Source organism: Nycticebus coucang, chromosome 18 (assembly GCF_027406575.1).
Source record: "Nycticebus coucang isolate mNycCou1 chromosome 18, mNycCou1.pri, whole genome shotgun sequence".
Taxonomy (NCBI): Eukaryota; Metazoa; Chordata; class Mammalia; order Primates; family Lorisidae; genus Nycticebus; species Nycticebus coucang.
The window spans coordinates 12925645-13069823 of NC_069797.1; the positions used below are offsets into that span (position 1 = coordinate 12925645).

Here is a 144179-nt window from a genome sequence, read left to right on the forward strand (position 1 = left end):
TTTATATACAATTTGAAATATTTTCATCCAACTGGTCAACATTGCCTTACAGGCATTTTCTTAGTTGTTGTGTTAAGACATTTATATTCTACATTTAGTAAGTTTCACATGTACCCTTGTAAGATGCACTGTATGTGTGGTCCCACCATTACCCTCCCTCCATCCACCCTCCCCCCTTCCCTCTCCTCCCTCTCCCCTTTCCCTTTCTTCTTGGGCTATAATTGGTTTATAGCTTTCATATGAAAGCTATAAATTGGTTTCATAATAAGGCTGAGTACATTGGATACTTTTTCTTCCATTCTTGAGATACTTTGCTAAGAAGAATATGTTCCAGCTCCATCCACATAAACATGAAAGAGGTAAAGTCTCCATCTTTCTTTAAGGATGCATAATATTTCATGGTGTACATATACCACAATTTATTAATCCATTCGTGGGTCGATGGGCACTTGGACTTCTTCCATGACTTAGCAATTATGAATTGGGCTGCAATAAACATTCTGGTACAAATATCTTTGTTATAATGTGATTTTTGGTCTTCTGGATATATACCTAGTAGAGGAATTGTAGGATCGAATGGCAGGTCTATTTTTAGATCCCTAAGTGTTCTCCAAACATCTTTCCAAAAGGAACATATTCATTTGCATTCCCACCAGCATTGTAGAAGTGTTCCCTTTTCTCCACATCCATGCCAATATCTCTGGTTTTGGGATTGTGATGTAGACTAATCTTACTGGAGTTAGATGATATCTCAAAGTGGTTTTGATTTGCATTTTTCTGATGATTAAGGATGATGAGCATTTTTTCATGTGTCTTTAGGCCATGCACCTGTCTTCTTCAGAGAAGTTTCTCTTCAAGTTCCTTGCCCACATTGAGATAGGATCTCTTGTTCTTTTCTTCCTAATACGTTTGAGTTCTCTGTGAATTCTGGTTATTAAACCTTTGTCAGAGACGTAACCTGAAATATCTTGTCCCATTCTGAGGGCTGTCTGCTTCCTGTGTTCTTGGCTGTGCAGAAGCTTTTTAGTTTGCTCAGATCCCAGTAATGTATTTTTGGTATTGCTTCAATTGCCTGGTGGAGTTGGGGAGGTCCTCCTCATAAAATATTCTCCCAGGCCGATTTCTTCAAGTGTTTTTCCTGCACTCTCTTCTAGTATTTTTATAGTTTCATGTCATAAGCTGAAATCTTTAATCCAGTGAGAGTCTATCTTAGTTAATGATGAAAGGTATGGGTCAAGTTTTAGTCTTCTACAGGTTGCCAGCTAGTTCACCCAGCACCATTTGTTAAATAGGGAATCTTTTTGCCACTGAATGTTCTTAATTGGCTTGTCAAAGACAAATGACAGTAAGTAGGTTGGTTCATTTTGTTACAGTATTATGCTGTTTTGATCACTATTGATTTATAGTGTAGTCTGAGATCTAGTAGTGTGATTCCTCCTGCTTTGTTTTTATTTCTGAGTAATGTCTTGGCTATTTGAAGTTTTTTCTGATTCCATATAAAACAAAGCATTTTTTTTTGAGATCTTTAAAGTATGATAGTGGAGCTTTAATAGGGATTGCATTAAAATTGTATATTACTTTGGGTAGTATGGACATTTTAACAATGTTGATTCTTCCCAGCCATGAGCATGGTATGTTTTTCCATTTGTTAACATTTTTAGCTATTTCTTTTCTTAGAGTTTCATAGTTCTCTTTATAGAGATCTTTCACATCCTTTGTTAGGTGAACTCCGAAATTATTTCATCTTCTTTGGCACTACTCTCAACAGAATAGAGTCCTTGACTGTTTTTTCAGCATGACTGTTGTTGTTAAATATAAAGGCTACAGATTATAAGACGCTGCTGTATTCCTTGATCACTTCTAAGACTTTTGTAGTAGCATCCTTGGTGCTACAATGGTACTACAATCATATCATCTGTGAAGAGTGAAAGTTTGATCTCTTCTGACCCTATATGGATACCCTTGTTCGCCTTTTCTTCCCTAATTGCGATAGCTAAAACTTCCATTACAATTTTAAAGAGCAGTGGAGACAATGGGCAACCTTGTCTGGTTCCTGATCTGAGTGGAAATGGTTTGGATTTAACTCCATTCAATACAATATTGGCTGTAGGTTTGTTGTAGATGGTCTCTATTAGTTTAAGAAATGTCTCTTCTATACCCATTTTCTTGAGTGTTCTGATCATAAAGTGATGCTGTATATTATCAAAAGCTTTTTCTGCATCAATTGAGAGAATCATATAGTCTGTTTTTTAATTTGTTTATGTGCTGAATTATATTTATAGATTTATGTATATTGAACCAGCCTTGAGACCCTGGGATAAAACTGACTTGGTCATGATGTATAGTTTGTTTGATGTGTTGCTGGATTCTGTTTGTTAGGATCTTGTTGAATGTTTTTGCATTTATATTCATTAGTGATATTGGTCTATAATTTTCTTTTCTTGTTGGGTCTTTTCCTGGTTTGGGGATCAGAGTGATGTTTGCTTCATAGAACGTGTTGGGTAATATTCCTTCTTTTTCTATACTTTGGAACAGGTTGAGTAATATAGGTACTAGTTCCTCTTTAAAGGTTTGGTAGAATTCTGACGTGAAGCCATCTGGTCCTGGACTTTTCTTTCTAGGGAGATTTTTGTATGGTTGATGCTATTTCAGAACTTGATATAGGCCTGTTCAACATTTCCATTGATTCTGGCTAAGTCTTGGAAGGTGACGTGCTTCCAAGTATTGGTCAATTTCCTTCAGATTTTTATATTTCTGAGAATAAAGTTTTTTGTAATATTCATTAAGGATTTTTTGAATTTCTGAGGAGTCTGTTGTTCTTTCATCTTTGTCATTTCTGATTGATGAGATTAGAGATTTTACTCTTTTTTTCCTGGTTAGGTTAGCCAAAGGTTTATCTATTTTATTGACCTTTTCAAAAAATCAACTTTTTTGTTTATTGATCTGTTGTATAATTTTTTTGTTTTCAATTTCATTTAATCCTGCTCTAACTGTGGTTATGTCTTTTCTTCTGCTGGGTTTGGGATTGGAATGTTCTTCCTTTTCCAGTTGCTTGAGATGTCCCATTAAGTTGTTAACTTCCTCTCTTTCTGTTATCTTGAGGAAGGCTTGCAGTGCTATAAATTTCCCTCTTAGGACTGTGTTTGCAGTATCCCAGAGGTTCTGATAATTCGTGTCTTCATTATTGTTTTGTTCCAAAAATGTGGTAACTTCCTTCTTAATCTCATCTATGACCCAGCTATTATTCAGCATGAGGTTATTTAGTTTCCATGTTTTTGTATGAGTATGCAGATTCCCATTGTTATTGAGTTCAACTTTTATTCCATGATGGTCCTAGATGATGCGAGGAATAATTTCTATTCTTTTAAATTTACTGAGGTTAGACTTGTGATCTAAGATATGATCAGTTTTGGAGTATGTTCCATGGGCTAATGAGAAGAATGTGTATTCAGTTTTGTTAGGATGAAATGTTCTGTAGATGTCTGTTAAATACAATTGTTGAATGGTTAAGTTTAAGTCTAAAATTTCTTTGCTTAGCTTCTTATTGGAGGATCTATCCAACACTGCCAAAGGAGTGTTAAAATTTCTGGCTATTAATATTTGTTTTTCTTTAAAAGAAGTCTACATGGCAAGAGAAGGTGATCAAGAGTATCTAAATAGGATCAGAGGAGATCAAACTCTCGCTCTTCACTGATATGATCCTCTACCTGGAAAATCCCACAGACTCAACTTCAAAACTCTTAGAAGTGATCAAGGAATACAGCAGTGTCTCAGGATACAAAAATCAATACTTACAAGTCAGTAGTTTTTATATATACCAACAATAGTCAAGCTGCAAATATGGTCAAGAACACAATTCATTTTATAATAGTGGCAAAGAAGATGAAATATCTGGGAATTTACCCAACAAAGGACATGACAGGTCTCTATAAAGAGAATTATGAAACTCTGGGAAAAGAAATAGCTGAAGATGTTAACAAATGGAAAAACATACCATTCTCATGGCTGGGAAGAATCAACATTGTTAAAATGTTCATATTACCCAAAGCAATCTACAGATTTAATGCAATCTCTATTAAAGCACCATTGTCATGCTTCAAAGAACTTGAATATATAGTACTTTGTTTTATATGGAATCAGAAAAAATCTCTAATAGCAAATACGATACTCAGAAATAAGAACAAATCAGGAGGTATCACATTACAAGGCTTCAGGCTATGCTATAAATCTATAATGATCAAAACAGCATGGTACTGGCACAAAACAGAGCAGTAGATTTATGGAACAGAATAGGGAGCCAAGAGATGAACCCAGCTACTAATCATCATTTGATCTTTGACAAGCCTATCAAAAATATTCAGTGGAGGGAAAGACTCCCTATTTAACAAATGGTGCTGGGTGAACTGGCTGATGACCTGTAGAAGACTGAAACTGGACCCCCGTTTCACCATTGACAAAAATTGATTCTCACTGGATAAAAGATTTAAACTTAAGACATGAAACTATAAAAATACTAGAAGAGAGTGCAGGGAAAACACTTGAAGAAATTGGCCTGGGAGAATATTTTATGAGGAGGACCCTCCGGGCAATTGAAGCAACATCAAAAACAAATTACTGGGATCTGATCAAACTAAAAAGCTTTTGCACAGCCAAGTGCACAGTAAATAAAGCAAACAGACAACCTTCAGAATGGGAGAAGATTTTTACAGGTTATGCTTCTGACAAAGGACAAAGGTCTGATAACTAGGATGTACAGAGAATCAAACTAATCAATAAGAAAAGAGTAAATAACCCCATTTCTATGTGGGCAAGAGACTTGAACAGAAACTTCTCTGATAAAGACAGGCGCATGGCCTACAAACACATGAAAAAATGCTCATCATCCTTAATCATCAGAGAAATGCAAATCAAAACCACTTTGTGATATCATCTAACTCCAGTAAGATTAGCTCACTTCTCAAAATCCCAAAACTGTAGATGTTGGCGTGGATGTGGAGAGAAGGGAATGCTTCTAAACTGCTGGTGGGAATGAAAGCTAATTCAACCTTTTTGGAAAGAAGTTTGGAGAACACTTAAGGAACTAAAAGTAGACCTACCATTCAATCCTGTAATTCCTCTACTAGGTATATACCCAGATGATCAAAAATTATTTAACAACAAAGACATTTGCACCAGAATGTTTATTGCAGCCCAATTCTTAATAGCCAAGACATGGAAACAGCCCAGGTGTCCATCAACCCATGAATGGAACAACAAATTGTGGTATATGTACACCAAGGAATACTATACAGGCATAAAGAAAGATGGAGACTTTACATCTTTTATGTTTACCTGGATGGAGCTGGAACATATTCTTCTTAGTAAAGTATCTCAAGAATTGAAAAGAAAGTATCCAATGTACTCAATACTACTATGAAATCAATATATAATCACCTACACACTCATATTAATGGCAAAACATAACTATAGTCCAGAAAGTAGAAGGGAAGAGGAGAGAGAGGGAAGGAGAGGGGGGATATGGGAGGAGGGAGGGGACCTGGGGGGACCTCATCTGATGTGCATGATGCAATGGTACATTTCAAAACTATTAAGAAATGAGTATAATTGTGATGGATGTGTTACTTAGTTCAATGTAAGCATTTCACATTGCATATTGAAGCAGTACCCTGAACCCCATAAATGCATCAATGTACAAAGTTATGATTTAATAAAAAATAAAATAAAAGGAGTCTACGTGTTACTTAAATTTGACTAACATCATTCTTGTTCTAGAAATAAAATGACCAGCTCTTTCAGAATATACAGCAACTGCCCTGCCTAGTGGCGTCAGGTTTAGGAGATTTACGGTAAAGCCATGTTTCCAAGGAGGTCAGTACAGAAAGCCGGACTTCTGTTGGCCGTTTCTGGGAGACTTACACTTTCCATCCATTGTAGCCACCATCGTTTTTTTCTCCAGGAGAAGTTTATAATAGAAAAGGCTCGATTGGGGTATTCCCCTGTCCCCCTGGTGTTTGGTGGCATTGCAAATGGGCAAGGCTAAAATGAGCTGGTTATCTCAGGATCATGGAAAGCCTGGAATCAAGATTCAGGAATGCTCCCTATTTTCGTTGTGAGAAAGGAAACGATTCTGTCCCAGTGTGCCAGAAGTGTGAAACGTGTGTCTTGGCCTGGAAGATCTTTTCTACCAAAGAGTGGTTCCGGAGAGTCAATGAGATATGGCAGAGGAGGTTTGTAGTCAGCATTCTGGAGCAGTTAAATAGCTTATATTTGTTACACTATTTCCAAAATATCCTTCAGGCCACACAGGGGAAGGATTTCATCTATAACAGGTCCCGGATCAACCTCAGCAAGGAGGGGAAAGTAGTGAAGTCCTCCTCCTTTAACCAAATGTTGGATAAAACAGTGGAACAGAAGATGAAGGAGACATTGTACTGGTTTGGGACCAGCACCCACCGGACCAAGGCCAATTACACCCTCCTGCTGCTGCAGATGTGTGACCCCAAGTTACTGCTCACTGCTGCCAATGTGATCAGGGTTCTGTTTCTGAAAGAACGGAACAATATCTCAGGTAAACAAGGCTACAAAGACCAGAAAGACTTCGGGGGGCCTGTAGGGAACTGCAGGTGTTGGCATGTTCAGGTAGACAGGGAGCGTCAGGGCCGCAGCATTGGGTTCTTTGAATGAACTCCTTGTTCTGACACCTGATCCTGTTTACCATAGGAGAAATTGAACAATGTAACTTCCTTCTAGAAACCACGGAGTGGCAAATGCAGGAGGAAATACAGAACGTTTAAATGTCAAACATTTTTAATGGATTTCTGCATTAAATCCTGTAGACCCAGAAATGGCTGGTCCCCGCTTCTGACCACTTAATCCAGTGTTGCTCCTGCTTTAAAGGTTAGACTGGGCTTGAGCGATGCATAGTGGGAAGTTGCTAAATTGTTCTGCCTTCAGCTGAACTTTGGGGCTTTCTTTTTCATTCATTCCACCAAATTCCTTGTTTACACATACAATCAAACCTCAAAGTTGAGTTTTTCCAAGGCTGGAACTCAAGCCCCACCGGTGATAGGCATTATGTACCTTGAAGAGCCCAAACTCTGCACCCATGTAACCTCCTGCACCTGTGCCTCTCCACATGGACCCCCTACTCGAGGACCCCTCCTAATCTCAAGTCTCCAGCCTCCCTTCTGGTGTCTTTGGCTTCCTTGAACCAACTGGACAAATATATTGAGGGTGGCAGTTCTCAAACTGTAGCTTGCATGCAGATCTCCTGAAGGGTTTGCTGAACACAGACTTTTGGGCTTCTTCCCTAGAACTTCTGACCCAGCAGGTCTGAGGTGTGGCCTGGGATTCTGAATTTCTAACAGATTTCCAGGGGATGCCCATGCTGCTGGTCTGGGGACTTCACTTTGGGAATTGCTGGTTGAGGGTGTTAGTGAGAGAATCTTGGAAACATCCAGCCAGCTGGTTCAAGGAAGCCAAATAAACCAGAAGGGAGGCCAGAGGCTTGAAATTAGGAGGGGTCTGGGAGTGGGGGAGGTGTGTGTGTATGTGTGCATAAGGAGAGGCACAGGTATAGGTGGGTGCATGGGTGCAGAATTTGGGCTCTTGAAGGTACATAATTCCTATCACCAGTGGAGCTTGAGTGTTGGTCATATTTGTCCACTAATGGAATTCTAAAGAATTTGAAAGCTGAATGGTCTAGGGGGAAATTAGATAACAATGTACATCATTGACTTCTTCAGTGGTGTGTCAGGGATGTGAAAGAGGTACCTATAGAATGAAGACCTGGTTAAAAAAAAAAATCAGAGAATCCTAGGTGTCAGAGCTATAAAAAACTAGATTAGAGATCAACTAGTCCAATTCCTTAATTTTATAGGCAAGGACACCAAAGTTCAGGGAATTTGAGGGACTTGGCATAGGTCACGCAGTAGTGGGCTGAAAACCATAAGTTCCTCCTGAGCGTCTTCCACTGTGCCCACTCCCTCCGAGGGAAGGCCTGGTTTGCATGCACAGGTGCCCTGCTGTGCTCCTCCTCCAAAAGCTTTGCCAGGCACCACACGAACAGGCTATTCATATTGGAGCTGTGTAAGTCCTCTCATGGATGTGACAACTTTCCTCTTTCCTGGGGAAGATTCTCTTTACAAAGTTACATTTTCTCATGTGACTCAAGGGCAGTTATTTCTGCCATTAAAGAAAATTAAGCAAGAGCTTCCAAAAAGCAGTCCATCTGGAGGCTCCTGCCCACTACTCTTTCTTTCTCTCTCCAGGAATATAGGGTTTTAATAAATTTTGCATTGGAGATGGACTCAACATCAAATTGGGGGCTTGCTGATATTTTTCTATGGAAAACCCAGAGACCTCAAGTAGAAACGAACAAAACTGCCCTGTTCTCTTCTGTGTATATTTAAAAGAAGGAAGGAAAAATAAAACCATTTCTATCCACCTCATTTTCCTCCACACACCTGTTCTTTAAAGAGCAACTTTTTTTGGCCTCTTATTTTTCAGGGCTCAATAAAGACTCCTCTGATGTGTATTTTTCCCCCGAGAGAAAGTACAATCCCCAGTCTGAGACCTCACATGTGTATTGGGCAGTCAGAACTCAGCAGACATCCTTTCCTTTGTCCAAAGCCCCAGAAGGTGAAAATGTGCAGGGAAGAACATCTAATCTTGGTAAGTGAGCTCGTAGCAGGTGAGACTGGGAAGTCCCAGTGGAGCTGGAAGGCTGGCGGGACAGTAGCATCTGGGGGTGGCTGATTTTGGAAACTGACATTCACATAGCCCCTAATGTGTTGGGGTCTTTGATATTTTTTTCCCTCATCTAATCCTCATAGCTGATGACGGGAGAAGCAAGGACTAAAATTGGTCGGTATATTCTAAAGCACAAGTTTCCACCTTTTGGGGTGATATCTCCAATAGATACCTAAAGATGAAGATCAGAAGGAGAACTGTCAAGGGTTTCCACTGAAGACCCCTGCCCCAGGCCCACAATCCATCAGGCATCCCCTGCATGCCAGGTGGTGGGCAGTTTTAGAATCCAGCCCACCAGGGTCTAATTTTTTTTGAGACAGAGTCTCAAGCTGTCATCCTAGGTAGAGTGCCATGGGGTCATAGCTCACAGCAATCTCCAACTTGGGATCAAGCGATTCTCTTGCCTCAGGTTTTCTATTTTTAGTAGAGCCAGGTCTAGCTTTTGCTCAGAGTGGTCTCAAACTCATGAGCTCAAGCAATCTACCCTCCTGGGCCTCCCAGAGTGCTGGGATTACAGGTGTGAGCCACCACACCCGGCCTACCAGGGTCTAGTTTTGTATCCTTGGATTCAGTCTTCAGGAGGGAACAAAAGCAGTGGGTCTGACCTTAGGGTCCCTCCTAAGTTGGTTTTGTTTTTGTTTTGTTTTTGGCTTTTGAGAGAGTCTTGCTCTGTCACCCAGCTAGAGTGCAGGTATCATCACAGCTACCTGAGCTTAAGGGATTGTTCTGCCTCAGTGCCCTGAGTAGCTGGCACCGCCCCCACACCTGGCTGATTTTTCCTTTTTAGTAGGGATGGGGTTTTGCTCTTTCTTAGACTGGTCTCAAACTCCTGAGATCAAGTGATCCTCCCACCTTGGCCTCCCAAAGAGCTAGGATTTTGAAGTATGATAACCACCCACATAATGATTCTTCTGCTTCAATAGTGATCAACATTTTACTACTCTTATTTCATCCCCCATTTTGTAAATTGTTTATAATTTTTTCTTATTGGGATATTTTCAAGGAAATTCCAGACACGATGCCAATTCCAGACTTTGCTAATATAGATGTCTCCTTAAGCTGAGAAGGCTGGAAAGTACATGTATGTTTAGGTCAGGAGTCTCTGTTTTCATGACAAAAATCCAGTGGCTAAAGGACAGATGCTAATGGGCTTTATTTGGGGGAGATATTTGGCAAGGACTTGTTCTCGGCCGAGAGTTTATACAGAGACAACTCAACCCTGTGCCTTTCTCCGGCTTCACTCTAGAGGGACAGTGGAGGAGTTCGCTCCAGTGTATTTCTGAGATGAACAAACTATTTTCTGGGGAAGCGAGCCTCAGCAAGCCAGGTTACAACCCCTGCAATCTGTTGGTTGACCTGGATACTGTCAAGGAATTGTCTTCTGGGTTCAGCAAATACCGAGACTTCATCCGTCTCCTGCCCATCCACCTCTCCAAGTACATTCTAAGTATGCTGGGGTGCATTAGGGGATTTCTCAGACACCTCCCATCCTGGCCCAGTTCAGGGGTTTCTGGGTCAATCTTTGTTTTTTTCTTTTTTTCAGGAATGCTGGATAAGAACAGCCTACACAGGTGTTTCTTCGTGAGCCAGCACTGGGCCATCGTAGCCCAGCAGGTCAAGATGGAATTGTCGGCGCAGAATTTCATCCAGAACCAGATTACCATTTTGCAGGTACTCCCTGTCCATAGCCCAGCTTCATGTCCGTGTCGAGGCTCCCCGATCTTTCCATCTCCCTGGTAGGCCTCGCTGGCTTCCTGCTCCACCTCTCAGCTCCTGAGGCGTCTGCAGCCCCTTCCTTTTGGTCTGGGCGCCCGTTTGACCCCATGTACTGTCTCATCACCAGTGTAGCTAGGAGGGGCGACTTGCATAGAAACCTCTCAGCAGCAGAGAGGCAGAGCCTTTCCAAAAGCTCTCAACACAGAGAAGTGTTCTGCCCCTAGGGAGTTTTATTGTAGCTTATGTAAACAAGAAGGCCATGGATATGTTTCTGCATCAGTCTCATATGCCACTTAGATGTTTACAAGACCTTGGCATATATTTTTAAGATAAAAGGCAACTTTTCTCTAGCTAATGATCCTTCTTAGTTCCTTTCTGGAAGCCTCACTCTAAACCATGAGTTCTTGGTAGGTTGGGTTTTTTTCTCAGCAGAGACAGATGACAAAGGTTGAGAAGGCAGCAGGTACACTGAGGTCACCATGGTGTAGAAGCGGCTGCCCTCTCCCACAGGCCCCTCTGGGTGTTTGCGGTCTGCCCTCCTCCTCCACTCAGACTGTACATGCTGTTGGCATGCCGGGCCTTCCTTTTTCAGTCAGGGCTTGCTTATTTTGCCAAGAACAGTTCTTCCCTTTCTCCAGAGAATGGGAACCAAGAATAGCCATTTTCTAATTTTTGCCTTTTTTCCAGGGGTCTTACTCAAGGGGAATAGACCCCACTTACGCCAATAAGCTTCTTATCCCAGTCCCTAAGATAGTCGATGATGCGAAACGCGTGCGTGTGAAAGGCCAGAGATGGAAGCTGAGGACAAAGGTGGGTTCCTGCGACACCTGGGGCAAGTGGCTGTGACAGTCACATTCTTAGTGGCCATTGAAGGCTGAATTCCAGACTCAGCCCTCAAGTAGGGACCAAGAATCATGGCACTCCCTGGGAGACCAGCATCCCCTGTGCTGCTGCTGACTTGAAGTCACTCCTGTCTTTGAGCCTTAATTTCCTCATCTGTTGAACGAGTGTGGTGATCTGGTTGTTCTCTCGGTGTCCTCCCTTACTTCACACCCTGTGGCCATGTTCGGGGTCCAAAGCCCCAGGTCATTTAGGGCAGAGTTCCAGGCCATAGCTGGGCTTGTTTTCAACCCTGTCAGCTTCTGACTTTGGGATGGTCCTGAATATCCATGGCCTAGAATGAATCCAGCTTTCTTATCTCTCACCTCCAAGTTCGTGTTTGTGCCAGGATAGAAGGGGAAAGTTAATTCACTGCAGACCTCCCCACCAATTCTCAGGCAGTGATGAGGAGGAGTGGCTGGAGGACTCTTTGGGCTTCATGCTCTGGTACCCAGGCATGGTAGTTATTGCTGAAACTGTTAGGTTTCTGCCCCTCTTCTCTACTCAGGGTCTCTCTATTTCAAAGACGTAATTGGCCCCAAAAGGGTAAGAAATGAGGAGTGAACTGATTGTAGCTCCCCAGTTATAAATTAAAATCTGAGAAGTAAAGGCATCCAGAGAGACCATGTAGCTCATATGTCTGCAGGGCCAGACAGGTCACACAGAGGAGGAGGTGGGCAGTGTGGGCAGTGCAGAGTGGTGGGCTGTGATCAAGTGGAGAGTTTATATTCCATCTGAAAAGCCAGTTGCTATTCAGCTCCAGCTAATTATTGCCTTGGACTCTTAACCTGCTAGCCCATCTGAGCCATCAAAAGATAGAAATCTGAGCTATCATGTGAACTATCTTAAATGCTGGCAACTAAATAAAAGCATTTTAAAAAACTACATGGCTGCACATTGTACCCCTTGATTGCACTAATGTACACAGCTATGATTTAACAATAAAAATAAATTAAAAAAATAGAAAGGAGAAGGAGAAAATAATAAAGATAATGAAATTGAAAACATAAAAAAAAAATAAAAAACTACATGGGCCAAAGAAAGCTCATTTTATCTGCAATTTTTCCATCTCTTAGCTGTTTTTTAGATAAAGAAACTCAGGCTCAGCCAGGTCAAGATCTTCCTGCCAGTTGAATGAGAAAGGCACAATTTGAATGCAGACCTGATTTTTCCCCCCAAGTCTATTGCTCTATTTAAGTGTAAGAAAATAGACACCATCTTCCTAGGGTGATATAGTCAGTAACCTCCTCCTCGTTCCCCCCCGCCATAAAAGGACTACTCAGACACTGTTTGATATTCTAAGAGTGTATAATTTAAGAAAAGGGAGAGAAACAGGTAAAGCAGTATGGAGACTGGAAGAGTGTGCACAAACTGGCAGGACCAAGCACTTGCAGGGTCTGCGAAGTGGGGAGGAGTGCCTTGTGGGGTGCCAGTGGCAGCAAGTGCAACCGGATGCCAGGCATGGTGCTGACAGCTGTGCTCACATTGTCTCTTTGACACCCACCGTAGGCCCAAGAGCTGTCTGTCATTGCTCCTAGTTTATAGATGTGGAAGTGAAGGATATGATGTTGGGGAACTTGGCCACGGTCTCACAACTGATCACTGGCAGAACTGGGATTTGAACCCAGATCTGTTCCATCCCAGTGACTTTGCCATGTGGCTTTTAGGGCTCAGAAAACTTAGAAGATGAGCAAGGGCCAGGGAATTCCCACCTGAGTTAGGAGAAGCCAGGGAAGCCTCACTGACTTCAAGCCAAAGGATGGGATGCTGCTTGAATACTGGAGGGCAGGCAGGTTGACTGATTCTCTGGGGAGAGACTTCTCAATGGGCAACACTACATGATTAAAGATGGGGAATGAGGGTGAGCCAAGGAAAGAGGGCATCAGGGAAGAGTCTAACAGCATGGAGGAAGAGAAGGCTGGGGTTTGGAATGATGAGAAGGCTAAGGTTGATGAGGAGACTCCAGAAGAGAGGTCCCAGGAGGACTCTCAGATGCAAACATGATTTCGTGGGCTTCTTTTCATTCACCATAAACTCTCTCTACTTTGCTTTGTCCTACTAGTCCAAGTGTGACTATTATTTTCTGCTATTTGAGGGTGGAAGAATAAACTCCTGAGCTACTGGGTGGTCTCAAACTCCTGAGCTACTGGGAATTCAATTTAGTCATCTATTCTGGAATTTAATATGCTTGGTGTGCCTACTGCTCAGAAAGTGTGTGCTGGAGGGAGGCAGGAAGGAGGGAAGGAAGAAAAAAAGATGGAAGGAGAAAAGGAAAGAAGGAAGGAAGAAAAGAATGAAAGAAGGAAGGGGTAAGAGAGGAAGGAAGGAAGGAGGAAGGAAGGAAGGAGGAAGGAAGGAAAAAAGGAAGAAAAGAGATGGAAGCAAGCAGGAAGAGAGGAAGGAGGAAAGGAAGGAAGGAGTAAGGGAGGGAGGAAAGGAAGGAAGGAAAGAAAGATGGAAGGAAGGAGGGAGGGAGGAAGGAGGGAAGGAAGGAGTAAGGGAGGGAGGAAAGGAAGGAAGGGAGGGAGGAAGGAAGGAAGGAGGGAAGGAAACAAGGAAAGGAAGGAGGGAAAGAGGGAGGAAGGCAGAAAGGACTGACTAGGAAGCAGAGGAAAGCAACCCTGTTGAGACTTGATAAAATTTATTTCCCCTCCCTGAGATACCTCATCTGTAAAATGATGAAAAAAGTTGTGAGGCAAGTGACCTCCTTTTTGAGGCAGCTATAAGGACAAATGGACATTGTCTATGTATGAAAACTTCACAATTCAAATGTCTAGAGTGTGTAGCAGTAATTTCGTGCAGGGCTTAAGTTCCCGTGAGTGTGCTCTGCACTGCCAGGTACATGTAACCTAAATGTAAAACCCCAACTTCTGTGAAATGGCCGGTCATAGGGGATCTGTGACTTTATTTTGGGATCATATCTTTTGTGAACTCATTTTTGGAAAAGTTGTACAATCAGTGATATTTAGAATTCAGCTTCACAAGTCCATAGAATTTGAAGATAGAAAATACGAAAAGGCAAAGGAAGAATTAGGACCTTTGACCCAACACTTCCTGTCTCATGGACCACCTTGCTGCCTGCTCCTAGGCCCCTCCCTTCACATGTAGGAGGAGCCACAGCCTTCAGAGGAAGCATCCCTGGGCCCTGGGCCCTCGCCAGGGAGGACTGTGGGTAGAGTTGCTGCCATGCTTTGACTCTGAGTATTCCCTTGTTAGAATGACTACAACCTGTGGACTGCATACCAGAACCAGGAAACTCAGCAGGTCCTGATGGAGGAGAGAAATGTCTTCTGTGGGACCTACAATGTCCGCACGCTTTCAGACACGTAGGTACCAGGGTCAAAATCTAGGTTTTTCAGGGACCTTTGAGTTACCCACACTGGCATCTCAGGATTCCCCTGGCCCTTGTTTCCTTGGAAGGACAGTCCATTCCTCACCTCAAGCTCCAGCTCTGAAGCTCCATGAGATCCCTTGTGGACAATCAGTGTTTAATTTTGCACCATTCTTGGCAGTGGGTGGAGGACACTTTCTCTTTATAAATTCTGGGTATACTGACCAACAAACTTTTGCACAAGTCACATTCATGAAATGTTTATTTTCTTTGAGATACTTCTATTTTTTTTTAAACAAAACAAAACAATAGAATCTTGCTCTGTCATCCAGGCTAGAGTGCAGTGGCATCATCATAGCTCACTGCAAACTCAAACTCCTGGGCTCAAGTGACCCTCCTGCCTTAGCCTCCCAGGTAGCTGGGACTATAGGAATATACTACCACACTCAGCTAATTTTTCTATTTTTAGTAGAGACAGGGTTTTGCTTTTGCTCAGGGTGGTCTCAAACTCCTGACCTCAAGCATTCCTTCTCCTTGGCCTCCCAGAGTGCTAGGATTATCTTTATTGTATTATTTTTAGAAGCAATATATGCTTATTGGAAAAAAAATCCCCCAAATGGTGAGAAAATGCACCGAGAAAAGCCAAGATGTCCTATAATATTGTTACCGATGGATAACTACCATTAATATTGATGTCTATTCTAGAATTTTTCTTTGCATATGTAGCACATACCATAGTGACAGAGTCTCAATATGTCGCCCAGTGTAGAGTGCTATGGCATCACAGCTCACAGCGACCTCAAACTCTTGGGCTCAAGCGATCCTCTTGCCTCAGCCTCCTGAGTAGCTGGGACTACGGGTGCCCGCCACAAGGCCTGGCTATCTTTTTCTTTAGACACGGGGTCTCACTCTGGCTCAGGTAAGTCTTGAACTCCTGAGCTCAGGCAATCCACCTGCCTCAGCCTCCCAGAGTGCTGGGATTACAGGTGTGAGACGCTGCCCCAGGCCCTACCATTTTTTTTTTTTTTTTGATACAGAGTCTCACTACATCATCCTCAGTAGAGTGCTGTAGTGTCACAGCTCACAGCAATCTCAAACTCTGGGGCTTAAGTGATTCTCTTGCCTTAGCCTCCTGAGTAGCTGGGACTACCCGAGCCCGCCACAACACCTGGCTATTGTTTTTTTTTTAGGCTGGAGTTGTCATTGTTGTTTAGCAGGCCCCAGGCTGGATTAAAACCCGCCAGCTCCGGTATATGTGCCTGGTGCCCTAGCTGCTGAGCTACAGGTGCAGAGCCAGACATACCATATTTTAAGTAGAAATGATGGTATGCTACATGCAGTTCTGTAACCCAGCCTAGCAAATTATCGTAAATATCTTTCCATGGTAAATATGAACATTATAGTAATTGCACAGTGTCACATTACTTGGCTACACCATAAGAAGACCCTTTAATAATTAACTTTCTGCCATCCTTTAGGTATTGCATTTCACTCTTTATTCATAAGGTTTCGGGAAGGCTGCCTCTACTTTATTTTCAACCATGAATCTTATTAACAAACTACATCTTGATAATACAGGATGTCCCAAACGTTGCCATACATAAAGAAATTAACATAATCATATTAAATTTTTATTTTCTTATATTTATATATCAATACATAGAGAAATAATTTGTAAAATTTTGTGCATATTTTGTAAATAAAGGTACATTTAGCTACAGTTCCCCATTTTCCCTCCATATGTGTGCACGTAAATATGTGGTGACATTGGGGTGTCCTGTAAACCAGTCAATGTAGGGAAGATAGAGCAAGAAGGGGAAGGCAAAATTGGTTTGTTATGGATAGTATGGCAATGACTGCTCTTTAGAAGAGATGGTGATTTATTGAACTCTAGATATGACAAACAGAATGAAAACAAAAATACCAAAAATTGCTCCTCTGTTAAGGGTGATATACATCCCTGTTTACTGGAATAATCCCGCTTTGTTCTGTGGTCCTAGTCTACTTGGTAATAGTATCCCCTTTCATAACGAATAAGTCTCAGTTTAGACAATAAATTATTTGGTCATCCTGTTCATTTCTTACCTATTTGCTAATAATAGTATCATTGGAAAATAGGTATTATTGGACTATAAACTCATTGCAGGCAAGGTCCGTATCTTATTTATCTTTATATTTTCCATTTTCCATGGTACCAACTAGCATAGGACTTTGGACCTAATGTGCTCATTGGATATTGGTTAAAGAAAAAAAAAACCACATGTGTATAAGGCTTCCCAACAGTGCTTCTTTGAGGTTTTCCATGAAAGTTTTCTGTGGTCAAATATATCTAGGAAATGCCACATACTCTAGTCTTTTCTCTTGGGGATTTAGCATATGTTAGCAGAATTTAAAAAATAATAATTTGGCCTTATGTCTTTAGGCTTTAAAACTACCTGAAATGAATTTTTCTTTTCTTTTTTCTTTCTTTCTTTCTTTCTTTTTTTTTTTTAAGAGACAGAGTCTTACTTTATTGCCCTCAGTAGAGTTTCGTGGTGTCACAGTTCACAGCAACTTTCAACTCCTAGGCTTAGGCAATTCTCGTGACTCAGCCTCTGAAGTATCTGGGAAGGTGCCTGTCACAGTGCCTGGCTATATTTTTGTTGCAGTTTGGCCAGGGCTGGGTTTGAACCCGCCACCCTCGGTATATGGGGCTGGCACCCTACCCACTGAGCCACAGGCATTGCCCTGAATTTTTATTTTATTTTTATTATTTATTTATTTATGTATTTTTTATGAAATGAATTTTTGTCATGGTATGAGGGAAGGGGTCCCTCAGGGCCGGTCAGTACACATTCTTGCCTTGCCTTCTGTGGCCTCCTTGCTGAAAGCCCTCAATGTTCCATTATACCACTGTTGTAGGTGAGAGTCATGGGCTAAGTAAGTTCCAGGAAGGACAGGAACTCGACTTTCATGGATAATCTTTTTCCCCTGGCAACTCAGGTGGGACAAAAATAGAGTCATCTACTATGCTGGGGGAGATTTGGTGGCTGTGTCATCTAATCGGAAGATCCATCTTCTGGACATCCAAAAAGTGAAGGTGTTACCCATCATGTTCCGAGGTCATGCTGGGAGTGTCCGGGCCCTCTTCTTGCAAGAGGAGGAAAACTTTCTCGTAAGCGGAAGTTATGACCTAAGTATCAGGTAAGAGATCCAAGGACATTATAATCCCCATCCCACCCAAGGCCTAAAGGAAGCTCATGGAAGAAGTGCGCATGCTTTTTTCTGTTTATATTTATTGAAAAGTTATCCTAAATGATACTTATTTCTAGAATACCTACAACTTACTTTTGGCAATGTAAAAGGCAAGAATTTATATCTTGTTTAAACTTCGAATGAAATAGATTTATAACAATTATCAGCTATATTTTCTAGGTGATAACCATGAATCAGAAAAAGTTTCTTTTTTTTAGCATTCATAGACAAAGACATAATTAATATTTCTTCTCATAGATTCCTTCAGGGAGAAGTAGTTTTTGTGTGTGTGTGGCAATGAAATATAGTATAGAAGCAAAATAGTGTTTAAAAATGTATCTATACAGGTATTTTTAAATACAGCTTAATAAAAACACAGGCCAAAAAATAGGACAATAGGACATTACCATTCCCCAAACCCTTCCTGTGTCCTTCTCTTGCTTTTTTCTTCCTTCCAACCAGAAATAATGTTATCCTAAATTTTATACTAATTATCCCTAGTATCTATTTATAGTTTTCACTTCCTGCTTATGTATCTTCAAATATATTAATTACTTTTGCCCATCTTTAACATTAAAATCATATCTAAAAAATTTGCCAGTACTTGATTCTTGCATTGAACTATGTTTTTGAGATTCAGCCATATGATTTGGGTAACAGGAATTAATTTACTTTATGGAGATACAGTATTTTATCCCGTAACTCATTATGGACATTTGCATTAGTCTAGTTTTCATTCTTTTAGAGAATGCTGCCACAGACACGTTGTCCAGTGTCCACATGCATGAGGTTTTTTTTTTTGTTTGTTTGTTTGTTTGCAGTTTTGGCTGGTGCTGGGTTTGAACCTACCACCTCTGGCATATGGGGCCGGTGCCCTACTCCTTTGAGCCACAGGCACTGCCCCCATGAGTTTTTCTTAAAATGTTAGTAGGGGAATTCCTAGGAAGAAGTACTTAACTGTTTTCCAAAGTGGTTGTAGTAAACACCTATCAGCAGGTTAGGAAATATCCCTTCTTATTATTAATCCTCACCAATTCTCATTATTGTCAATCTAACAGTTCTGTTAATCTGATGGGTATTAAGTAAAATTCACTGGGTTTTTACTGGGGTTTTAGTTTTAAATAATTATTAATGAAGTTAACACCTTTTCTTTTCTTTTTCTTTTTCTTTCTTTCTTTTTTTTTTTTTTTTAGCCAGAGTTTTACTTTGTCATCCTCGGTAGACTGCTGTGACATCATAGCTCACAGCAACCTCAAACTCTTGGGCTCAAGTGATTCTCTTGCCTCAGCCTCCCCAGTAGCTGGGGCTACAGGCACCTGCCACAATGCCAGCTATTTTTAGAGATGGGGTCTTGCTCTAACTCAGGCTGGTCTAGAACTCCTGAGCTCAGGCAATCCACCTGTCTCGGCCTCCCAGAGTGCTGAGATTACAGGTGTGAGCCACCTTGCCCAGCTTTGAACACCTTTTCATATTATTAGTTAAGAGTTCTCCAGAGAAACAGAACCAATAGGATAGTATATACATAGAAGGAGATTTATTTTAAGGCACTGGCATTGACCACAAAGGCTGGCAAGTCCAAAAATCTGCAGTGTGGGCTGGGAGGCTGGAGGCCCTGGAGAGCCAGTGGTGCTGTTGAGTCCAAAGGCCATCATCTACTGGACAGTCCCCACTGGCTTAGGGAAACTAGATTTTTGTTCTACACAGGCCTTCAAGTGAATGCATGAGACCCACCCACATTACGAGTCTGCTTTACTTGGATTCACTGACTTAAATGTTAACCTCACCCCAAAACATCTTCCAAGTTGACATGTAAAATTAATAATAATATGTTTTAGAGCCGTTTGTGATTCCTCTTCTATGAAATTCGTGTTCTGTGCCTTTTTTCTGGAATTTTTTGTTGATTTATGTATCTTTTTCTTTTTGATTCGTAAGATTTTTTTTCCCGTAATTTTTGGATTCTCTATTTCTGTGTAGCAAATTTCTTTTTCCAATTTGAGATTCTTCATTTCACTGTCTTTGGTGCCTTTTCTTGAACAGAAATTCTTAACTTGGAGGTAGTAGCCTTTGTTAATGGTTAATGCTTTCTTTGACATGTTAAGATTCCTTGCCTACCTTAAAGATGTGAAGATAGCTTCCTGTGGTGTCTTTTTTGAAGTTTTTATTTATTTATTGTTTATTTTTTGTTTTGCCTTTCATCTTTATGTCTTAAATCCACCTGATTAAAAAAAAAACAAAAAACCCTGATTTTTGTTATGGTATGAAGTAGGAGTCCAGATTCCTGTTTTCTTTTTCTGTCTCCCTATTTGGATTCCCAGTTATCTCAGCACCTTTTATGGAAAAGACAGTCTTTTTCTTCATTATTCTGTGTTACTGGCTTTGTCATAAGACGAGTGTCAGTGTATTTCCATTTCTGGATTCTCTATTCTATTTCATTTGTCTCTTTAGCTATTCTTGGTTAACACCACACTGTCTTAATTACTTTAGATTTTAAAGTCTTCATGTTGGGTAGGGCAAGTCCCCCATCTCATTCATCTCCAGAGTGTTTCAGCTGTTCTTGGACCTTTTATGTTTCCATCTACATTGTTCTTTGTTTTCATTCTGTTTTGGATCTTGAATGCAGAGGATTGAGCTAATTATACTTCTTAGTTCATGTCACATTACTGGTCTATACAAGGCTCCATTCCTGTTTTATTTTATTCATTTATCCATTCAATTTATCTCTATTCTTCACTCTTATTCTCTTCCCTGTGTGAGCTACCACCTAATCTTTCTTCATGTGTTGCTTATGATTTATGGGTGTTCTTTCAAAATGAGTACCGAAGTACTTTGTACTTATATCTGCAATTCACATGGTATTGTGGTAGACCTCTCTTGGTTTGTAACTTTTTTTTTTTTGTCTCACTTTATCACCCTTGGTAGAGTACTGTGTTGTCACACAGCTCACAGCAACCTCCAACTCCTGGGCTTAGGCGATTCTCTTGCTTCAGCCTCCCAAGTAGGTGGGACTACAGGTACCCACCACAATGCCCGGCTATTTTTTTATTATTGTTGTTGCAGTTTGGCAGGAGCCGAGTTTGAACCTGCCACCCTTGGTATCTGGGGCTGGCACCCTACCCACTGAGCCACAGATGCCACCCTTGGTTTGTAACTTTTGCACCTGCCCTATGTGTCAAAAAGAGTCATCTATGTTATCATTCATCTTGTCAGGTGTTTACAGCTGTTGTGTAGCAGTCCATGGTCCACACACACATTTTACCTACTGCTTCTCTAGGATGGTCATGGGTTGTCTCCAAACACTGCCGCATTGAGCATTTTTGCGTATGTCCCTTTGTGGACGTTGTGAGGTCTTTCTTTTTTTAAATGATGTGTACCAAGGGGTGGACCTGCTGAGATGTAGGTTAGGCAGCACCTGATTTAACTAAGAAGTACCAGACTGAAGTGAAGAATGATCACACTGGTCTGCACGCTCACTGCATCTCTACTTCCAGACCAAAACTGGACGTTGTCTAGCATTCACATTTCTGCCAAACGAATATGCATGAAGTCATTCCCATGTACATCACCCTGGTTGCTAAGGAGTGCACTTATTACCTTTGCGACTTCTTCTTTTGCAAATTGCCTGATTATATCTTTTGCTTACTTTCCTATTGGGATAACTAATATTCTCAGTGATTCCCAGTTCCTTATATTTCTTTCTACTCCAAAGAGTCAATGTCATTCTTTTGTTAGCTTTAAAGTTGGAAATATCATCTCTCATCCTTAATTTATCTATTAACTTTGTTCATAATGTCCTTTGTTGAACAAAAGTTCTTTATATGGATGTAATAAAGTTTATAACTTTATTAGGGTATTTTTTTTTCTCTCAGGTCTGTGATTCTTCCCTTCTAGGTCACAGAGATATTTTCTATTATTTTCTTCTATTAACATTACAGTTTTACCTTTGCATTCGGTTCTTTAATCCATTTGCTGCTTAAAACTTTGCATGTGGTATAATGTAGGGTTTCTGTTTTGTCTGTTCATTCTTAAAGTGAACAGTTTTTTTCATAAGTGAAAGAAATTAACCTAAAGTCATGGCATGTTGCTGGAAACAGAAATTCGAAGCATGCTTTCTTCAGCGGAGTGCTGGGACATTGTTCACTGCATGTGGCTTCCAGACTTATAAGATGTTGGTAAGGCTGTTGGGCCTTTGGGAATATTAATAGGAAAAACCTAACATATCAAAAGAACTGCAAAAGAAACATGTATTACTCATTTATTTATTTATTTTTACTATTATTGTTTTTTTTTGAGACAGAGCCTCAAGCTGTCGCCCTGGGTAGAGTGCCGTGGCATCACAGCTCATGGCAACCTCCAACTCCTGGGCTCAAGCGATTCTCCTGCCTCCACCTCCCAAGTAGCTGGGACTACAGGTGCTCGTCACAATGCCCGGCTATTTTTTGGTTGCAGCCGTCATTGTTGTTTGGCGGGCCCGGGCTGGATTTGAACCTGCCAGCTCAGGTGTATGTGGCTGGCCCCTTAGCCACTTGAGCCACAGGCGCCAAGCCTATGTATTAATCATTTATTATGTGCCAAGACTCACAGTAATTCAGTGAGACAAAGGCCATTATTACCCCCAATTGTCAGATGAAGAAATGAGGTACCGAGTGGTTCAGTTACTTAGCTCAAGATCACATAGCAAACCAGTGATGGGCCTAAGGCAGCTGTTTCCAGAGTCCATTATCTTAACATTTCATTTTGTCCTGTCACAATAGCAGCCTGTCTGAAGTGAAAGCATGTAGCAATGACAATTGAGTGACCTCAGGCAAATTTTCTTATTAGAAAACTGTGTGGCTAGGCATAGATGGCACAAGTCCCAGCTACTGGTGAGGCTGAGATGGGAGGATTGCTTGAGCCCAGGAGCTCCAAGGCCATCTGAGGAAACTTAGCAAGACCCCATCTTTAGTAAATAGATAGATAGATAACTATATGACTTCACACATTCCCATATATCTCTTAGATATGCTGTAGACATACATAAAGTATTTTTAATCTTAATTTAAGATTATGGAAAATTATTATTTTAGATTAAAACGAGGGCCATATGATAACATAGTTTGCTTTTGTAAGGTTAAAGTCTGAGTTGTAGTTGTGTCCTTCACTCCAGAAGTGTGCCAACAACCCTTGTAATATACACTGTGGGTGGGGATTTATCCAACCCCTTCCCGCCTCTCCCCTACTTAAGTTTAATTGCATTTGCTTTCATGTGAGCACGTGGTTGTTAATTTACCAGTTTCAATTTAGTACTGAGTACGTGTGATGCTTGTTTTTCCATTCTTATGATACTTCACTTAGAAGCATGTTCTCCAAATCCATCAGTGTTGTTAGAAAAGCTACAAAATTACCATCTTTGCATGGCTGAATAGTATTCCATGGTATACATGCCAACTGTTTATTTGAAGATCATTTCTACCACTGAGTCAGTGCCATGATGCTAAGCCTGAGGGTCATTCCAGGGTCCTTTCCACCTAAAACTGCCTAATATTTATCAAGCATTTTCTATGATTTACTACCTGTTCTAATGCTACATGCATTAATGCACTTCTTAACTTTGGCACTGTTGACAGTTGGGGCTGGAGAATTCTTTGCTGTGGGGTTGTCCTAGGCAACAGTGGATGTTCAGCAGCGCCACTGGCTTCTACACCCCAGATGCTAGTGGTACTTCCCTCCCATCTTGTGACCACCAAAAATGTCTCTAGACATTGTCAAATGGCCCCTCAGGATAAAAATCACCTCTGGTTGACAATCACTCCATTAGCGCATTTTAATTCTTCACAAAACCTGTTTGAGGTAACTGCTATAATTATCATTTTCATTTTATCAGTGAAAAAATGAAGGCATAAAGTAACTTTCTCAAAGTTACACCAAATAGGTGTTGTGACTGGGATTCAAATTCAGACCTCTGACTCAAAGTCTGGCCGTGAAACTCTGTTGCTTTCCAACTATGTACTGATCTGAAGGAAATCCCTAGAGTACCATCCCTTGGGCCCTCAGAAAATCTCAAAAACTCTTTCTTTTTTGGACTACAGATACTGGGATCTGAAAAATGGGACTTGCATACGAATCTTCAATGGCCACCAGGGCACAATCACTTGCATAGATTTATATAAAAACAGGCTCGTATCAGGAGCAAGAGATTGCCAGGTGAAAGGTGAGAAAGAAATGCCTTAAGTTTCCCAAATCCATGGGCTACCAAAATGCTTATTTTTTGATTTGTATAGGAAATCATTTATTCTTTTATTCACCCGTCTATCCATTCATACACACATGCATCTTACCAACTGATCTGTTCAGTGACTGTTGACACGTACCATGTGTAACATGCTGTGTTAGGTGCTGGAGGGGGAAGCAATGCTATTTCTTCACCAGGCTCACCTCACAGTCTCTTAGTGAAAGCAGATATGTTGATATAGAATGGGGGGTAAAATAAATGCATGGATAGTAACGGCTGTCATTTATTGAATACCAATTTTGTGAAAGGCACTGTGATAGGTGCTTTATATATATTATCTTATCTAATCCTCACAAGAGCACCATGAGGTGGAGGCACATGAGGAATCCAAAACTTATAGACAGGCTCGGTGCCTGTAGCTCAGTGAGTAGGACACCGGCCACATACACCAAAGCTGGCGGGTTTGAGCCCAGCCCAGGCCTGCTAAAACATAATGACAACTGCAACCAAAAAACAACCAGGTGTTATGGTGGGCACCTATAGTCCCAGCTACTCAGAAGGCTGAGGCAAGAGAATCGCTTAAGCCCAAGAGTTTGAGGTTGCTGTGAGCTGTGAAGCCACGGCACTCTACTGAGGGTGACATAGTGAAACTGTCTCAAAAAAACAAAAACAAAATAAAACCAAAAAAAGAAAAAACAAAACTCATAGAGAAAAACAACTTGCTCCAATCAAAGGTGCTAAGTGGTGATGAGGGGGTTAGAACCCAAGACCACTGTCTCTAAATCATAGGCTCCAACCCACATTCAGGGTCCTAAGGGACCATAGAAATAAGAGTAAATTAGGGAAAGCTTCATAGGCGGGGCACTATTTGAGTGATTGTGAGGCGGAATTGTTTCGGTGGCCGAACTGCAGAGTGTGGTGCTGGAGGTAAGGCTGGTAAATTGTTTGGGACCAGATTATAAAAGGCCTTCTGCATCATGGTATGAAACTGACCTTTATCCCATTGGATAGGGTAAGCCATAAATGCACTTTAAGTTGGGAACTGATACAACCAAATGTGTACTTTAAAAAGATAACTCCAGTGACAGTGGAAAGAAAGATTCAGAGAGGGGTGACTCTATAGAGATGGGGACAAGTGAAGATGCTATTTGGTCTAGAGAACTGCCACCGTGTCTTCAGAATATTTAAGAACAAGCAGGTGTGAAGAGACTGGATGGATGTGACTGCATTCCACAGGCCAGACTGAAGGGAGAGCTCCTGGGGGAGAATTGGCAGGGCTTTACCTCCAGCTGGATAGGAAAAGTGAGGAGGGTAGAGGAGCAGGTGACAAGGCCAAGGGTATATGGAAAAGCCATAAAATGAAAATAGGGGCCTCAGGGGAAGAACAGGGAAGAGGTCATAGGCTCAATTTTGGATGTGTTGGTAGAATAATGGCTAACCAAACCAAGAAATGTTTACGTCCTAATCCTTGGAATCTGTGACTGTGTCACTTTGTGTGACAGACATGATTCAGTGAAGGACCTAAAATGGGGAGATTATCCTGACTTATTAGGGTGGGCCCAGTGTGATCACAAGTGTCTGTAAAAACAGAGAAACTGTCTGGGCTGTGATTGAAGGGATCTGAGACCATGGAAGGGTGGTCAGAGAGATGCAACACTGCTAGAGAATGGATGAGCCAAGGAATGTCATTGGCCTCTGAAGGGGGCAGGAAACAGATGCCCCCCTGAGCCTCCACGAAGGAACGCATCCCTGCTGATGGCTTGATTTTAGCCTTGTGATATCACATTGGACTTCTGTTAGATAACACGTTTGTGTTGTTTTTAGCTGCTAAACTTGTGGTCATATGTTACAGTGGCCATAGACATTTAACATATTGAGGATGAGTTTCCTGAGGGCACCCGGGAGTTCTTGAGTATTTCCAGAAGGTAGATACAGGTGTGGCTATATTGGTCTGGGGCACCACATATGTGGATCTGGTAGTTGTCAATTATAATGAAAGATGGAAGCCCCAAGTGTGGACGAGATTTCCACTAGAAAAATACTAGGAAAGAGTGAAAAGAGAAGAGAAGCAAGGAACCTGGGGAACCATGGCATGTTAGGGGCAGGTGGAAGAAAAATATGCAGGGAAGGGGCAGTGAAGCTGCATCATATGCAAACACGCAGACCTGCTCAGGGAATCCCGCTCTACCTCCTCACCGTCCTCGGCCTGAACAGATAGGTCATGGCAGTGATTGCTCTGAGTGCAGCAAAAAGAGAGAGAACAGCAAGGTGAGGTTTGAGAAAGAAGGACAGCCACGGCCTCCAAGCTGGCTGGAAAAGTCTCCCAGGCCACCAGCAGAGCCAGGACTGGGAAGTGAGGAGTTGGGTCCCTGTCTCAGATGTAAAATTTAAGGGGACACCAAAAAACAAACAAAACAAAACAAAACAAAGAAAACAAACAAAAAAAAACCCTCCATTGATCAAGATACATATTTCAATGCAATATTTTAAAAGGCAAGATTAATGCACAAAATTCACAATGAACAAAATTTCAAAATCTCTCTCCACCTGGCCACTAGCCTGCCTGGGTTACCAAAATAGAATGAACAAAGAGACTACAAGTGAGTCCTTTTAATTCATCTTTTAATTTCCCATTGGTAATTTTATAAATGGGCCAAGATACATAAAAAAAAAAATAAGTGGAGGAGAGTATACTAACATAGTTAGAGTTAACTAGCATGAACGGTAAGTAGTTAAGAGCATGGCCTCTAGGTCCAGACTCCATGGGTTCAAATCCCAGCTTTGTTTTGCCACTTACCACCTGTGGGACCTCAAACCTTGCTATGCCTCAGTTTCTTCAGATTTACAGTGGGGAATAGTTCCTATCTCATGAAGGTGAGTTAATCCATGTATTATTATTATAACCACCTCGAATGGTGCCTGGCTCATGGTTAGTGCCATGTAAGGATCAGCTACCATTATTATTCTGTCTGAGGTCACTTGTTCTATTGCCCAAGGAAGATAGTGCCTTGGGGATTGATGCTTCCTTTTAGCTCTGTTCTCCCACCCACTCATCCATGTTCATCCCCACTCAACCCCTGTGTGTGGCAGGGAGCTGCTCTAACACAGCTTGTACAGAGTCAGCCTAGCCAAGACTTTAGTTCCATAAAGTCTAAAAGTCAGATTCGGAAATATTTAAAAATGTAAATGTATGTAGACAACTTTCTTTTCTTTTGGGGATAGAAAGTGTGGGTCAGGAAGACAGTGTCTGGGAGGAATGACAATACCAAAAATGCCACGATTTTCATGAACTCTACCTACAGCAAGCATTATTTCAGGCTTGAAAATAGGCACACTGACCCCAAGGCTAAGTTCTAAGTCAGAGCCAAGGTCTTCTGCATTGCTGGCTCTCCCAAGGGCCCACAATCAAAGCTGTGTTGTAGGTATGTGAAGCTGGTGGTGAGCCCACACTGAGAGGTGTCAGATCAGGAGCTTGGAGAGTCTGACTTGATGGGCCAGGCTCGTCCTTGCTTCTGTGATGGGAGTGGAACTCCACTGGTGCCATTTCCCCTCCTCCTTGCCCCTTTCCCTCACCTCCCCTCTCTCCCTGTCTCTTTTCCTCTCTTATTCTCCTCCTCAGAATGGGATTTAGATACAGGGAAGTGCCTGAAGACGTTTAAACACAAAGACCCCATCTTGGCCACCAGGATCAATGACACCTACATTGTGAGCAGCTGTGAGCGAGGGATAGTCAAAGTGTGGCACGTTGCCATGGCCCAACTTGTCAAGGTGAGAGGGTGGTGTGCTGGGGACCAGGGGCTATGGTGATCACAGATTAGAGGGGATGGATGGGATCCCCCATGTAGCTTCCCAGGCCATCCTGGGGAAAAGACACCCACTGTGAGTCCATGGTGGGGAGGGGCCCCACTGCCTCCGTTGTCCCCACTTTGTCATGGGCTTGGAGCAGGAAGCAGCAGCAGAGTTAAAGTGCCTTTTTTCTCCTCCAGAGTCTTCTGATTCCGGCCTGGGGTGAGGGGTGAACAAAGCATTTTTTCCCCTCCTTACTCTCTCAGTAAGGAGAAAACGTTGTGGGATGAACAGACACATTTTTTTCTCCTTACTGTAATGAAGACTGTGTTGAAAGTGATTGGATGCTCATAAAACATGTTCTTGCTGGATTTGAAGCCCTAGCCTTATGGAGGGTGGTGTTGTATCATTTACACCAGAATAACACAGTGACAGTTTTGAACCAGCAGTCGCCGGCACAAGGCTGCCTGGCATGCACTCCAGGTCCTGGCAAGAACCTGAGTTGGAACAGGTTACCTTCGCCTGTCTAACAGTAGAAGACAGTGATTTCTGGCCCTTTCTGGTGCTCCAAGAAGATGGGGTCTGTCCCAGCCATGGACCCAACAGAGCCCATCCTCTTAACTGGGGAGAGAGCTCTTTACAGAGGAAGCATGGAAGGCTGGCCCTCTCAGAGTCAGCTCAGGCCTGGAACAAGCCAGCGGCAGTCAGGGTTGGGAGCGTGGCTCCGGGATTCAGCCAAGTGTCATAATCTGAGTTGAAGAGGGTTTGAAAGCAGTGGTGTCTTTTCTTGCAGACTCTCAGTGGCCATGAGGGACCTGTGAAATGTCTGTTCTTTGACCAGTGGCACCTCCTGTCGGGGAGTTCTGACGGGCTGGTCATGGCCTGGAGCATGGTGGGGAAATACGAGCGCTGCCTGATGGCCTTCAAACACCCAAAGTAGGTGCCGCTGGAAAACACCCATTGCTTTCTCCTAGTCTGCCCCGAGGATGGCTTCTCTTTCTGCTTTCCTCCTGTCCCACCTGGTACCCATCTCCTCCACCATCATCTTTGTCTGGTCATTCCCCCTCTCCTCTTCCCTTGTTTCTCTTAAGAAATACCACATGCCACTAATACAAGTGGATTTTTTTAGAAGTTATTGAAATATTATGTTTATGAGATACTTGTTATCTATTAGACATATGAATACTAGCAGAACCATCCCAAATAATGCCAGAAACTTCTTGGAATTGGTCATTCTCCCAGGAAGCCTGTACTCACAAAAGCTTAAAATGATCCAAGTGCCAAAGGTTTTAAAACAGCCTAAGGCCTAAAGGAGCTTGTGGGCCAGATTCAATTTTGGGATAGCAAATGGATTTCATTTTACATTTCAATACAAATTTAGTGGTGGTGGCTGCTTGGGGCCAATTAGTAAGTATTCTGAGGTCACATCTGGGCTTGTTGGAAAAGCATAATGTGGTCAGTTAATGACTCTGCCATGGTCAGGGTTTCATAGGCTGCTCTGTGCCATTGTAAATGCTTTCAACAAGTGACCCCAGGAAGCAGTTTTAATAATGGACTAGAAAACACAACCTTTCGAGCCAGTCTTCCAGGAAGCTACCAGGCTGGTGAAATAATTAATGAAGTCCTTTCTGTTCCTTCCAGTACCAGGAATGTGGGCTGTTATTTTCATGGCTACCCCAAAGCTGGGGAGTGAGGAATGAGACCTGGCAAGTCAACGTGCCACAGAGCTCAGCGTTCTTACTGACACAGAGCCATTTCACCTAAGTGCCCTGTGGGTGGTTGTACACCTTTGTTTTTTTTTTCCCCAGAGTTCTGGAAAAGTTGATTTTGACAGTTTTTTTAAAACTGGTTTTTCCATTGCTTTTATGGAATGGCAGAATTTTGGAGTTCTTTATCATTTTCACAGACATTACTCTCTGCTGTGTCTTTGACAGAAAAGGAGCAAAGGAGCAAAGAAGGAGACAGAAAATTTATTTCTAAGGCAGAGATAAAGCCTGAAAGAATACTGAGCTGTTCTAATATCATAATAATCATCGTTTATTGTGTGAAGTACTGGGCTAAATTTTTAAAATACCTTAATTAATTTAATCCTGACAGCAACCCTGTGAGGAGGAAATTACTATCCCTGTTTCACAGAAGAGAAAACTGAAGGTTGAGAACTTACTTTCTGAAGGTTGTACAGCCAGTGAGTGGTAGAGTCAGATTTGATCCCAGAGTTTTTGATCTAATAGCCCATGCTTTTAATCACTAGGCTACAGGGGCATAGACCAAATGTCACAGAAACCTATGAGAAGAGAAGTGTAGGATCAGGTCAGCAAGATCAAAAGAAATACACCAAGAGGCAAACCCTTCTAACACAGGGCATTTCTCCCAGTGTTTCAGTACTGACAGGTGCTTAGGACACCAACAAAGTTATTATATTTTCATCTTAGAAAAAATTAGAAGTTTGTTGGGCTTTTCAATACTTAATTTACAACTTAATTCTAACTATCCATCTATCATCTATCTATTGATCAGTCACATAAGGAGGGGTTCAAGTCACATTTGCCACCTTGCTGTCCTTTGAGTGGGCTAAGCATCTTCCTGCTTGTTGAGGTCTTTGTTTTTCTTATTTTGTTAGTGGTCAGGGCCATGAAAAATCTTCACTGGCCCTGGGATCTGACCAAGGCTGAGGTCAAATGGCATGGGTAAGATATTCTTTCAACACACTGTAGCAATGACCATACTCTGAAGACATGAGCAATCAGTTTTTTCAACAAATGTATATCGAGGGCCTACTATGGGGTAGGTCCTGAGCTAGGTAATGAACATTCAGTGATGAATAAAACATGAGTTCTGCCCAAAAGAATCTGATAGTACACCTGAAGTTTCTATAAATGTGTGATGGTAGAGATGGGGGAGGCGGTGTGGGGAGGAGACTGAGGTAAGGAATGGTTTTATGGAGAAGATAGTACATGAAGTAGGCTGTGGATGGCCTGGGATGGGTGGAGATGGCAGGGATCCACGGACTTGCTTTGCATATAGAATCTAACTAATTGGTGGCATTGAATTCAACTTTCAGTGTCATTAACAGAAATGGGGTAATTATAGTTCTCAGAATTAAATACTCCATGTATGAGAAGTCCAATTTGAATCCAGCTGTTATATGGAGGATTTTGTTGGAGAAATGTACCCGGTTCTTTCTTTTCCTACTGGTCATCACAAAGGGACACTCATAAATCTCATCTCTGGGTACAATTTTCCTTGAGGGTGTTTCACTGAAAGAAGGAAATCTAGGCCAGGCGCAGCGGCTCACACCTGTAATCCTAGCACCCTGGGAGGCCAAGGCAGGTGGATTGCTTGAGCTTGGGAGTTTGAGGCCAGCCTGAACGAGAGCAAGACCTGTCTGTACTAAAAATAGAAAATTTAGCCAGGTACTGTGGCTGTGGTGGGCACCTATAGTCCCAGCTACTCAGAGGCCAAGGCAGGAGGATCACTTAAGCCTGAGGTTGCTGTGAGTTAGGCTGGAAAGCCACTAATTTAAGACCAAAAAGAAACTGCTGAAACATAAATTTTTTGCTACTAATAATCATTTTCCTCCTGTATTTTCTTTATTACATAATATTATTTTAAAAGGACTCAAAACATCGCAAAATTTTCAGCATGACTTCTGTATAAGTAAATAGCTAGGAATCAAAATGCAAGAGAAAAACATGGATGGATATATATATATATATCTTAGACAAAAAAAAAGAAAGAAAAAGAAAGAAAGAAAGAAAGAAAGAAAGAAAGAAAGAAAGAAAGAAAGAAAGAAAGAAAGAAAGAAAGAAAGAAAGAAAAGAAAGAAAGAAAAAGAAAAGACCGAGACCTGTGGTATCAACCTTTTTGTTTTGCCACTTTGTGACCTAACTGAAGGAAAAAGGAAAAGTAACCAGAATAGGGCAAGGTATGCCTTCACAGTTAATCATTTACATCCATAACTTTAGAATGGTAGTAAAGACCACTTTAAGTCAGTTAGGGCCACTGCCTCCCACCTATACACAAAATACCCCAAACTAGAGTCAACCCCCAGCAGCCTGTTGCTCTGTTCCCTTCCAGGGAAGTGCTTCACGTGTCCCTTCTCTTCCTCCGGGTCATCAGCGCCTGTGCAGATGGCAAGATCCGCATTTACAATTTCCTCAATGGGAACTGTCTGAAGGTGATAAAAGCCACTGGCAAAGGGGATCCTGTGCTGTCCTTCTTTATTCAGGGCAACAGGTGGGTGGTAGGTGTGGAGGTCAGAGCCGTGAACGATTCTGTCTGGATCATTTTTTTCCTCCTCTGGGATACCAGCCCTGGATTGCAGACAGGGGGAGAGAGTGGACGTGCTTCCCTCCAAGTCTGGCTGTAGTGGAGTAACAGACTTGGTGGGAGACTAATTGGGTTTTGCACACATGGCGATCCGGGCGCAGTCAGTGCATTCTGATTCTTCATCCATTCTGGGTGTTTGGGGAAATCACGCGATGGCTGTGGTATCACTCTTCCGCCAGGCCCACAGTTTTGTCAAGGTGCGGCCCCTGCTTGGTCTTGGATCATGCATTCAGCTGCCTAGAGCCCCACCATCTGTCTCTGATATCCATCTCTATAGGAGGGTGGGATGGCAGCAGGGGTCCCAATTGGGGCTCGCTGAGTGGGTGAGCTTGCAGAAACCGTCATGACTGCACTAACTGTATATGCTGGAGTGCTTATTACAGAAGCATATATAATAAGTGCAGGGTGATATTATGTGAAAACACCAAAGGGAATTAACTTATAAATTCCACCCTGAGTTCACTTGAAACGTCACTTAGTATCTCTGGACCAAGTTGCCTTCCTTTTAATGAAATGTCATTAACTAATACTCTAGATCAGCGGTTCTCAACCTGTGGGTCGCAACCCCTTTGTAACAATGAAAATACATCCTGCACATCAGAGATTTACATTATGATTCATAACAGTAACAAAATTACAGTTAGGAAGTAGCAAAGACAATAATTTTATGGTTGGGGGTCACCACAACATGAGGAACTGTATTAAAGGATCACAGCATTAGGAGGCATTAGGAAGGTTGTGAACCACTGCTTTAGATCATCTTAAAGGGGGTGGCCTGGTAATAAGGCTCAAGCATTGAATAGCTTTCAATTATATAGAAGTACTGCTATATAAAAAAAAAAATCAGCTCTCACCTTTTTTCATCCACAGCAGCCAAAGAGAGATGATTTCCTTTTGGCTGAATTCCAATGAAGTCTTTCTGAAAGATATTTCTTATTGGAATGAGTCCCCACATTCCACTCTAGCATTTCCAGCCCAAACAAGTTACTTTTGTAGAGAGTTTATGTTAACAGTTAAGGTCTTAAAATTTCAGCTTTTTGGAGCAGAAAGGAACCTACACATAGAATTCCCACTTCTTGTTCATAGTTCTAGGAGATCTCTGCTAGGGTGGGCAGCTTGTTTTGTGTAAATGACAGAAAGCAGTGGGTGGGGGAGGCAGTACTGGCGAAAGGATGCAAGTTTCAAAGCTTTTTGTCTGTGGGTGTAAAAGTGGGGATTAAATCATCCTGCTTTGTAAAGTATGGAGACCCTGGAGTGACAGTGTGGAAAGTGTGAGGTGTGTGTGGAGGGTCAGCAGAGGGGTATGCCTCCCCTTTACAGAGTTTTCTTCACTCTCGTCTTCCATCCCAGCAATGGAAACGTGGGTTTGGAAACTGTGCTTTAAAAAAAGAGAGTGAGTTGCAAGACATCTGTGTACAGAGTAGCTGAGCTTCTGGGCATCTCAGGTAGTTGGCACTTGCTCTACGAACAGAAATTCATTTCAAAGTATTTTCACTTAATAAGTGAAACAATCAGAATATATGTGCCCATTCGCATTTATTTCTTAAAAGAAAAGAGCCACATGCTGCATGGCCTGAGACTCTTTTCTACCCTCAAGCCCCCAACACCCTCCCCTACCCTGTTTGTATGGCCATATTACCTGTACACTGCTCCCTGGGCTTAAGGATGGGAGGTGATGGATTGCAATGCATCTTTTGGTGTCCCCTATGCTCCTCTTGGGGATAATCTTGTGTTTTTTTGTTTTTTTTTTTTCTTTAAAAAATCAGTTTTATTTACTTACACACAATACTATTCACCCATCTTAAGTGTAAATCTTGTTGTTTTGGTTCCAGGATTATAGTCAACACAGAGAGCAACATCCTCATGTTTCAGTTTGAGAACATAAAATGGCAGTATGCTGCGGAAAAAAGTAAACAGAGGAAGAACAAGGAGAAAGAGGAGGACAAGGACAAAAACAGCCTCATGGAAGCTCTCTCCAAGTCTAGCACTCAGATTCATAGTCTGAGAGATTCTATATCCAGTAAACAAACTGTGACCCAGGAGCTTCTATCAAGTAAATCTCATAAGCCCCGAGTTGTCCTGGAGGTGGCCAAGTTTTCTTCAGGTAAAGGGGCCAAGACCCAGCAGTCTCAGTGGCAGCCAGTGGAGTAGGTGGCAGCGGCCGAGGGCTGCTTTCTTTGTAGGATATTTTACTCAGTGGTTTCCTGAGATATTAACATTAACTCTTCAGGAAGGTGGGAACTAATCTATTTGATCTGCCAAACTATTTGTTAGCCAGCTAAAGGGAATCTCCTGATTTTAAGGACTAGATTTTCAGACTTACTAGAATCTTTGTCAGTAGATAAGACAAACTTTAATACTTACCATAAAAAAGAAAACAAACGAACAAAAAAAAAAAAACAAATAAAAAATATCCTCATCCCCCCCCCCCCCGTCCCGAAATCAAACATATGTAACTATTTCCTCAGGACAGAGACAAGAAATAACTACAAGCAGGAAAGTGCATCCCAATCACCATGTGTGCAAAACCCTATAGGATGTATTCTCTGTAGGCCTCTGAGAGAAAATATGTTGTGCAGCTAGAAAGTCTTAGTTACAAAGCAGAGTACATGTGTGTGTGAGAGGGGCGCAGGCATGACTCATCCAGAAAAATTATGTGTAGGTGAGGGTAGCAAGACTCCTTCTTGTTACCCATCCTATCTTTGAAATTGGATCTATGCATCTACAGAGAACACCAATAGATCATTCCCAAGCATATCACACTACAAACAGCTCTCTCATAAGGAATGGCAACCAAAAGTTTCAGATAATGCTAAAGCTTGATAATTAATAGGCCGGTGGATGGGAGGGGAGTCAGGATGCAACTGAGACCTGAAACTCCAGGTAGCTGCTTAGTTTCATACTGCAATAAATAATACCATGCCAGGTACAAAATACAGCTAGAGAGGAGGAATAAGTTCCAGTGGTCAAAGCACAGTAGGTTGACTATAGTTGACAATCATTTATTGTATATTTCAAAATAGCTACAAGATTTGGAATGTTCTCAGCACAAAGAAATGATACATTTTGAGATGATGGCTGGCCTAATTACTATGATCTCATCATTACATGTTGTATACATGTATCCAAAATCACACACACCCCATAAATATTATGTTATCCATAAAAACCAAGGGGTGATCATCAGTCCTCATTATTACTGATTATATTATCATTATGCCCGCATCATTCACACCTAAATGGAAGTATGTCATGACTACAGTTTCTTCCTAAATCTCAATTCAATTTAGCAATGTCAATAGAGGAACCTCAAAGCCAAGAAAAGCCAAAACGCCCCAAAGAGATAGCAGGAAGATAGCTTATCCTGTTCATAAGGAAGCACTTGGCATGGATGGTGGGCAAGAGAATTTGAAAGCAAAGTCTGGGGCAGGAGGTAAAATGATTGGTGATGCCTTATTCTGAATTAGCAGGGAGATAGAAACTCTCTCTCTTTCAATTTTAGTCTTCTAGCAGGCCAACAACTTTGCTTATCTTTCAGAATGAATGTGATGCCTGGCTTCTCCTAAGAGAATTAAGATTTTCCTTAATTGTCCCCTTACTAAATAGAGTCCACAGAGGGAGAACTTTTATAAAATCCGTTTCCAGTTTTTGGCTCACAGCTTGCCTCTGTTCCTGGCCCATCAGCCTTCTTACTTCTTGAGGGAAATGGCTAAGCAGATAATGAAAAAATCTATACTATGGAATATTAAAGATAGCTAAAAATTTTATGATGAGGATCCACATATAGTAACATGAAAAGAGATCCATAATATATAACCACGTGGAAAAAGACAAATTTATAAACATCGAGCTCATCACAAATTACATAATTAGGTGGTTTTTTTTTTGAGACAGAGTCTCACTCTGTTGCCCTCAGTAGAGTGCCATGGCATCATAGCTCACAACAAATTCAAACTCTAAGGCTTAAGAGATCCTCTTGCCTCAGCCTCCTGTGTAGCTGGGACTATAGGCACCTGCCACAACACCTGACTAGCTTTTCTATTTTAAGTAGAGATGGGGTCTTGATCTTGTTCAAGTTGGTCTTGAATTCCTGGGCTCAGGCAGTCCACCCACCTCAGCCTCCCAGAGTGCTAGGATTACAGGTGTGAGCTACTGTATCTGGCTACAATTACATTTTTATAAAAAGAGAAAAATTCTATGTTTTGGGAGTTTAGAAGGAGAGTAGGGAAGATTATGACATCTTATATTAACTCAGTTTTATATGTTCTAACCAAATATTGTTTAATTAGCAAAGTAAAGGTCAGGGGAGAATTTGAAGTTTCATTCCTTCTTAGTGTGTCCACACACAAACATCTTGGGCTAAAATCTATTTGTCCAAGGAAAATTACATAGTTAATACACTGTTGCATTTTCTTCCCTGGTGTAGCTTGGGGTACAGATTTTACTTTCTAGGTCAGATGAGGCAGATAGATTCTACTTTTCATGATTCAGTTATTTCATTTTTGTAAAATGAGGATAATACTTTTCAGTGTTTCTGTGAGGTGTTATAGAGCCTGAAAAGACCAAATGGGAGATGTTAGTGGTCTGATGGCCTCCCATGAACCCTTTCTCCTCCTCCCACTCCTCCTTTTTTGAAAAAAAAGACCACAAAATGCCTAACTAGCACTGTCCCCAAACTTCTTGCCAAAAGACCCTAGCCCACCAGAATCTATTCATCCCTATATCCCCATATAAAAAGAGGCCTCCAGCCCCCCTCAGTGCAGATACCACATCTTTGGCTCTCCCTAGGCAGGTCTCTGTGCCTTTCATTAAACCGGGCCTGAACCTCTCCATTCTCTGATCTCATCTGGGTACATCGCCAGCCTTTCAGGAGAGACATTATAGATTTCCTTACCTGTGAAGACATTTTTGTTAACTTAATGGTCTTAGACACCTCTGACACCTTGACCATTAAACGCTAGGGCAGAGGGAATCTCTTATTCTGGTCAGTGGCTTTTGGACCTGCTATTGCTCAAAACATATTGGGAACTCCTCTGGAGGAACTGTCTTTGAGTCATGTTGTGATTATTTGCATTAACCAGGGGTAATTTTGGGAAATATCCAAAATTATTTGGAGTCACATTTGATCAATAAGGTAGAGATCAAACTTTGCAATACAATTGTTGTTGTTGAAAAATATGAGTATGTTACTATTATACAATTACAAAGCCTGCTTTGTATAAATCATAAATGATATGTGAAGGTCATTCCCAAAGGAACGTTTCAAAAATATGTGGACCATTGGAGTCACATCTAGAGGTTTGAATGCACTTTACATAATACTAATATATTCATTAAGGGCTTGTTTCATTCAATAATTTCTAGTATCACCATTTCCAATTCCACTGGGGACATCTGCCCTCAAGATGGCATGCCTGTTGGGCAACAAAGAATTCAGTGTGCCTAGAGATTAGAATGGCTTTAACTTTCATGCATGAGTACTTAATATTTTTCACAAAATGCTGATTTATTTTTGTTTTCTTTTTCTGAAAAAGCAGATGATGTGATGAAGGCACAAAAACAAGGACAAGTAGAAACTCCTGGAGAACTGATCCATCATCAACTAAAGAAAAAGTCTGGGAATATCCCTATGTCACCTGACCAATTCCTACTAACCGTCAGTGCTGTGCAGAGAGCCCACAATTCAGGGGAATTTGCCTATCCCCGTAGGCCCCAAACCCAAGTCATTGATGCCTGGGGACCTTCAATCTCTTACCCAAGGAAGGTCCTGAATTTCAAAGGAAAATCAGTCCAACATGCAGTTGATCGGTTGAGAATCAGCAATCCTCCCATAGATGTGAAAAAAACCAACATTCCCCTTGAAATCCAGAAACTACAGCCTAATCTGAAGAACTCTTTGCAAGGTCCCAGAGTACAGTCCACCATACCCCAGCCCATGCTTATCCGTCCCCGGTTCCCAGGCAACTTAAGGGAAGACCAGGTAACCAGTTCAACTGAAGGGGCAGTGCGCATTACAGGCCCCCTGACCAGTATGCAGGTCATTAAACACAACCGCATGGTGGTGCCACAAGTGAGCAGAGCTACCCTTACTCTTAAGAAAGAGCGACCTCGCATCAGCACAGCCCTTGATCCCCTTAGGATGAACACTGGGTTCATGTTGTTGACTGTGAAGGAGGAGAAAGAGTACGGGGAAGCCAAGATGAAGGAGTATCAGGCCGGGGGGTCCATTGCAATGGTTGATCCAGAAAAAGCCAGGAAAGCTGCATGGATCAGGAAGATCAAAGGCCTGCCTATTGATAATTTCATGAAGCAAGGGAAAATTGCAGCCCCTGAACTTGGACAAAATGTGTTCATCTAAACCAGCCTTGGGAAATTACAATATCTTACAATAAACAGAAACTCAAGTCAGGTGGATGTTGGTATTTGGCCTTTTTTTTTTTTTCTTTTTTGACTGTTTCCACATTGGTAATTGCAATTAACATGAGAACATCTGATTATCTTCTTGTGCATCAAAGCATTGATAACTTCAAAGTAAGAAAACAGGAGGAGTCTGGGAGAGATCAGCATCTATATTTCCACTGAAAACCATTCAGTGAGACTTAGGAAAGCCACGTTTCATTGACAAGAGGTGGGGAGGTGATCACTGGAAATGAGATATCATTACCAGTTTAGGGCTATTAGTTCTTCTAGCAAATGAAGTGATGGGATTGCATCAGGATAATACATTGGAGTTTCCTGCCATTTTTGTGTAGAAGACTGATGAAACTCAGTGAATTCAGTGAAGAATCTAAAAGGGGAAGCCTTCAGTGGGGTTGACCTATTGCATTTGAGAATGTTTTGTGCACTTTTCCTTCTCAGGGCTAACTGCTATGGAACAGAATTAAGCATTTTCAATCTCTCTGCAAGAAGGGCCACTAATACTCAATGTGTTGAGGTTTCTACTTAAACCTTTGGAGGATGGTGTTGGAGACTGACGGGTTATTCAGAAGAGTGTAGCCCATCAATGGGGCTGTGTCCCGTGAGCAAGTTCAAGCCCCATACAAAGCTGCCTTCTACTCAGTGGCTCAGCAGGGCCTGATCTTTTGTCTCTTCAAGAAAAGCCAAATATTCATATTTTTCTGTGAAACGCCCTAAATTTTAAAGGATGGTAATGAATTCAAAAAGAATGCATAACAAAAGCAAAACCAATATAAAGACAACTCCATTACTCCCTACAACACTGAAAACATGCCAGGAGTAGGCTGGATGCACAAGCCTGGAATTCACAGCTAAAGCTTTTCACTGCCTAGAGCACAAACGCAATGGCTTTGCCAAGCACTTTCTCCTTTGCAAAATGCTTTTTCCCCCTTCATGATTCAGGTATTTCGTTTAAAAAAGTACTGGCACATAGCTATGTAAAAGTTGTGATTTTAATGGAGAAAATCCCCTAATTTAGGGAAATGTGGGAATAAACATTATTCCGTGATCCTTCCCACAGAGGTCTGACCAGGTGGGATGGACAGAATATTATTTTCATCACCCTTTCAAAGACCCAACACCCCTAACGTTAAGAACAACAACGTTGGGGGTCCTTCATGTCCTTTGTCCAGGCACGATCATATTGTGAGCAGCGGGACCTAGAACAGTAATAAGAATGACGTCTCCCATTTGCTAGACACTTACACTGTAAGGATATCACTATCACCCCCCTGTTTATGATTTAGAAAATAGTACATAAGGATTCGCTATATAATTGGTAATAGAGGATCCGGAACCCGAAACTCTCGAGTGCGCGGTTTGTACTACTCCTTACTCTTGGGGCATCTAAGGTTATTTCTCTTCCATGCTAATGCCCGTCATCATCCTCCTGTTCTAAACGTTTTAAGCCTTCGAAAGAGCACATTCATTTTTTTCAATGCTTCTACAATTTAAAGCACAAAATGTGATACTGTAGAAAAATATGTCATTGTATAACAAACGAAATTAAATAAATTATGGCATAATAAAGGTCCGACCCCTGTATTCATGGCATCGACGCCGGTGGGAATGACTTTATAGTTTGCACACCATGGACAGGCATAACAAACCACGAAACTTCCCCTTTAAATCCTATTGTAGCCCTGGGTTCTTTTCCCATCTCCAATTCGCTCTTATTTGGACCACATTTCACCCGCTTCTGGACGCACTTCTTGTGGGGTCACTATTGTCCCACCCCTAGATAACCCGGTTCTGACACCTCCGTCCCACCCCACATAACCCCGCCCCTCCCCCCGCCCCGGATAACCCCGCCCTCCCTGCCCCGCCTCGGAAAACTCTGCTCCGCTCGCCCCACCCCCGGATAACCCCGCCCCACCCTCAGATAATCCTACCCGCGAGCGCCGGGCCCCGGAGTTGACTTTCACGGGAGGTGCCTCAAAGCGGAACTGGGCGGGACCGGGGCCTCTAGTTCTGGGTCGACCCGTAGGGTAGGTTCCGGTCCGGACCCGGCGGCTGTCGCGCTGACGTGGTTCCCGGAAGTGGGCTGGCGCACGGCCGCCATGTTGCAGCAGGTGAGGGAAGCAGGAGAGGCGGTGGCGTTTGGGGGCCCTGCAGGGTCTGTAGGGTCCTCGAGTTGAGCGTCCCGCGACTGTGTCCAAACAGGAGGAAGAGTGGGGTGGGCAGGCGGGTCTGGAGGGCCGTGTGCTTGCTGCTGTCAGGGAGGGTGCCTGGGGGCTCCGAGGCCTCTGGTGGAGGCGTGACCCAGGCGGCGCCGAGAAGGGCAGCTCGCGGCTGCGTAGAAGCCCCCTGTTAGCATACGCCGAGCGCTTGCTGGGCCCTTTCCTGGGCTACAGAAACGCTCCGGGGGTGAGGTTGCGGGTGGTCTCTCTTTCCTCTGCCATTAGAGCGTGGGCAAGAGTGAGGGGATCTCTTACTCCCTCCTAGACTGACCTTCAGGGAATGCGCTGCTATCTTTTTAGGTAGAGGCGACGCTGCCAGGGCCTTGCGTTAAAGTCAAGTAGCTGATACCAAACCTTGATGATTATCATGTTTTTGCCCTTAGAGTTAATTATTATAGGCCATAGTTTTACAGCTAGAGATTAGTAAGGTTCATTTGAGAATCTCTTTCTTTTAGAAAAAATAACTGTTTATAGTCACTTAGATAATCTTAAGTATTTTTTTCTTTCGGTTCACAGGTAACTTGAGGGATTATTATGACTCAGGGCTGGGGCTGTGAACAGTTGATTGCCCTGAATCGTTAGGTTGCGGGGGTGGGTGCTAGGAGTTGGGGGCAGTAAAGGAGGTTGGTGATCTGAAAAATTATATAACAAAAGGTGTTTTCAGACAATAACAGCAAAGACTGTGTGATAAAATAGCAGGTATCCGCAGAAAAGACCACTTATGAGGAGATGATTTGAGTGTTGAAAATCTGTTTAGATCTCTGAAGGGCTTCCAGGCCGCAATGAGGCTGGAGAAGAAACAGAACCGTGCTGACTGTTCCCACTTTATAAGTTTGTGATCATGAACCTCCAGAGAGCCGTTAGTGCTTTAATCATTTGTACATTTCAATAGACCCCCTCACTCTCCTACCTTCCTAAGCAACTGTTACAACTTTTCTCAAACATTCCCTTATTTTCTTAGCTGATAACCTTGGTGCTTGTTTCACTGAGACATGGAAGTCTTAAGAATTTTCACACCCCATGCCTGTCTATATTCATCTTTACCCATAATCTCCCATGTATTTTATTATAATTGAACTGTCTTTCCCCATTCTTAGGCTATCCTCTGTACTTGTGCATGGGTTTGCATCCCCTTCTGCCTGCAGGAAGGCATTGTTCAGCAGTTTTCTTTCCTGTATGGTCAGTCCTTTTTTAAAGCTGTTGACATCAGCGTAAAAACATGCTTTACTTTCTCCTACCTTAAAAAATGAAACTTCACATGCCCTTTTAGCTTTCATCCCAGTCTTCGTTCCTTTAAAGACTTGCCTGTATTTGTCTCCTAATTCTTCTGTTCTCTCATATTCATTCTAGTTAGGCTTTCTTCTCCCCTGCTATACTGAAATGCTCTTATTGAGGTCACTGATGACCAGCTGAAAATACAGTAGTCACTTGGTTTTCATGTTTTGAGCAACATCTCGGCATCTATGACACCACCTTCACACTCTCCAGGCCTGCCTCCTGTGCTGTGTACTTCCTTTTCATTTTCCACTGCCTAGTTCTTTTCTTTTTTCTGTCCTCTAAAAATTGGAATGCCCGCAGTCTCTTTTAGTATCTTTATCCTTTTAGCTGTTCAGGAGAAAAACTTTGGCATCTTCTTTGATTCCTTTTTCCTTACTTCCCATTTCATCCTATCAGCAAATCCTGTCATCTTTCTACCTTAGAATGTATTCGGAATCGGTCTGCTTTTCACCTCCACTGACTGCATCTACCTTGGGTCAATTCATTACTTTTGCCTCCATTATTGAAGTAGTCTCTTAACCAGTCTCCTAGCTTTGTGCTGCTGTTTTTCTCCCTTCTCTCCACCTTCTAGAGTCTTACTATTACAGTAGCTGGAATTTTCTTTTTAGTGGGTGAGTCAGAACATGTCAGTCGTATGCTCCAAATTAGGCTCTCCCTCTCAGTTTGTTTTTTGAAGTTCACATACTAGCATCTTAAATTATCCAAATTCAAGCTTCTGATTTTGCTCCAAAATCTTGCCCATGATCTTCCCCACTTAGTAAGTGCAACTTGGAGAGTGCAATGCTGTTTGTCTTGTTTCCTTTTGAGGGGGGTGGGTACACTTAAATGTCAGTGCCTGGTACATAGTGGGCAGTGTGTTTACTGAATGAAAGAGAAGAAGCCAGTCTTTCAAAGAGCAGATCAGAGGAGTATTCTGGGCAGTATGAACTGTGCAGAAGGAACTGATGGGGTACAAGTTTGACATGTTTAAGGAACTTAAGGGAAGGCCTGTCTGGTAAGAGCTAAGTTACAGTGTAAGTTTCCTATTTCTGCAAATTATCATAAACTTAGTGGCTTAAAACTAAGTGGTTTATTTTACAGTGCTGGTGATCAGAAGTCCAGAATGAGTTGCCAGGAGCTAAAAGTCAAGGTGTGGAAAAGGTGTTCCTTTTGGAGGTGCTAGGGGATAATCTTATTTCCTCACTATTTCCAGCTTCTAGAGCAGTGTTTTCCAACCTTTTTTGTCTCATTGCACACTTGAACCTGTAGTTAAACTTCTGGCAGTTAAATTGTGTTGATCAAAAAAGAGTAAAAGATAGAATATACTTAACTATGCTTTGAACTTCTTTCGAGAATAATTAATGATCTTTAAAAATTTTCATGGCACACTTAAGATCCCATGGCACAGCGATTGAAAATCACTGCCCTAGAGGTCAGTGGTCCCTCCCTCCATCCTCACAGATGTTAGTGTAACATGTCCAGGTCTCTCTCATCTCTATTTTTCCATGTTTTAGCAGGGGTCCTCAAACTTTAAACAGGGTATCAGTTCACCGTCCCTCAGACTGTTGGAGGGCCGGACTATAGTTTAAAAAAAAAACTATGAACAAATTCCTATGCACACTGCACATATCTTATTTTGAAGTAAAAAAAACAAAACAGGAACAAATACAATCACACCGCCATATGTGGCCCATGGGCCGTAGTTTGAGGACGCCTGTATTGCCTTCTCTTACTCTGAACCCCTTTTCCCCTCTTATAAGCATTGTTGTGATTGCATCATCAGACCCACTTGGATAATTGAGGATACTCCCCCCACCTGAAGGTCCTTAATTTAATGACATCTGTAGAATTCCTTTTTCCCAAGTATAGTAAATTTACATATTCATAGATTCCAGCACTTGGAACCTAGACATCTTTGGCAAGGGGAAAAGAAGGCATTATACAGCCTAGTGCAATTGATGAAGGGAGAGTGGCCTGAGATAGGTCTTAGAGGTGAGCAGGGGCCAGTTAGATCGTGATAGGTCAAGATAAGGAGTCTTTTATTTAAAATGGTGCAGGTTTTAAAGCAGGGGAATGATCTGAAGTGTAAAGCTCTCTCTGGCTACAGGATGGAGCTTAGTGAAGCCAATTCAGAGCAGAAGGCCTTACCTCTTTATTCATAACATACGCTGGGTCTTGGCCGCATGCTATGAGCATTTTGGGAACTTTAAAAAAAATCTAAATCCCTGTATCATACTTTGGAGCAGTTACATCAAACCCTTGGGAGCCATTTCCCATATTCCCGCATCTGTGCCTTTGAAATTGACTTAATCTAGGGATTAGAGCAGGCATCCTCAAACTTTTTAAACGGGGCTAAATCACTGTCCCTCAGACCGTTGGAGGGCCGGACTATAGTTTAAAACAACAACAACAAAAAAACTATGAACAAATTCCTATGCACACTGCACATATCTTATTTTGAAGTAAAAAAACGGCGCCTGTGGCTCAGTGAGTAGGGCGCCGGCCCCATATGCCGAGGGTGGCGGGTTCAAACCCAGCCCCGGCCAAACTGCAACCAAAAAATAGCCGGGCGTTGTGGCGGGCGCCTGTAGTCCCAGCTACTCGGGAGGCTGAGGCAAGAGAATCGCTTAAGCCCAGGAGTTGGAGGTTGCTGTGAGCCGTGTGACGCCACGGCACTCTACCCGAGGGTGGTACAGTGAGACTCTGTCTCTACAAAAAAAAAAAAAAAAAACAAAACGGGAACAAATACAATTCACACCGCTTCATGTGGCCTGCGGGCCGCAGTTTGAGGACGCCTGGATTAGAGTGAGCTGGAGGCTTATTTGTTTTAGCAAGGCCCAGGTGATAAACTCTCTGCCAGGAAGCTTCTCCAGCATTCTCTAGTACAGGCGTTCTCAAACTGCGGCCCGCGGGCTACATGAAGAGGTGTGAATTGTATTTGTTCCCGTTTTGTTTTTTACTTCAAAATAAGATATGTGCAGTGTGCATAGGAATTTGTTCATAGTTTTAAACTATAGTCCAGCCTCTAACCGTCTGAGGGACAGTGAATTGGCCTCCTGTTTAAAAAGTTTGAGGATGCCTGCTCTAGTAGAAATGAATTCTTTTCCTTTCTTGGTTCCCATTTTCACTTATATTTCTACTGGCACCTGTCACAGTCTGCTGCCTCCTTTGCTTATCATGCCTTCGATAAACAGAACCACTTGGCCAAGGGCTCTTCCAGACACTGGGACTTTTTACAGTACAGACAGTCCTTATCATAGTTTAGATGGAGGTAGGAAGGGGCTGACTTACAATAAGAATACCCTGAGATAATTGTTCAAATGGAGATTTGTCAAGTGCCATGGGAACATGGGGATTTCAGAGAAAGTTTCTCATCTATTTCAGTATTTGAGCTGAAACTTAAAGTTGCTTTGGTATTTGCCTGATGGTGAGCTAGGTAGGAGATGAGGACAAGGAAGAGCTTTCTGAGTAGACAAAACGTGAAAGGCAGAAAGATGGGAGAGACGATAGTGTTGTTCTCAGAGACCATGTCTGAGGGAGTGCTGTGAAGGTGCTCAGTCTTACCTTGTGCACGTAGAGGTGTCACTGAAAAGTTTGAGCCGAGGAGTGATCATGGTATGATTTCCACACTGGAAGAATTGCTGTAGGTGATGTGGAAGAGAGATCGGAGTAGAGTATGGAGACACTGGAGATAAAGACAAGGAGGCAGTGAGTGACACTAGGGGGAGGCACAGGGCAGGCTCCGTGTGGGTGAGGCAGAAGGGGATTTGCAGTGACTTGAGGTGTGAACTGCTCTTTGGAGCCCAAGGTGGGGAAAGGAAGGGAAGCTATGGGAAGGCAGAAGATTGAAGGGGAGATTCAGGACCAGGATTCATAAAAAATCTTTTTTGCCTAGTAAGTGACATTTGAAGAAATTTATATGCTGATCAGAAAGATCTAATAATCTTGAAGGTAGAAAAAACTGGAATTATGTAAGTAAAGTGAAAAACAATATAACAACCCACTGAGGAGATAAAAGGATAGGAGGAAAAAATAGTGAGGAGCAGTATGGACATGGCGATGCCATCTGCTGACTTTGTGACGGAGCCAAAAGCATCAAGTTTGTCCCGGATTGCTTCAGCTTTCTCTGTGAGTTGGGAGAGAGCAGTGAGAATAGATGTAGGTTACAGGACTCACCATGCTCAGCAGTCCTGGGCCAGGGTGGAGCAGATTGTTGGATCACCGCGTGAGGCTTCTGTGGGATGGTTGGGGTGGGGATGGAGGATCTGCACGTGCCCTGCCCTAGGTCGTGAATTGCTCTGACCACGTCCTAATTCGACCTTCTGTTTTGATAGTGTGTGGCCTTATGTGTAGTGGTTGTATAAATGTTGAATTTTCATTTTTCTTCATGGATATTTAATTTGCCTACTAGGACAGTAATGATGACACTGAAGATGTTTCACTGTTTGATGCAGAAGAGGAGACAACTAACAGACCAAAAAAATCCAAAATCAGGTATGAGGCTAACTTGTCATGTGACTTTTATGCTGGTGTCAGGGCCGTTCTGTTTGTAGATGCCAGCCAGGGGGAGTCAAGGCAGAGTGATTAGAATGTGCTTATCAATATACGTTGCTAGTTTGATATTTAGTATGAGACAAATACAACATTGCAGATGTTTTGGGGAACAATTGGCATATAGAATTTTACTTAATGTAGAGTTTTTAAATCAGCAAATCCCATTGTTTGAACACCTGTGTTTTTAATTCCTTGCCACTCTTTTCTAAGATTGTGCCATTTCATTATAGTTTCTATAGATACATTACATTTTGATTTATTATGCAAATTTCAGAATTACATCTTTCGTATAAAAAACAAGAAACGATTAAGCCAAACATATATCTAAATTTAAAGAAATTCACTTAATGAAATCAAATTCTACTTGAACCTTGAAAACATGATAAGTGAAGGATGCCAATCCCAAAGGACCACATACTGTATGGTTTTATTTACATGAAGTGTCAGCAATAGGCAAATCTGTAGAGACAGAAAATAAATAATGGTTACCTAGGGCTAACAGAGTTGGTAGTAAATGGGCAGTGACAGCCAATGGGCATAGAGTTTCTTTTGTGGATGATACAAAGTTGTAAAATTCAATGTGGTGGCTAAAAACCATCAGATTGTATACTTTTAAGTAGACGAATTATTCAATGTGTATTGTGTCTCAATACTGTTACAAAGCAAAAACTAAAAAACTTGATCTGATAGTCACTTTATCTTAATCCTAAAGTGATTTCTGAGGGCCAAGGAATTTTTTTGGTGAAGTTCAAAACTAGGATTCAAATCCTAAGACTATAGTTTCCTTACTTCTCCAAACTAGGAGATTTTTGTCAAGATTTGTACTCAATGAAGGGTTAAAGTCATGTTTACATGCCATGTTTTTTGTGACAACAGGGCCTGGTCAAACTCTGGGGCTTAAAAAAGAGGTAGGAGGTTTACTTCCTCCTCCAGTCATCTTCTCTTAGAACTCTTGACGGTTGTGCCATAGCTAAAACATCTTCCGTCTATGTCTTCTGGTGCTTAGAGGAAATGTAATTGGGTTTCTTTCATGTTTTGGTTTTCAGACATCCAGTGGCATCATTTTTCCACTTGTTCTTTCGCGTCAGTGCCATCATTGTCTATCTTTTCTGTGAACTGCTCAGCAGCAGCTTTATTGCCTGTATGGTAACAATTATCTTGCTGTTGTCATGTGACTTTTGGGCAGTGAAGGTAGGTTTGACTGTTTTTATTTTAAAATTATATTTGATATGAGAGTGAATGACATAAACAGCAAAAATTGTGAGGCCTAGCATTTTGGATTGGTGTTAGTTTATCGTTTTTCTTATTTCAGGCCCCATCTGTGTTGAAGTACTGCAAGTCTGAGATATACATGTGCAGTATAATACTTCTCTGTGATCACTTTTTATGTGCCACTTACTTCAGGTTACATGTAGGTTTTGATAATACTGAGTTTGCTGTGCTGTATGTCAACCTACAACAGCTTTAAAATTAAGCAAACAAGCAAATGTGACTAGCAGCCACGGACTCTACATATTGCTTATAGATCATACCACCAATTTTGTTTCAGGATCATCTCCGGGTGTGCTGTGTATATTCTAGATAAGGCCCCAGTGTAGTTTGTCCACAAATAGTTTAAAAGTACCTACCTTTTGTCCAGGCTTCTGTGGGAGTTGCAGTGTTTCTCAACCACAGGTAAGTTTTTCCCTCACAGGACATTTGTCAATGATGGAAGACAGTTTTTTTTTTTTTTTTTTTTGGTTGTTACAACTGGGGATGGGTAGAGGCCGGATACGCTGCTAAACATCTTAAGATGCACAGCACATCTTCCCCCACTCCCAACAGAGAGTTATCTGGCTCAAAATGTTGATTGTGTCAATGTTGAGAAACCCTGCTATAGGGGATAGAAAAGGTATAAGAAAAGGTTTCAAAGTCAAAGGCAATGATGGGTAGATGGAGGGATGGATAGATCACTTCTACCGACAGATGAATCTGTAATGAAGTAACTGTAATAAAGTAGTAAATGTAGACGCTATTCTAGGTGGTAGGTATTTGGGTATTCACTTTAAGATTTAACTTTCATCATAAAATGATGGGGAAGAAAAATCAAAGGCTAATTTTGGAATTTCAGAGACATGTATACTGATTTCAAAGACCAGTAAGATATTGCACATCTGTTCATACTCACCAACCCAGCCATTCTTAGATCTTTTAATTTGTACCGATACCAGAAGTGGTTGGCTTGGTGATGGCCAGTTTCCACAGGCCACATTTTGCTGAGAATGAAAATTGCCAAGGTCTGTTCTCTTTAGGCTTTCTTTTGTCCATTCTTATTGGCTTGTATTTCTTTGAATTTCTTCAGTTTATGCTCCAGTGTTTACTATGTCCTGGTCACAGTTTTGTTTTGATGACTATTTCTTTTTATTATTCATACAGTTTGTAGTTTAGCCATATAGAACATTGCTGTCAGTCACATCTCCTGGTAGTTTTCAAACTCATATAATTAAATCCTTCTGGGTTAAGGGTTTTAAAAAACATGACCAAAATAGTGTATGTTCTGATACTTTTCTTTTTTTTAAACAAAAGCTTAAGAAAGGTCACCCTGTTATCCTTGGCAAAATTACCTATACATGTAGATATTCTAACACTTGAGATATGAAGCAAAAATTAAGAAGTCCAGAATGGGGAAACAATTAAATGGACTTGGGAAAGGAGATAGGCAGTGTTCTGAAACTAGTTAAAGCAGAGATGTGTCATTATTGTAAATCTCAATGTAGTTGTCAAAAAAGATCTAATTATTTATAAAAAAATCTTTATGTAAACTTCTACTTGACATTAATGAAGACCAAGAGATGTAGAGAAGGGAGGGTAGTTTCAGAAGTATGTTTAAATGGTATAGCTTATATGGGGATTGTGGTTTTTTTTTTTTTACTCTGCAGAGTAAAAAATGATTAAATGATGGTTTTCAAAAATGTAATAGCAATTATTAGTAAAATTTAAAAGAAGTTGTGTATCTTCTGCAACGTTGGGGGAGACAGGAGTGCCTAAGACAGTTCATATAGCAAAGGAAGGAAAGTACTGCAAGTCAGAGTGTTGAGGAGGGTTGAGTATCACGAAACCCATGCACAAGTGCACAAGGTGATGGAAGAAATCGCAAATTCATTATAACAGTAAATGTAATTTGAATGAACTCCTCTTTTAAACATAAAAATTCTAAGACTAGTCCAAAAATCAACCAAGATGATCTTACTAAAATAGTGACGTTAGAAAAAATAAAAGAAGGCAGAGCTAACTTTATCAGACCAATTCAAACAAAGAGAAACCCAGCATGATAATATTATCATTAAATGAAATAGAGATCAGAGTAAGAAAGCCCTAAATGGAATAAAAAAGGGTCATTTTATGAATCACAGTGAAGATCATTCACAGAATAGGATTTTATCAAACTATAGTGAAAACATTAGAAACACTAGGAGAAGATGGGAGAAGTGTGTTATATGTTAACCATAGTTTAACAAAGCACTGTCTGTGACAAATACAAGTGCCAGAAAATAATGTGGTCTAAAGGATCTGAATAAAATAATAAAGTCAATTTAATAGCAATATTTGTGACTTCGTATATACAGAGATAATACTTTCTTATTTAGATCCTGTGGAATATTTACAAAAAATTGATTTAAGTATCACTAATGAAGAAAATTCAAATAAATTGCCCAAAGTGCTTACATTTTCCAGGCCAATAAAACAAAGCCAGAAATTAGTAAGAAGTGGTTGTCAAAATTAGAATTCTTTTTAAAAAGACATCTTGCTAAATATCTTTATTTTAAAAGGAAACAAAAATTGTAAATATAGATTTTTTTACACCTTTGTGGCAATGATCATCTATAATCAAATTGTCAAATGCATCTAAAACTGAACTTGGGAAAGAGGGTAGGCAGTGTTCTGAAACTGCCAAGGGAAAAAATAGACTAAATACTTTTGTTAGAAAAGAATGAAAATAATGGACTACTCAGGTCCAGAAGTTTGAAAAACAAAAGCAATAAGCGTATGGGAAATAAGAAAATAAACTAATAAGGATAAAAACAGAAAGTAAAGAATTGGAAGTGGGAACATGGAGGACTTTAAAATATTCTCAGTGATTTTTGAAAATGCCAGTAAAATACACTTGTTGCTATTCCCTTTTACTGAGCCTTTAAATGTTGGCATTTCTACAATAGGGATTTTGGTGTCTAGGCTCTTCCCTTCCCTCTCCTGTGTTCCTTTCATGAGCACTGCCATCTGTGCTTCTGGTTTTGTTTGCTGGAAGCTGTATTGACTTCCAGGCCTGTCTCTCCATCCCGGTTTGTCCTTGTGACATTTTTATATGGCTATCTTGAAGACACCTCAAATCCAACATGTATAAAATACTACTAATTATACTCCTTCCCCAGAATGTTCCTCTTCTATAAGTCTTCCCTTTCACAGGGCCTGGACTCACTGTTCAGTTTACTTGAGCAAATGAGAAATGTGTAAATTACCGCCTTGCTTCCCCATATCCAGTTAATCACCAGTCCCATAAGTCACTTTCTTTCTTAAGGTTTCTGTACTTACCAGTCTATCTGAAATCTCTTCTTACTTACACATCACCTTCCTAATCTTTTTTTTTTGTGCCATGGGTCCCTTTTGCAGTCTCATGAAATATAAATGTTTTTAAACATGAGATTACAAAGGAAGTCACTTATATTGAAATATAATTTAAAAATACTAAAAAGGTAAGGCGGCGCCTGTGGCTCAAAGGAGTAGGGTGCCGGCCCCATATGCTGGAGGTGGTGGGGTTCAAACCCAGCCCCGGCCAAAAACTGCAAAAAAAAAAAACAAAACTAAAAAGGTAAATTTCTGATTTAATTATGTGTGCAGTAATTTTCTCTTATTTGCAGTTTCCCATTCTGTGGTTTCATTTACCTGTGCTACAGTACAATAAGGTAGTTAGAGAGAGAGACAAAATTTATATAACCTTTATTATAGTATACTGTTGTTAATTGTTTTATTTTATTATTGTTAATCTCTTATGTATGTATGTATAGGATTTAGTACTATCCATGGTTTTAGGCATCCATTGATGTTTCCCCGACAGATAAGAGGGAACTTTTGTACTTTCTGGACATATTAATAGTATGATCTAGTGACAGGTCTAATAACTACTTTCAAAATGGTGATGAGGATAAAAGATATTTTGAGATTATAGCAACAAGTGCAGTACAACGTAAAAAATATCTATGGTTTTTCTTGTAACAAAGTCATGGGTACACATTCATAATATGTTAAATTTCAGCCAGGGGTTAATGAAAATAAAGATACATTTTTTTCCCCATGAATCCAGAAGTCCTGACTCTTTTTATCGAATGTCACTAATTAAACATCCCCTGTATTGTTGATTGTTAGTTATCTTTTACAGTTCATTCCAAAGGTGATTCCTTAGGGAGTTATTCTCTAATACCTGGACTAGATCAGATTTCTCTTATACTCTTCAAGCATCCCACACATTTCCCTCATAATGCCACAGTTGCTAATGGTACATTTATACAATGGTTGTCTTCCTCTTTTCCCCAGAACACTTAAAGCTCTAGGAAGACAGGAGTGGTATCTGCTAATTACCATTTTATTACCAGTACATAGTAGATGCTCAGTAAATAAACATTAGGAAAGCTGTCAAAGTTATTTGTTGCATTAGTAATTTGGAAAAGAGCTGGGTACATTTGAGAGATGAAGACCAGTGCCTATAACCATTTTTAGGGATATATACTTATAAAATAGATGTAGCTGCAGTCAAGACATTAAGATAGGTCACAGTGGTCAAAGAACAAGGACTTAGGATAAATAGGAAATTGGGCAAGTGATGAGTGTTGGCGAAGGAAAGAGAGAGGGTGATATTCATGGATGGGCTTGCTGCTCACCCTGTTACTTCTCCCTCACCTGACCTGTCACTGCCATTTTGCTCAGTCTTTTAGCCAGGCCTGATAGGTAGTGTGGTCTTTGTTAACTAGATATTATGGAGGTAAAGCTGAATATTTTTGATTGTTAAATATAACACTAAGATATAAGTGTATGGTAGATCTTAAAAAATGTTTTACATATGTGTGTTTGTATTATTCTTTATCAGAACGTCACAGGTAGACTAATGGTTGGCCTTCGTTGGTGGAATCATATTGATGAAGATGGAAAGAGCCATTGGGTGTTTGAGTCCAGGAACGTAAGCTGTATTTTATTTGGTAGTAGTGTCATTTGATAAATTATTACAGTGAAAATGATAATTGTTTTGTGGTCAGAACAACAGATTACATTTGAATATGTAAGGAAGAAGTATTCAAGATTAAAGGCGCTACCCCAAATCACTTGGCATGTCAGCACTAAACCAGGTAGCCTTTTAAAATTTTTCTGTCTAGTTCAGACCAGAAGACATGTATAGGACAGAATCCTCAGACGACACTTGGTGAGAGTTTATACAGTATGCTAAGTTGCTTATTAGGGGTTGCTGATAAAACATCTCCTTCTGATAGCCCCAGCTTTGTTGCCTTGCCAGACATCTGTGTGGATCCCTATATGTCCAGCACATAACTGCTTCTGATATTTTGTTCTGAGGTCATCTTTCACTTTTGGGCAGGAAAAAGAAGGAGAAAGATTGCGACTGTTTAGAAAATCTGAATTGATGAGATAAGCTTGTTCTTTAAGCCTGTGCCGTTTGAGAGTCCTGGAGTGTGGGGGACCCTTGTCTGTTTCTAGTTAGCCAGCTACTCAATAGTGAACGTTCAGTTTGCCTGTGGAAATCAGTTTGTGAGGCAGTGGACAAAACTCTTGGAGACAATACCAGTGAAAGTGCTTGCCTTCTGCTTGGAAGGACCTTGATAAGTAATACTTCTCAGAAAACAGCATTGTGCTCAGTGAGCCTGTATTTCTCTATATTATAAAATCTACTTTGGAAGCAATTTGCCATCTTGTAAATTGCTGGATATTGCTGAATCCTCTGACTCCATTTCTTTCTCTGGACTCTGACTTCACCTTGTAGTATTCAGGATGACTATAACTTGATTTCCTTGATCCTCATCCTAAAAGGTATTATTCAAAGCTTCCTTATGAATAAACAGTACACGTGGAAGCAGAATTGGGTCGAAGCCCATCAGAGACTACTCTTTACTGTCTTAGGTTGTGATAAACTATCCATTCTGCCCTAAAAATGCAAAATTCTTGAGTTAAAGTATACTAAAAACATTTCCTTAAGATTACAACAATGATAGAGTCCTTAACTGATCTTTTGTGTTATAACTTAGGACTTGGGTTGTCTTTTTTAATATTTGAGTTTGGGGATAATTTATTTTTTATTACAGATGTTAAACTTTGTACTGATAAATCTCACAGCAGTGATGATTGACGTATGTTCTTTTGTAGGAGTCTTCTCAAGAGAGTAAAACTGCTTCAGAGGCTGAATCAAGAATCTTTTGGTTAGGACTTATTGCCTGTCCAGTGCTGTGGGTGATATTTGCCTTTAGTGCCCTCTTCTCCTTCAGAGTAAAGTGGTTGGTGAGTATCATTACAGAACTTTTTAATAATCCACTCAGGCGCTTGATGGTAATCATAATAAGCACCTACTTGTGCTCTTCACATTGGGGACTTATCTTGAATAGGCAGCTTCATCAAGTATTTCCTGGGTTCTGTTTCCCAACCCTGCTTTTCTCCAACCACCAGAGAGCAGATCCTGTTTAAGACACCATTTCACCAATGTGTGTTTAATAGAGTGGTTGGTAACCTGCTTTGGTACCTACTGCTGTATCACATTACTCCAAAACTCAGTGGCTTAGAACAGCAGTCATTTTATTTTTTCACGGTTTCTGTGGGTCAGGATCTTGGGAAGGGCTCTGCTAGGAGATTCTGGCTTAGGGTCTTTTTTTTTTTTAAAATACAAGGAGATAAACGTTTAATTTGTGTTGAATACAGTGAAAATGATAATTGTTTTGTGGTCAAAACAACAGCAAAAAAAATTTTTTTTATTAAGTCATTTGTATGTAGATCATGAATACATTTATGCCATTGTGGGATTCAATGTGTTGATTATTTGTGAAAATTAGAGTGCTTACATCCTACTGATTAACATAGCCTTCATCTCATTTACCCAATTACAGTGTAAGACATTTGTGTTCTATACCTGATAGATCCAACTTGTTCTTGCAATATGCTCCATAGGTGTGGTCCCCCTATTAACCCTCCCTCTATTGACCCACCCCCCTCCCTTCCACTTCCCTCCCCTTCCCTCCTCTTCCCTCCTTCATCCTAGGCTGTAGTTGTGATTCATCTTTCATATGAAAGTGTGAGTCATTATAAATTGGTTTCACAGTAGTACTGAGTACATTGGATATATTTTTTTTCCATTCCTGAGATACTTTGCTAAGAATAATATTTTCTAGCTCCATCCATGTAAACATAAAAGAGGTAAAGTCTCCATTTTTTTTTAATGCTGCATAGTATTCCATGGTATACATATACCACAATTTATTAATGCATTCATGGGTCGATGGGTACTTGGGCTTCTTCCATGACTTGGCAATTATGAATTGAGCTGCAGCGAACAATCTGTTGCAAATATCTTTGTTGCCAAATGATTTTTGGTCCTTTGGATATACACCTAGAAGAGGAATTGCGGGATCAAACTGCAAGTCTACATTTAGATCCCTGAGTGTTTTCCAAACTTCCTTCCAAAAGGAATGTACTAGCTTGCATTCCCACCAGCAGTGCAGAAGTGTTCCCTTTTTTCCACATCCATGCCAACATCTGTAGTTTTGGGATTTTGTGATGTGGGCTACTCTTACTGGAGTTAGATGGTATCTCAGAGTAGTTTTGGTTTGTATTTCTCTGATGATTAAAGATGATGAGCATTTTTTTCATGTGTCTGTCGACTGTGCGCCTGTCTTCAGAGAAGCTTCTGTTCAGGTCTCTTGCCCATAATGAAATGGGATCATTTGTTTTTTTCTTATTAATAAGTTTGAGTTCTCTGTGGATTCTGGTTGTTAGACCTTTGTCGAAAATATAACTTGCAAAATCCTCTCCCATTCTGAGGGCTGTGTATTTGCTTTACTTAGTGTGTTCTTGGTAGTGCAGAAGCTTTTTAATTTGATCAGATCCCAGTAATGTATTTTTGATGTTGCTTCAATGGCCTAGAGTGTCCTCTTCATAAAGTATTCTCCCAGGCAGTGTTTCCCCTGCACACTCTCCAAGAATTTTTATAAGTTTAAGTTTTATAAGTTTTTAAGTTTTAAGTTTTTATAAGTTTTTTATAAGTTTAATTTTCTTAAGTTTAAGTCCTTTAGCCATTGAGAGTCAATTTTTGTTAGAGGAGAAAGGTGTGGGTCCAGTTTCAGTCTTCTACAGGTCACCAGCCAATTCACCCAGCACCATTTGTTAAATAGGGAATCTTTCCTCAGTTTGTATTTTTGATAGGCTTATCAAAGATCAAATGATGGTAAGTGTCTGGGTTCATCTCTTAATCTTCAATTCTGTTCCATACGTCCACCTCTCTACTTTTGTGCCAGTACCATGCTGTTTTGATCACTATTGATTTATAGTATAGTCTGAAGTCTGGAAGCATGATTCCTCCTGATTTGTTTTTATTTCTGAAGTAATGTCTTGGCTATTTGAGGTTTTTTCTGTTTCTGTATAAAATGAAGTACTAATTTTTCCAAATCTTTAAAGTATGACAGAGGTCCTTTAAAGGGATCGAATTAAATCTGTAGATTGCTTTAGGTAGTATAGACATTTTAACAATGTTGATTCTTCCCAGCCATGAGCATGGTATATTTTTCCTTTTGTTAACATCTTCTGCTATTTCTTTTCTCAGAGTTTCATAGTCGTCTTTATAGAGATCTTTCACATCCTTAGTTAGATACACTCTCAGATATTTCATCTTCTTTGGCACTATTGTAAAGGGAATAGAGTCCTTGATTGTTTTTTCTCCTTCACTGTTGTTGGTATATATAAAGGCTATAGATTTGTGAGTGTTAATTTTGTATCCTGAGATGTTGCTGTATTCCTTGATCACTTCTAGGAGTTTTGTAGTTGAGTTCCTGGGATTTTCCAGATATACAGTCATATCATCTGCAAAGAGTACAAGTTTGATCTCCTGTGGTCGTATTTGGATCCCTGGATTGCCTTCTCTTGCCTGATGCGGATGGCTAAGACTTCCATTACAATGTTAAAAAGCAGTGGAGACAATAGGGATCCTTGCCCTGTTCCTGATCTGAGTGGAAATGATTTCAATTTAACTCCATTCAATATGATACTGGCTATGGGTTTGCTGTAGATGGCCTTTATCAGTTTAAGAAATGTTCCTTCTATACCTGTTTTCTTAGCGTACTGATCAAGAAAGGATGCTGGTTATTATCAAAAGCTTTTTCTGCATCAGTTGAGAGAATAATATGGTCTTTGTTTTTTAATTTGTTTATGTGATATATTATATTTATGGATTTACATACATTGAACCATGCTTGGGACCCTGAGATGAAACCCACCTGGTCGTGATGTATAATTTGTTTGATGTGTTGTTGGATTCTGTTTGCTGGGATCTTACTGAATATTTTTGCATCAATATTCATTAGAGATATTGGTCTGTAATTTTCTTTTCTTGTTGGGTCTTTTCCTGGTTTGGGAATCAGGGTGATACTTGCTTAATAGAATGTGTTGGGAATTATTCCTTCTTTTTCTGTGTTTTGGAAAAGGTTAAGTAATATAGGTACTAGTTCTTCTTTAAAGGTTTGGTAGAATTCTGATATGAAGCCATCTGGTCCCGGGCTTTTCTTTTTGGTGAGATTTCTTATAGTTGATGCTATTTCAGAACTTGTTATAGGCTTGTTCAACATTTCCACTTCTTTTTTGGCTAAGTCTAGGAAGGTGGTGTGTTGCCAAGTATTGATCTATTTCCTTTAGATTTTCATGCTTCTGAGAATAGTGTTTTATGTAATATTCATTAAGGATTTGTTGAATTTCTGAGGGGTCTGTTGTTATTTGGCCTTTATCATTTCCGATTGATGAAATTAGGGATTTTACTCTTCTGCTTCTGGTTAGGTTAGCCAAAGGTTTATCTATTTTATTGACCTTTTCAAAAAACCAACTTTTTGATTTATTGATCTGTTGTATGATTCTTTTGTTTTCAATTTCATTTAATCGTGCTCTAATTTTAGTTATTTCTTTTCTTCTGCTGGGTTTGGGATTGGAATGTTCTTCCTTTTCCAGTTGCTTGAGATGTCCCATTAAGTCGTTGACTTCCTCCCTTTCCATTCTTTTAAGGAAGGCTTGCAACGCTATACATTTGCCTCTTAGGACTGTGTTTGCAGTATCCCAGAGGTTCTGGTAATTTGTGTCTTCATTATTGTTTTGTTCCATACATTTGGCAATTTCTTTCTTAATCTCATCTATGACCCAGCTATCATTCAGCATGAGGTTATTTAGTTTCCATATTTTTGTATGCGTGTGTGGATTCCTGTTGTTACTGAGTTCAACTTTTATTCCATGATGGTCCGAAAAAATACAAGGAATGATTTCTATTCTTTTAAATTTGCTGAGGTTAGAGTTGTTACCAAAGATGTTGATCGTATGTTTCATGGGCTTAACGAGAAGAATGTGTATTCAGTTTTGTTAGGATGAAATGTTCTGTAGATGTCTGTTAAATGCAATTGTTGGATGGTTAAGTTTAAGTCTAAAATTTATTTGCTTAGCTTCTTATTGGAGGATCTATCCAACACTGCCAAAGGGGTGTTAAAATCTCTGACTGTTATGGTGCTGGAGGAAATCACATTGCTCATGTCTTTTAGAGTCTCTCTTATAAATTGAGGTGCCTTCTGGTTGGGTGCATAAATGTTAATAATTGAGGTCTCATCATGTTCAGTGTTGCCCTTAACAAATATGAAGTGACCATTCTTATCTTTCCTTACTTTTGTTGGTTTTAAAAAAACCTATTGTATCTGCGAATAAAATTGCTACACCTGCTTTTTTCTGATTTCCATTTGCCTGAATTATAGATGACCATCCCTTCATCCTGAATCTATGTTTATATTTTAAAGTAAGTTGAGATTCTTAAAAGCAGCTGATGTCTGGCCTGAGTTTGTATCCAGTCAGTCAACCTGTGCCTCTTTGGAGGGCAATTTAAGCCATTCACATTAATTGAGCGTATTGATAAGCCTCGTAGTATTTGGGGTATTAAGTTTTTCGAAAGTTCAGTGGACGTTTTTAATCGTTTCTCCACTGTGGAAGTTGTAATTGGATCAAAAGTTTCTGAGTGAGTTTACTTTGGTGGTGGAGGATTGTGCTGTTCATTATGGAGGATACGTCTGAGAATATCCTGAAGAGCTGGTTTAGTTTTGGCAAATTTCTTCAACATGTGCATGTCAATAAAGTATTTACTTTCTCCATCATAAATGAAACTCAGTTTCACTGGATACAGGATCCTAGGTTGAACCTTATTTTGTTTAAGGAAATTAAAGTTTGATGACCACGCTCTTCTAGCTTGAAAGGTTTCAAAAGAGAGATATGCAGTCATTCTAATGTTCTTTTCTTGTAGGTTATGGTTTTCTTATGTCTGGCTGCTTGCAGAATTTTCTCCTTCATATTAACTTTTGCAAAGCTAATTATAATGTGTCTATGAGATTTCTTATTCGGGTTGAGTTGTGCTAGAGTTCTGAAACTGTCTGCTGTCTGAATTTCAGAATCTCTTGGCATGTATGGGAAGTTCTCTTTGATTATTTCGTGAAGTAGAGCATCTGTATCCTTCGAAGCCACCTCGTCCCCTTCAGGAATTCCTATAAGGCAAATATTAGATCTCTTCAAATTATCCCAGAGCTCTCTGAGAGAATGATCTGTTTTTGCTCTCCACTTCTCTTCTTCTTTGAGCATTTGGGAGCATTCAAAAGCTTTGTCTTCAATGTCTGAGATCCTTTCTTCTGCCTTCTCCATTCTGTTACTGAGGGATTCTACTCTATTTCTCAGATCTTTGAGGGCTGCAAGTTCTTGCATCAATGCGTCAAAGTCTTTGGTGGTTTTGTCTTTGAATTCATTAAATTCTTGAGACATCTTTTGAATTACTCCTTGAAATTCTAATTCACTCTTTACCTCTATTCTGTTGATCTTATTTGCTATCCAAATTCTGAAGTCGATTTCTGACATCTCAGCCATTTGTTTATGAATGGGATCTTGTGCTGTGTCTGCCATATTGTTCCTTGGAGGAGTTGATCTACTCTGATTATTCATGTTGCCTGAGTTTTTCCACCGATTCTGCCTCATGATTGTTTTTCACCGGTTGGCTAGATGGGCAGGTAAGGTGAAATTGGAATGGGAACTCCTGGAGTTGTCATTAACCAGCCCTTTCTCAAGGATCTGGGACTGGTGACTGCAGCTTTTTCCCCTACAGCTTTACAAAGGACACATACAGTGTTACAGTCACAGGCTGAGAAGACCTGCTTTGTGTGGTGGGTTTGTTTTTTTTTATATATATATATATTTTTTTTTAATTTATTTTTATTGTTAAATCATAGCTGTGTGCAATCAAGGGGTACAATGTGTGGATTTCATATACAATCTGAAATATTCTCATCAAACTGTTCAATGTAGCCTTCATGGCATTTTCTTAGTTACTGTATGTAGGCATTTGTATTCTGCATTTAGTAAGTTTCGCCTGTACCCATTCTAAGATGCACCATAGATGTGGCCCCACCCATTACCCTTCCTCCACCAAAACCTCCCCCTCCCTTCCCCTTCCTTGGCCCTTTCCCCATAGTCTTGTGCTATAGTTGGGTTATAGCCTTCATGTGAAAGCTATAATTTAGCTTCATAGTAGAGCTGAGTACATTGGATACTTTTTCTTCCACTCTTGAGATACTTTGCTAAGAAGAATATGTTTCAGCTCCATCCATGTAAACATGAAAGAGGTAAAGTCTCCATCTTTCTTTAAGGCTGCATAATATTTCATGGTATACATGTACCACAATTTGCTAGTCCATTCGTGGGTCGATGGACACTTGGGCTTCTTCCATGACTTAGTGATTATGAATCGGGCTGCAGTAAACATTCTGATACAGATGTATTTGTCATATTGTGACTTTTGGTCTTCTGGGTATAAACCTAGTAAAGGAATTATAGGATCGAATGGCAGGTCTATTTTTAGGTCTCTAAGTATTCTCCAAACATCCTTCCAGAAGGAACGTATTAGTGTGCATTCCCACCAGCAGTGTAGAAGTGTGCCCTTTTCTCCGCATCCATGCCAACATCTCTGGTTTTGGGATTTTGTTATGTGGGCTACTCTTACTGGGGTTAGGTGGTATCTCAACGTAGTTTTGATTTGCATTTCTCTGATGATTAAGGATGATGAGCTTTTTTTCATGTGTTTGTAGATTGTGCATCTGTCTTCTTTAGAGAAGTTTCTCTTCAAGTCCCTTTCCCACCCTGAGATGGGATCACATGTTCTTTTCTTGCTAATACGTTTGAGTTCTCTGTGGATTCTGGTTATTAGACCTTTATTGGAGGTATAACCTGCAAATATTTTCTCCCATTCTGAGGGCTGTCTGCTTGCTTTACTTACTATGTTCTTGGCTGTGCAGAAGCTTTTTAGTTTGATCAGGTCCCAGTACTGTATTTTTGATACTGCTTCAATTGCCTGGGGAGTCCTCCTCATAAAATATTCACCCAGGCCGATTCCTTCAAGAGTTTCCCCTGCACTTTCTTCAAGTATTTTTATAGTTTCATGTCTTAAGTTTATATCTTTTATCCAGTGAGAGTCTATCTTAGTTAATGGTGAAAGGTGTGGGTCCAATTTCAATCTTCTATAGGTTGCCAGCCAGTTTACCTAGCACCATTTGTTAAATAGGGAATCTTTTCCCCACTGAATGTTTTTAATTGGCTTGTCAAAGATCAAATAACAGTAAGTAGCTGGATTCATCTCTTGGTTCTCTATTCTGTTCCAGACATCTACTTCTCTGCTTTTGTGCCAGTACCATGCTGTTTTGATCACTATCGATTTATAGTGCAGTCTCAGGTCTGGTAGCGTGATTCCTCCAGCTTTGTTTTTACTTCTGAGTAATGTTTTGGCTATTCGAGGTTTTTTCTGATTCCATATAAAACGAAGTATTATTTTTTCAAGATCTTTAAAATACGACAATGGAGCTTTAATAGGAGTTGCATTAAAATTATATATTGCTTTGGGTAATATGGACATTTTAACAGTGTTCATTCTTCTCAGCCAGGAGCATGGTATGTTTTTCCATCTGTTAACATCTTCAGCTATTTCTTTTCTTAAGGTTTCATAGTTCTCTTTGTATAGCTCTTTCTCATCCTTTGTTAGGTATACTCCCAAATATTTCATCTTCTTTGGCACTACTGTGAAAGGAATAGAGTCCTTGACTGTTTTTTCAGCTTGGTTATTGTTGGTATATATAAAGGGTGTGGTGGATTTAGGTGGCTGTGTCTTGTATTCAGCTGGTCCTTGTCCAATCCTAGTGGATCAGTGATTCTGGTTTGATGTCTCAGCTGTGGAGAAATACAAGCAACTAAGACACCCCACCCCTCATGGACAATAACTGGAAGAGGAAAATCAACTCTTCTCATTACCACGCAACCATGGTACCACCCGAGAGGGTCCTTGGGTTATTGGCACAGGTTAGGAGTTCCAAACCAATTGACCCAGTCAGTACGAACTCTCAAGTAAGAGAGTTTGAAAGGTCTTCAGTAATTAGATGGGAGAGGTTAATTGGCTGCTCAAATTTGGCTTGCTCCCGTGCTCTGTGGAGTCAGAAAGGCCCACCAGTAGCAGAGTTGGACCAGGGGGCTGTGTCACACTCTCCACTTCGCTCCTCTTTCATGCCTCGTCACTGGTGACCCCACAGGGCTGAGGTCCTGCTCCCTCCAATAAGCAGCTATACCAGGGCTTTGCGCCTGTCAGAGTCAAAGGAAGGTCAGTGCCCCCTCAGCCTGGCCGTTACCCTTTGCCACCACCTGGCTGGGGGAGATGAGGCCTGCCTGCCTGCCTCAGGTACTCAATAGCCACTGGGGAGTGTTCCACCTGAACTCATTATAATCCTGAGGATAACAAGTCAGCAAATGCTTTTCTCCCTCCGCCACTGCACCTTTGCCCCAGCAGCTCTGCATCACCAGTATCCCTATAGAGTGAGGTCTGGTTTCTTCTGGCAGTCCTCAGAGTTGGGGAGGTGTCTCTCCAAGATTAGACCCGGCGAGATTGCTCTATTGTTGCTGAATCTTTGTGGGAAGTGTCCCTCTGCAGCTCCTAGGCAACTGCCACAGCCAGGGGGTCAGCTGTAGGAGCAGCTCCAGTAGTGTGGGGCACACGGATCCAGCAGCAGGGCTGGGGATGCTGCACATGGTTCTGGCAGTGCAAGGCGCTCAGCAATGTGGGCAAGGCCACACTTGGCCCATGGCTCTGGCAGGGCGGGGCCCATCATGGCAGTGTCTCCAGCAGGGCAGGGCTGCAGAAAGCGGCTCTGGTTGGGCGGATCTCAGAGCACGTGCCTCTGGCAGGGTGGAGTGCAGGGCGCTTGTCCGGCAGAGTGGAGCATGCTGCTGATGAGCCTTCTCCCACAGTCTGTGCAGGAGTTAGGTTTCTGGACTGTCAGGCAAGGGGGGAAGGGTGGACTGGAAGTTCAGAATGGCAGGGAAAATGTTAGTTCAATTTTCCTGCCTGGCAAGAGTGTGCTCAGGGTCATAACAGGGTCTCTCTGGGGAAGTAGACCCCACTTCCTATAGCTCTCTCCCTTGGGATGAGATAAGAGACAAGAGATCTTATCTTTCTTACTGCCTATAGAAAACCTACAGGAGCAAACAAAGAGAAAAAAAAAACGCACCCACACAACTTTCTTGGGGAGGGGACGGACACTTTTCCTTTGGGATGAATTTTGTACCTGAAGTTTGCTTTCTTAAGAGTTGCAGCTTGCCTCAGCAGAGGTGACCTGCAGTTATCACTCTTCTCTCTCAGCTTGGTTCTCAGCTTTCAGCTTCATTGGGTACTTTCTGGACATTATCCTTTCCTCTGGACGGGAGCTGCTGTTGAAGGCTGGCTCCAGTTGGCCATCTTATCCCTCCCCCTGGCTTAGGGTCTTGAGCAGTTGTAATCAGACAGTGGTTGGAAGCTGTGAGACATCTCTCTCATCTTCATGAGGTCCCATGGCCTCTCACGTGTCTCTCCATGTGACTTAGTTTGGGCTTCCACAAAGTGATGGCTTCCTGACAGCGGGAAATGCTTACACAGAGTGTTGCGGTGATGGACAACGCGAGGGAACAGCAGCTTTGCTGCAAATGCAAGCTTGCTTCTACAATGTTTTGTAAAACAAGAGGCAACCTACATCTCAGATTGGCATGTAGCAAATGAGCTTTATTTGGGACCACCTTATATAGTCAAGCAGTCACGTACACTTCATTAATCTATAATCAAAGAATTTTCCTTTCTAACAATGCTTAGCTAATTTTAACTTTGCTTGAGGACATCAATTCTAAAAATCAACAATATCCAAAACATTCCATCTTACATTATTTACAGACATGCTTCAACTATTTGTAAAAATCAGAAACTTGGGGGGATAATACTCAGGATTTCCATGTGCCCATTGAGATTTAAGAGACAAGCTTTATGATTCTGTTTATCCACAGAGCTTGAACCTATACAGCTGTTAAGACAATGTTTTTCTCACATCATCAACCTCTGAGTTGTATCTCCAGTAGGCAGGCTCTTAACCTGTGACCTCTCTGGGCTTAACAACCGCATCATAAAGTCACTGTGAATGGAAGTTTACCTCCTGCCTGGCAGGCTCTATTCATGCTGACCAAGGCAGCTAGCTTTCAGCTACTGTGTTAACAAAAATCATGTCAATGCGTCTTTGCCTGCCTCAATTGCACACACGTGGGAATATATCTCCCACATAGGCTCAGGACTCCACTTGGGGTGTTCCAGCTTAAAAGCAGAATTGCTTTTAACTTGGCCTAGGAAGTCACATGTTGCTTTTGCATTCAAGGTAATGGGAATTAGGCTCCACCTCTTGATGGGGGAGTAAGGAGGTTCTAGAAGAGTGGGTGGAATAGGAGATACTTTTGTGGCCTTATTTAGAAATATAGTCTGTCACTTGAGCCAAACTGTGGGTCTTGTTCTTTTAACAGTTGAGTTTATCACGCTAAACATTTATTGATGTGAGATACATTTGACCTTAGTTATGTTTTTGCCCCCAGTTTTTAGTATGTCTTTGTGCCTATTCTGCTATAGAAGTCCTCTTTTTCTTTCTGTGTGTTCTATATTCATATTTGCTTTATTAAGATTTAAAAGCTTTATTGTCTATTTTCAGTTTTAGTAGTTAATCTTTATTAGTTTATATGTTTATATCATAATCCTCTATCTTGAGGAAATTTAACATGTATGGATTTCCTGCTATGAAAGACGGTAAAGTTAACACTCAGTGCTTTCTTCCATTTCTGCCTGTTCCTATCCCTGGATTTTTATTTGGTTATAGTCTTATTTTAGTTGTTGTAGTGGTTTTCTCTGTAACATTACTATACTTAAATCTGCTAATTGAATTAATAGGTTTTATTGATATTTAGAAAGGGAAGAAAATAAACACTTGTATTTCTCCGTATCTTTCTTTCTTGTTTGTTCCAGTGTTACTTTTGTGTTGTTAAGTTTTATAATGAATTATCTTTTGAAACTGTATGTATTACTGGTTGCTCAGTCTTTGATGTGTTTTTTAAATATATTGACCTACCACCAGTCCTTTATTGCAGCTTCTCTTTTTTTTTTTGAGACAGAGCCTCAAGCTGTTGCCCTGGGTAGAGGGCTGTGGCATCATAGCTCACAGCAACCTCAAACTCCTGGGCTCAAGCGAGTCTCCTGTCTCCACCTCCCAAGTAGCTGGGACTACAGGCGCCTGCCACAATGCCCGGCTGTTGTTTGGTTGCAGCCGTCGTTGTTTGGCAGGTCCGAGCTGGATTCGAACCCGCCAGCTCAGGTGTATATGGCTGGCGCCTTAGCCACTTAAGCACAGGCGCTGAGCCTGCAGCTTCTCTTTTTACCTCTTAGTTGTAGCAATTACATTTCATTGTTGGGTGATATCTTCCAAAAGAACATGTAGGTATTATTTTTCTTTGACTCCTTTGTGTTTAAGAATATGAGCCTAGGGTGGCGCCTGTGGCTCAAGAAGGAGGGTGCTGGCCCCATATACCAGACGTGGCAGGTTCAAACCTGGCCCTGGCCAAAAACTGCAAAAAAAAAGATATGAGCCTATTGACTATTTGTAAATTGGCTTGGCTGGGTTCATTTTCTTATATTGAATACTTTAGAGAAATCTGAGGCCAGGCTTACTTAACCTCCATGTAAGTAAGGGAATCATTTCTATCCCTGAATAATTTATTAATTTTTAATTCTTGAAATTTAAGATAAATTATACTAGGACGTGTCTGTCTTTATCTTTCTATATTGCGTTCCATGCCTGGAACTCGTGTCCTTCTGACATGTAGTCTCACAGCTTTGCTTGAATGAAGATAATTTTCTGTTAAATCTTTATTATTATTTTTTTTGAGACAGAGTCTCACTATTTTGCCCTGGGTGGAGTGCTGTGGCTTAAGCGATTCTCTTGCCTCAGCTTCCCAAGTAGTTGGGACTACAGGTGCCCGCCACAATGCCTGGCTATTTTTTGGTTATAGTTATTGTTGTTTAGCAGGCCTGGGCTGGTTTCAAACCCACCAGCTCTGGTGTATGTGGCTGGTGCCCTAGCCACTGAGCTATAGGCGCCGAGCCAGTTAAATCTTTAAATTATGTATGTTCTGTTTTTTATTTCTCCGAGGTTCAACTTACATCTATGCTGGATCATTTTTATCTATTCTCATCTGTTTTCTCATTGTTTGAATCATTCATCTTTTCCTTTTCTGTTAATACTCATTCAGAAATTATTTTTAAGAATTCACGTTATGTCAGAGCTGTTCTGGGGACTGAGGATATATGAGGGGGATACATTTATGGGTTAGATAGACAAGATAACTTCTCCAGTCGAGTTTTATCTTCTAGTAGAGGGAGACAGACTATAAAAAAATACAATAGGGGCTGTTAGAGCCCAGGTGATGGGCTCTTTTAGATTGGGCTTTAGCAAAGGCTTTTCTCTGTTTTTCCTTAGTTCTGCCAGTTCCATTTTCATCAACTGTTGTCTTACCTTTAGATTTTTTTTTTTTTTTTGAGACAGAGTCTTGCTCTGTTACCTGGACTAGAATGAAGTGGTATCATCAGAACTAACGGGTTCGTGCCACCATGCCCAGGTAATTTTTTAAAATTTTTTTGTAAATATGGTGGTCTTGCTGTGTTGCCTGGCCTGGTCTTGAACTAGCCTCAAACAATCCTCCTACCTCAGCCTCCCAAAGTGCTGGAATTACAGGTGTACCTTCATGTTTTTTGAATTATTTTCTTTAGATTCTTCTATAGAGTGAAACAATACCAGGAATGCTTTTATTTTGGTGGATTATATATCTTTTAGAGTAGATTCTTCACCTCTCTTACTGTATTTTGTGTTCCTTTCTTATTTCCCATTTTCCTTTATCCATTTTGCTCACGCTTACAGTGACAGCTCTGTCCAGGCATCTCTTTTTGTTGGTTTAGTAGGGGTGAATCCTCCTCGATTGCCTTCTCACGTTGTCTGAAGCAGGTGACTACTGCTCAGCTAGAGTTTCAGGTCTGGGTTTGGTGGCTTGAGGACACAGGTACGAGGAGGGGAGCTCAGCTGGGCTCTGGCTACCTTGCTTGGGTTTTGCCTTCTTTTACCTAGTGGGGTTTTTAGCTCCTGATTGTCTTCTGGTTCCCCTCCTGCTTCAGATGAGACCCTAGGGCCTTAGTGTCCTTCTAGGAGAGTCAGCCCACTGTTCTCTACTGGTGTTTCCACTTCCCTGAAACAGATCAGGGAGTGCTCCTGGGAAGGTCCTATGTTAAGACCACAGGACAGAAAGGGGGCTTCACCAGGTTCTCCATGCGCCTCCTACTCCCCCCAAGTTTGTCAGTTATCATGACTAGTCATCCTAAGTGCTTCTTGTTCTGCCACCTTCCCATCTGGAGGGACCGCCATGCCCAGGTGCAGGGGTTTTCTTGCCTTTTTGAGTCATAGTTAGTTGGGAGGAGCTTCTGCCTTCATGGCCATCTCTACATTTATTTTTTCTTAGGGCTGTCTGTATCCCCTTGCCTTTGGCTTCTCTGGAGTTGCTTGGGGTGGTAATTTAGGGTGAAATTTCCCTTAGAATTTCTTTGGAGAGTTAGGAGCTGTGCAGAGCTGTACCAAGCTGGCTTTTTCTCTGACCACTAGCCCTGTTTTTGTGTTTATACATACTAGTTTATTTGCCTTTTTTAAAAAACAAAAATCTTTTTGCTGTCTGTATCTTCAGGAGAAGGGAGGTCTTCATGTCTAACTTTACTATACCATCTTAAACTAGAAGTCTGCTTGTTTTAACTTATGTTGAGCAAAATTAATACCTCAACAAGACCCAAGTTTAGTCTGTGAATTCAGGTGCCCCCTGGCATTTTAGTACATACATACCTAAGAGCTCTCCGATTTGAGATGCAAAGGAAATTAAAGGAGATTTATATAAATAAAAATAGCAGTTTTATGTTTATTTAGGTGACTAGCAGCTTGTATAATACTGGCGCCACTTCTTTTGCTGGGAATTTGAACCTGTTCTTTAATTAACCATTTGAGTTCTCTGAATTGCTTAATATCAACTGTACAGCTTGTTAAGGGTTGTTAATGAGCATAAGTTTGGGTTGGAAAAAAAACATTTTGTTAGCCATTTAGCTCGTCACAGATGTAAAAGAGTAGAAGGATTGATGAGCTGTTTATTCTAGATCAGGGGTTGGCAAACTGGCTTGCAGGCCAATTATGGCCCAGTGCCTCTTTTTGTAAATTTTTATTGGAATACAGCCATGCCCATTTATTTGTATATTATCTATGGCTGCTTTTGGAGTAGAAGGGCAGCTTGTGTTATGGCCCAGAAAGGGACTGAGAATTCCCCGACAGGGGACTTTCTTGACCACGTGGGTCAGGAGACAGAGGTTACAGAGCCATAGATGATAGAGGCGTGAGAGTAAAGGAAAATGGAGGCCGCGTTTGTGCAATTAAAATGGCTTTATTCCACCTGGGTGCAGGTGGGGTAAGATTTCCATCTGGGTTGGGAAGAAATCCACACGTGGGTAATGGCAAATGGGAGTTTTGAAGGTCAGGAAGGTTGGGGTTGGGACATACCCTTTCCTGGTTGGACATCTGTTGTAAGGGTGGGACATCCTGTGGGAGAGGGTAGGGGGTTGATTCTTTTAGGTGAGTATACCCTATTTGGGTGGGGTTTGACTCTACATTTCCAGTCTTTTTTGTCTATTATAAGGAGGTGAGATGATGGGTGTGGTATCTCTTTGACTACTTCCTGTGGGGGGAGGGGCTGCGTGGGCTACCTGTAAAGAGAATGGGAGTGAGGGGGAATTGGGTAAGGGAGTGGAGTTTATAGGAACTCTTTGGCTTTTTCAGTCTGAGCTGTTTGGTATACAGTAAGGTGAGGATATGAGGAGTTGTTTTCGGGTGACTTTGGTTAATAAATTGAGACACGAGACAGAGGGTTACTGGTTTGAAACTGAGAATGAGAAAAAAATCATAATTAATTACCTTATTAGACAATAACCAAGAGGAAGATGAACAGTGAGAGGCAGGAATCAGTTGGAGTTGCCAAGGCTGCCAGCAATCCTGAGAGGACATCTAGTTCCCATTACCAAGATCTCTGTGCATGTTTAGAGGATTTTTACATGGTGGCAGTGTGCATGAAGTGGCTCCTGTGTTTGTTAGAAAAGAGAAAAGATCAACTTAGCCTTGTATAAGCAAAAGTACCTAGAGTTCAGTTTCCCAGGACAGTGTCCAGGAGGCATTCTGATTTTCCGGGGTCATCAGTCTGTTGCAGCTAGGCTCAGGAGGAACTTCAGCCACGTTCTGAGAGTGTCTGCACTGGATCTTAGGAAAGACCCGGGCAGCCAGACCTCTGTGGGCTGGACGCGGTTTGGGGGGTGCTTGGATTTGGGGCACTGCTTTGCCCAGAAGCCTGGTTTGCTGCACTTAAAGCAGGAGCCTGAGGAAGATTTTATTTTTTTCTGGAATGCCTCACAGAGTAGCCAGGCTTTGCTTAATGGTGGAAGCCAATACTGGAGTTTTGAGTGGTGCTGCCACACTTGAAGGCCAGGTCAATGAGATCTCACTCGGGGGTGTGAGGGCCCTGGGGGAAATTCTGCCATTTTTTTTCTTCTACCACATGCGGCAGAGGGTGAGTGGGGGGCAGTGGGGGTGGGGTGGGGTGAGTGGGGGGGTACTGGGGGTGGGGTGGGGTATTGTTAAGGGAAGGATAGGGGCATGGGGGTTGGAGGGCAATGAGAATGGGTCACTGATGGGAGGCTATAGAGGAAGAAAGGTATTCCACACAGAGAGAAACTTCCCGGGTATTCTGATTGAGAGAATGGAGGGATTATAGGAAGGGAGGACCAGCAGGGGCTGTAGAAGAGTATTAGGAAAAGCTGGTGTAACTCATACCAGTAGGGTAGGGGTTGGTTCTTATAGGCAGGTCTACCATATTTGGGAGGAGTTTGACTCTTACCAAGAAGGAAAAACTGGGCCAAGAAATTAACATGCAAAATTTCTGTGAAAAAGTGTACTGAGATCAGGGAGAGACAGACTCCTATCAGCCTGTAGGGAAGCAGATAGGTGCCATCCTGAACTGAATTCTCAAGAGATTTTAAGATTTTAGAATGTGTTTCTAGAATAAAGTAGTAAAGGGTTAATGGTCTCATTACTTAATCATGTAGGTGATCTTTTGATTATGAAAAGGGTCTTCAGGGTGGAGGCATAGCACTCTGGGAGACAGAGGCTGGTGGATTGCTTTAGCTTAGGAGTTTGAGACCAGCCTGAGCAAGAGTGAGACCCTGTCTCTAAAAAAAAAAAAAAAAAAAAAAAAATAGCCAGGCGTTGTGGCTGGCATCTGTAGTCCCAGCTACTTGGAAGTCTGAGGCAAGAGAAAAACTTGAGCCCAGGAGTTTGAGGTCACTGTGAGCTATGACGCCAAGGCATTCTACCGAGGGCCTCAAAGTAAGATTCTGTCTCAAAAAACAGGCCAGGGGCCCATTCTTGCTTGGGCAGGAGGCAAAACAACAAAAACAAACAAACTAAAAAAAAAACAATTCTCAAGGGCAGAACTAAGTAGGTAACAAAGTTGCCTTAGGGAATAGGTAAGGACAGGTAAGGTTACAGCCTTCAGGCTAGATTATTTCTGCTCAAGGGTAAGTTTTAATCCCTTTTAAACTCTGCTAATATCCTATCTTTACTAAACTGCTGAATTTTACTCACATTTCTCCAAACTAGTTTTCTGTCTATGTAGGTGAGCATTCTAACCGTCCTTGTGCTGAGTGGAGGCCTGAGGCCCAGGCCATTCCCAAGAGGGGCTTTTGGAATGTCCACCTGCATTATGTTTCCACCCATAAGTTTAGTAGTTTCAACAGAGACCATATGGCCTACAAGGCCTAAAATAATGATGTGGCCCTTTAAAGAAAAACTTTGCTGATCCCTGTTCTTATATTTCACCTTTGGATTGCCTCACATTGTCCTAATTAATTTTCCTTCTGAATTCTTTCCTATTTAAGGAATAGGCTTGAATTCTTATTCTCAGTCTCAGTGGTCTTAGAGGGGTCATCTATAGGATTGCTGATGAGGTCACAAGGAATAAATGGTTCTGCGTAAGTGCCGTTCCTTCTGGAGCTGTCTGTCCCCACAGGAGGCAAAGACCTATTAATTTTTGCCTTAGAGCACTGACTCCCCTTTCCCAGAAGCCAGTTGTCACACATACAGGAGCGTAAAGCAGAGATTGATCTCTGCCTGCCCTTGGTTTACAACTTGATCTATGTCTTGACCATTCTGTGTAATTCTTTAAGGAATATTTAAGATTTGACCCTTTTCCAAGTCTCATTTTCCATGTCACTTTACCCACAGACCCATGGGAAACACAAGAGACAGAAAAGGCTCCCCTGCACTGTGTCTTAGAGCATTCATGTTGGTCAGATAAGTCTGTTCTGGTACGGTACGTTAGAGTCTCAGTGGCACAACTCCTGCTTTGCAGAGCTTCCTTTTTCCATCCTCTTCTGTGGCAGTCTGTCTTGTCTCATTTATGGCACAGAAAGGTCAGTTTTCAACCAGTAACCGTGGGTTGTTTCTCCCTGTCCCAGGCAGTAGTTCTCATGGGTGTCGTGCTACAAGGTGCCAACCTGTATGGATACATCAGGTGCAAAGTGGGCAGCAGGAAGAACTTCACCAACATGGCCACCTCGTATCTAGGAAAGCAGTTTTTAAGACAAGTAAGTGTGGTCTGGATGTGTAATTGGTGGCCAGCACAGTGATTTCTAAATTTTGTAGAGTTAATTTTTATGAAATGCTTCTTCTTTTGGGCAGGGAGGTACAGAGTCTTCACCATCATCCTGGCTAGAATGCCATGGCATCATAGCTACAGCAACCTCAAACTGTTGGTTTCAAGTGATCGTCTCACTTCATTCAGCCTCCTGAATAGCTGGGACTACAGATCCTGCCACAACGCCCAGCTAGTTTTTCCATTTTTAGTAGTGACAGGGTCCCATTCTTGCTTGGGCTGGTCTTGAACTCTTTTTTTTTTGGCCAGGGCTGGGTTTGAACTCGCCACCTCTGGCATATGGGACCGGCGCCCTACTCCTTGAGCCACAGGTGCCGCCCTGGTCTTGAACTCTTAAGCCCAAGCAATCCACCGCCGTGGGTTCTCAGAGTGCTAGGATTATAGGCATAAGCCACCTGCCTGGCCATGAAATGCTTCCTAAAAAGTTTTTTAAAGACCCCTATAGTTATTTAAATATGAGATAATGATAAAGATATTTTAATTGCTCTCTGGAAGCTTTTAGAACATTCTAGAAGTGTGTTGTCAATATCTTCAGATTATTTTAAAATCAGGAGGGATAAACTGTCATTGATAATAACTTATTTTTTAAAAATTACTTTTTCAGGTGCTTTCCATTAATTATGGTGGCTTTAAATGAATGTTCTTGAAGAATGTATATTGTATGGTTTTAGGGCTTATAGCAAGAACAGGTTGAAACAATAAGACTGTATCATTAAAGATTGTTCTAAAATACTCATGTTTCTTTCCCCAAGAACATAAATGTTTTTACTATAATTCTTTAATATCAGGGTTTTCATTGGGATAAGTAGTAGTCATAGGTAAATAGTTATTGGTTAAATCTCTGGGGAACATTGAGTAGGTGTTTATGTGAGTAATACCTTGCATTTCTTAGTTTAGTGTAATAGGTTGGGCAAGTAGTGTTATAGGACAGGGTTCCCAAATGTGCATCAGAATCACATGGGAGGGTTGCTGGGCTCCACCCCCAGGGGTATTCAGTAGATCAGGGGTGGAGTCTCATCAGGTCCATTTCTAACAAGTTTCTGGGTGCTGCTGATGGTGCTGCTTCCTGGATTACACATCAGATAGCTAAAGCCCAACGTGATTTTAGGTGACTTCCTGAAGAATATACAGTTAATAAGTGGTATAAAGCTGGGGCTTGAACCTAGCTGTCCCTACTCAAAATTCAGTGTTCTTCCCATTTTATTTTACAGTTTCTCTAATAGAAGATAAGTAAAGAAAACCAGTAATTCTCACAGGGACATGATTCTTAGTCTGAAGCTTTTTTGCATGGCCCCAGTATACGTTTTCTGTGGGCCACTGTAGGGTAATTTTCATGCATGTGTTAATTAGGTTTTTTCCTTTAGAATTTTTAGTATTTCTGAAGATAGGGACATTGAATACAGGTGAAATTGAATCTTGAGCCTGGTATAACATGCTTAGTGTCTTGCATGGCATCTGGTGATCCTCTGCTCAAATGGGATGAGCGGGACATGTGGGTGAATGATGGGTATCCATGGCTTACTTCTTCACCTGGAGTACATAACGGAATGTAGTAGCTGGCTCTGCTTAGAAATGGGGCGTGTTTTCCTAGGCCTAGTGCTTTGAAGTCCAAAGTGTATGAAAGAACTCGAATATTAAGGATATTTTTGTCTCTTTTGCAGAACACTGGAGATGGTCAGACTCCCTGAATAAAGAATGAAAGCTTATAAATTTTGTTACATTGGGGAACAACTGAAGAGATTCTTGACTTTGAACCTCTGAGAACTCAGTCCATATTGCAACCAGGAGTGTGGGGTTTGCTTTTCACTTAACTATTTTATTTAAAAAAAGGAAAAGTGATTTTCATATTGTTTTCATTTTCTTTGTAGGAGTTGGGGCTAGAAAGTATGCTGTCACTAGAAACATTACCAGTTTGTTTTATGTTGTACATATGTGTATGGTTATGTGGTATCAGTATACCCCACATCAGTGCGAGTGTTGGTGTTTGTTCATATACATGACAGAGACCTATGCATTTTGATCCATAGAACGTAAGAGGATATTCTTAGTTTATCTCTAAGCTCTGTTGTGTGTTTACATATTATTTGTATAAATCATTTTCAGAAGTAAGTTTTGCTTCCAGGTAAGAATGAGCACTTTGGCTTATGTTTGTTAGAAATAATTGTTAAAATATGTACTTCGTAATGACATTTCTTAGATACACACAAACAAGTAAAAAGCCAGTGGTATTACCTAGTTTCTAAAATGTTGTTTATGTTTATTGATAATAAGTCATTTACTTAAGGCTCAGTTAATATAAATGGAATCATCATAGTTTATGTCTAAGGGATACCCAGAGACTGCAGCTGTTCAGTTTACTTTACAGAAAGGATAGCCAGATTTCACTTTGGAACTTCCTGGAAGCTTTTCAGTAGTCCATGGGCTAATAAAATCTTTTACCACTAAAAGAACATTATTCTTATGTCACAGTAAGAATAATCATAATATTTGGCATAATAAATGCCTGAAAGATAGTTTATTTTAATGAATCTTTTTTTCTTCCTACAATAGGGGTATTGTAAATCATACTTTTATATTAATGGTATTTCTTAAAGCAATATATATTTAACTGTAAAGTAAACCAATCTACAAATAACTGTAGGCATCTGTAAATTCTGTTGTATGACGTGCTGTAAACTTTGTTGGAGTCTTTTAATCAGCAGATTACATTGTGAATGTATTTGTACATTGTCAGAATATTTTTTAAGACATTTAATTGAGTACGTGTCTCTGTTGGAGTGATAGATTTGAAGGTGCAAAACTTTATATTTGAATAAAACTCTACTGTTTACAAAGCATTTGGCATATGTGACCTCATGACAAATGTGTGGTACCTCAGCTGATGAAATTGAAGCTCAGGTTATTGAGGTATTTTCCCAGCGGAATACATATCTATAGGATATAAAACTGGATATATTAAGTATTTGTAGAGGAAATATAGGTCTCTCATTGTCTTTTCATTTCTTAAGAATAGTTAATTTAGTGATCCTTTGCTGTTTTACTTGCATTCAGCTATTCTGCCAGGTGAGAAAAAATTGATAGTGCACTAAAGATATGTTTTTACTTAATTTGAAAGATGTAACCTAAATCTTTAGGATTGAGAGTCTGTCAGGAGATACATTGGTATAGTTCTTGAGGTAACTTGTTATTTGAACCTGCAACCTTAAACCAATTGAATTTGAAACATGCATGTGGCAGGAGGTACCTCCTGTCCCCCAGTATCTATTTTTCTCCTTCTGTAGGCTTCTCACTTAATGATAGTGTTCTCTGTGCCACTGAGTAACACACTGATAGTGCTTAGGGTGTTTCTTGACTTACCAACTTTATGTTTTAGGTAGTGACTTCTGCTACAAAAAGTAAAGATTTAACTCACACCCTTCCCCCACATAGAGTTTTAGCAGTGTATTTTTTTTCAATTGATTGTAATAGTAAACATTGTATGTAAATCTCTATTTTTTAGTCCTCATCAGTTATTTTTTGGCTACCTGTTGATTTTCTCTGTTAGGAATTAGTTCACTTGCTGCAAATAACAGAAAACCCTACAAGTGATAATGGCTAAAATTAGAAAAGGATTTGTGTTTTTTCCCCACAAAAGGAGTTTAGAACTAGACAGTTCCTGTGGCTACTTGCCAGTTCCATCAGGAACGCTGATGCTCTCCTTTCCTTAGCTGGTCTCTGTCCCCATGCTAATCTCATAGGTGCAAGATGACTGTCACAGAAAAGATGACACAGCTATTTTAAGGAAGGGAAAAAGATGGAAGCTTCAGTTCTATGTTAAGAAAAATCTTTCTCAGAAGCCACTGGAGACTTGCTTCTGCTTTCTTCTCATTGGCTAAAGTGCTGTCACCCAGGTGTAAGGCAGTTTGCGAAAACAGGTGTTTAGACATGTTGCTGCCTTGAATAGTAAGATTTTGTTAGTAGGGAAAAAGGGAGAAGGGACATTGGGTGGCAGCTAGTGGTGTTTGCCACATCCTTCTTGTGTGGGTCTTGTGCAGGTGATGTTGGATGCTGCAGGGGCTAATGCCCTGGTGTCATTTCTACAATAAACAAACAGCATTCTTTCAGGTCAGCATCTTTTTTGGGCCAACTTTTGATGCAAGTCCATTAAAGCACTACTTAGTAAAATAGCTCTGTGAAGGTGTAGGCTGCTGTACTGTTATGTGAGAGTCCCTGTTTAATGTAATTCAGGGCTGGATTTAGACTGTCCAGAGCAGTGGTTCTCATGGGGATGGAGCCACCCACACAGTTGGCGTTTTGTGATTAGGGGTCAGCTTGGTTAATGCATGAATGATGAGAACTGCTGATACTGTAGCAGGTGGAGACTAGGGATGCTAGGTGCCTGTGTAGGACACTTATGTACAACAAAGAATTGTCTTGTATCATAACTTCTTTGTACCCCACTGGAAAATCGCATGGAAATCCTGTTTATACTAAGAATGGAAAGGCAACCCCAGCAGCTGTTTGCTAGAAGCTGACTTGCATTAAACAGCTAGGCGATGATGTTCTCCTGTTGAACATAAACAGTTTCCTAGAACACTGACATCCAACAAGGCCACTGTGAGTATGATGGAGCAAGACAGAAATAAGGACACCTACAGTCATGTTGGGGCGTAGACACAAGAGAGTGTGCAAACTACAAAGAACAACCAGAGAGTTTGTTTCCTGGCTTATGTGAGTGACTGTTGCTGCTTTACCAGTTACAACTTTAGACCTTCTGTTCCTCCTGCCCCCTAGATTACACTTTTTTGAATATCTGCTTATATAATTATTCTCATTTTCTGAAAGCACCCAATCCAGAATAAAACTGTGATTCATGGAACCCTTCTTGCAGTCACCTAACACAAGCCCAAATCCTAGAAGAAGCCTTTCTTAGCACCCCTACACTGGGGCACTTCATGATGTGTGGTGTTCCATGTGCAAAAAAGTCCTGATAAATCCACCTTGGTTCAACCACAGATCTGTTCCTCATGATATCTGGCCGGTGGACACTGACAACAATTATTGGAGCCTGGACTAAAACTCCATCTTATATATAAAAACTGTTTCACGTTTTTTGTTGCAGATCTGCAATACCCAGAAATACAGCTACCAGACAGTGCGAGAAGGTTGTATTTGTTGTTTAGTACTTTCCAAGAGTTGGCCACCATTTTGGAGACTGTTACGAGCGGTGACAAAGTAAAACTGCTGCAGTTTTCTGCATTTGTGGGACCGCATGAACAGCAATGATGTGTACCCACACAAGCATCTGGTTCTTGTGCCTTCAGGAGTTGGGGCCATTTATTTCCATGTCCAATTACATGTTACCACAATGCCTGAGGCAAGTCATACTGCCTATCCGTTTATATATATGTTTTTTAATGAATAGAAATGTTTAAAATATTTGTAATAAAAAGTGGCTGTGGGTCTGCAGGGGTGGAGAACAGTGGAGAACCTTGGCCTACAGTCATTAATAGATAATCTGTCCCTCGGGCCCTTTTAGTTGGAGCTGGAGGAGTGGGTAGCTTTGAGCTGGTCCTCCGGTGTTCTGACACAGTGTTGCTTATTAAAGGCTCTGGAAGCCAGCATGGTCATCTGCTGTACAATCTGGGAAACCAAGCAGTTTTCTCAGTTGGCTGTGTTAGGTGGAGAATCATAGGTGGTGGAGTGTAGTGTTCTCAGTGAATTCAGTATATGCTGCTTGCATTAATTTAAAAGAAATTCAATGTACACTTAGCCCACTTTGTAAGAATCCCAGAGGAGAAGCATTTCCAGAATGGCAGGATGCGGACTTTTGAAAATCTAATTCCCTGTAAAACCAGTTTGAACACTGGCAGAAGTCGTCAGAATCAACTTTTTAAAACGCCAGAAACTAACCAAAGGATTGCAATAACCCAAAGAACATGTGTTTGAGAAAAAAAGCTGCATCTTGGTTAAAAGAATAAGCTTTGTGGGTTTTTAACATGTCCTGTGTCCATCCTCCTCTACTTAGCTCTGTGGTGGCCTTGGAAATCAGCACCCTTGGAACCACAGTAGCCTAGCAGCCAGTGAAGGAGTTTGGGGCTCCCCCAGATAGGTTTGGGGTTACCCATAATGCCCCTTCCCTAGAGGATTGTCATTCTGACTGGTTTGGCAGCTCCCAGGTTTAGTCCCAAACACAGTGGTGTTTTCATTTAACCTGACTCAGAGATTACTCGATGAAGAATCCCCTATCACCAGGTGTTGGTCAGAAACAGCTGGTGCTGGCAGTTGTTTAAATGGCACAGTTGACTGATATTGGTGTATTGGCTGGGAAAAAAGACTGACCACAAACTTTAAAAATATGGGGAGATGTCTGTGGGGGCTTTGAAAAGCTCCAGCATATTCCTGGGGATCTAAAAAGTGTGCAGGTGAGAGACTTACTGCTTCAAGCACTTAAGGAAATCCCCATCTGATCATAAAGACCAGCCAAGCCAAGATTTCAGTGACTGCACATGGCAAAGAATAACAGACTTTACAGAATTAGTCCAGGAAAGTCACTAAACCACAACCACAACAAAAACAGTGACCACAAATAGCAACCATAACCCCACAAAGGTAGGAGGTGATCAATCTTACTTCCAGGATTGCTGCCTCATGTTATCTAAATTGGCCAGTTTTCAATAAAAGAAAAGTAAGACACACAAACAGGAAACTATGCCCACCCATGCAGGGGAAAAATAAACAGAAACCATCCTGAGAAAGCCCCAGCCTTGGATCTACTAAATAAGGACATTAAAATCAACTATCTTAAATATGCTAACAAGACATGGGAAACCAGATAAAAAACTAAGACAAATCAGGAAAATTATGTATGAATAAAGAATAATCAGTAAAGAGGCAGGAAATGTAAAAGGAATAAAGTGGAAATTCTAGAGCTGAAAAATTACAATAATTGAAAAATTCCTTAAGGGGCTTTAATAGAGTTGAGCAAGCAGAAGAAAGAATTGGCAAACTTGAATTTAGGACAGATGTGATTATCTTGTCTAGGGCACAGGAAGAGAAAGAATGAAGAGGGAACAGAGCCTGACGAATCTGTGGGGAGCACTATCAGCTGCACCAACACAGGCATTAAAGAGTTCCAGAAAGAAGAGAAAAGGGCAGAAAAAGTATTTGAAGAAATAATGTCTGAAACTTCCCAAATTTGATGAAATATATGAACTACACACCAAGAAGCTGAAAAAGTTACAAGTTAGGATAAACTCAAAGAGATCCACACCTTATGCATCATACTTAAACCATGAAGAGTCAGAGATAAACAGAATCTTTAAAACAGCAAGAGGAAAACAAGTCGTCACATACAAAAATCTCGTCAGAAACCAGAGGTCAGAGGCACAGAGGAAGCAGAGTTGTTTTGGGCCACATATTAAATACACAAACACTAAAGAAAGCTGATCAGTAAAAAAGTTCTGAGCGTACTTTTCACATCTGATCCCACAGATAAGCAAAAAAAGTCCCCACAAAATTAGCCTGTGGGCCCCAGGTTGGACACCCCTGCTAGAATGACATTTTCAAACTGCTAAAAGAAAAAAGCTTCATTAAGAATTTTAGATTCAGCCAAACTTTTTCAAAAATGTAGGAGAATTTAAAGTACTGCCAGATAAAGAAAAACTAAGGGGCGGCGCCTGTGGCTCAGTCGGTAAGGCGCCGGCCCCATATACCGAGGGTGGCGGGTTCAAACCTGGCCCCGGCCAAACTGCAAAAACCAAAAAACAGCCGGGCATTGTGGCGGGCGCCTGTAGTCCCAGCTACTTGGGAGGCTGAGGCAAGAGAATCGCTTAAGCCCAGGAGTTGGAGGTTGCTGTGAGCTGTGTGAGGCCATGGCACTCTACTGAGGGCCATAGAGTGAGACTCTGTCTCTACAAAAAAAAAAAAGAAAAACTAAGAATTCATTGCTGGGAGAACTCACATCCACACGAAGAGATGAAAATCATCATTAGTGGTAACTACCTCTGTAAATATTAAATGAAATAACAGTTTGTATTTTTGTTTGTAATTCTTCTGACCTAAAAGACAACTACATAAAGGAGTAATTGTGAAATGGTGTTGATAGGCTTATAACTACAAAGATGTGGTTTGTATGGTGATAATAGCACGGAGGAAGGGGGAGGGAATAAAGTTTTTAAGTACTATTGAAATGAGCTTGGCATTAATCTACACTAGATTTTGCTAAGATATTAACTATAGTCCCCAGGCAACCACTACTCAAAATATATATAGTAAAAGAAACAAGAAGGAAATAAAAATTAACACTAGAAAATACTTATTTAACACAAAGGCAGGCAGTACTGTGGAGCAACAAGACATAAGATCCTGTGGAAAAAGAACAAATATCAGACACAACTCCCACTTTATCAATAATTAAACTAGAAGTAAGACAACGAAATACTCCAGTACTCAAGAGACAAAGATTGGCAAAACATGATGTTATTTACAAGAGACACAAGTTAGATTCAAAGACACAAATAGGTTGAAAGTACAAGGATGGAAACAGACATACCATGAAAAAAGTAACCAAAAGCATGAGATACACCAAAGTTCCAGATACACCATGAAAAAAGTAACAAAAAGGTACATGGTGTGGACAGACAAAACAGACTTTAAGGCAAAAATTGTTACAAGGAGCACAGAAGGACATTATATATTGATAAAAGGGCCAACTGAACAATTATAAACAAATATACACTTTTAATAACAGAGCCTCATGGCTCAGCACCTATAGTTCAAGCAGCTAAGGTGCTAGCCACACACCAGAGCTGGTGGGTTCCAATCCAGCCCAGGATTGCCAAATAACAATGACAACTACAACCAAAAAATAGCCGGGCATTGTGGTGGGTGCCTGTAGTCCCAGCTACTTGGGAGGCTGGGGCAAGAAAATTGCTCAAGCCCAGGAGTTGGAGGTTGCTGTGATGCCACAGCACTCTACCCAGGGCAACAGCTTGAGGCTTTGTCTGAAGAAAAAAAAAAGCCTCAGCACATGAAGCAAAAGCTGACAAAATTAAAGGCACAGATAATTTAATAATTATTAATTAACTATCAATGTTAAAAAAGAAAAGATCAACAAAAAGATTTTAAATCAATAGTCTAAACTGAGAAACTAGAAGAAGCTGGGTATGGAGGCTCACTCTGTAGTCCCAGCACTTTGGGTGGCTGAGGCAGGTAGATGGCTTGAGCTCAGGAGTTCCAGACCAGCCTGAGCAAGAGCAAGACGCTGTATCTACTAAAAATAGAAAAATTACCTAGGCGTTGTGGTGGGCGCCTGTAGTTCCAGGTACTTAGGGGGCTGAGAGAAAGGGATTTCTTGAGCCCCGGAGTTTCAGGTTGCTATGAGCTGTGATGCTGGGGCACCCTACCTAGGGCAACAGAGTTAAGACTCTGTCTTGGGGAGAAAAAAAAAACAACTAGAAGAATACCAAATTAAACCAAACTAAGCACAAGGAAGGAAATAATAGATTAGAGGAAATTTAAAAAAAAATAAAGACTAGAAAAATAATAGAGAAAATCAACAAAACTCAAAGTTGGTTCTTTAAAAGGATCAATAAAATTTTACAAAACTTTAGACTGATTAGAGAAAAAAACTAAAATTGCTAAAATCAGGAATAAAAGAGGGGACATCACTGTTTACTGAGAAAGGGATCCTGACTGAGTACTTATTTTATGCCTATTTTTGGCATGAACATTCTGTTACATAAGCATTCAAACTTTGTCCTTTCCCCCCAAAGTGCTTTTCCTTAATTGTTTATCCTCGTAACATCCTTAGAATGTGGGAGCAGTTGTATTTAGTAAGATGTAATCATTAGGAACTTGTGTTTGATTTAGGAGGATCTGAGTTGTGGATCTGGCTCATATAGTGTATCTTGGTTTAGATTTTGAGTAAGTCAATTATTACATTTTTACAGATGGGACAACAGGCTGAGCACCATAAGTACAAATAAATACTTAATCCTCTTGAGGGGGGAGGATTCCATGAGGATTAAGTGAGATAATCTGTGTAAACAGTCTAGTATAGTCCCAGGTTATAGTGATGGTCACTTACTTGGAATGGAAAACTGAGTTTCTTAGCAGTCAGAAATCAAAGTGGCTGGTTAAGCGGCTCCTTTCTCATGGGATGGATAAATCAAATGGAGCAAAGCAGTCAGTTAGGGAAAGTGCTTATTTTATTTTATTTTGCTCATAACTAGTTAGAGATGATAAAAGAAAAACTCTATTTTGCTCATAACTAGTTAGAGATGATAAAAGAAAATAAATTTAGCAGTTTATTTGAGCAAAGAATGATCACACATCTGACAAGCCTCAGATCCAGAGGAGGTTCAGAGAGCTCCACTCAGCAACATGGACGGTGAATATTTGTAGACAGAAGACTGCAGAAAGCAGAAACAAAGAGCAAAAAAAATGGACTGATTTTTTTAAAGTTACTTTCCTTGTAAAGGTCAAAGCACAGGGGATTTTCTTATCACTCTGGCTAAACGTGGCCTGTTTGGGGATTTGGTTCTTTTCACTCATGATTTCTCTGAAGGTCAGATAAACGACTTGGTTTTGTCCTGGTCATCTGGAAATTTGGCACAGGTAACTTCATTTGGGGGCCCAGTGCAGGAGCTCAGTTCAAACCAATAGGCTCCTATAAATTTTATTTAACAGAGATCATTAAGATTGTGAGATGGTTACTTGCTATAGTGAGTATTTATAATTTATAATTTATAATTACATTTAAATACATCTTATTATTTTTATTTTTCAGATAATTAAAAAAATCCAACAACACTATGAATCGGTCTTTATATTTTTAAATATTTCTTCTAGGTTGTTGCTTTCCCTGCAAGCCCCACTTCTTGGCTTTGGACGGTAACCCATACATGGTCCACTAGATGGCAGTATACTAACATACGGTGTAAAGGAAATAGCTGCTCACGGGAGCCCCCTGTTTACTTAGTTTAATAAGAAATGAAGGTTTTCCTGCAAGTGGTGAGACAGGATTAAATCTGTTTCCTGTCACAAAGTTAATTAAAATCAATGCTGATGAATGACTAGATAATGAATAAGTACGATAAAGTACCTACACTGTACCAGTCCCCAAGACAGGCACGGCAGACGCAGACACCTCAGATGGAATCCGTCAGTCTCCCTGTTCTCACCACATCTCCCTGTTTAACAAGTGAGAAAATCGTATTAGGGAGTCATATAACTAGAGAGGGGAAGCCAAGACATGTCAGTGGCGAGGGGAGATTATGAACTTGAATTTACAGCATCAGCGGGTCACATAAACGTAGCAGAGTGCAGTGGAGGAGCTGCACCTGGGGATCAGGCCGGAGGTGTGCGTGGAGGAGGCATCTCTGCAGAGCAGAGGGTGGCCTGCGGCAAAAGTGTCTGTTATAGAACTGACAGCCGAAGCATAATTCCCAAAGAGCAAGGAGAAAATGGCAAAGGGTTCAGGGAACATGCATTGGAGACAGACCTGAGTTTCAATGCTGGTTTCATACTTCTTAGCTGTGTGTTATTCATGGGCACTTCCCTTCCTAAGTATCACAACCCCTGAATCCTTGCAATAATCCTATGAGGGACAAATTATTTCTATTTTATAGCCCTTCCTCCACTCCCAGAATGAGCCCTGAAAAATTCATGCGTGAGTCAAACATAATTGAAAGTCTGTGCACCTTGCCCACATGTAAGGGGTAGGGCCTGACTCAGAAAATGTTTATCTAGTGCCATAACTAGGGAACTGAGGCTTAGAGAATATAGGAATTGACCCAGGGTCATGGTGCATGATCCATCCAATGTTCAAATGTGGACAGTTTGCATTAGGCTGATACTGCCAACCACCACATGTGATGTTTCCCCAGGCATAACATTTAGGACAGCACCTCTATATGTGGGTCTCCTTGTATCAGAGTTCTCCAGAGAAAGAGAACCAGTTTGAGGTGAACACACACACACACAAACACACGGATTTATCCAAGGTCAAGAACAGGCAACCTGGGTTGAGTTCAGCACATCCTGACTGCATGGCCTTGGGCCAGGCTTGAAGAACCTTGACCTGGAGATTGGAGTCCAAGTCTCAGCCACAGTGATGGGAGCCCAGCAGACTACACAATCAAAGAAGAAGACTTCTCTATACTGATAGTGACTTCCACAGGAAATGTAATGTAAGGTCTGCCCCTAGGTGGCTCAGACAGACTGACCACACTAGACAGACCCCATGGACTAGCCTGTCACACCTCATGCTTCATGTACGCCTGTCATCTGGGCACAGAGTGCACCCTGGCTACCATACCCCTTACACTCCAGGGAGGTTAACCATGCCAGACATAGTGCCTCTGACACTCTGTCCCTGGTGGAATGCACCTGGACCCCACCACAGCTGCCTGTCCTGCCCTGACCTGGGCCACCTGTGTTGATGGCTCACAGCCTCTGGTTGGCAATCTGTCATCTTCTACCATCCTTACAAAATGTTTAGGTGCACTTCTCTAGATTTCAGCTGGAGTGTGAAAACTACTTTGTTAATTCATGGAATTGACAATGAAAGATGTGACTAAGAATGGTATGCATTTCTGAGCTGTCCATGCAGTCAGACTTCTGATAGTCAGCTTATATCTCCCCAAATCTCTGAAATCCTGGACAGATATATGCTATGCTGTCAAGAGTTTGATCACATAATCCTTTAAGAAGAGTGAGATTACTAGTTGGAATGCAGTCAAATGAAAAATATGAATACAGAAAATGCATTGATGTTTTTATGCTAACTGGGAAGATTTGCTAGAGAGGCACATAGTGGGGTGCAGCCCCTGGAGGAGACTGGATTGGACCTAGATGCTTCCCTATGGAAGGATGGCTGTGATAGTGTTAACTGAGGGAAGGAAGGGGGCAAGGTGGTGAGCATAGAATAGAATGTATATTTTCATTACAAAAAAAAAAAGAAAAACTCCTTTATATATGTGTGTATCTGTTTGTAAGGGCCCCCAAAGAGGGAAGCAATGGCCAGTACCAAATTGTCAACCTTAATTACCCTAGAAGGGCAGGACTGTAGCCTGGCAGGGAAGATCAGTATTTTTAAAACATATACAAATGTTCATATTATTTTACTTGCTATATTGCACTTCCATAATTAAAAAGTCCAATAAAATAAAGAGAAAGATAGACTCAGCTGAGATGCTACCTCTTGGAGGAAGCCTTCTCTGATGCCACCAGTCTCTCTGTGATCCCATGGCACTTTCTTCCAGCCTCTATTATTGTGGCTCCTGCATTGAATTGTAATTATTTGTGTATTCATTGTCCCCTATTGACTAAGGACTCCTTAAAGTCAGGATCTTAGTCTTAATTTCCATATCCCTGGCACCTAGTACATAGGAGCTGCTCAATAAATGAATGTATTATGGATTGAATTATGTTCTCTCCAAATCCATATATTGAGGTACCCACCTCCAATATCATCATATTGGAGGTTAGGGAGATAATTCCGTGTAAACCAGGTTAGGAGGGTGGGGCTCTCATGATTGGATTACTGTCCTTACAGGAAGAGACACCAGAGAACTTCTTCTAGCCTTCTCCCTCCCTCTCTCTTTCTTACTTCTCACTCTCTTTGCCCCCTCTCTCTCTCCTTCTTCCTCCCTCCCCACCATGTGAGGACACAGCAAGAAGTCTATCTGTAACCTAAGGAGAAAGCCCTCACCAGAAACTGACCATTATGACACCTTGATCTTAGACTTCCTATTTCAAAAACTGTGAGAGAACAAATTTCTCACTCTATGCCACTCAGTTTAAGCCACTCAGTCTATGGTTTTTGTTGTGGCAGCCCAAGCTAAGTAGATGAAAAACCAATTCCAATCTGAGAGAAGATTCTTTTATCTTTCAAGAGTGCATATGCCAGATTGGTGGTCCATATTTAACTTTAGAGTTCTGCCTAAGAACTGCTCCTAAGCAGTTAACCAAGGTAAATAGGTTGGGTTGCTGAGGTTTTCTGGTTACTTACAGGCCCTGGGTCTCTGGGCCTCCCTCACCTTCTACCCCTGGATTCAGAGCACACTTGAGAAAATCATGGAAGGTACTTTCTATATCTGTATCCTTTTGCTTCATGCTGAGATTTAGGCAGTTGTTTACTTTCACTGTCATGGCCTTCTGCCTTTTCTATAACTCCCACTGTATTTTAGTGTGAATTAGGGAAATTTGCATGGGAGGGGTAGCAAAACGTAGGTGTACATTTTACCTGGACATTTCAGACTGTTGATGAATATGTATCTCATGTCTTGCTGAGGGAAGCCAGGCAGCACCAAGAACTAAGCATTTGGCAGATACTTTCTGATTGAAAAGAACCCTCAGTCCTGCTATTTGATCCTGTGAAAGAGAATCCTCAAACTGTCAGAAGGAAAAGAGAAAGCATTTTACTTAGAAAATGGAAATCATTTGAGAGACTTAAAGTCTAAATCTTGGTCCCTTGGTAGAGACTCTAGGACTAGACAGCCCTTTGAACCATGACATTCAATCCCCTATCCAAGGCTGAAGCCTCCTCTGAACTTATAAATTCCAGTAGTGAAAGATGTAAATAGAGAAAATGAATAACTGTTGTAAAGAAGAAATACACAATTGTTTTCACATAGGAAGATTTTTTTAAAGCATAGTTTAAAATTCAGTCCACTCTTGGTATATTTTTAGGCATTTGAGAATGTTCCAGATCGCTAACTCAGTAAGCCCAGGCTTTTAAAAATGCATGTTTTTAAACTCTACAATGTAACATTGTCTAAGCTCCTTGCCATTTGAATCTGACCATATATTCTAAAGTCTGCCTTGATTTCCTAGGGACTGTTCACAGTCTTGCTGTCCCCAGCCCCCACCACTCAAATATGATGAGGGGGCAAGTTCCTAGCATAGTACAAAGGAAAGGGACCCAGTGTGAAAGAACAGAAAGTTACTGTGTTTGTGGTAGTCAGAGCCAAAAGACTTCTGAGCCAATGCAATCCAGCATCTCAGCTTTGTAGAGGAAGAAACTAAAGCCCAAGGAGGAGAGGGCTTTTGCCTAAGTTCCCACAGAGCCCACCTGCTGCCTGGCATCATCCTTCTCAAGCAAGGATGGTGCCATAGGGGTGTAGCCCCTAATCCGACACCTTTCCCTGGTCATGGGCGTAGCATCGGTTTATTTGAAACACAGTGGCTGCTTTAGGAGGTGGTAAGCATGGTTATAACTCAGTATTTCCTGATCTGAACTATATAGCTTTAGTAAAAATATATCAGTAATCTTCTATGGGGTATTTAAATTTTATACATGCATGTGGTGGATGTTTATCCAGTCAGCAATTTGCACAGCAAAGGAAACGGTTCCCAACAGTTTGGGGATTGTAGCAACATAGATCACTTCCCACACAGGGCCTGGGTACCACCAAGGTAGAACAGAGTTTCCTTTTTTATGAACCCCTAAACATTGCAGAGGTTGTTTGGACATTCATCATGGTTACCAGTACTGGTTAGATCCCCCTGTAGCCTTGGACCCTTTTTGTCCTTTCAGAGAAGTTCCCTTTGACATCCCAGGGTCAGATGGAGTCAGACTGAGCCTGATCTTACCAGAAGGACTTAGATCTCATGATTTCTAGTTCACCGAGGGAGAATGCCAATGCATGTATAAAGCCTGACTTAATGAAGGAAACTCTGGCTAAGATTTTGCAAAGGAGACCTGTCACTCTGCCCAATATTACAATGTCTTCCCCTGTCTCTTGCTAACCCTACCCCTTTCAACATCAGAACAACCCACACCCCAAGAAAGACAGAAGATGAGGCTTCTGTGGTTTGCCTTTCATGGCTCCTCCAATAGCCATTTAAATCGGTGGTCCTCAAAGTGTGCTCCCAGGATCCTAGCATCGCATCAATGGGGAAGTTGTTGGAAATGCAAAACATGTCATCCCACTCAGGTGTGCTGAATCAGCAGCTCTGCAGAGGGGACCCGGAAGTCTGTGTTTTAGCAAGTGGTTCAGGTGATTTTTGAGAACAACTGTTCTAAATAACCATCCTGGCACTGCTGAAATTTATGTCTGGCATTGAACATAAAAGACGCCAGATTATTTAACTTTTATATACTGGACAGTGAAAGTAATATGATACTGTCCTTAGAAAAAATCATATCAGATGTTGAAACTATCTAATATTCTTCCAGTGAGTCACAAAATGCTACTGAAAAGGGGAAAGAAAAATAAAATATGTATCCTTGAGCCATTAAGTAGGAAGCACCTTCTGTAAACTCTAGGCCATTCTGATTCAGGGAATGATAGGAATAATTTTTTTTTATTAGAATAAAAAGAAAAAAAGTGGACCAATTAAAAAACACTCTGTCCTCCAGTTTATTAACAGAGACCTAAGATTGTATAACTACCAAAATTCTATTGGGGCTTTATAGTAATGGTTCAGAATCTTCAGGACCTAAAACCAGTTCCTCTGGGTTCCTAGAAATTGTAGAAACTTTTAGAATGCTGATCTGTTGATGAGTTACAATTTTAACATTTTCTAAAGGCTTCCAGTGTGGCAAACACCTTGAAGACCAGGGACTCTGTCTCTACTATGGTGATTCTTCAGGGTGAAATAGACCCTTGTTCTTGATGGGACTGAGCACTTTCAGATCTATAGTATCATTGTTTGTCCATAAGAACCTCTCACATGTGTCTGGCTATGTGGTTTTTAAAGTTGTCTGACATTTGGTCTTGTATTTTGTCTTTATAAAACAACCTTTCCAACCTCTGATGTGGACTGGGTACCTGTGATTTATGTTTGTGATCCTGTTTCTTAGCTATGAAATGCAGCAAGTGTTTTGTCTAAGGTACCATGACCAGTGCGTAGCTGCCTCTCCCGTTATCTTTCTTAAAGAAGGACCACTGGTTTTCTATTTTTTAAGAGAAGTTATGAATATATATGAAAGCACTGGCATGTTAGAACTCAGTAATTGATAGTTATTATTGTTCTATTTTCTCCTTTAATATGGGGGATGTTAGAGGAATTAGTGGCTCTTTGGTGACATATGAGGTCTGACAATTAAGTTGGAGAACTCATCCTAGAAAAAAATGCTGCATATGTCATTGATGAATATCACTATAGTCATCTTCAAAGTGCTCCTCTTGGGAAGCTATGCACAAATGCCATTGTCTAGTCCACCCTTCAAAGAAATTTTGAAACTCTTTTTCCAGAATGACCATCAGAGCTGTTGTCCTGGGGGGTCTGACGATTAAGTTCACGAACTTGTCACCATGTGCTTACATTGGTTGCACTGTACAAATAACTCAGTAAGGTTTCATAATCTTGATATATCAGTGGCTCACAGGTGTGTTCTTGTTGACTTGTGGTGTCTTATTGAGTGGTATTCATTATTGTTGTTGTGGGTTTTTGTGTGCCATACGATGATAGCTCTGATGGTCATTCAGGAGAAGAGTTTCAAAATTGCTTGAACTTAGTGATATTTAGCAATGAGATATGTAGCACTTTGTCAGGATGAGTTTGTGAACTTAACGTCAGACCTCATACGGGCCATCCAAGAATTGGACCTGTGTCTGGAATGACCGAATCTTCACCCCCAAATTCCTTTCCCTGAAGCATAAGGAAGCAGGCAGCAGACACATCTGACACTGAGGAAGCTCCATAAATTTCGACTCACATTCTTATTCCCTCCAGCCTTACCACATCCTCCTTTTACCCTGCTTACCTTGATATCTCATCTGGAACTGCTTTCTAGAACCTCTAACAAAGCCAGTGGGAATACTTACTGGACACGTACTGCACGCAGAATGCTGTTTTAGACACGAGGTGATACAGACACAATGGCCCTCTCGGCATCACATTTTATCCAGTCTAGCCAGTGCTTTTGTCTTTTAAAAAAGTTTCAAAATCTCTGAAGTCAGTGTGTGTCTTAGACTTGTAGTCCTTTAACAGATTCTTATCTTGGAAGTAAATAATGATGCATTTGACAGCCGCCACATCTCAGGTCTGTAGGAATACAGTAGTCTCTCCTGTCAAGGAGCTTACAGTCTCTCCACAGGATATGGGCTGCTGAGGGAAGAGAATGCGCCAGCCACTGCAGGGACAGGGCAGTGGGAGCCAACCAGGAGGGTGCCCTGTGGTTGAGGGAAGAAGCTCTTGCTCCTGATGCACAGCATTAGGAGGAAGAATCTGAACTTGATCTTGAAGGTAAGTAGAATTTTGACAGACAGAGGAAGGGTGGAAGGGCATTTTCACTCTCAGGGAGCCATATTCACAGATGCCAAGAAACTTGCAAAGGTGTGGCTGAGAGGAGCTGCCACGTGGAAGGAAGCTACGGTCAGAGCCAATCCCGAGCACAGCACTACTGGCTACTGTTACCTTGCAGAAATATCTCCCAACTAGTACCTGGAAGCTTCCCCTGGCCTCTCAAGTTTATCCACCTGGCCTGACTCTATCTCCCCCAGGTCACCAACTGAGGGATTAATGTGGGCTCAGCCCTGAGCCCCCAGGTCTGGCTGACCATTGGGTGGTGCAAGCCCTCCCTTCTGCTGGAGGTTGTTCCTTCTCCCACCCCAGCTGGGAGAAGGAACACTCTGGGGGCCCATAAAGCAGGAAAACCCACCTGAATCTAGATCAGGAAGTGACAAACAGGCACTGTGGACCAGGACCCTGGCTGCCAAACCTTCACAGTTGTGCCCCTACGTGTTTGCTGATGCATCCCTGGTAGCTGTGTATTTATTTATAAATGTAGACCCCCAAAATATAAGTTAAAAAATGACATAAAACCAAATAGAGATTGAAATTAGTGCATTTTCTGTGCACATTGCAGTGACTCATTGTGGACTCTCCCCTGGGTGAGTGTACCCACTCGTGGGGCGCTGTCTAATCAGTGAATTTACCCTTCATGGTAGAAAGAGGCAGGAAGAACACTGGGAGAGAAAGGTCTGTAACAGTTGTGACCAAGAAGTAGATCCAGGAATACCTAGAAATACTTTGAAACATTGCAACCATACCTTGTCCTATACCCATTTATAAGCTATTACTGGGTAATTTTTCTGGTCCAAAGCAACATTGTATAATGCAAATGGGTGACTCAATAAGGCAGTGGAGACTTTGGGCTGGTGAGAAGCAACAGGGAAGTCACAGGAAGCAGAACAGGCCTGCGCACCCCCAGGAAGGAGAAGCCAGAAGTTGGAACCCCCATCCCTGAGGGTGCTTGCAGTAGGTGGGAGCAGGGTATATGGGCCGCTGCAGGACCTGAGCAGGTTGGTGGGGTTTGAGCACGGCTCCTTGGCCTATAAATTCTCTCCATTCTTTCTCGAGGGCTTCATGAGTGGGGCAAAGACCTCAACTTCCACTGCTGTCTGCCAATGTCCTTTTATTGGCATCCCCAATGAGGGGCAAGTGAAGTGGCTGTTACAGGAGGGTGGACAAGAGAATCAAAGTGCATCAGAATCAGGGAGAGGACATGGCACTAGTTGCCACTAACTCAGAACCACCTTGGGCCCACCAGAGGAACTCTTCCCAGGGACGTAGTCAGTCCATGGGCATGAAACAGGTGTGAGTTGGGCTCTGGGTTGATGTCCTTTGTCCTTGCTAGTAACTAACACTTAATACGCATTTATGATGTGGCTGTCACTGTGCTAGCACCTTTACCTGTTTGTTCATTCCATCCTTATGTGGACTTTAAGGCAGTGGTCCTATTTTTATCCACACTTTACAGATAAGAAAATAGACAAAGAGGATAAGTGACTTGTCCAAGTTGCATGGGGGAAGGGGTGGGGCTGGGATTTGGACCTAGAGCATCATGTTCCAAAAGCTGTGCTCTATACCATTAGGTGTCACAGCCAAACACTGGCAGGAGAGCTGAGGCACACTGCACAGCCCCTGGGCCACTCACTAACTCCCATCCCACCTGGAGGCTCATCAACAGTCATGTGTCTTGGACCAAAGATTTTCATGCATCTTCTTTTTTGTTTTTTTTTTTCAACTTTTAAACTTAAGTATATTTGTTACAACCCTTTTTAAGTAGATTGTGACTTGGGCACTACATTTCCATTCACAAGCCTCACTTTTCAGATAGCTTTACAACACGCATGGGTAGGCTTCTAATTTTGCTCCTCTGAACAGTAACTTTTCTTTGGAAAACAAGCCCTGCATAGAGTTTCATCAAGTTGCTTCACTTTATATTTCTAAAGTACCAGTACATGCAAAAACTACAAGGGGATGAAAAGTTTAAAAAGTAGAGCCTAGAAGATAAACTTAAGTCATTTGAACAAATGGCTTTCTTCTTCTAAACATCAAGTTATGTTCTGAATACTCAATGACAAAAAGATTTGATCTACCAAGGAATCTGGCTTGATAGCTAAATACTCTAGGCCACAACATTAATGTAGGTTACATACATCTTACGGCACTTTACCTCAATCTCTTAAAATAAGTCAGTGTGAACCAAAAAAGCATTACTAGCTCTGTTTCAGTGCCTAAAGTATCACAGTATCACACTTAGATGTAGAAAGAAATCTTATCTTTCCTTTAAAGTATTATATCATGCCATATAGAATTTTTAAACGTTAAAAACAAACAAAAAAATACTTGAAAATGTATTATCAGAGGGAATGAAGTACTGAACACGTATACAAGTAATTTGTCAGGGAAAGCTTCGTCTACTTCTTCCATGCGTGATGTGTCATCATCTCCTTCAAGAGGTGGCATCTCTTCAGTTACAGCAGCATTGGTATCGTCAGCAGAAGGGTCATCGTCATCAATACCCAAACCAAGTTTGATCATCCTGTAGATTCTGTTAGCATGTGTCTGGGGATCTTCCAGACTGAAGCCAGAAGACAGGAGTGCAGTTTCATAAAGCAAGATGACCAGATCCTTCACTGACTTGTTGTTCTTATCAGCCTCTGCCTTTTGCCTTAAGGTCTCGATGATGGAATGGTCAGGATTTATCTCCAAGTGTTTCTTTGCTGCCATGTAACCCATTGTTGAGTTGTCTCTCAGGGCTTGAGCTTTCATGATTCTTTCCATGTTTGCTGTCCAGCCTATGTACTTGTCACAATACAGCATGGGGATGTAACCAATCAGTTTGACACAACCACCTTTTCAACTTTTTTCTCCAGGATATCTTTCATGATTTTGCAGAGGTTTTCAAACTTTGTTTTTTTCTCTTCCTGTTTCTTTTTCTCTTCTTCATCTTCTGGAAGTTCCAAGCCCTCTTTGGTGACTGACACTAAAGTTTTCCCCTCAAATTCTTTCAGCTGTTGGACACAGTACTCATCAATCGGCTCGATCATATATATCACTTCTAAGCCATGCTTCCGAAGACGTTCCACGAAGGCTGAGTTAGCTACCTGGTCCTTGGTCTCACCTGTGATATAGTAGATATGTTTCTGGTTTTCCTTCATTCTGGTACAGTAGTCCTTCAGAGAAACCATCTCATCACCTGAAGCAGAAGTGTAGTATAGCAATAGCTCTGAAAGCTTCTTTCGATTTTGAGAATCTTCATGTATTCCAAGCTTTATGTTTTTAGAGAACTGCTCATAAAACTTTTTGTAGTTCTCCTTATCTTCTGCCAGTTCAGTAAAGAGGTCTAAGCACTTTTTGACCAAATTCTTTCTGATAACTTTCAAAATTTTGCTTTGCTGCAACATTTCACGGGAAATATTTAGAGGGAGATCCTCAGAGTCCACCACTCCTCTAATGAAATTCAAATATTCAGGGATTAGCTCCTCACAGTTATCCATGATAAAAACTCTGCGGACACACAACTTAATGTTGTTCTTTTTCTTTCTGTTTTCAAATAGGTCAAAAGGAGCACATCTCGGGACAAAAAGCAGAGCTCTGAATTCCAACTGTCCTTCAACTGAAAAGTGCTTCACTGCCAAGTGATCTTCCCAGTCATTGGTCAAGCTCTTACAGAATTCTCCATGCTCCTCATTAGTTATATCGTCAGGATTTCTGGTCCAAATACGCTTTGTTTTGTTGAGCTCTTCATGATCAATGTACTTTTCCTTAATCTTCTTCTTCTTCTTCTTGTCACCATCTTTCTTCTCCTCCTCTTCTTCATCAGAACCAACATCTTCTATTTCAGGTTTGTCATCAGACTCCTTGTCTTCCTTCTCTTTCTCCTCCTCCTTGTCTTCCTTTTCTTTCTCCTCATCATCGCTGACTTCTTTATCACGTTCCTTCTCCACAAAGAGAGTAATGGGATAGCCAATGAACTGAGAATGCTTCTTCACAATCTCCTTTATTCTTTGTTCCTCCAAGTACTCAGTTTGGTCTTCTTTTAGATGAGAATAACCTTTGTTCCACGACCCATAGGTTCACTGGTGTCAGTCCTAACTGTGAATGATCCTCCTGCAGAGGACTCCCAAGCATACTGCTCATCATCGTTATGTTTGGGGATCACAGTTACTTTCTCAGCAACCAAATATGCAGAATAAAAACCAACACCAAACTGGCCAATCATAGATATATCTGCACCAGCCTGCCGAGCTTCCATGAATGCTTTGGTTCCAGTCTTGGCAATAGTACCAAGGTTATTGATCAAGTCAGCCTTGGTCATTCCAGTGCTAGTATCTACAATAGTAAGGGTTCGATCTTGTTTGTTTGGTATGAGATTAATGTGCAGCTCTATCCCAGAGTCTACTTTACTGGGATCTGTCAAACTTTCATATCTGATTTTGTCCAAAGCATCTGATGAGTTTGAAATGAGCTCTCTCAGAAAGATCTCTTTGTTGGAGTAGAAGGTATTGATGATCAATGACATCAACTGGGCAATTTCTGCCTGAAAGGCAAACGTCTCAACCTCCTCCTCCTCCATCGGTTGGTCTTGGGTCTGGGTTTCCTCAGGCATCTTGGCTAATGGACTGCACAGGACCCGCACTACAGCAGCACCTGGATGCTGAAGCAACTTATTTTCATGCATCTTGAAGAGACAACTAATCCAGATAAATAAACAGACATGTCTTTTTTTTTCTTGGCTTAATTGGACATATTTGCTTTAAATAATGAAGGAGGAAAAAAAGTCAGGGATTGTAGCTCCAAGTCTGCTCTTATTACCATAACCTCCTCAGTGCTGAGACCACATGCATTGGGTCAGTATCTAACTGGGGCCCACATGCCCAGGCTATGCATGATATCGATCCAAAGAAACAGCAGTCTTGCTGGCTCTTCTTCTTCCCCTAGAAGAGAAATGAAAAGTAACTGCTGGCTTGGTGGCTGTAGCTCAGCAGCTAGGGTGCCAGGGCTGGTGGGTCTGAACCCAGCCCAGGCCTGCCTAACAACAATGGCAACTACAACAAAAGAATAGCTGGGTGTTGTGGCAGGCATCTGTAGTCCTTGGGAGGCTGAGGCAAGAGAATCACTTAAGCCCAAGAGTTTGAGGTTGCTGTGAGCTGTGATGCCACAGCACTCTGGAGGGCAACATAGTGAGACTCTGTCTCAAAAAAAAAAAAAAAAGTAACTGCCAATTTTTAATCTCTGAAGAGGTCCCTAAATGTGGGAGGGGAAGTAGGAGGAGGAAAATGCATTCTTTTTTTCTTTTTTGCAGTTTTTGGCCAGGGCCAGGTTTGAAACTGCCACCTCTGGTATATGGGACTGGTGCCCATTCTTTTTTTATATTTATGCAGCATTTTATATTTAATCACATATTTATCATTTTTGGAAAATGCATTCTTGATGCATAGAAATCTCTTCCTCATTGAAATGACTCTCAGTATTCTCTGTCCTGCAGGTCTCAAACTGCTTTCTCTCCGTCCCTCTCAACTCTTCAGCACACACCCCTGGAAAAGCTCAGCCTGTACAGCTCTCCTCTTCAAGCAGGTCTTTGTTTTTATATTCTCAGCCGCATAAATCTTGGCCTTGTGCAGAAACCAAAACCCCAAGACCACTACTTCAACTCTGCCTCTCTCTGCTATTTCTGGCCACTGTTTCTCTAGCACTAAACTTCAGGAACAAACTGGCAGAGATAAAGGTGGCTGAAAAAGAACCCACACCTTACAAAGTTTTGTTCCTGTTGAAGATTCAGGAATAAGAAATTGTACTGGAAGCTTCCCGTTCTTCCCGCCTGGGGAGTCAGGCTCCAGAGCCTGGGCATGTCTCAGAATCCTCAGCCAGGCCTGATTTGGTGGAGGCTGGTCCTGTTCCAGGTGACCTGTCAGGGCCACACCCTTTGTTCTCAGGAGATGGGGGCTCTTTATCTTGAATTGCGCTCAGAAACAATCCTCTGGGGATTGTCAACCTGTGTGCCGTGAGGCACTGGTGTGCTGTGGGGAAGTTTTTAAAGATCATTCATTAAATTATTTTTGAGAGAAGTTCAAAGCACAGTAAGTATACTCTGAGTTTTACTCTTTTTTTTATCAACATAATTTAAATGTGCCTTGAAAGTTGAACTATAGGTTAACTATAGGTGTGCTGTGAGATTTTTAAAAAAAAAGGCTGAAAAACACTGCTCGAGGCTTCTGTGCTGCTACTGTGGTCCCTGGGGTTGCGCCCGGCTCCCTGGCTTTGGGAGGATGTTCATGTGCTGCCCTACTCGCTCGCGACCCTTCCTTTTCCCTCTCCAGTAGAATACAAGAATCCACTCCTTGTAGAACTCTGCGATCCTGCGCCGTCCATCCTAAAAGAGCTTCCTCTAGTTTAGCTTAGCACTGCCTGGCAGCCATGCAAATCTTCGTGACTGCCTTCCCTAACCTTAATGGAACCATTGATTTTCACTTGCTTCATTTCCTTTAAATTCCCCTCTCCCTTCACTTGTTACATTTTACCAAACCATAGACTTAAAAGTTAATTTGCACAGATTCTTCCCTTAAGCTTATTTTGGTTAACATATAATTGGATGTGAAAATCTACACCCTTCAAAGAATGTGACATTAGAAATGACCTAGCTGATTTCCAGATGGTAATTAAAAAGAAAAAGTGAAATAGAATATAACGAGATAGCAAAACAAGACCGAGGGGTTCTCCAAACACTGCGCAAATAGACCGCTTCACTACTCCTGTCTCAGGACTGAGCTCTGAAACGCAGCGAATCTTTTGCCTCCAGGACTTGCCCCCCAGGGCTGAGTCTTCCGCGGAAGAACTGACGTCGGCCTCACGGGCCCTGTGGCGGGCGCTCCAGGCTGCTGCCAACAGGTGGCGCCAGCCCTCCCGGGTCGCTCCGCGGCCTCTGGGTGGGGGAGGAGCCCAAAGGCAGAGAACTCCTGAGCCCAGGCCAGGAGTTCCGCGGGCATCTGGAATGCATTAAACACCGCGCACAAATCTGAATCTCCTCTCTTTAGAAGAGAGTGAAGGGAGAGAAGAGGGAGGGAGGAGAGAGAGGGGGGGAAGAGAGGGAGGGGACGGAGAGGGAGAGGGAGGAAGAGAGAGAAAAGGGAGAGAGGAGGGATAGAGGGAGACAGAGAAAAGAGAGAGAGGAGAGAAGAGCGAGAAGGGGAGAGAGAGAGTGAGGAACAGGGAACTTGAAAAACTAGGGAAGGGGAAAGGGCGCGGAAGAGGCAGAGAGTCAGACCAGAAGGGGATCCCTCCCCTGCCCTTCCCTGGTCTGGCCACTCCGACCTTCGTGTCAGCCCTGGGTGGACAGGAAGGAAGCGGTGAGCCAGAGTGTTCTTAATAAAGGATGGCACCCCCAGAGCTTGGGGGCTGCCAGTCCCTCTTTTACTGGAATCAGGGTCCTTCCTAGGCCGGGACCAGGTGGGGAGGGGTGGGGGCCGTCCATCTTCTTTCTCCTCTGCATGCAACTGTCTGCTACAGATTACAGGCTCTGGCTTCTGCCAGCGGTGACTAATGGGGAAGGCTGAACACGTAGAATTCCAGAAATTATTCATGTTTTTTCCATCACCCTCCGGGGTGGTGATCTTTTCCCAAATTTGATTTCATTGTTTAATGTTTTTTTCTGGGCCTTCCTAACAAAAAGCAGTTTTAAAGTTTGAACTATTAAATTCCTTACTCGGCGTCTAACAGGCTGCGCGATCACCTGTGCTCATGAAGTCTGGGCACTGTCGTTCTCCGCGAGGAAGGAACCCGCAGGGTCAGGAAACGGGGAGGGGGGGGCGGACAGGGACGGACGCAGCCGAGCCTGTCCTCGGGATGTGCCTCCCTGGGACCAGTTTTGGCTTTGGGGAGTGAGGTCTGGTTCTTCTTCCTACTCCTGAGGCCAGAGGACCCCTTCGTGGCTAAGGTGGAAGAGCGCCTGCCAGTGTGTCGCTCTGCCCGCTGAGAGGTCACGCCTGTTCTTGAACTGGGTGGCAGCACCTGAATCTCATGCTTTCCACCTAAACCACATTGTTTCCATCTTAATCTCACTCCAGCTGGCTGTCCACTGTGGACCTGATCATCGTTCTCTATTGCTCTGAAGGAAGGCTGTGTTCTGATAGAGATGTGTGGAAGGAAGGGCTCTGAGCTTCCGACAGATTAGGTTAAGCTGGCTCACTGCAGGGAGGCCCTGTCTCCTGTCCTGCTTTCCCCAGGGGACTCCCTGAGGAGTGGTTCTGAGTCCTGAGGCCTCTGACTGGGGGTCTAGGACAGCTAGTCCCACAAATGTGCCACAGGGTGAAGCAGAAACTAATGTTAATAGGTTGCCAAGTCAGCTCAAGATCAGGGAGGTGGGTGTTATGAATATGGAATTCAATAATCTCCAAGTGGTCAGAATGAACTTTAAAGGGAAGAGAGGAAAGAAGAAAAGATCCAGTGATTATGGTGAGTCCCACACCGAAATGAGTAATTAGGAAGGGGCAGTGATGAATAGGAAGGGATCCAGAGAAAATCCTGCTAGTCATGCATTAGCTGCATCCTGACCCTTCCTGCTGCTATTGGGGGATGCTCAAGTCTTGTCCTAAGAAATATAAAGGAACCACATATTCTAGACAAGTTATAAGGTCCTGAGGGCAGAAATTATGTCATCTACATCTTTTGTATTTCCCACAAAGCTTAGAAATAATTTCATATATGGAGGGTACAATTTCAGAAAGGAAAAACATTGTATTAAAATTGTACTACTCGAGTGACATTTGACTTCTGCAATTACAAGAGATACAAGATACAATATACAAGATAACAAATGTCATCGGTATATATTGAGTATTACAATTTTAATGCAGTTGTTTTGTTTCTTAAAATTTGTATACATTTTTTGGCACCCTTTTTATACTTCAGAGTTTACAAGAGGGAAAAAGAGTTTACAAGATATTTTCACACATGATAACTTTCCAGCAAATTGTTATTGAAAGAATGAATGAATAAATTATAGAAAGAAAAACTGTCTTATAGTTTCAAAGAGGTCACATTTCCATGCTAATAGTCTATGTTGTATAGCTGAATTGTCAAATTTTCTGTGGCTGAGTTCTCTCCTTTCCCCTCTTTATTTTCTTTCCCCTTAAACTACCTCTTTTACTTATGTAATTCTTCTCTCTTCCTTTTCTTTTGAGACAGAGTCTCCCTTTGTTGCCCTTGGTGGAGTGCCATGGCGTCACAGCTCACAACTTCCAACTCTTGGGCTCAAGCAATTCACTTACCTCAGCCTCCCAAGTAGCTGGGACTGCAGGCACCTGCCACAATGCCTGCCTATTTTTAGAGGTGGGGTCAATCTACCCACTTCTGCCTCCCAGAGTGCTAGGATTACAGGCATGAGCCACCATGCCCAGCCATCTTCTCTCTTCCTAATAAGGCAGAGTGAGGTGTACATGGCTGAGATTCAGAGTCAAGTGATTCCCAGGTTTGAATCCCAGCTCAGCCACGAACTGGTTCTGTGATCTTGATGAAGCCATTCATATGCTTTGTGTGGCATTTTTGTTGTTCATGTTGGTGGGGTGAGGACCCCCCCCCGGACAGCTATAAGAGTTAAATAGAAATTGGGGGTGATGGAGCGTTGCAATGTGTTGTGGGGGCAGTGGTCTTCTACAACAGCGGTTCTCAACCTGTGAGTTGAGACCCACAGGAACTGTATTAGAGGGTAGTGGCATTAGGAAGGTTGAGAAACACTGTTCTACAATATACCATGGGGCTGAACTCTTTCTGTCCATTTGAATCACATCCAATCCCAATTGATTAAAGGAAAGTTAATGTGCTAGGTAGATATGTGGGACCATTTTTTAAAAATCAAAATAGTAGCAGAGAAGGCATTATCTCCTTCTCTGGAGCTGGAGTGACCCTGACTGGATTCCAGAAAAAGATGAGGCTTTTCTCAGGAGAAGAGTTAATGGCCAGGAGAGCAGAGAAGCTCTGTGACGGGGCTAATGTAGCCTCTGTACTGTGCCCTGGCATCCTGGCATTGGCAGAGACAGGCCTGTCCTTTGTTAAGACAGACTCCGGGGGGCGCCTGAGTCTCTTGAGTACAAAGGACCCTTCGTATCACCAGAGGAAGTTTCATCATGCCACCCACTTGGACAGATGATGATGTGATGATGTGAAGAGAAGCAAAAATACTCAGGATTTTCCTTGGGCACTTGAGTCATCACATTTCTACTTTATTTTACTGTAGAGAAACTGAGACACTTACTGAGTGATTTTCTGGAAGTCAGATGGTCTGTTATGGCAGGAACAACAGGCAGATATGTGATCCGATGGAGTCTGTGTTTCCTAGCTATGGACATTAGCTATGGCACATCTTAGCTTGTGGCTCCAGGGAAGATGGAGCCAAGATCGTTCAGCCCCTAGCTTAGTGTACAGAATGGGGTGACAGCGGTGCTGGTGCCTTGGGGATGCCCACTGAGGATTTCTCTACCTGAGTAGATCAAGTTCCTTCGCTGTGGAGACAGGACAGGGTGGACTCCTTAGAAGGCCTAAAGGGCGAAGGCACTGGAAAGCTAAGGTGTAGCTGTTTCCCCTTGGCTGAGCCTGCAGGACCCAGCCCACCTCAGGGACTGCTGCAGTGTAGGTGACACTTGAACCTTATTGCCTGGGCAGGGGAAAGGCTGAACTCGCCCTGGTGACCCAACAGGTGTGCACTCTGGGAGCGGCTGGCATGTGGATGTGGGCAGGCCATTCCCAGCCCCCAGGGGCTGTCTTCTTCCCAGTTGTCATTCTGAGCTTAATATAGAAGCAAAAGTGACCAGGGTGAGGGGGGTTCCCTAGGCAGCAGGCACCACCTGGGGCCTCTGCAGCCTCCACATGGCATTTGCTTCCTGACTGACCCAGCTGAGCTTCGGTAGCCTGACATTGCAACCCACTGCCACTATCTTCACCTACTTCACCTTGGTGCCTGCCTTCAACCCATTTGCTTCTGATCTCCTTGTGTGGGCAGCCCCCAACTCAGCCCAGGCCTGTGCCACTCCTACTCTGTCTCTGTGTGGTGAGGGAAGCCTGCAGAGCTGGGAGCAAATTCTGCCATTTTCTCTCTAAGCTCAACACCATGTACGGGCTGATATAGCACAGACTCTGGAGCCAGTGCCCGAGGTTAACTGTTGCTCCCATCTGCCCCTCTTCCCCCAAATCTGGCTATCCTCAGGGAGTCCTGTGCTGGGGGAGAGGAACAGGGGTGACAGAGTCAGTCTATGACTTCTCCTCCAGACCAGTGGCTTCCAAACAGAGAAGCACATACCACAGGTATGCTCAAAAACTCTTCTAGGATATCAGAGGTGTAGGAGGACTTGAATTTTTGTGTGGATGTTTGTTATGTGTTCAGCAAACCCCATTGCCTTTTTCCTCCTGGGCACAAGCTGGACTACATTTCCCAGACTCCTTTGCAGTTAGGTGGGGACCACATGACTACATTGGACCAATGGAATCAGGGCAGCCATGATGCCATGATGACCTCTTTCAGATTTAGCTCTAACCTCCCTTGCATGGTTCAGTCCTCAAGGCTCACTGTCTTTCTTCATTAGCTGATGAAATGAAGAGAACCCCAAATCTCTACAGGATGGAAGATCCATGAAACAGAAGGATTCTGCAACCTCAAATGTGTGCAGAGGGCAAAGTCCTCTCTCCCAAGCCCTACATAAGCAAGAAACAAACTTTATTCCATCAAGCTACTGAAATTTGGAGTATATATTTTTAACAGTTATCAGCCTGGACTATGTCAACCTCTATTAAAATATTCTTTTTTTAAAAATATCATCCTTTTAAGTTTCTGTCTTTTCATGTGTTTCTCTGTATATACATATATTGATATAGCAGTACATATCTATAAATTAATGGTCAAACTTTTAAATGACATGTGATCAAAACATTTGGAAATCACTGCCCCAGACTATTGGAACCAACTCAGTTCCTCACTCAGGACCAGTGCCCAACTGAAGGAAGTCCCTTCCAACTCACATTATTATTTTTCTGTTCCTTGCTGTGTCCTGCCTTCATCCCGGAGAAAGTACATAATAGAAAAGCAAATAACACCACTGTTTTTTTTTTTTTTCTTTAATAGTCTTAGCAATGGATAAAAGTGTCCTGTACTAGAAATTATAAGACCAGAGTTTTATTTTTAATTATAATTAACTTGGTAACAATGGGCAGGGCATATCATCTCTGAGTGTCCAAGTCCTTATCTGAAGAGTGAGGTTGCTAGACTGGATAATTTTGGAATCACTTCTCAGCTCTTACATTTGATGAGCTCTGTAGTCTGTTGGTTTAGATGGGTGCGTGTGAAATTTTGGAGCAAGCTTTAAAGGAGGGCTTTGAAAATAATTGATTGTGTAGTTACACCCTTATACCCTCTTCCACTTGCCAAGAGAGAAGGATCTGCTTTGGCTGTAGCTGTCATTTGATGGGATTAACTTGCTGCTTTCTGAGAATTTGTATCCATATGAAAATTTCAAGATAGGACTTGTCGGAAACTTCTTACTTTCTTCTATTGAAGGAATCCACAGGCTCCTGGGAACTCTAACTTCTTTTTTGCTGTCTCCTCTCTCCAGTTCCTGGCTGTCACCCTGGTTTCTGTAAAGGAAATTCTAATGTTTCTGAAGACCCCAACGCCCAAACAATCTGTTCCAAGGAAATGTTCTAAGTTACAGATGTTTGTTCTCAGTGCTCTCCAAATGTCCCTGGGGCCAAAGCACTCCTATCCCAGCCATTGATCATGTGTTTGCATAGATGTCAGGATGAAAACCAAGGAAAGGGTAGCTGTCCCTAGGTTTTGGCTTTTAATTATCAGGTGTTTGAGCTTGAAGGGTACATATTCCTTCTCTTGAGCTTTGCTCCCTATATGGGATAAAAATTTATACCACATGAGCCTCTAAATTTCTTTGTTAAGTTTATGAGTGTAAGGAGGCTTCCATTTTCAAACCCTGCTCTTGGCTTTGCAAGAAAGGGAGCTTTGTTTATTATAATCATTGTATTACAACTTTCATCATTACTCTCAGTCCTGAAGCTTAGTTTTACTTGACAGTAGAAAACAATCTTGTCAATTGAGAGTTCATTTAGTGGCTTCTGTGTTTTTTGCTTAAACTCAAGTCTGGAATTCTCCCACATCCCAGTGTCTTTCAGGAAAGGTACCTGAGTTTAGACACTCATTATCTAATACTAGTGTTAGGGTAGTGGTGGTGGTGGTGGTGAGAGATGTCAGCCATAGGGATATTAGAGTTATGCACTGGGACCTATTAATGTGTCCTTATCCCTACCTGGTCTCAAGTCTTTTTTTTTTTTCAGTTTTTGGCTGGGGCTGGGTTTGAACCCACCACCTCCAGCATATGGGGCCAGCGCCCTACCCCTCTGAGCCACAGGCGCCGCCCCTGGTCTCAAGTCTTATGGTCCCCACTGATGTATGTTCTTTGGCTTCCTGGACTTTGGGCCTCAGGTCTGCTGGCTGTCAGCTTCCCTATGCCTGCCCCACTCTGTTCCACATGGGAGAACAAGCTGGGTACTTTCCTAACCTGGGGGGTGGGGCAGTGTACAGGACTTTATGAGGTCCCCCATGGCTCAGTTACCTGGGTACCCATGCAGGAACTCTGCTCTGTTCTACTCTCCTGGTGGGTGGGCACTTTCCCATGGGGCTGGTGGTGGTGGAAATATTCTCTCTCACCTAAGATGATAGTAGAAACTCTCTTTGGTGTGGAGGGGAGAAAGATGAAGGAGAAGCAAAGGAGTTGCTAAAGAATAAACTGAGGCACAGTAAAATTTTGATGCCTTTATTTGTGCATTCAGTGATTCATGAATTGGGCAGCACAAAATGAGAAGTGATTCAGTGCTCTCCTGAGGAGCTTCCAGGGGGTAAATTTTTATAGGGTGTTTGAGAAAGCAAGACAAAACCAATATTTGATTGGTTAAAGTGGAAAGTTCCTAATTAGAGGTTGGTGGTCTCTGATTGGCTCAAATTTACATTGATTTGGGTTTTGATTTGCTAAAGTAGGAACCCGAGGTGCTGGAGCTGTCTCAGTCTAATAACCTCCCAATTAATTATTTTTATAGATTTAAGCCTCTTAGAAGTCCCTGTGGTCTCACTCACAAAGTTAACTTCAGAACACAGGATTGGGGGGTCATTAAGAGAGCCCCCAAGTGGGTTTGGAAGCCAAACAAAAGAGAGTCCTCAGGCTGTGCTTGCCTCTGGGATCCTGGCAGGCAGCAAGCCCACTTCCAAACTTCATTCCCTCCCAGTGGGAGTGTAGATTTTGCATTGAAAAATCATATTCAAAATACCAGTGTGATACATCATCTGCATTAAGCTACTTGAAATCATGAAAATGACCTTTCCTGACATAATTTTCATCAAGAAAAAAATTTTAACAGAAGGACTTCTTTCAAAACCTCAGTCAGTACTTTCCCCCTTGAGGAAGATTCTTGTATTCTTGTATCCTTGTATTCTTCAGTGTGAAAATATGAGAGCTTATTTCAACACAAGATAAACTTGAAAGATGAACTTTCAGTGAATGCAAGTTGACCACACTCAGTTTTCATGAATTACTTCCGCACTCAGTCGTCTGCTGGCCTGTTACCCCTGGGACAGCTGTTCTTCATCCTGTGGTGGTGGAGCTACGTTATGGACATGGTGAATCAGAAAATAACTGTTATCTCAGCACCAACAACATCTCTTTTTCCATAGTGTTGATTTTTAGGAAGAGAACTTCAAGTCTTCAAACCTTTTACCTCTTTCCTGCCTCCCTCCTCTATCAGCACCTGAGTAACTGATTCATATTCTGCACATGAGGGACTTAGAGAGGGACAGAGATCTGAGTTCCCACTTTCAGCACCGTTGTTGGTATTTTGAATCAGATCATTCTTCTTCTTCTTTTTTTATTTTATTACATCATAACTGTGTACATTGATGCAATCATGGGGTACAATGTGCTGGTTTTATATACAATTTGAAATATTTTCATCAAACTGGTTAAAATACCCTTAACAGCATTTTCTTAGTTATTGTGTTAAGACATTTATATTCTACATTTAGTAAATTTCACATGTACCCTTGTAAGATGTACCATAGGTGTGGTCTCACTGATTATCCATCCATCCATCCTCCCTCCACCCATCCTCCCCTCTCCCACTCCCTCTCCCATTTCCCCTTCTTCTTGGGCTATAATTGAGTTGAAAGCTATAAATTGGTTTCATAGTAGGGCTGAGTACATTGGATACTTTTTCTTCCATTTTTGAGATACTTTCCTAAGAAGAATATGTTCCAGCTCCATCCATGTAAACATGAAAGAGGTAAAGTCTCCATCTTTCTTTAAGGTTGCATAATATTTCATGGTGTACATATACCACAATTTATTAATCCATTCGTGGGTCGATGGGCACTTGGGCTTCTTCCATGACTTAGCAATTATGAATTGAGCTGCAGTGAACATTCTGGTACAAGTATCTTTGTTATGAAGTGATTTTTGGTCTTCTGGATATATACCTGGTAGAGGAATTGTAGGATCGAATAGCAGATCTATTTTTAGATCCCTAAGTGTTCTCCAAACATCTTTCCAAAAGGAACGTATTAGTTTGCATTCCCACCAGCAGTGTAGAAGTGTTCCCTTTTCTCCACATCCATGCCAACATCTCTGGTTTTGGGATTTTGTGATGTGGGCTAATCTTACTGGAGTTAGATGATATCTCAAAGTGGTTTTGATTTGCATTTCTCTGATGATTAAGGATGATGAGCAGTTTTTCATATGTCTGTAGGTCATGTGCCTGTATTCTTCAGAGAAGTTTCTCTTCAAGTCCCTTGCCCACCCTGAGATGGGATCACTTGTTCTTTTCTTGCTAATACGTTTGAGTTCTCTGTGAATTCTGGTTATTATTATTATTTTTTTTAATAGCACTCAAAGTACTTTTATTGTTGGGCATTCATTGAGGGTACAATAGGCCAGGTTACACTGACTGCAATTGTTAGGCAAAGTCCCTCTTGCAATCATGACTTGCCCCCATAAAGTGTGACACACACCAAGGCCCCACCCCCCTCCCTCCGTCCCTCTTTCTGCTTTTCCTCCACCCCCCATAACCTTAATTGTCATTAATTGTCCTCATATCAAAATTGAGTACATAGGATTCATGCTTCTCCATTCTTGTGATGCTTTACTAAGAATAATGTCTACCCAGAAGGAAAAAAATCCTTTTATCATAAGGACACTTGTACTAGACTGTTTATTGCAGCTCAATTTACAATCACCAAAATGTGGAAACAGTCTAAATGCCCACCAACCCAGGAATGGATTAACAAGCTGTGGTATATGTATACCATGGAATACTATTCAGCTATTAAAAAAAATGGAGACTTTACATCCTTTGTATTAACCTGGATGGAAGTGGAAGAAATTCTGTTTATTAAACCTTTGTCAGAGACATGACCTGAAAATATCTTCTCCCATTCTGAGGGCTGTCTGCTTGCTTTACTTACTGTGTTCTTGGCTGTGCAGAAGCTTTTTAGTTTGATTAAGTCCCAATAGTGTATTTTTGAAACAGCTTCAATTGCCCGGGGGGTCCTTCTCATAAAAAACTCGCCCAATCCAATTTCTTCAAGGGTTTCCCCTGCACTCTCTTCTAGTATTTTTATAGTTTCATGTCTTAAGTTTAAATCTTTAATCCAGTGAGAGTCTATCTTAGTTAATGGTGAAAGGTGTGGGTTCAGTTTCAGTCTTCTACAGATCGAGTCAGATCATTCTTGAATGTGGGAACCGGCTTTGCACTGCACCGTTTTAGGAGCTCCTCTTGTTTTTACACATGGATACTAGTAGCAATTCCCATTATCCTTCCTCCCCAGCCATACCAAACAAAAATATCTCCAGATATTGCCAAATGTCCCCTTGGGGACAACCCTGACCACTGTTGAGAACCCCTGAATAAGATAAACTACAAATGAAAACATCTGCTGTTGTGTTTGGTTAGAAATTGCTCTACTTTGCCATATTACTGCAATTATGGTGTCCAGCAGTTTCATCTGATAAAGGAATTTACTAATTGATAAAATAAAAACACCTGCTTTTGTTGTACGCCCAGGATTTATTGTTAAGTCTCTTTTTCTTTTCAGCATCTTAGAAAAAGTGTGAAGTATTTTTGCTTCTCAAGTATCATTTAGGATGATGCCTCTATATTTTGGTGTCCTTGTACTTTTAGTGGCGAAATTAGTTAGCTTTTTTCTTAGTGTGATTTTGCCCTCGTTCTACAAAAAAATTGATTTTCCAATGAGTTTCTTATGATCCCCTGGAGATTGGGCTGGATCATTATTCCAATGAAATTCAATAATCAAATATAAATTGTCATAAATCCTATTAAAATCTTTATCTTTTTTGGCAGTGTGTAGGATATTTGCATATTAATTTCCATATTAATAGTCACAGTGCATATAAATTCTCAGTCTGTGTTACCACTGGGGTCGTGTGTGGGGCAATGATTATTATCTTCTTCTAGTACTTAGTTTGTGTGTCTAATATGTTTAGTATGTTATGGCAAGTATACTCTGCCACTGCTTTCATCATTGTTTCTATTAATATTTATAATAAACTGCTTTTGAATCCTTGATCCATTTTGTGTTTTAAGGCTATCCCATGAGACAGTAGTAAGTAACAATTACAGAAAAGAAACCTGAACAATATAAGCACTAATATACAAATAATGAGAAAATGGTAGTTGGGATAACCCAATTTTAGATGAACATTAGCTGGGTACATAATCAAATGAAATGAAGTCTGTGTAACTTGTACCCAGACTTCAGGTTTAACAATTTAGGTTGTAATGACTACTAGAAATTACTTTTACATACTTCTACCTTTCAAGTATGTAAAAATGAAGTGAACGATGAGTTTCATTACCTTTTGTGTGCACAGCGCTATTTCTGTCAGTTCGGGCCACTCTCACAGCGTGCCCTAGACTGTGGGGCTTTCACCACAGACGTTCATTCCTCACAGTTCCGTGGGAAGCCTGAGACCTGTGTCAGGTGAAGGGTCCTACCTGGTTTGCAGGTGACAGTTTTCTCCTGGTATAGCAGAGAGGGGGAGGGAGCACTAATCCCATTCATCAGGCTCCAACCTCCCAAAGGCTCCACCTCCAAATACCTGAGTATTTTTGACCATTTTCACATCTGTTTTAAGAAAAGCTCAGCTAGTGTCATTAATGTTAACATAGATGAGAATGACAGATACCCAGAAAGACAGTCCTTCAAATGCCTGTGGGAACCTTCACCAAGAAGGACAACAACCTCCATGAGGGTAGGGAGCTGGTTTTCTGATTCCTGTGAATCTCACCCCCAGCACAGGGCTCTGGCCCAAAGCAGACAAAGCTCTTGGTATGAAATGGTGAGTCTGTGCTGCTGTTCCCACTCTGGACGCCTGTGGGACCGGGGATTCACTTTCACCAGAGAGTAAAGTGCAGAGTTGAAATGCAGACAGACAGGTCTACAATGGCCAAGCCCTTTGGGGTTTAGCTGCACAAATCCACTCTTTTGACAAAGTCCAGTGCTCCCAGGGCACAGCACAGCTCAGCTCAGCAGCTGTCAGGGCCCAGACTATAGACCCCATGGCCTGTTCTGCTGGAGGGCGCATGGCTGTCCTCTGCAGTCAGCAGCTCCCTCTCCCAGCTGATCAGCTTCTAACCCAGAACCAGGCTGGGATCAGGGGGCCAGGTATCTGTCCCTTCCTGTGGAAAGTCTCCATAACACACCTGTCTGTTTCCCTTGGCCACACGTGCTATCTGATCAGCCTGTGGCTCCAACCACACCAATGTCCCTTCCTCTTTGGTGGCTTGGGGGTCCACCTGTGGAGGCTCAAGTATTGCTATTCCTTTGAATGAACCCAGGTAACCCCCACAGAAGGGGCAGGACTGTGATCAGTGGTTCTCCATATTTTCTGCAAGCAGGTCTGGGGGAAATAGGGATGTAAAACATTGAGGATAGGCTTGGCGCCTGTAGCTCAAGTGGCTAAGGTGCCAGCTACATACACCTGAGCCGGTGGGTTCGAATCCTGAGCCGGCGGGTTCAAATCCAGCCCGGGCTTGCCAAACAAGGATGATTGCAACCAAAAAACAGCTGGGTGTTGTGGCAGGTACCTGTAGTCCCAGCTACTTGGGAGGCTGAGGCAAGAGAATCGCTTAAGTCCAAGAGTTGGAGGTTGCTGTGAGCTGTGATGCCATGGCACTCTACCCAGAGCTACAACTTGAGGCTCTGTCTCAAACAAACAAACAAACAAACCAACAAACCAACCAAAAAAACCCATTGAGGATAGGCTCATTTAAGAACTATTTTATAATATACCTGTATAGTCTCCTTTTCCAAAAAATCTCACACAAGAATATAGAGAGCTGGTCAGGAAGGTGGTTGAGGTGTGGTTCTGAGGGGGACACTGCTGGGCTAGGACCTGGTGGCTGTAGCAGCAGGAGCAACAGCATGAGGGAGGAGGAGGAAGGGGAGAGGGAGGAAGAGGAAATGATGGGGGAGGAGGAAGAAGGGATGGGGAGGAGGAGGAAGGATGGGGAGGAGGAGAAAGGGGAGGAGGAGGAAGGGATGGGGAGGAGGAAGGGGAGGAGGAGGGAGGGATGGGAAGGAGGAGGAAGGGGACGCTAACATGTATTGTGCACTTACTATTGCCAGAAATAGCAATGCACAGTGCCATTTATTCCCCACAATCCTGCTGTCATCCCCATTTGACAGCTGAGGCAGCTGAGACTGAGAGTTTGAGTGGTTTGCCCAGAGTTGAGCTATTGAGTTGAGACTACCTTGGGCTGCAGGAATTTAGGTGAAGATGCTCAGGGTCATGGTCTTCCTAGTTGGAAAATTGAGGATGTTTTAGTTCCCTTTCAGTGTCTTTTTTTGTTCTTACAAATATTTCTTTATATTATAATCTCTGCAAGTCCCTTTACTTAAGCCAAACCCCAAAGAAAAAAAAAGTGTACATTGAAATCTTCTGTCTTTGCTTCCTCCCTTCCCCCAGTCCTCACCAGGGCCTACTGTAACCCCAAAGGGAACCAGCACCTTTGCTTAATTTACTGTTATTTCTGCTTCCATCAGAAATCTCCTTGGGCCCTTCACCTACTCTAAGGAGTAAATGCATGATAACAAATTAAGGTCTTTCTTTTCTATCTGATGTTAGAATGACAGGCATCAGCCAGCAGGATGTAGCACATAATTTGCAGAAGGGATAAAGGCCCTAGTGTACAGTATTATTCCACTTCTAAATGTCTGTTTTTTTGAGATTGTTCCATCCTCCCCACCTCCCCAGTGAGGTTTAACATGAGGAAATTAAGGCTTAGAGGGGGACTTCAACCATGCATTAGTAGTGCCCAGACCTGGACTAGAATTCAGGTCTCTGGATTCTCTATCATGAAAGCACAAAGAAAGATGAGTAATGTGAAGTCCGCTTCCACCCTGGAACGTTCAGGTTCCAGGCACAGGGTGATACAAGAGGCTCAGAAAATTCCAGAGGAAACAAAAGCAAGATGAGCAAAGAGACAAAGAGCTGTGAACAACAGGTTCCAGGCACATGCATGAGGGTGGCTGGAAACTTCCCAGGCCAGGGGCCACCAACAGGAAATGCAGACTTCCAGGGTCTTGGGCTAGCAAGGAAGCCTCAGCTCTGTCACCTCGGCTGCCTCCATGAGCCATGAGGCATCTGTGCTGCAAAAAGAGAGTTGGCCCAAGGTGACTCAGACTTCCTGAGAAACCTCTTATCTCAGCCAACACAGACAGCCCTGCCTTCCCTTGCCTGCGATGTCCCCATTAGGGCCACTCCCTGCCCCAGCAAGGTCAATGGGCCTTTCACTGCTCCCCAGGGGGGTCCTAGGAGCCACCCCATGATGAGGCTTGGATGACTGCCTCTCTGGGATTTCTGCTTTTGTTTTTGCTTCCCTATCCTCCCCTCTCTGCTCACCAGCTTCTCTAGTCCAGGAAGAATTGACTAATCCTTCCCCTGAGCTCCTTGCCTGCAGGACCCATAACTTTAACACCCATATTTTCTGGATTAAATAGAGATAGGAGGTCTGGATAGAAAGAGGGTAATAGATGGGGCATGAGGACCCAGTATTTTTAATTATCCTGTGGATGGGTTCTGTGGATATGGTTTGCCTACAGGGAGGGGGTATAGGGTAGGTAGCAGTTACACTCAAGCTCTCCTGACCTGAGCTGCCAATGTTTCTACCCAGGTAGAAGGTCATTGTAAATATTCTTCCTGAAAGACCACCTTGGAAGGGACTAGCAGTGGGGATGAACAGTGCCATCTGATTTTATTTGTTTTATTCTTTTTCTTGAAATAGGATCTGACTGTCACCCAGGCTAGAGTTCAGTGACATAATCATAGTTCATTGCAGGCTTGAACCCCTGGGCTGAAGCCATCCTCCTGCATGAGCTTCCCAAGTAGCTGGGACTGTAGGCACACGCCATTTGCTAACTTTTCTATTTTTTGTGGAGATGGAATCTTGCTATGTAGCTCAGACTAGTCTCGAACTCCTGGCCTCAAGCATTACTCCTGCCCAGGCCTCCCAGAATGCTAGGATTACAGGTGCGAGCCAGGATGCTGGGCCTTGATTTTGCTTGTTGCTGGTGATGAAGTTCATGAATCTTTCCTGCAACAGAGAGTACTACATGGTCATAAGAATAGATGCGTGTCCATTAGAATGTTCTAAGAGACAGTACTCAGCAAGTAATACCCAGAGATTTTTCTGCTTAGAGCTGGTAAGGACCTCCAAAATCCTTCAAGGTTAGACTCAAGGAAATAAGAGTATTGGCAGAGTTGAGGGACTGACCCAGACACTAATCATGTTAGGCACATTGGTCAAACTCAAGTGTAAGCTTCCTCACTCTTGGCCTGGGGCTTTTTTCCCTCCCAGCAGATCAACCTACAGAGCAGGCAGTTTTTGTTTCCTAAACAGCAACTTTGCCAACCACTCAGTTGGTAGAAGATGTCAGACTCAGTATGACACCACTGTAGCCAGGCCAGATTAATTCCAGAGCCCAGATCCTCTGATTTAAAAATGAAAACAAGGGCGGCGCCTGTGGCTCAGTGAGTAGGGCGCCGGCCCCATATGCCGAGGGTGGCGGGTTCAAACCCAGCCCCGGCCAAACTGCAACCAAAAAATAGCCGGGCGTTGTGGCGGGCGCCTGTAGTCCCAGCTGCTCGGGAGGCTGAGGCAAGAGAATCGCGTAAGCCCAAGAGTTAGAGGTTGCTGTGAGCCGTGTGATGCCACGGCACTCTACCCGAGGGCGGTACAGTGAGACTCTGTCTCTACAAAAAAAAAAAAAAAAAAGAAAAATAAAAATGAAAACAGAAACAGCCTTTTAAAGACATTCCAAAGATAAGGAAAGGGAGCAGTTAAGGAAACGGTACTCAGGATACTCATCCCTTAGTTGGCAGGGACTTCTAATGCATAGGCAGAGAAATGAGCTGGGGGAGAGGGCGCATGTGTGGAATTTTTCTTCAGCCTGTTTGCTGGCTACTTTATAGAGGCAACTCCACTCCCAGAGCCCAGCTCCATGCCAGGCCTTTTGGAAAACCCCTGGAGGAGGCCCCTTTGCTGCACTGAAGGGGCTCCCAATGTGGTCTGGCCTTGCAGACAGACGTCTTTTTATTTATTTATTTATTAAATCATAGCTGTGTACATTAGTATGATCATGGGGCACCATACACTTGGTTCATAGACCGTTTGACACATTTTCATCACACTAGTTAACATAGCTTTCCTGGCATTTTCTTGGTTATTTTGCTAAGACCTTTACCTTCCACATTTACTAGGATTCACATATACCCTTGTAAGATGCACCGCAGGTGTAATCCCAGGTGACGTCTTGACAATTGATTACAACTCAAACAATAGACTATCAATCACAGGAACTGTAATCGTATGAACAAAGTTCTGTAGTAACACAGGGGAATGAGGTGTTAGCTCAGAGTAGGAGATCAGGGAAGGCTTCACAGGTAGAGCACAAGTTGGACTGCGTTCTGGAGGAAGGGGGTGTTTCCACAAGCAGAGAAGGGAAGAGGATTCCAGAAGCTGGGCTGGAGCAAGCATGGGACACTAGCTGAACTGCCAGGAGTCCTGTTTGACTAGGGCGGTGTCCCTAAGACTTGTTCCATGGAGCTCTAATCCTTGGAGATGAGCTGTCAGAAGAGGGTTCTTGGGTCAGATACACTAGGGAGTGTGGCCTACTCCATGGCCTCCTTAGAGTTCCACAATTCATAAAGCTTATTGAAGGTTCTTAGCAAAACAAACAAAACAAGACAAACCCTGTTTAACCATTTTTAAGCAAGTTTCATTTTCCATGGTTTCAGCTAGCACAATAAACTGAGGTCTGAAAATATTAAATAGAAAATTCCAGAAATAAACACTTCACAAGTTTTAAGTTGCACCTGTCTGTCACTGAGCAGGCATTGTGGTCCTGGATTGATGGCCGTGAGGTCTGGTGCTGGTGCCCAAGCTACCCTTCTTTTACTTAATAATGGCCTTCAAAGTGCACAGGTAGTGTCACTGTTAATTTGATTACACCAAAGAGAAGCCCTAAAATGTTTTCTTTACATTCTCAACTTAATAAGGAAAGAAAAAAAATTGTATGCTGAGGTTGATAGGATCTGTGGTAAGAACGAATCTTCTATATGTGAAATTGTGAAGAAAGAAGAAGAAATTTGTACTAGCTTTGCTGCCTCTAGGCATGTACAGGGCTTAGTTAAGATGGAAAGGGTATTACATTTGTGGATGGACAGTGGACATGGATAAAAAGATATTCCAACCCACTGCAGTTGGGTTCGGCACTAACCTTGGTTTCAGGAGTCAAGTCCAACTGGAGTCTGGAATGTGACTTCTGATTACAAGGAGATATAATTCATATTCCGGACAATTCACTCATGCAAAGTGTACCATTCAATGTAGTATATTCAGAGTTGTACAACCATCACCAGATGTGACTGTAGCACTCACTCCCCATTCCTCCCTTCTCTAATCCTTGACAACCATCAGTCTACCCTGTGTCTCTGCAGATTGACCTGTGCTGGTGGTTACAGCATGTATACGGAACATTCTTTTATATAGGAGAGTGTCTTCAGGGTCAATCCACACTGTAACTTGTACCTGTACTGCAGTTCTGTTTATTGGCAAATATGACTCCATTGTACCAATGTGCCACTTTGGGGTTGTGTTCCTTGGCAGGGTATGAGCAGAGGAGTGGGGACCTGTCTACAATGGGGCCACTCTGCCCTCTGTATGGAGATGAATGCAGGCGGACAAGTGTGAGATAGGGAGGGTGGTCAGGAGGCTGCTGAAGTGTGGCCGAGGTTCAGTGTTGGGCCTAGAGACACCAGTGGTGGTGGTAAGGACTGCCGTGTGGAGCACCCAGGGCTTAGTCCTAGGGTCTCTTCCTGTTCTACACACACTTCCTAGGTGATCTCACGATTTCAAATATCTTTTTGTAATGGACTGAATGTTTGTGTTCTTCCCTAAATCCGTATGTTGAAATCCTGATGCCCAGTGTGATGATAAAAGGAGGTGGGGCCTTTGGGAAGTGATTAAGGCATAAAGGTGGAGCCCTCATGATGAAAGGGGCCCACGGGCTTCCTTGCCGTCTTTCTGAGGACACAGCAAGAAGTCAGCAGTCTGCAACTTGCAGGAGGGCTCTCTCCAGAGCCAGCTGGCATCCTGACCTCAGACTCCCCGCCCCAGGTCTGTGAGAGATATACTTCTGTTATGCATAAGCCACCCAGTCGACAGTATTTTGCTATTGCAGACTAAGATACTTCTAGTCACGAATGGCGCCCACCTCCACCTCTATAGCCCTGTCTCCCTCAGGCTGCTGCCTTCTTCTTGCTTAGCGTCTCTGTTCACTGGCTCTCTGGAAGACACCTCTGAAGGGGAGTGAGAAACAGCTGTCCTACACCCTTGTAGGTTCCTTGCCTGGGTTATGAACACAGGAATTGACATAGGCAGAATAACAAGAAAAAATCACATTGAATTATGTATGTGTGTGTGTGAGTCCCACAAAACCCAAGACTCAGATGATAAGACTTGTATAACACCCTGAGCTGCAGAAAGGAGCAGGGACTTGGGGCTTCTGGGGGTGGTGGAGATGCAAGTTATGGGATGCTGAGGGGGGAACACGCATGGTGGATAAACTTTGTCTTGTTATGTAGATAAAAAAATCTCTGCCTGGAGACAGCCCTCAGAGAAGGAGATGGTCTGTTAGGGTGTGATGTCACCTTTCTGTCCTTTCCTGTGATCCTGCTGGTTGATACGATTCCTGGGGAGGGGATTGATGACAACTGAATTCCTTTTGGAGGATCTGTCCTTAGGCAGGTAAAGGGAGCTCAGAGAAAGCCTCTGTTTGCACCTGCTGCTCTTCAAGTGCCCTTAGCTCCAAGCAATCAGCACTCTGACACCTAAGTGTCATGCTCAGGGTGGCATTTCCTGAACTTCTTCACCTCTGGCTTGATCAGTCCCAAATTGAACTTCTGCTCCATCCTAGCCCAAGCCTGCTCTCCCTGCACCCTTTCTCATCCCAGCTGATTGCAAGTTGATCCTTCTTGTTGCTAAAAACATTGAAGTCATCCTTGTTTCCTCTCCTTTCTCATTTTATAACCCAATCTTTCAGGGAAACCTGTTGATTCCATCTCCAGCATACATCTAGAATAGAGCCACTGTGATCTCTTGCTTGAATTAGCACAAAAATTCTTTTTTTTGCAGTTTTTGGCTGGGGCCAGGTTTGACCCCGCCTCCTCCCGTATATGGGGCCGGCGCCCTACTCCTTTGAGCCACAGGCACCCCCCAGCACAAAAATTCTTAAAGGGGCTCTTCCTTTCCACCTTCCCAAGAGAACAAAGTGATTCTTTAAAAATGACAGTCCTCTGCTCAGAATGCCATGTCAGTTCTCCATTTCCACATGACAAGTCCAAGTCCTTACTCAGCTTCCAGGGCCCCATGTGCTCGGCCCCCTGTTACATGGAACCTCATCTCTCACTCTTGCTGTCCTGGCTTCAGCCACCTGTTCGCCATGTTGTCCTTGGGCTTTCCAGGCACTTCCCATTTCCAGAGCCTTCACACTGGCTGTTCCCTCTCCTCCACAGCCTGTTCCTGCCGTGCTTTCAACTCTTTTTTTTTTCTGAGACAGAGTCTTGCTCTATCACCTGGGCTAGAGTGCAGTGGTGTCTTCATAGCTCACAGCACCCCCAAACTCCAAGACTCAAGCTATCGTCCTGCCTTGGCCTCAAAGAGTGCTAGGATTACAAGTGTGAGCCATGCTGCTTAGCCAAAATCTCTGTTTTATTTTTTCAAACGTATTTATTTAGTTAGTTATTGTTTAGAGATGGGGGTCTCACTGCACTGTCCAGACTGGACTTGGAGTTAAAACAGGATTATTTGCTAGGTCTGTTAGGACCTTTTAACTTTTTGGACAGGACTCTTTCAGTTGAAAGTCAGAAAACTGAGGGCGGTGCCTGTGGCACAGTAGGTAGGGCACTGGCCCCATATACTGAGGATGGCGGATTTGAACCTGGCCCCGGGCCAAAGTGCAACAAAAAAATATCCGGGTATGGTGGCAGGCGCTTGTAGTCCCAGCTACTCAGGAGGCTGAGGCAAGAAAATTGCCTAAGCCCAGGAGTTGGAAGTTGCTGTGAGCTCTGATGCCATGGTACTCTACCGAGGGTGATAAGGTGAGACTCTGTCTCTAAGAAAGAAAAAAAAGAAAGAAAACTAACTTGAACAGGCTTAATCAAAAATAGTAGTATGGACATGTCTCACATAACTGGCGTCCAGGGTAGGCTAGGCTTATTTTATGGAAGAACAACACATAACATTTCCCTTGATTCCAAATATCTATTTTAATGTCACTTTTCAATGAAGCATGCTGTGGTCTCCCTATTTGACATTGCAAACTGGACACTTTCCTGAACTTGCTTTACATTTGTTTTTGGTTGACAATACTTTTAACAACCTATGTAATTTATGTGTGGTGTTTGCATTTTCTTCACTGTTTCCTTCTTACTAGGATATAAGCTCCACCAGGGCAGGGATCTTTGTTTCCTTCACCCCCAGTGTTAGTCATTCATGAAATTTGAATGAATCAATGAATGAATTTGGCATGTGGAAGTATAGAGAATCCTCCAAGAACTTAAAATAGACCTTCTGTTTGATCCAGCAACCCCATTACTGGGCATCTACAAGAAGAAAAGAAAAATTTTTTTTTTTTTTTCCGTAGAGACAGAGTTTCACTTTATTGCCCTCGGTAGAGTGCCGTGGCCACAGCTCACAGCAACCTCCAACTCCTGGGCTTAGGCGATTCTCTTGCCTCAGCCTCCCGAGTAGCTGGGACTACAGACGCCCCCCACAACGCCCAGCTATTTTTTTGTTGCAGTTTGGCCGGGGCTGGGTTTGAACCCGCCACCCTCGGTATATGGGGCCGGCGCCCTGCTCACTGAGCCACAGGCGCCGCCCAAGAAAAGAAAATTTTATCATAAGGACATTTGCACTAGATTGTTTATCACACCTCAATTTACAATTACCAAGACATGCAAACAACCCAAATGGCCATTCACCCAGGAATGGATTAACAAGCTGTGGTGTATGTATACTGTGGACTATTGTTCAGCCATAAAAAGATGGAGACTTCACATCTTGTGTATTAAACTGGATGGAGTTAGAACACATTATTTTTAGTAAAGTATCACAAGAATGGAGAAGCAAGGCCTGGCACCTGTTGCTCAGTGGTTAGGGCACTGGCCACATATACCTGGCCTGGTGGGTTCCATACTGTCCCAGGCCTACTAAACAACAACGACAACTGCAACACAACAACAACAACAACAAATAGCTGGGCGTCATGGTGGGCGCCTGTAGTCCCAGCTACTTGGGAGGCTGAGGCAAGAGAATAGCTTTAGTCCAAGAACTTGAGGTTGCTGTGAGCTGTGACACCACAGCACTCTACCGAGGGTGACAAAGTGAGACTCTGTCTCCATTAAAAAAAAGAACGGAGGAGCAAGTATCCAATGTACTCAATTCTAATATGAAGCCAGTAGATGAACTAATACACACCTACGCAACAGAAAATGCAATACAATTAAAGTTGGGAGGAGGGAAAGGAGAAGGAGGGAGAGGCAGTGGTGTGCTCCCACTCAATGGATATAATGTAAGGCACACTTCCTGGGTGCAGGACACAACTACAACTAGGACTTTACCTAACTATTGCAAACATTGTAACCTAATTGTGTCCTTGTATGAAGCTGAAAGAAAATAAAAAAGAGAATTTAGCATGTGGATATACATAAATGCCACCATATATCCTATTAGACAATTAATTCATTTATTCAATAATATTGATTAAACACAACCCGAAGCACTAGACTAAACCCCGAGGTGTGACTTGCTCTTCACTGCCTCATTGCCTTCCAGAAAGGAATTTGGCCATGCTATTAACTCCCATTCACAGTAACTTGAAAGGCTTGGCTTTGAAGATGGCCTATCAGAATGCAATCTGAAAAGGCCACATGCTTGGTGATTCTAACTGCATGACATTCTGGAAAAGGCATAACTTCAGAGATGGGAAAAAGATCAGTGGTTGCCAATAGGGAGAGATGAGGAAAGAGGGATGAACAGATAAAGAACAGAGTTTTTTTAAGGATGGACGCTACTCGGTGTTATATTATAATGGCAGACCATCACAGTCTGCATCAGTAGTAAGGGTAGAACTTTACAACATCAAGTGAACCCCGTTGTAAACTGTGGTTAACTAATATTAATATTAGTTAATAATATGTATCAAGGCCAGATGCAGTGGCTGGTGCTTGTAATCAGAGCACTCTGGGAGGCTGAGGTGGAGGCTTGCTCCAGACTAAGAGTTTGAGGCTGCTGTGAGGTGTGATGGTGCCACTGCACTCCAGCCCAGGTGACAGAGTGAGACTCTGCCTCAAATTAAAAAAAAAAAAAAAAGGAACAGTACTGCCCATCCATGGATGGATATAACATTGTAACAAACATATCAACCCATGGAAGATTAACACAATGGGTAACTGTGGGAAACAAAACGCATGGGAACTCTCCATATCTCTCAATTTTTCTCTAGGACTAAAACTTGCATAAAAAATAGAGTCTATTAATTAAAATAAAATGAAACTCGCCAACCAGTCTTTCGAAACCTGCCCTTCTGGGGTATGTGAGACCCATGGACACCAGTCCGTAGGCTGCACAAACTGCTAGGTCATAGGATGCCACGAGGGTAGGACTGAATCTGTTTTTGCTAATTCCTGCTCATGTTAGGAGGCAGTGCTTGGGGGTGGGAAGCATTTGCTGATGAATGAGTAAATAAATGAATAAAAAGTCATATGATTTACAGAGTTGGTGAATAGGCACTAAAGCCTTCACTGAAGATCTCTGCCAATGGTTTGAAGCCAGAGACTGCACCCTCTGCCTGGGAGCAGGGAGCGGTTTTAGTGCAGCGGGATTTCAGAGGGAGCTGCCTGTGTGGAGGTTGTTCTTTCAGAGCTCTCTGTTTTCTGAAAGCTCACCCAAGTACTAGCTCCATCACTGATCTCATCCAGGGAGAGAGCGTTTTGGATTTAAACACATTCGGCTGTTGAAGAATCCTGATTGCACAGTATGGTGACTTCACAAACTTCTCTTTTCTCCTTAGAATAAGCACGGTTCTCTGTGGCTGGAGCAAGCTGGCAAGGAGTTCTCGACAGGACAGAAGAGTATTTAAGGGACATTCAGTTTGAACTCCATAAAAGTACCATTGTAATAGGATTTGTACATGTCCATTTTGTAAAAGCCAGCTTTCCATGTGTCTGTCAAAGAATGCCATATTTCTAGGAGTCAGTTCTCCAGGCTGAAGGAAGCTATTTTTGCCTTCCTGCGGCTCAGAGATCCACTTGCCCCTTTGTTCACCCGAGTCCTCTAATCTCCACGCTCTCACACTGTGGGCTTCTGATGGGAGCCAGAATTCAGCTGGCAGATCTGCTAGGTCTCATTTCTACTCATTATTATTATTATTATTCTTATTTTGTGAGGCAGAGTCTCACTCTGTTGTCCTGGGTAGAGTGCTGTGGTGTCATAGCTCACAACAACCTCAAACTTCTGGGCTTGAGCAACGCTCTTGTAGCCTGTAGCCTCCCAAGTAGCTGGGACTACAGGCACCTGCCAAAATGCAGGGCTGGTTTTCTATTTTTAGTAGAGATGTGGTCTTGATCTTACTCAGGCTGGTTTTAAACTCCTGAGCTCAGGCAATCCACTTGCTTTGCCCGCCAGCTGCCCGGAGTGCTAGGGTTATAGGTGTGAGCCATCCTATTCATTTTTTTCATTCAACAAACCTCCAGAGCCCACAAGTTAGCAGGCACTGACTGAATTGGCCACAGTGATTTCCTTGGCCCTCAAGGATTTATTCTTTCTTTTTCCACTGGAGAATAAGCTCCAGACACTTCCATGGAGGGCAGGAATGTTTGTCCATTTTTCTTACTGATGTATCCAGAACAATGCCTTGCACTCAGTAAACACTGGTTGATTGGATGGATGTACGAATCCCTTATGTTAAAACATATCCCTGACACCATCTCATACTTTGCCTTCTTAACATTCAGCATCCATTCTCCTCTTTCTTGGTAACAGAACCTTGGTTTTCTGATGGGAAAAATCTTTATCCCACTCTTGGACCTTGTGGTGTGGGTGGATGCTAGATCCACGCCCAAGATTCAAGTCACTCAGACCTGATTCCAGGTCTGCTATGGAAGCTGGGAAGAGATGCTCTCCCCCTTCTGGACTTGAAACTTAAAAGTTGTAAGTCTGGGGTTTCCAGGGGTCACCATGTACTGACCACTTGCCTGGGAGTGAAGCCTAGACTGAGGAAAGCAGAACTTAGAGAAATCTCTGTGAATGAGTCCTGCTGGCAGTGTGTCCTCTGTCTAAGCCAGCCTCTGCCTGCATTAGCTTCTTAGAGCTACTCTAGCAAAGTGCCAGAAGCTACTGTCTTAAACTACAGAGATGTATCCTATGGTTCTGGAAACTGGAAGTTTGAGACCAAAGTGTTGGCAGGGCTGATTTTCTGGGGCTGCAAGGGAGAATCTGCTCCATGGCCTCACCCAGCTCTCCGGGTCTTGCTTGCGTCTTTGGAGTTCCTTAGCTCACAGGCGCTTCAATGCAGTGTCTGCCTTTGTCATCACCTGGCATGTTACCCACGTGTGCATCTTTGTCTAAATTTCTCCTTTTTATGAGAATATCAGGCATATTGGATTAGGGCCCACTCATATGCCCTCATTTTAACTTGTTTTCCTCTATAAAGTCATTAAGTCAGGATGTCATTAAGTGAGGATTTGAATTTCAGCATTTTTTGTGGGGGAGGGGGACACAGTTCAACCCACAACACTCAGTCTTGCAGCTGAGGGCCTTACATGCTTCATGTTTTAGTTCTGCAGAGCAAGTCCTGTATTTTTCAGGAAGCCATTCAAATAAAGGCAGGAATTTCCGTTGCTTTCCATACAATCTTTCCCTTGGCTAGAAACAAAACAATTTGGATCCTAGGGGAAAAAGGCAGCATTGTACATATATATTTATTTTTTTCTCTATACATATACATGTGTTTATTTGGTTTCCACTTTTTGCTTTCACAAAATTAAAAAGTCTTAAAATTTAATAACAATAACAATGTTTAAGATAAGGACTAGGAACAAAAACCTCATAAAGAATGAACAAAGAACATTTAGAGCATTTAGAAAAGAAATCAGATGATTGCTGCAATGAAATATAGAGCAATAATAATAATAATAATGCAAAAAAAGTAACATTCACATTGTCAGATAAGAGTATGTATATCACAGAATGCTTTGACTCTGAGGTTCAGTATGGTGTCATCAGTTAACTTCTTTATTTTTTTCCAAAGTCTCAAAAAATAGACAACTAATATTTATAAATAAAAATAGAAGATAATTTCAAAAAACAGATCATGCCAAATCTTATAGACAATAGAAAAGAAGAAATACTTCAAATTCATTCTACTTCATCTGGATATACCTGATACTAAAATTGGAAAATTATATTATTATAAAGGGAAATTACAAACATATTTCACTTACAAATGAACATGTAATACCCTAAACAACATATTAACAAGTTGAATTAAAAATTAATGTTCAAATAATGTACTTTGGTCAAAATTAAATTCAATTTATGTGAGAATTAGTCACTATTTTCTTTTCTTTTCTTTTTTCTTTTCCTTTCCCTCCCTCCCTGCCTCCTTCTCTGTCTGCTCTCGCCTTCCCCTACCCCCCCACCATGTCATTAATTCTCCTCATATCAAAGTTGAATACATAGGATTCATGCTTCTCATTCCTGTGATGCTTCATTAGGAATAATGTGTTCCACCTCCATCCAGGTTAATACAAATTCTGCAAAATCTCCATTTGTTTAAACAGCTGAATAGTATTCCATGGTATACATATACCACAGCTTGTTAATCCATTCCTGGGTTGGTGGGCATTTAGGCTGTTTCCACATTTTAGTGATTGTAAATTGAGCTGTGATAAACAGTCTAGTACAGTTGTCTTTATAATAAAGGTTTTTTTTTTTTTTTTCCTTCTGGATAGATGCCCTGTAATGGGATTGTAGGATCAAGTAGGAGGTCTAGGTTGAGTTCATTGAGGTTTCTCCATACTTCCTTCCAAAAAGGTTGTATTAGTTTGCAGTCCCATCAGCAGTGTAAAAGTGTTTCTTCTCTCCACATCCACACCAGCATCTGCAGTTTTGAGATTTTGTGATATGGGCCATTCTCTCTGGGGTTAGATGATCTCTCAGGGTGGTTTTAATTTGCATTTCTCTAATAATTAGGAATGATGAGCATTTTTTCATATGTTTGCTATCCATTTGTCTGTCTTCTTTAGAGAAGGTTCTGTTCATTTCTCTTCCCCATTGATGTATAGGATTGTTGGTTTTTTTCTTGTGGATTAATTGAAGTTCTGTATAGATCCTAGTTATTAAGCTTTTGTCTGATTCAAAATATGCAAATATTCTTTCCCATTGAGTAGGTTGTCCATTTGCTTTGGTTGTTGCCTCCTTAGCTGAACAGAAGCTTTTCAGTTTAATTAAATCCCATTTATTTATTATTGCTGTTGTTGTTGTTATTGCCATGGCAGTCTTCCTCATAAAGTTTTTCCCCAGGCCGATATCTTCCAGTGTTTTTCCTATTCTTTCTTTGAGGGTTTTTATTGTTTCATGCCTTAAATTTAAGTCCTTTATCCAACCACAAATCAATTTTTGTGAGTGGAGAAAAGTGCAGTCTTTTCAGTCTTCTACATGTGGATATCCAGTTCTCCCAGCACCATTTATTGAATAGGGAGTCTTTTCCCCAGGGGACATTCTTGTTTGGTTTATCAAAGATTAGGTGGTTGTAAGTTGTTGGTTTCATCTCCTGGTTTTCTATTCGATTCCAAATTTCTATGTCTCTATTTTTGTGCCAGTACCTTGCTGTCTTGATCACTATGGCCTTGTAGTACAGCCTAAAATCCGATATGGTGATGCCCCAGCTTTGTTTTTATTACTAAGAACTGCCTTAGCTATACTGGTCTTTTTCTGGTTCCATGCAAAATGCAGAATCATTTTTTCCAAGTCTTGAAAATAGGATGTTTGTATTTTAATAGGGAAGGTGTTGAATCGGTAGATTGCTCTGGGAAGTATAGACATTTTAATAATGTTGATTCTTCCCAGCCATGAGCATGGTATGTTCTTCCATTTGTTAAAGTCCTCTGCTGTTTCCTTTCTTAGGGTTTCATAATTTTCTTTATAGAGCTTCTTCACATCTTTTGTTAGGTATATTCCTAAGTATCTTATTTTCTTTGGGGCTATGGTGAAGGGATTTGTGTCGTTAATTAGCCTCTCATCTCGGCTATTGTTGGCGTATACAAAGGTGACTGACTTGTGGACATTGATTTTTTATCCTGGGACATTACTGTATTTTTTGATGACTTCCAAGAGTCTTGTGGTTGAGTCTTTGGGGTTCTCTAAGTATAAGATCATGTCGTCAGCAAAGAGGGAGAGTTTGACCTACTCTGCTCTTATTATTTTGATGCCCTTTATTTTCCTGTCTTGTCTAATTGTATTGGCTAGAACCTCCAGAACTATGTTGAATAGTAAAGGTGACAGAGGACAACCTTGTCTGGTTCTAGTTCTAAGTGGAAAAGCTTTCAGTTTTACTCCAATTCAGTAAAATATTAGCTGTAGGTTTATCATAGATAGCTTCAATCAGTTTTAGAAATGTGCCACCTATGCCTAAACTCTTCAGTGTTCTAATTAGAAAAGGATGCTGGATTTTATCAAATGCTTGTTCTGCATCTATTGAGAGGATCATATGGGCTTTGTTTTTGCTTCTGTTGATATGGTGAATAACTTTTATGGATTTACATATATTAAATGAGCCTTGCATCCCTGGGATGAAACCTACTTGATCATGATGTATGACTTTTTTGATGATAAGGTGTAATCTATTGGCTAGGATTTTGTTGAGAATTTTTGCATCTATATTCATTAGTGAAATTGGTCTAAAGTTCTACTTTTTAGTCGGATATTTTCCTGGTTTTGGTATTAGGATGATGTTTACTTCATTGAATGTGTTGGGGAAGATACCTTCCTCCTCAATTTTTTGAAATAATTTCTGTCATATAGGAATAAGCTCTTTTTTGAAGGTTTAATAGAATTCTGGTGTGAAGCCACCAGGACCAGAGCATTTTTTCCTTGGGAGATATTTTATTGTTTCTTTGATCTCAGCACTTGAAATTAGTCTGTTCAGGAAATCTATTTCATCCGGGCTAAGTCTAGGGAGAGGGTGTGATTCCAAATATTGGTTCATTTCCTTTATATTGTCAATTTTCTGGGCATAGTTTCTGGTAGTATTCAGAGATGATCTCTTGTATCTCCGTGGGATCAGTTGTTATTTCCCCTGTATCATTTCTGATTGAGGTTAGTAGAGATTTTACTTTTCTATTTCTAGTTATTCTGGCCAAAGGTTTGTCTATTTTATTTATTTTTTAAAAAAACCAACTCCTTGTTTCATTAATTTTCTGAATGATTCTTCCGTTTTCAATTTCATTAGTTTCTGATTTAATTTGGGATATTTCTTTTTTTCCACTGGGATTAGACTTAGATTGTTCTTCTTTTTCCAATTCCATAAGATGGCTTGTGAGTTTGTTGATACGCTCTCTTTCTGCTTTTCTAATGTAGGCTTCTAAAGCAATAAATTTTCCTCTCCGGACTGCTTTTGCTATATCCCACAGGTTTTGGTAACTTGTATCTTCATCGTTGTTATACTCAAGGAAGTTAATGATTTCCTTTTTTATTTCTTCCTGTACCTAATTGTCATTCAGCATAAGGTTGTTTAACTTCCATGCCTTTGTGTGAAGTTGAATGTTTTTGTTGGACTTTCAGTGCCTTGTCTGAGAAGATTCAAGGTAAAATTTCAGTTCTTTTGATTCTGAGGTTAATTTTGTGTCCTAGGATATGATCAATTTTGGAGAATCTTCCATGGGACTATGACAAGAATGTATATTCTTTATCTTTGGTATGGAGTGTTCTATATATGTCTATCAAGCACTTTGGTATGGAGTGTTCTATATATGTCTATCAAGCACAGTTGTTCTAGGGTCTCATTTAAATCTCTTATATTTTGTTTAATTTCTGTTTAGAGGATCTTTCCAGCTCTGTTATGATGATGTTATAGGATATCATATTGCTCAGACTATGTAAGGTCTGTTTTAAGAATCTGGGATCATTTAAATTGGGTGCATAAATATTAAGAATTGAAATGTCTTCTTGTTGTATTTTTCCCTTGACCAACATGAAATAACCATCATCGTCTTTTTTTACTTTAATTGCTTTAAATCCTCATGTATCTGAAATAATATTGCAACCCCTCTTTTCTTCCAAAGAAGTCAATTTTTCAGGCAAATGAAATTCATTGTATATTTTTGCATTTCTGTACCATGCACTCATATACCTCCACGTATATACATGGATTCTATGTAATTCTATCTATCATTTACCTACTTCCCTATCTACCTACCTACCTTTTATCTTTCTTCCTATCTACCTAGCTTCTTTTTCCTGTTTTTTCTATCTTTCTCTCTACCTATCTCCATCTGTTTTCCTGTATATCTTTCTATCTTTCCTAGCTATCTATCTTTTATCTACTTATCTTTTATCTTTACATTTATGGTATGGAATGTTTTACAGATCCTATACTTTTATAACCCACTCCATAAGCAAGAGAACTTTTTTTAAATAATTTTTTTTATTTTGTAGTTCTTTTATGTTTCAAGTTCCCAGGCCAGTAAGATTTGCTGACCAGAATTTTGTAACTTTTCTGTTGCACTGATGCATTCCCTTTTGAGTTTCTTTCCCAGAAACAATGGAGACTCCTTGCAGCTAGAGATAACTACAAAGCTCTACAACACCTGTTTGTCTGGAGAAGGCAAGCTAAGCCATGTGTCACCATGGATGGCTCCCAAGGAGCCCACTCCCTATGTCCTGCCTATTCATGAGGCTGAAAGAATGATCACTAGTAACTCTTTCCACAGTATGCTACGAAAGCCCCTGCCCTCAGAGGGACTTAGTGGACCTTTTTTAATCATGGGATGTGGTGGTAGCATGATTTCTCACTATGCCTGTGTGTGTCACACTGCCTCACACATGCAATAATGCTCCCTTCCTTCACCGTTATTCATTTTGCCTCCAAGAAAACCCCAGGCCCTTTTGGTCAGGGAGGAAGGTTTGAGACAGGGCATTCCTCCCACTTTCTACGTCCTCTGCAAGAGATGAGGCTTATATTAACCAGTGTGATGTAAATGCTCCTAATTCTATATGAAATCACATCGTACCCCATACATGCATTAATGTATACATGATCTATGCGTTTTCTGATTTCATAAAAAAATAAAAAATAAAGAAAGCTTTTCTTCCTCAACAATCCTTATTGTCTCAGTTATGGACTTTCTGTGAAGCAGGTAACAGAGAACCCCCTTGCTGGGTTGTTAGCACTTTCTTTCTCTTATGTTTTTTTCTGGGATAAAAATATATGTAACCCAACTCCTATTGTTCCCCCAGAAAGGATTCTCATTATTTACCTGGATGCTTTTGGGGCTCCCACCCCTCACTGCAGGGCTGTCATGGTAGTGTCACAGCCCAGCAGCTATAGATCCCAGCATGGAGGGGCAGCAGCGTGAGGGGCTGAAGTCCCCAGGTGGTGTCTTTGCGACAGGTGCCCCAGGTGCCAGGTGGGTGAATCCATGTCTGTACTTTTCTGTTCGGTTTCTTAGCGAGTCAACAAAAGCTTCTTTTGCCACATAGGGCACACAGCCTGGTCACAAATCTGACTTTCAGTGCAATTTTTGATTGCTGTAGATTCTGTAACTCAATGGTTTAACCTCTTTCCTGGGCGTTCTGCACCTCAAACCAGCACAGATGATGAGAATCTCTCTTTCCATTCAACAACTCTTAGCTCCATTGAATAACATTTGAATCACTAGCGAAGTCACATATTTGGAAATGTAACAAATGCTTCAAACATAGGATGTCTTTGAAGTTTTCTAGAAAAGCCTTTTTATATTTCAGGCTGGGTGGAAGTTGATTTGTTGGAAGGGAGCAGTGTTATCAAAAAAGTAGAAATGATCTCTGTTCAGTTCCAGGATATGAGAGTTCAGACTGGCTTTTCAGCCAGGGTTGAGCAAGTTCATTCATGGTTGGGAGGAAATGGCCTGGTGTAGGGGGTGGCTCTGTCTGGGTGGAGGTGTTGGGGGTGGGAGGAGGTGGTGGCTCCAGGGGAGACCTGGGTTTGGGCTCAGTCCTGCGGCTCTGCAGCTCTGTTTTTGGGGTCAGCCTTGCTGTTAACTCACTTGGAAACAATGATTTTAAAAAATAAAATAGGCAGGTGCTGTGCCTGTAATTTCAGCACTTTTGAAGGCTGAGGCAGGAGGATAGCTTGAGGTAAAGAATTTGAGACCAGCCTGGGCAACATAGTGAGTCACCATCTCTACAAATATAAAGAAAATTACCAGGGCTTGGTGGTGAGCACATATCTGTAGTCCCAGCACTGAGGAGGCTTAGGGATGATGATTGCTCTAGACCAGGAGTTGAGGTTGTTGTGAGCTATGATGATGCCGCTGCACTTGGGATGACAGAGTGAAAGTCTGTCTCCAAAAAATAAAAAAATATATATGTAATAGAAAATAGCTAGTAAGGCAGCACCTGTTGCTCAAGGAGTAGGGTGCCGGCCCCATATACCAGGTATGGCGGGTTCAAACCTGGCCTCGGCCAAAATTGCAAAAAAAAAAAAAATAAAAATAAATAAATAAATAAATAAAGAAAAATAAAGAAAATAGCTAATACCTTAAGGGTGGCTTTCATCTGGGGTTGGTGAGTGAGGGGTCATATCAGAATTATGTTATTTACTGATTATTTTACTTATTTGAAATTTCCAAGAATACTAAAGGGAGGAATAATATTTTCAACTTTTTCAAAAGAAGGCTTAAGTTATAAAAGGGTTGCAAAGACCCATCCTACTATGTAATAAAATGGGGCTTGCCTGTTACTCTGTCCATTACTCGGTCTTGCTTCATAGTACACACACACTGTGCCAAGTACTTTTGGCATGAAAATTGGACTATTCTGCACACCAAAACGCCCACTTATAAAGGAGAAGCTAATAGTAATGATAGTTTACAAACACTTCCAAAAGTATTCTTTAATTTGACACGCAAAAGCATCCTTGAAAGGTGAATGGAGGAGATGTTATTATGATCTCCTTTGCATAATGAAGAAATCGAACTCTTAGAGAAGGAAGAGGAGCTTCTTAAGGCTCACAGGTAGTACAAGGCAGAGCCTAAACCCTCTCATTGTACCACAGGATGCTTGGAACTTTAGTACTTACTGCCCAGGGCTCACAGGTGGTTGGAAGCCATTGGAGGAAGTCTCTGCTATGTGGACCAGTAGGCAAGACCTATGTTATGGGATAAGTATGGGCCTGTGGCATCCTTTAATCTTGGGGTGGAAAGGAAAGGGGGAAGTATTAAGTTTGTTGTCCTATAGAAACACCATCAGCTTCTGGCATTGGTCCATCTTCAAGGAATTTTTGCAATGAAGTAGCAGTTGATCAGTGATTATTTCCTGAACCCTTCCCATATAAGACTTTAATGTATGCACAGGGTCTGCTGGAGATTAAGAGACCTACAGGCCACTTCAGAGTTCCTAGAATTGTGAAAAGCAGAAATAAGAAAATAAGTTTCCAAACCCACTGTGATATTTTTCACACTTACATTAAAAAAAAAATGCTTTTCAGTGAACTAAAAAAGCAGTGCCATGTAATTGCACTATTCTAAGTAAGTTATGGGACTCCTAAATATTAATAATTTAATACTCCAGGACAGGAGGTTTATCAGTCCTTTATGCTTTAGATGTCATGGTAACTGAAAGATAGTCACTACTAAGAAGCCATTGATTGACCCAGTGCAGTAAACAAAGTTTTCTTTTCTTTTTTTTTTTTTTTTTTTGAGACAGAGTCTTACTTTGTTGGCATAATAGATCAGCAACCTCAAAGTGTTGGGCTTAATTAATCCTCCAGCCTCAGCCTCCTGAGTAGCTGGGACTACAGGCACCTGCCACAATGCTGGGGTCTTCAGCTTGCTCAGGCTGGTCTTGAACTCCTGAGCTCGGGCAATCCTCTTGCTTCAGCTTCCCCGAGTGCCAGGATTACAGGCATGAGCCACTGTGCCCAGCCTAGAGTAAACAAACTTGTAAACAACCCACAATATTACAGGGAGATAGTATGAATGGTGTGTTAGGGGAGCCCAGAGAGAGAAAGAGAAAGAGAGAGAGAGAGATTAGCTTTGCCTGGGAGGATCAGAGCAGGCCTCATGGGGAGGGGCAGGTGACACCACCTTGAAGGAAGGGAAGGGGCTCCTGATTCAGAGGATCTGTCTACCCTTTCTCCACTTCCTGTCTGCTCACAGTCCTTCCTCCTGAAGGTTTCCACTGCCCTAGCCCCGCCATTGTCTGTTCTTGGCAGGAAAACTGGCTCTGTGGCCTTGCGTTCAGATTTTTTTTTTTTTACTTTGTGGTTTCTTTGAACTTTACAGTGAGAAAGAAGAGCAGTGGGAATATGTAGGAAATAAACTAATTACTTTAAAGTATAGCACCACCACCATGGTGTGGCTGCAGTCTGAGGAATGAGAGAAGGCTGTTGGAGGAAGGTGGGGTGGACAAGGTTCCTGGGTCTAGTGCTGAGTCTGCGGTGGGGACTGTAGGTGGTGGGGAACTGTAAAGCACAGATGTCCAACCCGCACTTTTTGTGAATTTAGCACTTTTAGTAGTTTTAACAGCTCATTGAAATGAGTGAAACCTGCATCTTCAAGGTGAAAACCCACTTAGCAATACAATGTTTCAAACCATAGCAGCCTTCCAAGTGAAACTGAAATGAAGGTGAGCTCAAATTAACAATTTTATGCATCCCATACATTGACTAAACACAGTCCCGTGAACTCCAAAAGCACGTATGGCCTTGCTTTTAGATTTGATACAGCAGTCTGAAAACAGATCTCAAGACTTTCAGGAAAATAATCAATATTTTGGTGCATTTGAGACTCCATTTTCAGTAGACACAAATATGTTACTTGACAATTTTCAAATGGAATGCACAGGGCTGCAATCTGACAGTCAATTAAAGACAAATTTGATCATTTACTGGACTTCACTGGACTTTCACAGGTCCTGTCTCCCCAGAGACAATTATCTGTCATGTCACAATCACACCTTACTCATGTCACAATTTTTCTATAACAACTACATTTTCGAGCAACTATTTTCAAGAATGAAGCACATTAAGAGTAAATCTAGAACCAAAATATCTGGTGAGCATCTTGAGAACTGACTGTGAATTGCAACCACTTCCATGAAACAAGATATTGACGCATTAATTTCTCATGTACAATGTCAGGTATACCACTAGTTTTATATTGCCCACTTTTTAACGTTTTTTATAATAAAAAATTAAAAAACCAAAGATGTTTTATGACTTAGATAAGTACATTTTCTATATTAGTGATCACAAACTTGGGACCTGCTCAGTGATTAGAAAACATTCTCTGAACAGGTTGCTGCTTTTTTGCTTCTCTGTGCTGGTGGATATCATGAAAATTTTGCATGGAACTCTTCTTTTTGCTCATCAGCTTTTGTTAGTGTTTGGGTATTTAATGTATGCCCCAACATAACTCTTCTACTTTCAATGTGGCCCAGAGAAGACACAAGGTTGGACACCCTGCCATAAAGCAAGGCTGTATTTCTGGAAGGCAACTCCAGTATTGCTGTGGAGAATTTCTTCTCCCAGGGCTGTGGTTCCTTGGCAGAAGCAGGGTGGACCCCACCCTAAATTAGTTTGTATGTGAAGACTGATGGTATCATCCACACCACAAGGGCACCCAGAGGTTTATAATTTACATGATGAGACTTTCTGAGGAAGAATAGAGGAGACCTCCCAAGCTGTTCCAAATAGGCTGAGATGTTATAGGAAAATGGTGAATTAAAACACAGACACTTACACCAACTATATAGAGGAAAGAACCTTTAATTGCTGGTGAGAACTAAGGAGCCTCAAGGTATGAAATGCTGAGTTTTGAGGAACAGTTTTTTTTCTACGCTCTTTTATACCCTTTTTTCTTCAGTTCAGTATCAGCTAGATAGTTATGGCTACACGTTAGAAACCAGGGTATTGTTATTAGTTACAGAGTCTGCTTTTCTTTTGCTTTTCAAGGTTATTTCAGCTCAGTGTAAAGTTTGTTCTTATCTTTGGAGGAGGAGTTCTTCTGCAGCTGCCTGCTGCTTTCTCAGGATCTCTAAGAAGTATAAGATGTATTTCTCCTTCTCAGAGAGAGGGCAAGACAGGAGACTGGCATAGTGTTTTTTTCAGTGGTGGTAACACGGTGTGGCTAAGTTGGGGGTTCCTGCATATTGACAGGAGCTTGTGTGGTGTGAATTTCTTTCTGGCCCGGAAAGAGATATCAAAAGATTTCATATCAGGTTGCCCAGATGTAGGGCACAAGGGAAAGAGGGAAGCAGGAGGCTTAAAAGCTATCAGCTGTCAAATGTCAGCAGTTAAAAAATGATTCAGAAGAGAGGTGGTGCCTGTGGCTCAGTGAGTAGGGCTCCGGCCCCATATGCTGAGGGTGGTGGGTTCAAACCCAGCCCCGGCTAAACTGCAACAACAACAACAAAAAAAAATAGCCGGGCGTTGTGGTGGGCACCTGCAGTCCCAGCTGCTCGGGAGGCTGAGGCAAGAGAATCGCGTAAGTCCAAGAGTTAGAGGTTGCTGTGAGCCCTGTGACGCCACGGCACTCTACCCGAGGGCGGTACAGTGAGACTCTGTCTCTACAAAAAAAAAAAAAAAAGATTCAGAAGAATAAAGACTAGTTGGGATGCTGTTGTGATAGTCTAGAGCAGCGGTTCCCAGGCTTCCCTTAGAAACACAGCCTCCTATTCTTTCAGAGATTTTGAAACATATAATACATGGTTATTAACTGCAGTTACAGTGCAGTGCAGTATTTGTCTTTCTGCCTCTGGCTTATTTCATTTAGCTTAATGCCTTCCAGTTCCCTCCCTGTTGGAGTGAATGACAGGCCATTCTTTTTAAAGGCTCTGTAATGTTTCATTGTCTATAAATGATTTTCCACAGGTGTGCGGTGGCACACTGCTGTGCTGTGAGAGGCTCCTAGGTGTGCCATGAACATTTTTAAAGATCATTAATTAAATTATTTTTAAAAGAAGTTCAAAGCACAGTAAGTATATCCTTTCTTTTTACTCTTTTTTTTTTTTTTGATCAACATAATTTAAGTGTACCCTGGAAGTTTGACTATAGATTCAAGTGTGCTGTGAGATCAAAGAGGTTCAAAAAACACTGGTCCATATACACCACATCTTTCTGTATCCACTCATTTGTTGATAGACATTTAGGGCTTCTTCCTTATCTTGGCTATGGACAAGGTAGTGTAGATATTATTCTGCTGTATCAATTTCAATTTCTTTGGATAAGTACCCAGAAATGGGATTGCTGGATTTTATGACAGTGTTCTTTTAAGTTCATCGAGGAACCTCCATGCTGTTTTCCACAATAGCTGTACTGAAGTGTACCAGGGTTCTCCACACCCCTGCCAACGTGTTACTTTTGCCCTTTTTGGTAATAGCCATCCTAACAGGTGTGAGGAGACATCTCATTGTGTCTTTTTTGCATTTCTCTGATGATTAGAAATGTTAAACTTTTAAAATTATACATCTGTTGGCCATTCGTATCTTGTTTTATGTGCAATGACTGTTCAGATCCTTTGCCCATTTTTTAAATGTTCTCACCACAAAAACAGAAGTCAGTGAGGTGATGGATCAGTTAATTGGTTTGATTAAATCTTTCTATAATGTACACATAGATTAAAAAGCATTACATTGTGCCCATAACTATACAAAATTATTATTTTGTCAATTAAAAATAAAGAAATAAAATTTAAAAATTAAAACAAAATAAAACAAAAACCTAACCAAACAAAAGAAACGCAGCTTCCAAGACTTTACTCCAGACCTACTGAACCAGCATTCCAGGGTATAAGTTATGGAAATTTGTGCTTGTAATTAGGTCTCAATTAATTTAGGAGAACATTTCATGGAGTGACATTTGGACGATAGTAATGAAAAAGAAAGAAAGGATTGAGAAAGAACAGATGAGAGTTCAAGATATAAGGCTTTTCCCCTAGGGCTTATATTTTGAATTACTTCTGGGAATGAACTCATGTTAATGGTTGCCAATGAAAGATGGAATGAGCTCTGTGAATCTCTTACAAAATAAATTACATAATGTGTTCCAAAGATGAAAGAAATTCCTCCAGGATTGCCTGCCCTTTTGGATGACTACATTGTGGCATCCTTTCTTTCTTTCTTGAGAGTTAGGGGTTTGCTGGGTAATCTATCTCATGCTCCACCACGAGAACAGAACTCAAAGCTGGGGATTTTGATGTACATCTAAGAGAAGTAATAGATAAGTCAAAAGATTTGAGCCATCAGAACCTAAGGAGGTGCTGATAAAGGCAGTAGAGGGAACAATTGTGGTATATGACAGCCAGCCATACTGTTTTCTTAATAACTTAGTAACTCTCATGATTTGCCAATAGGTCTTCCTCTCTCTTGGGTGTCTGGTCTTGGAAAGGAGAATATGAAGAAAGAAACTAACAGGAAACTATTGACTAAATCTATTATCTATCTAGATACCTACCTGCATATCTTGCTATCTAATCTATCATTTCATTAGTTTTATCTTTCATCTGTTCTCTTTCTTATCTCACCCTGGGCATAGACAATAGCATCTTCACAGTTGAGCACCTCCCTACACTAACCACCTCCTTAAGTTGGCCAAATTCATAGACTGGACATGCACCACATGTACATATCAGTACAGTAAGCCTAGTTACTATGTTGACCACCTCTGTATGTTGATTAGTTTGTTACAGTCTCTTGTGTGATCAACTTATAGAGCTTCTACTGGATTTGGAAAAAGATAATTAAGTAGATACTTTTCTTTTTAAAATACTTTAATGAGAGATAATTCACTTTCCATAAATTTTCCAATTTAAATTGTACAATTCAGTGGTTTTAGAATATTCAGAGTTGTGTAGCCATCACCACAATCAATTTTTAGGACATTTTCATTCCACCAATAAGAAACCCATTGGCCTTCAACAGTCAGTCCCCAAACCTCCTATCCTTCCCCAGCCCCAAGCACCTCTGCTTTCTGTCTCTGTCAGTTTGTCTATTCCAGAGATTTCATATAAATGGAATTGTAAAATATGGGGCTTCTTGTAAGTAGTTACTTTCACTTAGCCTAAAGTTGTCTAACTTTATCCGTGTGGCAGCTATTTTTCTTGAAAAAACTTGTGGGTCAGGTGAGACATAATGAAAATGACTTCCTGTTTTGCCTCCTTGGAGGTAGGGAAGGAAATTTTGCATTCTGTAGTCGCCCAATAAAGTGTTGTTATTTTTGCTTTATTTAAACTTAGAGGCTAGGTGCTGAATCTCCCAGTAGGACTGAGGCACAAGTCTTGTCTTCCAAAATAAAGTGTGGTTAAGCAGGTGGATACTGGAGCCAAACTGCCTGAGTTCAAGTCCTGGCTCTGCTCACCCATCTTGTTGCTGGTTGTTATGACCTTAAGCAAGTTTTTCAACTTCTCTTGGACTCAATTTCTCATTTGTAAAATGGGGATTCGAAAACTACCTGATTTCCAGGGTGGTTGTGAGGGCCAAGTGTGATTACAGCATGTTGCCTGACCTACGATGAGCCTCAATTGCAGCTGGCAATGACTGCATTAATTATTCAAAGAGCTATAGTCTGATAGGAGCATGAATGGCTGCAATACAACAGAAGTGCATGGAAAGAGGTATGACCAAAGGGCCCTGGTGCACAGATAAGGGAACAATTGATTCTTTGTTTGTGGGATTGCCACCTGGAGCTAGGATCCAGATCCAGCCTACCATCTTTGTCATGTTTCAAAGATTTTGAAATTCAGCACTTCTAAGCAGGCGGTCAGCCCTACCACTCCTTAATGACTGGTTTGTTTCTGGTTTGTTTGGGGTGCTCAGTTACTCAGTTCTATGCCCTGCTGTGGAAGATGACTTTGACCTGGAACTTAAAGGTTGGTTCTGCATTAGCAAGAACAGGAGCAGAAGGGAGCAGGGTGGGGATTGTGGGGATTGTGGGGATTTCTTATTTATTACCTCATAGTGTACAAACTTATCAGATGATTTGGGTCATTCTTTCCTGTACTTCCTTTATAAAATTAGTTTTTCCATAATGAATACCTTATACAGGCATGTGGTGAAACATTCCTATTAAGTAAAAAGCAAGTGTCCTGTTTCTGGGGGGAGGGCCTTCCTTCCCTTCCTCATTGGCTATGTTTGGAATTTCATAGCATTTCAGAAGCCTATCTTCTATGCATGTTCAAGCATTTAAATGCATATTTATCAGGAGGGAGGCAAGATGGCCAATTGAAGCTAGCTTTCAGCAGAGGCTTCCATCCAGAGGGAGAAATAATGGCCAGAACCAACCCAATAAAGCAGAAGATTGGGAGCTGAGCTGAGAGAGAGGATTGAGAGGTTCACCTCACCCCTGCTGAAGCAAGCTGGGACTCCAAGGAAACAAATTTCAGAGGCAGGGAGTCACAAGGTTAGAGAGACTTGCCCTGTGCTGGAAGCAGCATAGTGCAGGACCCCACCACTGACTACCAGGGTCAAGGTGGTGCCTGCAGGCATCCTGTCAACGTCTGCTACCTGCGGGGCACCACCCACCAGCTCCCCAGTTTTCTGCCAGGCTCCTGTGACCTGTATGGCTAGAGGCTCCACCTTCTGGCTCCCCATCTGGCTCCTTCGACCTGCAGTCCGGGCCTATGGTTCCACCCTCTGACTCCATAAACAGGTCCTACAACCTGCGCACAGCAGTACCCCATACCAGTGGCACCACCCCTGACAGTGGCAGTGCCACACCTGACAGTGGTGATGGCTCCACAGTCCCTCCCACTGGGGTCAAATTTGGGACAGACACCGCCCAATTGTGTGGAACATGGAGGGAACCTGATCTGATCTGCAGGGGTTCCAGAGGTGGAGTTTGGCCAAGGCAGAGGCTTGGTCTCTGAGGGAGAGAACTGCACTCCTCCATGGTAACCCCCAGCTGGGTACAGACACAGGTGGAACGTTCCCCAGTTTCCAATGATCACCAGAGGGAATCAGGCCTGAACTCCTCCAGCCTGCAGGTGGCACAGTGAGATGGCTGGTCAGGGAGGCATTGTCTCCTCTTTGACTTAGGTGCAAATACCTGGTGTACTTGTATTAGAAAGATCTGGGCTGCAGCCCTGTGGGGTAACCAGTCACTGGGGGTGACGGTGATGCAAAGTGGGAAAAGAGGCACCAGCCCCCCTGGAATAATTCTTTTGTTGTGTGGGGATTTCTGATTCCATAGATCACTAGAGTGAGTCACACTTGAGCTGCCAGTGCACCCCTGCTGTCCAGTTGCTAGAGACCATTTGAACTCTCCCACTTGATCTGTGTTTGTGCTGACTGGGACAATTGGTTTAGAACTCTTGATCTGGGTTGATCACCCAGGGACTCTCCAAGGTTATACCCTAATTGTGTTGTAGAGGGAGGGTCTGATTCTCCTTTCCCAGTTATTTCCAGTGGGAGGCAGGGTGTCTTAATTGTTTGTATTTCTCCACAGCTGAGATTTTAACTCAAAGTCACTGATCCACTAGGATTGGTCAGAATCTAGCAATACAAGACAGACCCACCTAGCCCCATTATACCAAGCAGGTTCCCAGTGTCTCAGGCTATAGTAATGATCGGGATCTTGGTAAAGCTGAAGGGGAAAAGCTGCAGTCATCAGTCCCAGCACTCTAGTAAAGGGCTGGTTAACTACATCTCCAGGAGCCCTCAATTTAATTCCACCTTACCAGCCTCTCTAAACAAACAGTGAAAAATAACCATGGGGCAGAATCAGCGGAAAAACTCAGGCAACATGAATAACCAGAGTAGATCAACTTCCCCAAGGTATGACAAAGGAGACACAACAGAAGATCCCATTCATAAACAAATGGTTGAGATGTCAGAAATTGAGTTCAGAATTTGGATAGCAAATAAGATTAACAGAATTGAAATAAAATTTGAATTAGAAGTTCAAGGATCAATTCAAAAATTATCTCAAGAATTCAATGAATTCAAAGATAAAATCACCAAAGATTTTGACAAATTGAAGCAAGAATTTGCATTCCTCAAAGACCTGAGAAATACAGTAGAATCCCTCAGTAATAGGATGGAGCAGGCAGAAGAAAGGATCTTGGACATTGAAAACAAAGCTTTTGAATGCTCCCAAATGCTCAAAGATGAAGAGAAATGGAGAGCAAAGACAGATCATTCCCTGACAGAGTTGTGGGACTACTCCAAAAAAGCAAACATTCACCTCATTGGAATTCCTGAAGGTGATGAGAATGATCTGAAAAGCACAGATGCTCTACTCCAAGAGATTTTAGAGGAAAAATTTCCAAACATGGCAAGAGATTCTGAAATTCAGATAGCAGACAGTTTCAGAACCCCAGCACAACTCAATCCAAATAAAGCATCCCCTAGACACATTGTAATTAACTTCGCCAAAGTTAATATGAAAGAGGAAATCCTGCAAACAGCCAGACGTAAGAAAAACATAACCTATAAGGGGAAGAATATTAGAATGACTGCAGATCTTTCTGCTGAAACTTCAAGCCAGAAGAGATGGTCATCAACCTTCACTCTCCTAAAACAAAACAACTTTTAGCCCAGGATTCTGTATCCAGCTAAACTAACTTTCATTTATGATGGAGAAGTCAAATGGAGAAGTTTAATGACATTCACATGTTGAAGAAATTTGCCATAACTAAACAAGGTTTTCAAGATATTCTCAGACCCATCCTCCTTAATGACCACCACAGTGCTCTAACACCAAAGTAAACTCACTCAGAAATTATTGATCAAAATCCAACTTCCACAGTGGTGAAAGGACTAAAAATGTCCACTGGTTCTTCAAAACACTTGACACCCAAAATACCACCAGGCTTACCAATACTCTTAACAAACATGAATGGCTTAAATTGTCTGCTAAAGAGGCATAGGTTGGCTTACTGGATACAAAAACTCAGGTCAGATATCTGCTGCATACAAGAATCTCATCTTATCTTAAAGGTTAAATAAAACTCAGGGTGAAGGGATAGACATCTATAATCCAGGCAAATGGAAAACAGAAAAAAGAAGGGGTTGCAATTTTATTTGCAGATACATTAGGCTTTAAACCAACAAAAGTAAGGAAAGGCAATGATGGTCACTTCATATTTGTTAAGGGAAACACTCAACATGATGAGATATCAATTATTAACATTTATGTGCCCAACCAAAAAGCTCCTCAACTTATAACCAAGACCCTAATAGACATGAAAAATTTGATATCTTCCAGCACCATAATAGTTGGATATTTAAACACCCCTTTGGCAGTGTTGGATAGATCCTCCAAGAAGAAACTAAGCAAAGAAATTTTGGACTTAAATTCACCATACAATTGAATTTAATAGACTTCTACAGAACATTTCATCCTAACAAAATTGAATATACATTCTTATCATAGCCCATGGAACAGCCTCCAAAATTGATCACATTTTAGGTCACAAGGCTAACCTTAGCAAATTTAAAAGAATAGAAATTATCTTCTTTTTTTTTTATAAAAATAAATATTCTCTATTTTTTGAGACTTTGGGGGAAAAAAGAAGTTAACTGATGACTCCATACTGAACCTCAGAGTCAAAGCATTCTATAATAGACATACATTTATCTGACAATGTGACTGTTACTTTTTGTGCATTATTATTGCTCAATATTTTGTTGCAGCAATCATGTGATCTCTTTTCTGATTGTATTTATCTTCATTTGTTCTTTACATGGTTTTTATTTCTAGTCCTTATCTTAAACATTGTTATTGTTATTAAATTTTAAGCCTCTTTAATTTTGTGAAGGTCAAAACTGGAAACCAAATAAACACATGTACATGTATAGAGTAAATAAAAAAATAAAATAAAATATGAATTACTCAATAAAAAAAGAGAAATTATTCCATGTATTTTCTCAGAGCATCACTGAATAAAAGTTGAACTCACCAATAACAGGAATCTGCAAACTCATACAAAGACATGGAAACTAAATAACCTTATACTGAAAGATAGCTGGATCAAAGATGAGATTAAGAAGGAAATTACTAAGTTTTTGGAACAGAATGATAATGAAGACACAAATTATCAGAACCTCTGGGATACTGCAAAGGCAGTCCTAAGAGGGAAATTTATAGCACTGCAAGCCTTCCTCAAGAGAATGGAAAGAGAGGAAGTCACGATTTAATGGAATATCTCAAGCAACAGGAAAAGGAAGAACATTCCAACCTCCACCCCAGCAGAAGAAAAGAAATAACCAAAATTAGAGCTGAATCAAATGAAATAGAAAAAAAAGAATTACTTAAAAGATCAATGAATCAAAAAGTTGTTTTTTTGAAAAGTTTAACAAAATTGATAAACCCTTGGCTAGCCTAAGTAGAAATAGAAAATTAAAATGCCTAATTTCATCAATCAGAAATGACAAAACGAAATAACAACAGACACCTCAGAAATTCAAAATACTCTTCATGAATACTACAAAAAACTCTATTCTCAGAAATATGAAAATATGAAAAAAATTGACCAATACTTGGATGCATGCCACCTTCCTAGACTTACCCAGAAAGAGTTAGAAATTTTGAACAGACCTATATCAAGACTGAAATAGCATCAGCTATATGATATCTCCCAAAAAAGAAGAGTCCAGGACCAGATGGCTTCATATCAGAATTCTACCAAACCTTTAAAGAGGAACTAATACCTATATTACATAACCTTTTCCAAAGCATAGAAAAAGAAGGATTACTTCCCTACACATTCTATGAAGCAAATGTCACCCTAATCCCAAAATCAAAAAAAGACCCAGCAAGAAAAGAAAATTATAGACCAATATCTTTAATGAATATAGATGCAAAAATATTCAGTAAGGTCCTAGCAAACAGAATCCAGCAACACATCAAAAAAATTATACACCATGACCAAGTTGGTTTTATCCCAGGGTGTCAAGATGGTTCAATATATGTAAATCTGTAAATATAATACATCACATAAACAAAATAAAAAACAAAGACCATACAATTTTCTCAATCAATGAAGAAAAAGCTTTTGATAATATCCAACATCCTTTCATGATCAGAACACTTTAAAAAATAGGTATAGAAGGAACATTTCTTAAACTGACAGAGGCCATCTACAGCAAACCCACAGCCAATATCATATTGAATGGAGTTAAATTGAAATCATTTCCACTCAGATCAGGAACCAGGCAAGGTTGCCTATTGTCTCCACTGCTTTTTAACATTGTAATGGAAGTCTTAGCCATCAGAATCAGGCAAGAAAAGGTTATCAAGGGTATTCATATAGGGTCTGAGGAGATCAAACTGTCACTCTTCACTGATGATATGATTGTATATCTGGAAATCATTAGGGATTAAACTACAAAACTCTTAGAAGTCATCAAGGAATACATCAGTGTCTTAGGATACAAAATCAATGCTCACAAATCAGTAGCCTTTATGTATACCAACAATAGTTAAGCTGAAAAAACAGTCAAGGACTCTATTCCTTTTACGGTAGTGCCAAAGAAGATGAAATATTGGGGAGTTTACCTAACAAAGGACATGAAAGTTCTCTATAAAGAGAACTATGAAATTCTAAGAAAAGAAATAGCTAAAGATGTTAACAAATGGAAAAACATACCATGTTCATGGCTGGAAAGAATCAACACTGTTAAAATATCCATACTACCCAAAGCAATATACAATTTTAATGCAATCACTATTAAAGCACCACTGTCATACTTTAAGGACCTCAAAAAAATAATACTTTGTTTTATATAGAATAGGCATCCTCAAACTGTGGCCTGTGGGCCACATGAAGCAGTGTGAATTGTATTTGTTCCCATTTTGTTTTTTACTTCAAAATAAGATAAGTGCAGTGTGCATAGGAATTTGTTCATATGTTTTTTTTTTAAACTATAGTCCGGCCCTCCAACGGTCTGAGGGACAGTAAATTGGCCCCCTGTTGAAAAAGTTTGAGGATGCCTGATACAGAATCAGAAAAAACCTCAAATAGCCAAGACGTTACTCAGAAATAAAAACAAACCAGGATGGGAGGCGGAGCAAGATGGCAGCCGAGTAACAGCTTCCTTGCATCTGGGCACCGTGAGTCTGGGGAGATAGGACTCCAGGCATCTCTGGCTGGTGGGAACTGCCTATCATCACTCCTATGAAGATACAGGGAGTCAGCGAGAGACTTCTGGACCCCAAGAGGAGGACTAAAACAGTGGAAAACCGGCAAGTGGTCGCGTGTGTTCAATCCGTCTAAACCCGCCCACAACTGTAAGTTCAGTAGCAGCGAGACTGCAAACCAGAAAGGCCTTACCTGTGAACTATTTTGATGTCCTTGGACTTGGCACTGAGTTGAACTGCCTTGGGGAAGGCCTGAGCGGGAGTGCGGAGAACTTTGGCCGTTGTCTAGGGCCCCAGTCTGAGCCGCTGAGCCAGACGGAGCTAATAGTGTTTGGCGGTGGGTCACATGGATCCATTGTCAGTGATCTGCCCCGGCAAGCTCCGCCCTCAGGGTCGCAGAGCTACAAACGGGTGGGAGCTGGTAACCCAGCAACCAAGTAGCCTAAGGGTGGGGTTTGAGCCGCCTTGCAGCCCTAACCCTCAGGGGCAGAGTGAGACCGGTTTTGGCACACTGAGTAAGTGGATAGCCACTTCAGCAGCGATTCCAGCGAGAAAGCTGGGAAAGCTTCTGCTCAGCAAGTTTACAAGTTCAAAGTGCCTTTTAAGTAGGCTGAAGAGAGATTTAGGGTGTCTACCTGCTGGGGTTTGAGAAATCAGCAGCCTCCAGTTGTATCAGAACTGTGACTAACATCTCATACCCCAGAAGACCACGTGTTGCCCAGACAATATTCAATAACATATACAAACTGCTTTGTTTTTGGTTCTGTATTTTTTTCTTTTTTTTTGTTTGGTTGTTTTTTTTTGTTTCTTTATTTTGACGTTGCTGATGTTCTTTTGTTTTTTTAATTTCAATCTTTTCCACACAGATCCCTTTTTCTTTCTCAATTTTCCTAGTTTAATTATAATTTCCCATTGCTGCCTTTTTTAATAACTTCAACTTCATTTTTGCTAGTGTTTCTACCGATATAATTTGGTTTTTCATCCAATTTTATCCCTGTAAAGTTTTCTGTTTGCTTCTTTTGGTTTGATTTATAGCATTTTTGTCTTTCCTCTCTACTTGGTGGAGGTGGGGTACTGTGTCTGATCAGGTTAGCAAAGAGCTGCTGACCTCAAGGGAACCATGCAACTGGGCACCCCCAGAAGGTGGGGTTTTTTAAGGTTGTGTCAAAGTACCCTACTGTACACCTATATTTCCCTGTCTCCCTCTTTCTGTGCCTCTCTTCTTTTTGTCAATACTCCTTATACCCACCCCCTCTCCTTTCTCTATCTTTCTTTTTTTCTTATCACTCGGTCCTCCTTTCTTTCATCCCCTTTTCTTGCTCTTCAACCTTCTCACCTTTCTGGTCCTGTAACCCTAAGTCCACAGGCACAAGAACTTAAAGAGCAAGAGGAAGTGAAAGGAAAATTAGGGCAAGGAAACAGATAAAAGAAACCACTCATGAGGAAGAATCAGCAGAAAACTCCAGGCAACATGAAGAACCAGTCTAGAACAACCCCACCAAGGGACCATGAGGTAGCTACTGCAGATGATTCCACCTATACAGAAATGTTAGGAATGACAGAAAGGGAATTTAGAATACACATGTTGAAAACAATGAAAGAAATGATGGAAACAATGAAGGAAATTGCTAATAAAGTGGAAAATAACCAAAAGGAAATCCAAAAACAGAATCAAATCAGAGATGAACGATATGAAGAATATAAAAAGGATATAGCAGAGCTGAAGGAACTGAAACAGTCAATTAGGGAACTTAAAGATACAATGGAAAGTATCAGCAACAGGTTAGACCATGCAGAAGAAAGAATTTCAGAGGTAGAAGACAAAGTTCTTGAGATAACTCAGACAGTAAAAGAGGCAGAAAAGAAGAGAGA

At 41.6% G+C, this 144179-nt stretch overlaps 2 protein-coding genes and 1 pseudogene across 9 annotated transcripts; 2 read left to right on the top strand and 1 right to left on the bottom strand.

Annotated features, from left to right (window-relative positions):
• Nucleotides 1-5966: 5966 nt before the first annotated feature.
• FBXW10B (F-box and WD repeat domain containing 10B) lies at nucleotides 5967-38639 on the top strand. 3 transcript variants are annotated; one of them, XM_053567962.1, is made up of 13 exons: nucleotides 5967-6568; nucleotides 8509-8673; nucleotides 9998-10198; nucleotides 10295-10422; nucleotides 11155-11277; nucleotides 14563-14672; nucleotides 17660-17860; nucleotides 23977-24098; nucleotides 27739-27887; nucleotides 28699-28841; nucleotides 31983-32141; nucleotides 34067-34338; nucleotides 37769-38639. In XM_053567962.1, exons 1-13 carry the CDS (start codon nucleotides 6064-6066, stop codon nucleotides 38590-38592), a joined length of 3102 nt encoding a protein of 1033 aa, XP_053423937.1. In that variant the 5' UTR covers nucleotides 5967-6063; the 3' UTR covers nucleotides 38593-38639. The 3 variants fall into 3 exon arrangements, with proteins under 3 accessions (XP_053423937.1, XP_053423936.1, XP_053423938.1); XM_053567961.1 differs by having other exon boundaries at nucleotides 6064-6568; nucleotides 9998-10422; nucleotides 37772-38639; XM_053567963.1 differs by lacking the exon at nucleotides 31983-32141 and having other exon boundaries at nucleotides 6064-6568.
• A 1976-nt stretch (nucleotides 38640-40615) lies between these two features.
• TVP23C (trans-golgi network vesicle protein 23 homolog C) lies at nucleotides 40616-74965 on the top strand. 5 transcript variants are annotated; one of them, XM_053567967.1, is made up of 8 exons: nucleotides 42261-43142; nucleotides 43229-43277; nucleotides 46539-46621; nucleotides 47728-47872; nucleotides 52800-52889; nucleotides 54083-54214; nucleotides 71934-72062; nucleotides 73792-74965. In XM_053567967.1, the coding sequence occupies exons 1-8, from the start codon at nucleotides 43093-43095 to the stop codon at nucleotides 73816-73818; spliced, it is 705 nt and encodes a 234-aa protein (XP_053423942.1). In that variant the 5' UTR covers nucleotides 42261-43092; the 3' UTR covers nucleotides 73819-74965. The 5 variants fall into 5 exon arrangements, with proteins under 5 accessions (XP_053423945.1, XP_053423946.1, XP_053423942.1 ...); XM_053567970.1 differs by lacking the exons at nucleotides 42261-43142; nucleotides 43229-43277 and adding an exon at nucleotides 40616-40762; XM_053567971.1 differs by lacking the exon at nucleotides 52800-52889 and having other exon boundaries at nucleotides 42241-43142.
• A 17598-nt stretch (nucleotides 74966-92563) lies between these two features.
• Nucleotides 92564-94972, bottom strand: LOC128569663 (heat shock protein HSP 90-alpha-like; annotated as a pseudogene). The gene has a single exon (XR_008375433.1). The product of XR_008375433.1 is annotated as a heat shock protein HSP 90-alpha-like (transcript).
• Between the last annotated feature and the right edge of the window lie 49207 nt (nucleotides 94973-144179).

Coding starts and splice junctions, on each gene's coding strand:
- FBXW10B (XM_053567961.1), top strand. CDS start 6,064: ATGGAAAGCCTGGAATCAAGATTCAGGAATGCTCCCTATTTTCGTTGT. Junction 10,423..11,154: donor ACCAGATTACCATTTTGCAG/GTACTCCCTGTC, acceptor CCTTTTTTCCAG/GGGTCTTACTCAAGGGGAAT. Junction 32,142..34,066: donor TTCTTTATTCAGGGCAACAG/GTGGGTGGTAGG, acceptor TTTTGGTTCCAG/GATTATAGTCAACACAGAGA.
- TVP23C (XM_053567967.1), top strand. CDS start 43,093: ATGGGGTACAAGTTTGACATGTTTAAGGAACTTAAGGGAAGGCCTGTC. Junction 43,278..46,538: donor GCCAGGAGCTAAAAGTCAAG/GTGTGGAAAAGG, acceptor TTTGCCTACTAG/GACAGTAATGATGACACTGA. Junction 46,622..47,727: donor CCAAAAAAATCCAAAATCAG/GTATGAGGCTAA, acceptor TTTGGTTTTCAG/ACATCCAGTGGCATCATTTT.